This window comes from Tetrao urogallus, assembly GCF_951394365.1.
Source record: "Tetrao urogallus genome assembly, chromosome: 9".
NCBI lineage: Eukaryota > Metazoa > Chordata > Aves > Galliformes > Phasianidae > Tetrao > Tetrao urogallus.
In genome coordinates, this window is record NC_136822.1 from 23,272,992 (window position 1) to 23,416,809 (window position 143,818).

At 43.1% G+C, this 143,818-nt stretch overlaps 6 protein-coding genes across 6 annotated transcripts; 3 read left to right on the forward strand and 3 right to left on the reverse strand.

Annotated features, from left to right (window-relative positions):
• Window positions 1-19,410: 19,410 nt before the first annotated feature.
• TM4SF1 (transmembrane 4 L six family member 1) lies at window positions 19,411-27,959 on the forward strand (the record flags this gene model as incomplete). The annotated part of the gene is made up of 5 exons (XM_079539657.1): window positions 19,411-19,587; window positions 21,276-21,365; window positions 21,455-21,603; window positions 22,701-22,881; window positions 27,825-27,959. The coding sequence occupies 5 exons, from the start codon at window positions 19,411-19,413 to the stop codon at window positions 27,957-27,959; spliced, it is 732 nt and encodes a 243-aa protein (XP_079395783.1).
• Window positions 27,960-28,243: 284 nt separating this feature from the next.
• TM4SF18 (transmembrane 4 L six family member 18) lies at window positions 28,244-33,439 on the forward strand (the record flags this gene model as incomplete). The annotated part of the gene is made up of 5 exons (XM_079539658.1): window positions 28,244-28,420; window positions 30,303-30,392; window positions 31,011-31,153; window positions 32,561-32,741; window positions 33,371-33,439. The coding sequence occupies 5 exons, from the start codon at window positions 28,244-28,246 to the stop codon at window positions 33,437-33,439; spliced, it is 660 nt and encodes a 219-aa protein (XP_079395784.1).
• Window positions 33,440-37,352: 3,913 nt separating this feature from the next.
• CP (ceruloplasmin) lies at window positions 37,353-53,210 on the forward strand (the record flags this gene model as incomplete). The annotated part of the gene is made up of 18 exons (XM_079540018.1): window positions 37,353-37,507; window positions 38,611-38,855; window positions 40,240-40,452; window positions 40,923-41,096; window positions 41,730-41,984; window positions 43,032-43,197; window positions 43,476-43,615; window positions 44,187-44,327; window positions 44,455-44,666; window positions 45,208-45,358; window positions 46,235-46,447; window positions 47,221-47,428; window positions 48,932-49,071; window positions 49,451-49,579; window positions 51,295-51,401; window positions 51,677-51,893; window positions 52,523-52,662; window positions 52,863-53,210. The coding sequence occupies 18 exons, from the start codon at window positions 37,353-37,355 to the stop codon at window positions 53,208-53,210; spliced, it is 3,354 nt and encodes a 1,117-aa protein (XP_079396144.1).
• Window positions 53,211-55,942: 2,732 nt separating this feature from the next.
• Window positions 55,943-74,041, reverse strand: HPS3 (HPS3 biogenesis of lysosomal organelles complex 2 subunit 1; the record flags this gene model as incomplete). Its single annotated transcript, XM_079539659.1, has 17 exons — window positions 55,943-56,070; window positions 57,229-57,319; window positions 57,875-58,081; window positions 58,432-58,539; window positions 59,403-59,591; window positions 60,530-60,715; window positions 62,394-62,624; window positions 63,329-63,506; window positions 63,829-64,010; window positions 64,201-64,309; window positions 65,635-65,789; window positions 67,465-67,546; window positions 67,766-67,955; window positions 69,358-69,443; window positions 71,426-71,612; window positions 72,936-73,430; window positions 73,819-74,041. The coding sequence occupies 17 exons, from the start codon at window positions 74,039-74,041 to the stop codon at window positions 55,943-55,945; spliced, it is 3,027 nt and encodes a 1,008-aa protein (XP_079395785.1).
• Window positions 74,042-76,481: 2,440 nt separating this feature from the next.
• On the reverse strand, window positions 76,482-80,130 carry LOC306949757 (tubulin alpha-3 chain; the record flags this gene model as incomplete). The annotated part of the gene is made up of 4 exons (XM_079539767.1): window positions 79,908-80,130; window positions 79,249-79,397; window positions 77,677-78,357; window positions 76,482-76,778 (listed from the first exon to the last, which is right to left on the reverse strand). The coding sequence occupies exons 1-4, from the start codon at window positions 80,026-80,028 to the stop codon at window positions 76,482-76,484; spliced, it is 1,248 nt and encodes a 415-aa protein (XP_079395893.1). The 5' UTR covers window positions 80,029-80,130.
• Window positions 80,131-88,849: 8,719 nt separating this feature from the next.
• Window positions 88,850-102,079, reverse strand: GYG1 (glycogenin 1; the record flags this gene model as incomplete). The annotated part of the gene is made up of 8 exons (XM_079539660.1): window positions 88,850-89,023; window positions 89,244-89,294; window positions 89,909-90,128; window positions 93,647-93,773; window positions 97,749-97,911; window positions 98,271-98,445; window positions 100,025-100,160; window positions 102,064-102,079. The coding sequence occupies 8 exons, from the start codon at window positions 102,077-102,079 to the stop codon at window positions 88,850-88,852; spliced, it is 1,062 nt and encodes a 353-aa protein (XP_079395786.1).
• Between the last annotated feature and the right edge of the window lie 41,739 nt (window positions 102,080-143,818).

Here is a 143,818-nt window from a genome sequence, read left to right on the forward strand (position 1 = left end):
CATTAGTTAACCATCCTTGTCTCCATACATAGGCTGACCAGCTGAGATACCATCAGTACTATTCTTGCAAGAAGTTCCTTTTTTGTTGTTATTGCCATGAATTTTCTTACTCATCTTTGTAATTACATTTTATTTTGATCAGATAGGTGGATACCATCTAGTAAGTGTTTTTGATTTATCTATTTTTTAACTGTAGATAAGGTGTCGTGATCAGTTCTTCTTGCGTCAATGACCCATGATAATGAGATCTTGCTCTTGTGATTTGTGTAGCTGCTTTCTTATCTTAAATATAGTTCAGCTACCTAAGCTTCTGTTAGAAATTCTAGTCCTGCTTGCAGTTAAAGCAGGCAGGATTTTGCTATGTATTTACAGGTACTATTACATTTATGCTATGCATAACTGAAAAAAGGCCTGTTTGAGCCTCTGCTGCCGCATATGAATTTGTATTTTTGTCTGTTTCTATATATGTGTAAACCTGTGTGATTTAGAATCATAGAATCCTTAGAGGTCCTTCAGGACCTCTGAAGGCTATCTAGTCCAACTAGTCTGCAGTGCATAGGGACACCACAGCTAGATCAGGTTGCCCAGAGCCTGATCCAGCCTTGCCTTGAAAGTCTCCAGGGATGGGGCATCAAGCATGTCACTGGGCAACGTTCCTGTGCCTCACCACTCTCAGTGTAAAAAAGTTTTTCCTTATATCCAACCTAAATCTACGCTCTTTAACTTGAAACCATTTCCCCTTGTTCTGTCACCACAGACCCTGCTAAAGAGTCTGTCCCCCTTCTTTTCTGTCGCTCCCTTTTAGATACAGGTTGCTATCAAGTCACCTTGGAGCCTTCTCTTCTCCAGGCTGCACAGCCCCAGCACTCAGCCTGTAGTTGTAGGAAGGTGTTCCATCCCTCGGTTGGTTCGTTTTTGTGACACTTCTCTGGACACACTCCACTCCTCTGAAGGCCATCTCTGGACACACTCCAACAGGTCTGTGTCTCTCCTATACTGAGGACTTCACATCTGGGTGTAGGAGTCCAGGTGAGTGACTCACTATGTGTGTCATCAATATGGGGACACAATAATTGCAAGCAGGAGATATACTGGAGGAATGCCTTGCATAAAATCCACCCAAAGAGTCATTTGGCACAAACAACACAGTGTTCTGTTTCCTTTTCTAATGTGCCATTCCACTGAGGACTGGAGAGACACTGGTTGACTGTGGACCAAGTAAATCCCTTTTCTTTGGAGAGAGAGCAATGAAAAATGAGTTGAGAGATGTCTCCTTTTGTATAGCTCCAAACTTCATTGCCACGAGTGATCATATCAGTAGTTTCCTTTGGAGAACACAGGAGGCCTTCCAGCTCTGAAGGAAAGAGTCGAGGTAGACATACAGAAGAAACTGACCCCATTCCTTTTCACTGGTGATTCAAACCAGTCAGCTCTTCTCTACACAGGAGCAGGGCATACTGGGGCTGTGTGGGCACAAAGTAAAAGCTGTTGTTACACCACTGTCCACAACTTCAACACAGAATAAATTAATTTGGTTTTCTTTTCATTGACTTCTTTTGGTTCTGGTGGCTTAGCTGTGTGGCGAGCCATGTGAAAGTAGACAAGAGGAAACTGGGTACCAGAGGCTTCTCTTTCACAGCGTTTTCCTATCCCAGCCCCAGCTACTTCCACCCTTGCTCTCAGGATAGATAACATACAGTTTCCCTCATATCTTGTTTGACCTTTGTTTTCTTCCTGGTGTTTCTGTTCAGATAAGAGCTTGTGACAGATGTAGCTTGGCACAGGTGGTATTTTAAGTCGCACACTGATACCACTGTGAATACAGAACGGCAAAATATGCTAATGAGGAATAAGAGAAGTGGGCTGGAAGGCATATTAGAACCAAATAACCCTGGATTCATGTCCCATATGGTTTTGAATTTATTCAAATTTAAGAATTGCCATGGATCATAGCTCTCAATTTATAAGTATCCTTCAAGGTGATTCTGTACAGCTTTTGACTGCCAATAAAAAGGTTAATATATAACACATTCATTTTAGTACATTTGCTGTGAGACTGAGCTGTTTAATGCTTTATGCTTATTGTACTCATAACTACAACCATGCTTCCAGCTGGCTAGTCCCTCTCCTGTGCTAGTTTCACTGAGGATGTGTTTGTTAAGAGATCGTAGTCCATATTTACACTTCATTTCCTCTTCGTTTAACTTCCTTTTATTTGATTCTGTTCAAAAGGGAGATTTTCATGGCTGAAGATAATTTTCTTCTACAATAAGCTCCTTTGATAGCTAGAGTCAAGAAATGCTAAAAGAAACATCAATTTGGGATGTCTTGAACTCACAATTCGGAGATTTTTTTTTTTGTTTTTCAGAAGAAGTGAAATGTTTAATTTTTAGTTGCATGTTAAAGATGTAGTTACATATCCTCCATGTGTGTCAGTTCCCACTGAGTTCTGTGGGAAGCTTTATTGGAGAAGAAAGGCAGAATTGAGCTGTCTTACTGAAATCTTTCTTCATGCAACTAAGTGCATGCTTTTGCCCACCACTTCTCAAATTGCTGGTGGCTTGACCTTGTAGTGCCTGTGTCAGCATCTGGCTCCACAGAGCCCTGGAGTGCTCATCCTTATGGACAGCATGCAGCTTGTTTCCAGAGAGGTTGTGGAGTCTCCTTGTGTGGAGATATTCAAGACCCATCTGGACGCCAACCTGTGTGACCTGTTGTAGGGAGCTGCTGTAGTGGGGTGTTAGGTTTGATGGTCTCTTGAGGTCCCTTCCAACCCCTACAATTCTGTGATTCTGTGATTCTATGAAGAGCAGAATTGGAACACATTCTCTGTTTCACAAGTTTGTGTCCTGTTATATCCTATACATTAAGGTTTCCTTTATTGCTGAGATTATACATGGACCATTTCATTGAATCAATACAGTCATAGAAAACATTCAATACAAGCATTTCTGAAACAACTTCACAATCTAGATTTCAGAACTGAAAATGGATTCTAAATTTATATTCTGAATTAGATTTTATTTGTATACAAGATAAATCTGTATTGCTTTTTCAGGATCAAGTTATACCCAGTATTATAGATAGACCATCACTTGTACACTCAAACTGAGCACAAATTGTGAAATCCTTGTAATCATTCTTATTTTGAATTCTATCATGAAACATAAAGAAGAAAAAAAGCAAGGTTCTGTGCTGGTGAATTTCTTGCTGAAGCAAGGCATATACAAGAAGTGAAGAGCAGACAAATTTTTTCTGTTGCGTAATAGGAATGATAGAGATTGCGTTTAATGAGAGGAGAAATGTTTTTACTGTAAATAGATTAATTAGTGGAGATTTTGCAGCAGCCTCCATTAAATTGGTTTTATAACCATGGCAACTCTTTCTGCTTCCTGGGTAACTTCATTTCAACAAATGTAAGTCTGAAGTGAGTGGGGGTTAGCCCTTTCTGCGGAGTAATAAGTAGGCAACTACAATAAATTTCCCTATCGTGAGCAGATAAATATAGGCACTTAACTTCATTGTGTAGGGAATATAATGTTACAGGTTGCTGAGAACCAAATATCATCCAAAATAAGTAGGTAATTAACAGTGAGAGCCTGTTGGTTGTGCCAGTTTGTTCATACTGAAACCTCATACGGGATCTCAGCTGTAGAAAACATGATGCGTTGCTTTTTTGTTTTCTTTATTATAAATGCTGTGTTTATAAGTTTATCTAAAGCCAGGTAACAGCTAATCTGTTCTTCAAATAATCTCTTGCTCCTGTTTCTACTTCAAATTTGAAGTCAGCTTCAAATTATCCGAATGTACAGAAAGAAACTATTTGTATCAGGTATATTGTATGTGGGCTGAGGTTGTTTGTTTGGTTTTTATGTTTTTGTTTTTTTTTTAATTGATTGCTTTTTTCTGAAGGCATGGAAGTGATCCAGTTCAAATTCAGATGACTGAATTGTTCCAAAGAACTGGAAATGTGGTAAGCTTAGGTTTGGATACAAAAACATTGTGTTTCAAACAGTAAAATAAAATCTGGATTTTTTTTTTTTAACATACGCCTTTCCTCTCAAAATGATAATGTATCAGGTGTTACAATATTTTACAGCTTTAGACTTGAGTTGACTCACTTGTGTTAATATTTAATGGTATGGTGCCAGGCTGTACTCTGTTACTTTCAGAATACTGCCACGTTGTTTTGAGAGATGATGCATCTCCTGCCTTAATACCAGTTATCTGGAGTAGATTGTGTTGTGTGTGGCCCTTAAAGGTGTGGTGCTTCTGCTGCATTCAACTTTGCATTAAAGCTGTGGTGGATCCTATCAACGAGAACATAAAGAGCCCAGTTCTGGTCTTTGCAGTATTGATTAGGAAATAAGTTAGAAATAATGTAGATTAGAAAAAAAAATCAGAAATAATTCTGGTTTATTACCTCTTATCTCATTGCTAAAAATATCCTGACCCTTTTGAAGCTGGCCGAGGGAACTGTAGCAGTCCTTGTCCTTGATATCTGGATGTAGAGGGACCTGGATTCTGTACAAAGTAAGGGAGGTCAGCGCACTGTGTTTGAGGAAGAGGCGTGGATGAGAAAAATACTTTGGAAGGCACCTTCACACTGCAGAAACAGGGATTTGAAAAAAAACACCGAAGCAATTTATGTATTCCCCATGAAGAGAAGGACAATTGCTTGCCTTCTTCAGCTGTGCCTGGGCACCAGCCTCCTTGCAATGACTGTGAGCGCAGTTTGGCAGCTAGTCTGTATCTGCCTCGACTTCCAATGCCATCAAAAGGAGGAGGCATGGCACCGGCTTGTTGGCAGAAATGCTATTTCATTCTATGCAGTGGATCAAGGAACTGTTGTTTGTTTACTGTTTTTTAATCTACATGAGCACTAGGTTAGTTTTCATTCAGCTTGGTTCTCTGATCCGGTCCAAGCGAGGCAACAAGAATGGAAGGTCCAGAATGAAGGAAGAAGCAGGATTATTTGGACTCAAGTAGAGAACAGGACTGAACCTCCAGCAACATTTTGCACTTTGATCAATTAAGTCAGCTGTTAAATCACACCTTGAGACTGTGAAGCTAGCTATTGTAGAATGGGGCCTCTCCATGCTGTAATGTTGGTTACTAATCAGTAGTACTGAATGGTTATAGTTGTAGTAGTATATGGTTATATATATGGTGGTGTTCATTCATACAGGTTTTTCTGATCATATTCACTTAGTCTCTGTGAGTTTAAAATGAAACCAGACAATGTTGGATGCAGTTTGTTCTGCACAAATCTGAATTTGGTCTAATTAACAAGATGCATGATCAGGAGGGTATTGTTGATTTTGGTTCTTTGGAAAGAAGTTCCTCTAAAGCCAAGAATTAAATAGACTGATTTGGGTCAGTAGGGTCCTTAAAGATTATAATCTAGTTCCAACCCCCCTGAGATGGGTAGGACACCTCCCAGTACATCAGGGTGCTCAAAGCTCCATCCAGGCTGGCATTGAGCATTGAGAACCAACTGGATGTGGATGTACTGTTGACTTGTGCAATGTTACAGAATATAGCAATATGCTGAGGTGCTTCCAGCTCTTGCTTATAAGAGGAATGCCTGGGTATGTTCAGGTGCAAATTGTTCTCACTTTTTCTAGAAGGTGGGAATAAAATCCAGCGTGTTTACTGATGGTGGAATTATGTAAATTGTGATGTTCTTGAGACACTTTTTCTATTTCTCTAGTGTTCTGGATGTCCTTGAATCACAAAGCAAGTATGACTAGATAATCCTTTTCCTCTTTGTTCTTGCCAAAGGAACAGTAGTAAGTGTGCAGCATAGTGGCTTGTTGCCCAGGAAATGTGTCTTCCCGAAATGCTGTCAGGTGGTCACTGCCCTGGGCAGGTACAGCCTCAAGTCATGCCTACGTGGGTAGAACCTTAGCTTGGGTTCCATGGTCAAATTTGTTGAAGGTTGAAGTATGCGCCAACACTGGGATCAGAAAAATTTGAGTGAGATATGGCTTAGCAGCAGGATACTACTTTAGAAACTGACAAGAACTTTACTGAAGCAGGGTGTCTTGCATTGGTTTGCCTAATGTAGAGGAGGTATCTTTCTGTTCTGCGGTATCTCTGCTTCTGGTTTCCCTATCGGACCATGAGCAGTCTGAGGTGATTTTGGAACACAGGAAGGATTTATATACATGGTACAAAGGATTTCTTTAGGTAATTTGAAGTTTTATGTGTGTGAATTAGTTATTTCATTGCTGCCTTTTTGTTAACTTGTTGGTAGCTCATCATTGCATCATTTAGAGCAGCTGAGAATAACAGCTTTCAAATTTAATATAGGTGCTTAATTTTATATCCACTGTGGGGGTCAAATTAAAATGCTTTTTAAATTGTTAATATATTTCAAAGCCTGAGTTAACCAAGTAGCTTTGTTGAGGCAATGTACGTTCTTTCAGATTGTCACCAGTATGTGTCATAACAGCACGTCACGTTGGGTTTCTTTCTGTGAGCAGGGGATTCGGCTCCTCTGACTCATCCCTGGCTGACCTTGTGCTTCTGTTGCTGTTACACCCATGACTTTTGAATGAAAGTATTTTGTATTCTGAGAGCATAATTAGAGTAATTAAACGACCTCACCTGTTACATGAACTCTCATCATAATGCAATGAGCTCTTAGAACACAGCTTCATTTTTGTGTCTTGGTGTTTTCATCTACTTAGAAGTTTCTTTTAATTTGAGCGTAGAGCTTGTTCTATGACAATCGCATTGAAATGTGTTATGATGTTCTGTGTATGAATGTGCATACATTCTCCATTTCTCCAGAACTCAAGCAGGAGTGATTTTTTTGAGATCAGGTGCATGGCTGTTTTATCTTGTGCTCACAGCCACACAGCTGGCCACAGGTAGAACTGGGTGCTTCTGGACACAGTAGATCTGCACTTTGACTTTGTTAAAATTCGGATGTTTTTTATCCATGCGCTTTTCTTATTTTTTGCTTGTCTTTAGTCACTAATTTGATTTAGTATTTTAAGAAATTATTCCACTTCATAGAAAACCATTTGTGAAAGCATCACAAACTGCTGTAAACATTAAATCTCCCATCTTTTCTGTGATATAGGCTGCATTCCTTTAAGTGGAATTTAAGGGCAATATTGTCAAACTCGAATTCCTAGAATTAATCACCTGTAATTTCTGTTTAGTCAGCAGAGTAAGTGACCTAAATTTCAAGGTGCTGAATATTCCAACTCTATTTGAAATCTTCGGGGTTTGGCTAAGTGAATTGCAACCAACTTTCAGAGTGAGTTGCAGTTGGAGCATTTGCACAGCCTGTCCAGAGAGATTGTGGTCTCATCTTTGGAGATACTCAGAAGCCATCTGGACATGGCCTTCGGCTCCCTACTCGAGCAGAAGTTGGACCAGATGGCCTTCAGATGTCCCTTTCAAGGGGCCACAGCCACATCACTAATGCTGTCAAGCCAAGAGGTTCTTGTGCTTGTTCAGCCGTGTTTTACTGACAGCAATCACTTGGAATTCACTGGGTTTTGGTTTGTAGATTTGAATGCTGAATAGTCTGCTTCCAGTCACACACCACAGTTTGGTGTTATCTGTTACTATATGGAAACAGATGTTTTCAGAGCTGTTACTAGTCTATAAAAGTAAAAAGTATGGAAAATTCGAGACAGACTTTCTTTTAGTGATCTCTATTTTTCTTGAGTGTCCCAGTAGTTACCCCAACAACATTCCTCTGTCTTATATGCAGCAATTTTTAGAACACAGTATAATTAAAAACAAAACAAACAAACAAACAAAAAAAAAACACCAAAACACAGTAGTTTGTTTAGTTCTGCATAGTGTTCTATGCATAGTGTTCTGCATAGTGTTCTGCTTTGTATCTAGTGATACAAAGGGTTTGCTCCTAAATTATTTTTGAGCTAAAGTGTTTCAACCTAAAAGACATGGATAAGATCATGTGTATAGGTATTTCTTGTAAGAATTATGCATTGGGAAAGGAAGTTTAATTTCTTGCTAGCTAGATGTTCAAGCCTTGTCTGGTTATACTTTCTGATATTATTTGGACTTTCTAGACCTAATGGAGTTCTGTTTTATACCCAATATAATGGTAGTTGGTTGCAAAATGTATGGGGAGAAGAGAGAAGAGTTGTGTTCTTACCATGGTGGAAGTATTTCAGCAGGTAGGTCAGCACACTCTGCATGCCCCCATATTTGACATGATGCATTATAGTTTCATAATGCTTCTCCCTGCCAAGAGCAAGCATTCCTTCTAACCCAAGGCTTGCTGGAAAAAGTTTTTAGTCATCTAGTAGCACACCCACTGCCTATTGAGAAATGTTTTCAGAAGGGAGCAGTGTCTGCAGCATGGCTCACGGAGGCTGTTTTGAAATACTTGCCTGAGTATACACCCATGCCTGTAAACCTTACTTGAGGAAACTTTTTAATGACATCAGTGGGATCATCCAGCACAAAGGAGCATAGGACAGACTCTTAAGACTAATCAACTACCTGTCAGACTAGTAAATTTCCTATTTTCAAAGCGGAAAATCTATGTTCTGAGTAATACTGAAACCAAAACATACAGATATGTAGCAGCTTTGGAAGCAGACATTAAACTTTACAAGATATTTGTAGGTTTAGCAAAGTCATCTCAGTGTTAGGCGGGTGTTTCCTTTCATGCTCAGCAGGCGCGCGTGTCTGGCATCTGAAGTGCTATCTATATTTGCTCAAGTGCTCTGCTAAGCCAGGTGAGGAATACTGGAAGAGCTGTGGATCTGTCTTTATGCAACTCGTGACCAGACCTGCAAGGGGGCCTCTGAACTAATGTGATTTCCCAGTGGGTTTTGCAACACTTGTGCTGTGGAAACTGTGGCTGCACTGTGCTGGGATGGTGGAATTCTTTTCTTTAGTATGTTGTAGCGAGCCAGTGTTCAGAGGCTGGTTTTCAACATGAAGCAAATGTTGCTACTTTTGGAGTGCAGCTATAGAATTTGAGGTGTCCTGGCCTTCCTCAGCCTGAAGACGTTTTAAACCACGCCTTTCTTTCTCCTTACCAAGTTCATCAGTAGATAGCGAACTAATGGTCTTGCACGTAGCCTCAAGGACCAAAGGGCTGAAGGCACCATAGACTGCAGAGGAGGAGCAGGAAGGTATATCCTGTTGTTCAGGACTCTGCTAACAGTTGTCCAGGAAAGCAAAAATTTGGGTGCATACATATTTGCATACAGAGCAGAGCAGAAAGAGGATCACCATCCAAGAGCTGGTGAACACTGCAGTAAAGCCCTCCAGAAGTGGTCAATGTGGTTCTTCTTCTCTACTACTCAGCTTCCAAAACAATTATTTACATCTGATGTTTCTGTTTCATTAACGTGTTTGAAGGGCAGAAATGAGATCTTCCAGGCCAATGGGGTTTATAGTCTGGACAAACTCAGCACAACTCATGCTTAGCAAGACCTCTTAGTTAAAAGTCGTCTTAATTTTTTGTGCAAAGCCAGGTTTACTGAAAGAAAATGAAGAAAGTCCTACAAGCACAGTGATGACTCATGCTCACTGAGGAATTCCCATGCGATTAAGTACCACCCTGTGTTAGTCTGCTTCTATGTACTCTAGATAGATGTGTTTACTTTAACTTATTGGCAGGGTTGTGCTTGAACTTAACCAAATATTAGTTACAAAGTTGAAATGCCCTGTTGATAAAGGTGTTACGTGGCTATAATAGGACTTTGGATCCATCCAATACTTTATCTTTCATATGATAACATCTGTTATTTCAAAGTACCCATCTGAAACTAGTTGCGTCATGTTTGTTTCAGATTATGCTTTGCAACTCTGGAGTTACTGTCTTTAAGTTTTCCCCAGTTTTGTGCTACTTTAAGGAATCTAGGCTAATTCAGCCCTTTGCTTTAATTAAAGCAAATACGGGTTAGGATGGTGTTCTTGTCACTTGCCTGCATTAGGATTAGGATGCTATTCATGTTATTTGCTTGTATGAGTATCTCCTCTGGTTCCAGTAGGAATGTTCACAAGTAAGGGTGAGTCATGTCATGTAGGTGTGCAATGGTTTATTTTTAACTGACACGGAATTTTGGTATTTGCTAATCTTCATATTTTCTGTTTTTTACAGCAGTAACAAATCTAGTTCTGAGAATCTCTTACCTTTGGAAGTGACACAGTCTTCTTCACTGTGTTGGATCATCAAGGTGTTGCCTGCTCTTTCATCAGTAACTGCTATATGGGCTTTGGCACAGAAGTGGTTTCAGATAGATGTGGATTCACTCTAAAAGTTAGAAAACATTCCCAGTATAACAAGTGTGAAGTCTATTAGGGAAGATGATCAGAGAATCCGAACTGTTGCATCAGGATAGGACAGTACATTTTCAGATACTTTAACTGCAGGCTTCCTGTTCTTGTGAAGTTGTTTGACTGAGCGATTTTGGTTTTGTTTCACACAAAGCTTGCTTTAGGCAGCATCAGAACAAGGGTGGAGTTCAGCCTCTTCTGCCAATGTTCTCACTCTGTGTATCAGACAGGAGGTTCTGGGGTGAGCGCTGGCTGATGGCGTGTGTTGGCTGAGTCCAGTAAGAAGGGAGGCTGCACCCCTTTGCCAGCCTCAGGAGGTCTGCCTGGAGTCCATGCAGAACCCAGCAAATGCAGTGGTGGTGAAGCCTGCGCTTAAGGCACTGCGGCCAAAGCTGAGCCTTTTTCCTTGAAGGCGAGTAAGGGTAGAAATGCTTTCCCTAGCTTTCAAGATCCTTAAAAATTATTTCTTTAGTCATCCAAAGCTATAATGCCATGAAAACTGTAGAACCTGTACCATTTACCCTTAGAGCTCTTGTGTGTAACCAGTAGTGATTACTTTTCTTTTTTGCTCTTCTTGAACATAATTTACAACATTAAGGAAGTCCTTCACAAGGTGTGTTTGGAAATTCTAGATCTTAATCTTATTTTGAGGGAGAAAAATTGAAGTATCTTATGGTTCTTAGTTTACTGTTTTATAACCTTTGCATCAGTTAAGCGCTCGTATGGCAAGAGGATTTTCCACTCGTTTTTGAGAGTGGATATTCTGTGGCTATGTATATATATTTCCCTTCCTTTTCTTTCCTTGTTTGCCACCATTCTACGCAGTTGGAGGGGTTGCTTGAAAACGTTAAATATAGCAAGTTATATGGTTCTCTTATCATTAAATGTAATTAAACATATAATTTTTTTTAAATCTGAAATGCAGCAGAAATTGCATCCAACCACCAAAGATCAGCAGTGGTATGTAGGTTTGGTACAGACAATGAGCTCTCAAACCTGAGGGGGAAAAATTATTGAAATTCTTAGACAGGCAACATTAATTCAGAATCTTGAACTATCAAAACTAAGTAATGATAAACTTTAATAGTATTTTATTGTGTGTGATGCTGTGCATTATACTATTTAGGCATTTTTGTTTGCATCTGTGAAGGACTAATAAGAAGCATTGATGGCATCGGTGTAATTTGAAACTCTGCTCATAGAGTTAAATAGTACTGATTTTTTTTCAGAATTAGAATACAAACAAAAAACATACATGAAATCACATTCACCAATCAATAACTCAGTTGGTAATATAGCTGATGTTATTTTGTAAGAGAGAGCATATAGGAAAACAATCCAGAAAGATGTTCTATGTAGTGGCAGGTTATTTCATTACAGCATCATGTTGACTGTAACATTTATGTTCTGTATCTTTGAGAAGGAACGGAGTGTCAGCTTTTAACTCCCTGTGAAAAATTTATCTTGTGACTTAGGTGGTGGGACCAGAGGTGTTACACATCTGAAAGCTGTGATTTATGATATGATGAAGAAAATGGGTGCAGCTTAAATTTCATTTAGCAGCTTGCTGTTTCTATGGAAGTGTTTATGGTGACAGTCTATGGCATGTAAAAAAGATAGGCTTAGGTATCCATTTAGGAAGGCTAAACATTACAACTGCAAAGAAGTCCTCTGTGCTTATTGGAATGCTGGGATGTGGTTTTGTAGAAAGTAGAAAATTCTAAAACTACCACGAGTGTGACTTTATTTTCCAGGATTGTTTTGTCCTTCAGAGGAACGAGTGTCCACAGTTAGTCATTGGTCTTTCTTTTAACCATCTGTATCTGCCTGTGTATGTGTGGAGCTTTGCATCCATCCAATGAATGTTTCACAGGCTGCCCTCTGTTCTGTGTGTGACACCACATACCATCTCAGGTGTTACAACCACCAACCAGCTGATTGGATCTGTCCTGGTGGCTGTCATACACAATTACTGTAGGTTACTTGTTCTTTCAGCTGCACAGATGGTATCTAATGATTTCATCACTTTGGTTATGTATTATACTTACATTTTTTCAGTGTTAAGTTCTTCCTATCTAGTAGCTACCAAAAATGCCTTTCACCAGGGAAACATCCACACTACTAACCTTCCTTCCCTAGCGACTGCTATAGATAGTGAGGGACTTCTTTGCTTCTTTAGAGCAATGGGAGGTCTTGGGCAGCTCCAAGGACATGTTCAGGTAAGATTTGCTTTTTGGTAATCTACTGATGGATGATTAGACTGTGTCACCTCTGGAGAGTTATATTCTCTGAGCAGCCAGTTTAAACCTGCAGTCACACTGAGCCCTACTGTCTCAATCATTGTGTGTTATCACTTACCCAATTGACCTGTATTTGCTGGTATATTTGCGTATTTTCTGGAGTTAAAAATCCAACTGTCCTAATTGGCAAATAATAATAGAAGCCTGAGGGCTGGATGCTACCTTGAGACCCTGATTCCCTGTCCCTGCCTTGGGCAACTACCAAATAGAGACAGTGACCTGGGTCTGCAAAGCCTGCTGTCATCTTGTGACCATGACTAAGCACTGTGCATGAATCAAAGCTCTGTGCCCATCGGTACCTGCTGAAGAGAGGACCGGCGGTGATGGAGAGCCCACAGTTTCTGGTGCAGCACTGCCAGCGCAGCCACTGGGGGGATCAGATACCTGGCCCTCAACGTGTCCCTCCTCTCCACAGTGACAAAGGCCACCCAGCAGGACCTAGGGGGCATGAGACCCCTACCCGTCCCCATCCTGAATTGTTGAGTGATGGAGAAAGGGGCGCCCTGGGTGCACAGAGGATCCGTCTGGCTTTGGCGCTGGATATCCCCTCCAAGTGCCATCCTGGCTATGCAAGATTGCTCCCCATGCACAAAGCAGGCACACAGACCCCTTAAACACCCCCTTCCCCCCCCCCCCCCACTATGGCAGCACCCATCCCGTAGTCTGGGGGTCCCCACAATGGTCTCATCCCATCAGGACCCATCCCACAGCCTGGGGGTCCCACATGGATGGAATCCCCCAGGCTGCAGCACTGCAGGGGAGTTTAGTTTAATATGCCTATTGATAATCCTTGGTAATAGAAGATGAGAGGTTACAAAACTGATATGGTGAAGAGTTGGATTAAGCTTATGCTGCTTTTTGCACATCTACTTTATTCACTGCAGTAATCCTGTTCCTGTTTCCTTTCCTTTGCAATGTCTGGGGGGCTGCAGGAAACTCTTTTTCTTCTGCAGCTCCTGTTGTGTCAGACATGAGCACGTCTTTCCTGTGGGCTCTAATGATGTGTTTCATCAGAGCATCATGAGTCAAGAATGATAATATAGGACACAAGCAAAGTTCTGCTTCTTTAGCTTCTGTTTCCAGCTGCCCTTGACTTTGCTAACGTCCAGATTTCTTCATTGAATTTCCATGAGGAAAAATAACCAGACTTCTAAAGATGAACTTAAATGATTTCCGCAAAGACAGCTTAAAAGTGAATTGAAAGTCTTCCTATAAAGTATCAGAAAATGTTTCATGAATTTTGTTGCATTATATCTATATATTCTATATCTATCTACATATATCTATATAGTATATCTATGTATATCTATATATATCTATATATATATTGTTGCATTACATATTCTCACTGTAGATCTTCGCTTATTCTTTTTGAAGGTGCTGCTAAATATGGAATTAGTGATGGATTCTCAACAGGCCTTAGTCACAGCCTGGCTTTTCTTGAACTCATCAAAGAAACGTGTTCTTAGTTTTATGTTTTACAAGTAGGTGGCTAGGCCAGGAGTTTCCCATCTCACACAAGTACAGTAGCAGACGTGACTGTGATCTCTATGTAAGCAGCATTTCTCAGTGTACATGTGGACAGCAGGAATCCAGGGGTGCAGTGCTGTAGCACTTCCAGACTGGGAGGTGGCATGAAATCTCATTCCATCACAATAATCTTCTTACAGTCATTGACCATTAATCAGATTCTGAATCAGTCAGAAACCCGCGTACAAATTCTGCATGTGAAGAACTGTGTGCTGATGTTGTGATTGCAGTGGTTCCAAAAACACATTCTAATTTTCTTCAGCTTGTTGTACCCCTGAATAGCTCTCAGTTAGAACAATAGTAAGTCTTATGAGTTCACTTCAGGTCGAATGTAATTGGTTAAAATCTTGGGAGTTAATGGAATTAATGAAGAGTCTTTATGAATATCTCTTATTGGATGTCTGTTTTATGTGCATTGCTACACTTGGGGAATGGAGGCGGAGGATAAAAAATTGTCCCATTTCAAGCTTGAAAATAATCTGTTCCTCATGCTGTGTTGCACAGAGGTATATATTAGTAATCTAAACCCAGTTTTCTGATTTGTACAGCTGTTGCATACATGTAGAATAGAACAGTATGCTAGTAGTACAGTGGTGGCAATTCTTCTTGCTCACAATATTGTCACAATTTTAAGGATAGAATAGGAATATACACAGTAAGCCTGTGTAAATGCTATAGTCCAAGGGAAGCAAACTTCTATGAGGCATTTTGCTTAGCCAGGGTTTCACTCTCAAGCTGTGACAAGAAATAGTAATAGAACTTGCTTGTTTACTGTTCTACTTTTATCATAATAACATTGTTGTGATGGGTAATGAATGCAGGCTATTTGTATGCCAAAAAAAAACCCCAGTTTTTTGAAGTGGTTTATTTGGTTGTGGAGTGAGGTTACAGTAGCATTGGTTTGGGTTAATTGTAGTTGTCCTTAAATAAGGATTATGGGCTCTTCTTCAGACACAAAAGCTTTCACAGACTTATTTAGTGGTAGTTGCACCACGATTTTAAGGTTTCAGTTTTCTGAGCTGGTTGATTAACCATCAAAACCTTTTTTGTTGCATCACTGCTGACTGCATCTTAGATCAGCGTTAGTACTAATAAATCTTGTCCATATATTTCAGTGTGGTAGTTCTGTGTGTTGCTGCAATAAATTGTGAGTGCTTTCTTCAAGTTTTCATCCTTAGTTCAGAGCAGCTTTCAGTCTCAATTAATGGCAGAGATAGCAAGAATATGCATGTGTTAAAGCTATATAAGCTGTAGAGCTATATGAGGATTCCTTTTATGTTCAGTGACCTCTTTGAGGATAGCCGGTGGTCTGCTTCTCCTCAGAAATAGTTCATTAGTTCATCCAAGTAGTTGTCATGTAGCTGATAAAGATAATATGGATATTTTCTCCTGGGTGCGACCAGGAGACTACAGGCAGCAAAGACTGTTTCTGAGCAGAGATTATTTCTAAACAGAGGCAGTTTCCTCCTGTGGCTGTCTAGGTGGAGTTTGCTGATTGACTGACATGTACCTCTGAGGTGGCATGCCTGAGGGCAATTACAGCTATAGCACAGTGGTTTTAGTGGATGATGGCTGGAAAACATGAGCCAAGCATCATTTGGACATTAGGAAATATATGGTAGCATGGATGGGTGTTTCTCCGTTTGATTAAAGGGAAGCTGTGAGTGTTTTTAAGTCACTGGGAGCATTGTCAGAACAGGTGGCAAAGAAGTTTCCTAAGCTTAGCTTAGTTACTGTATGACTGCATACTCATCATATGTTCCCAGTAGTCTGAACTGGTCTTTGCCACTGTGAGCAGTAACCTGCAAAGCAATAGGAGAGGAACAAATGAAAATGAAAGGAAATGCAAACATGAATCTGCATTGGCACAAGTGCATTGCATTGTGGAGTCTTTCCAAATGCTTATATGCAGCCCATGCTGCTGTTTCCCAAGCTGTGTCTTATCTACTATTGTCACACAGTTGCTAGCCTCAGCCTTCATAAATAGTTGCTGTGCTGCCTGATGAAGGGTGGGACCAGAATTTGTGCAAGAAAAGTTGTTATGAGAAGCTTTCTGATAAAACTTGAGGAATAGTGTCCAAATGTAAGGATTTTTTATTTGCTTCAAGGCTTTTTGTTTTATTCTTCAAATTGTTTTCAAGTTAATTGCAAGTCATTTGTCATGGGTCTTTTTCAGTTGTGTCTCTTGATCACTGTTGTGTCTTTTAGTAAATCCAGCCTAGGAGTGACTGTAAGGAGGTGTAGGGCAGTAACGCTGGCCATTTGGAGCAAAGAAGTGACTGCTGAGAAGAAGCAAACCATGTTTTTCAGTATAAACTCACAACTGTTTTCCATTCTGTCTGGGATCTTTAATTTAAACCAGGAGATTGTTTGTATTTGCTCAAAACACACTGATGCCAGAAACAATTACTACAAATGTCTTAACTGTTTTCTGGGTGTAAGAAACAAGAACCTCTTTTGAAATGGTGGTGATAAAATATTTAATTAATTAAAATAAAAAAAAAAAGAGCAACATGTTCAAGAAGGACTAACAGAATTAATGCTAGATAAGTGGGCCATAAAAGTCTCCTTTCTGTGGAGGGAATCACAGCCAGACTGTGTCTTAGCTGCATGCCAGAGAGCTAAGGAAAAAAGTTCTCATGGCATCCTCACTGCTTAAGTGAGTTACGGCAGGCAGGGGCAGCAAGTTCAGATATGAAGGCACACCCTTTGATTTGCTTTCTAGTAGGGAATCTGGCTTAGGACAGGGATGTGAGATGTGATTGCAGTTGAATACAATTTGGGGAGGGGGGCTGTTTGTTTGTTTGTTTTCTTTCTCAGCAAGTATTTGTGTAGTGACTTTGAGTGTCCTTGATAGACTTTTCCTCTTTGCACGAGGTAGACTTAGGATTTGATAGTATACAGAATAAAAGAATGTTTCTATGTTCCACATCCATTAACAAAATTAACATAAGGAATGCTTGCTGTCCTTCTGATCAAATACTTGATTTTTCCCTCAAAGACAGAGTGCTTTTGATGTGACCAGCCCTTAAGTGGCTGGAGAGCATAGTATTTAAATACTTGAGCTCTTCATTTCATTTGGGTTTTTCAGACCAGAGTATTTAGTTTTACTTTCTTTGCGTGGAAAAAAAAAAAAAAAATCAATTAAAAAAATCTATTTTAAATATAGGAAGTTCTTGATTATGTCAAATTTTATGTCAAACCAAGGGTGATGGCTGGGGGAAGCTGTGTGGGGTTTTTTTGAGGGGTGTGTGTTGTTTTTAGCATAACACAATGAAGGGAGTTTTTGGCAGAGGAGTCACCTTCTGCAGAGGAAGCATGCAGGATGATGTTTGTGCTCGTTTTAGTCATCAAAGGTGAAGTGCACAATAATGGTAAGCCTGTGTTTCTACAATCGGAGGATATTTCTCATACTGAAGGAAGTCTCCAAGGTCAACAGCTACAATACCCGGAGTGGTTACATCACTACATCTGTGTAAGACTGCTCTCTTTTTTAACCATTGCTTTTTCTTCCTTTCTCTCTCTTTAAGCTTCAGTGTTGATCACAAAAGTTGCCAGAACACTGTGGATTTAAGTTGGACTTCTGTTTACAGTGATGAGTATTCTCCCCCTCGGTTAGCTGAAAGTCTCGCTACAGTCTCCTAATAACTAATTTCAACAAATCCAACGTTCTTAAACTCAGTTTGTCTAGCGGCCTTTTTTTGTGATGGGAATTGTATTGTATTACGATGATACCGTTGGCAAGATCTCCTGAAACTTGTCTTATCCTGTGCATTTCTTAGTTACTATGGAATCACAGATCCATAACATAATTTGGGTTGGAAGGGACCTCAGAGTCCGTCCAGTTCCAACCCCTGCTGTGGGCAGGGGCACCTCCCATAGACAAGGTGCCCAAACCCATCCAGCCTGGCCCTGACTGCCCCCAGGGATAGGGCACCTACAGCTGCCCTGGGCAGCAGTGCCAGGCCTTCGCTGCCCTCTGAGTGAAGAATTTCCTTCTTATATCTGATGTAACTCTGCTTGGTCTCGGTTTAAAGCCATTACACCACGTCATGTCTCTCCGTGTGCATGGAAAAAGTCTCTTCATCTTTTTCATAAGCCCTGTTTAGGTATTGGAAGGCCACGATCATTTTTCCCCGTAGCCTTCTCCAGCAACCCCGGCTGTCAGCCTGTCCCTGCAGCAGAGGCACTCAGCCTCTGGGCATCCCTGCGGGCTCCTGTGTCCCCACTCCTACAGGCCTGTGTTCCTGTGCTGGGGCCCAGAGCTGAATGTAGCTCTGTGAGGGATCAACATTTTGTTGGTTGTGTTTGTTTTTTTCATTCACCAATGCTCCCAACATCTGCAACATCTTCGAGAGGAAAAAGAGAACAGGATAGATTTTAGTTTTTCCAGGTCGCTTTGTTTGTCCATTTACTAAGCAAGTTAATATTACCAGTACATCTACAAGAATTTGGAAACCCATGATCAAATACATTTCTCTTTTTTCTGGGGAGTGTTGGTTTTGTTGTTGTTGTTGTTGTTGTTGTTGTTGTTCCTGGACTTGAATTTTCATTGCAAGAAGGTTATTCTATGATCTGTTTAGAAAGCAGTATTTTTCACCAGTGTTTGTTGATGGTAGCTTTAATTAATGGTTGCTAATCTACAATGGCAAGAACAAGTGCATTTCTTAAAAGCCCAACTGCCCATTTCTTTTTTTTTTCCCCAATATCCTGATGATGTTTGCTCTTGTTCCATTAACCAGGTAGCAAAACAGAAGGCACCCCTGCATACTTCTCTTTGCTGTAGTCTTTATTCTGTTTATACCCAAATCTCTGATTTAGCATTGTTGAAGTCAGCCTTGTCTTTCCCTAGCTTCAGCTTGTTCTGAATCAGTCTATAAACCTAAGTATTAAAGCTGCTTCAAAGAAAGGAAACAACCTTTTTCTTTCAGTTCTTAAAAGAACTTCTGTTGTTGTTTGAGGCCACTGTTCATGTCTAATTATGTTCACTGGTGATCATGTCATGCATCATGTATTAAAGAGAAGTTACCTAGCATTCAGTATTTCCTTGATTGCATTTGGTTTGTCAACAATTATTTCATTTAAAGTGGGTGATGACATTCTGCTGTCCTTGTTCCCTGACTTGACAATGAGGGAATGATAGTCATTAAGACATTTTATACGTCATCCAGGTAGCTAGGTAACCCTGAGTATTTAAAGAGGTGAGAATAAAGGCTGATCTTCTTTTAGGTGTGGATAAATATGAGATAGGTTGGATTGAACTAGTGAAAGAAGTATTTGAGAAGCTGTGGACATGTGTTTTGGAAAGTGTGCCAGGTGTATTGGTTGTAAGTTGTTCATCCTTGCCCTGCTCAGCATTGCTGCCAACATTTTACTTTATTTTCCCAATGGAGAAACAAGATTTGCTTCTGAGCATCATCTCAGCAAATATGTAGAGTGCCTTCATGGCATTCTAGGTGGAGGCCTTTTGGTAAGTAACAAGCTAGTGCATTCTTGCAAGTTTATTTTGAAGCTACTTGCTGTTACTGTTTCTTTACCATTGCATTAATTTATTTGTTGAATGTCTTGTCAGTGGGAATCTCTGGAGTTGTATTTAAAAAAAATCAGCTACATTGCACCATAGTATTATTAGTTACTATTAATTGTCGTATCTGTAAATCTCTATCTCTTTTGAGCTGAGAATTAGGATATAGGTCGTAGACCGCAAATGCAGTACTAGAACCAGACCTTTCAGAGGGATGTTTTTATTTAAAGGTTAAATCTTACATTTTTATTCTATTAGTCAGCTATTCTCCTTTTTAATGTCCGTAGATAACTAGTATTTAATTACATTTCTTAAATGTATGACATCTAATATGTGGTAAGACAACAGTTGTTCTTCTGTTTTACTTCTCTATTCAGAGAAATCAAATAGCAGTTAGCAGAGCTTTACATTAGAGTAATAGCCAAGGATGAAGAACTAAGTGAGTTCACTGTAAGAGCCTGTTTAATCTTAAGCAATTGTTTTCTGCCTTTTCAATTTTGCAGAATGGAATTTAGCATGTTTAAGTTCTCTAAATCTAGGCTTCCTTCTTCATTCACTTTTAGCAGTCCTCTTAGTCTCAAGGCATTGGCAATTCACAGGTTGAAAACCACTGCATGATAAGACTGTCTTGTGAGAAGTGCTTGCAAGCTGTGTTACAGCCCTATCAGTAGCCAGACTGAGATTTAAAAAGGCTGATTTTCCACGCAGACTAATCCCAGTGAAATTGATGGAGCTACTTCTCAAACACGCTCTTGCCCAACCTCTTCTGCACCTGAAGCAGTGGGGCTTAGAAAAAGGTTTTAGTAAAGGCTGTGACTAATATGCGACTCTGCTCTGTCTTGTTAAGTAAATCTGTGGTGTTTGCTCACAGTGCTTTTTCTGTATGGTTTTCTGAGGTATTTCTGGATATGATGCCTTTGTGTAAGTGTAAAGTATTATTAAATCCTATTATTGATGGTGGGGAGTATACTTTGTTTAATCAGCTCTGTGTTTGTTTCTCCTTCTTGATTTTATGCCAGAATTTCTGGATGGTGTCTGCTTTGTTGCTTTGCTCTTCTGTCTCTGACAATTTTGTGAATGTGAAATCCTAGAGAAAGGTAGATGTCTGTAGTGAGATGTCTTGCTTAGGATATTTGTCACACAGACAATAGTAACACTTCAGTGAGTAGACTCTGGAAACTTCGCTGGTGGTTGAAACGTATTTCAGAGACTTATCATTAGTTTTCTTTTGGCAGAAAGTAAATGAAGGGTTTTTATTTTTTTCTCTTTTCTTAAAAGCTTTTTGTTTGCTGTATACAGCCTTTAGGGAGAACTGCAACATTTTAAAGTTGAAGCGTCTCAAGCTACATTAATTCCACAACGTGATCTTGATCAACTGGCTCTTTGTGCACTTACGTGCTATTTGTGCACAAAATACAAGTAGAACTATACCTATCCTGTTGTTGGTATTACTGAGATGAGTAGTGAGACTCCTACTGTGTTAAATAAATGTAAAACTGGATAACCTATACAGGCACCCCAACACTGCCAACAAGCAATGCAAGTGAATGCAGTGTAAGTACTGTGTTTCGTCTATCTTGTCTATGTAGCAAAACAGAACAGAGAGCAGTGTGCTTTGTTTGCCCCATACCCAGGTGCTCATTCCAGCTGCAGTATTCATTGGACTTCACAATGATGACTGCTGTGGGTGCTTTGGCCATAAGAACTGTGGGAAAAGCTGTGCGGTAAGCGAGCCTTCACACTGTAGCCCCAGACAGCCCTCAGGACACTGAGAAGACTGTGCTCAACTCTCATGTCTGTGTTTGCCCTGCAGATGCTGTCCTCAGTTCTGGCAGCCTGTGTTGGGATCCTTGGCTCTGGGTACTGTATAATCATTTCAGCACTGGGTTTGTCTCAGGGACCATATTGTTTTACTCGTGTAGAAAGAAACTGGATCTATCCTTTCACTGAATCCTCTGGAGGGTAAGTTGTCTGTTTGTCCATGCATTACATCTTTCTCCATGCACGTACGGTGTTTGTTCTTTTCCTGGACCTTGCAGCAATATTCAGTAACAACATACCAACATCCATCCATAAGCTTTTGCTCCTTATTCGCTAGCTAAACAGATGGGATCAGAATTGCTCACACTGCTGGAGTTTAAAACACAATAAATTTAAATCCCTCAGTTTTACATGTCTGAATATGCTGATTAGTTGTGACATTAAGTATCTGAAGGATGTGCAAAATGGTGCTCTTAATACAAGCTGATAAAGGATACTTGGAAGTAATTGAATGATGCTGTTAATAAAATACGGTCTTGTATAGGTCTCTTTCTCTTAATATATGCAGGCAAATATATCTGTGTACTACATACAGTTCATGTGAGCATAAGATGTACTCTTTTAGGACTTTGAGGGAACCTTGAGCCACATCAGGATTCTTTGCAGCAGAGATTTGGAATTGTACATTTTAGTAGCATCCCTTATGAGAAGAGGCATTCCTTCTTCCCCACCTCTCTCAACTTATGGATGAATATAGAAGAGCTGAATTAATTCCTTGCTCATGGCTCATCAGTGCTTGTGTTCTACAAAATGGAAGAGAAGGAGCTGCTGGAATCTTTTCCAATTCTCCTCTGAATTTATTCTATGTGTGACTAGTGCAGATTAGGCATGTGAAGGCCCAGAGGCAACAGCACAAAAAATGAAGTGACCCACTGGCTTCAAATTAGTAACTGCTGCCTTTAAACACCCTATCCTGGAAAATTCTGTTTGTTTCAAAAAGTTGTTGTGCTCTTTCAACTGTCTTGACATTGTATCTTATTTTGATCAATAATAGAAGATTTTGCCTTTCTAAATCAGGTGTTTTAATGGAAATTAAGACTTAGCCAAAATGTGTGATTCATAGTTCAACGTGTACTCAAACAGAGCAGGATTTGCATGGAATGAGCCCTTACATTTTGTATTCCCGCTTAGAGTGATTATCCTTAATGCAATTGCATACCAGATGAAGTTTATTTCTATTGTATTGTCAGCATCCTAATCTGACACAATTTTACTATACTTTCATTTGACGCATACAGGTACTTGTTGGATTATGATGAGTGGGCTAAATGTCAAGAACCTCAAAACATCGTGCAGTGGAATGTCACTCTCTTTTCCATTCTCTTGGTCTTGGGAGGAATAGAGTTCATCCTGTGCTCCATACAGGTAGTCAATGGTATTCTTGGAGGAGTGTGTAGACTGTGCTGCGGCAGTGATGAGGTAAGCCATTTTTTCAGCTAGTAGAGAGTTAAAGAGTATTGTTACTGATAGCACTGCAGGGGCTTAGCAGCTGTTTTTCTGGCATTCTTAAGCAGCAATGAGTGTACAATTTGAATTTTTTAATGTGACCCTGTTGTGTTCAGCATTTTCATGTAGTATTTGACTACATACATTTAGCTATTTGCTCAGCTGTCTGCAGTGAAGTTAGTCTTCATGTGAACTGAAAGGGCCGCGTGTACGCTGTGGTATATATGGTCATCAGCACTGTGTAGGTGATACAACAAAAATAAGTATCTGAGACTGGCAAGGATCTTTGTTGTAGCCTAAGCCATTATTGCAGTGTGGCAGAGTTTTGTGGCAGGCTGTTTCCTCTAGCTGTATTACTTTAGCCTCATAGTTTGCTCACAATAGCAGATAGACTACTGAGAATATGTGTGTCATTTGTAATAAAAACTGCAGCAAAAACCTTGCTTAGTAGATGTGGTGTAAGAGAAGGAATTAAACTGCACATACATAGTAAAGCTGACAGACAAATCTGAAGGACTTCTTGAAGGTTTGCTTTTGTATATTTTTGTTTTTTATGAGTGAGGAAGGGGAAAGTCCTCTAGTTTCTTTAGCATCTTGTTAGACACTTTGAGACTTCTGTTAAAATCAGTCTGTAGTGGAAATGCTGGGTCACAGCTTGAAGCAGTGATGGAGCACCTGGTGAGAAGGCAGGGCCAGCCCAGAGGATCTCAGGTGCATGCAATGTACTGAGTGACTGGAAGGGCTGGAGCCAGGATCCATCCCTTCCCAGACTTCATTTAGGGTTGGCAGTGGAGCTGAGGGTATCTCTTGCTGGAGATGCCTGTATCCCTGAGGCCTTCTGAGGGTAAGCAATTTTTTTTCATTTGTTTCTGTGCCCACAGCTGCTGCATTTGGGCTCTTCCTCAGTTACTGCAGCATAGGACTTTGCTGCTCCATTGTTGTTGCTGTGCTTTCCACCACGTTGTAGCATTGCAGCCTCATAGATGTAGTGTTGGAATTGCCTTATAGTATGAAAGTGATACGATTTATAACGTGTGCATGTTATGGCCCAGAGCATTTCGCATTTTGATTTGATGTGCTTGAATGCTGTGGCGCTTTGAAAGCATTACTGTCTTCTGCTTTCTATCTTCTGTGCTGTTACTGGGATTTACAATGCTGTGCTATGGCTCTCTAGATCTGCTTGGGTTAATTGTAGCTTTTACAGTTAGATACAATATTAGTGTTCTTCCTCTTAATGCGTGTTTGTTTCTTTTTGTTTCCCTCACAGACACTTTCTTGCTAGAAAACAAGAAAACGGGTTGAAGTTGGTGTATATGCGTGGTGCGTTGAGTATCCTGTGTTGTTGTTTTTTGGTTTCTTACATGTTGTATGTATACTGAAGTGCACACTTTGTTATCAAAGTATATGGCGACCACCAATTTAACTGACTTAGGGCTCTGTTTTTGAATTCATATCCATGTTTTCCATTTTCCACTGACCTGCCTGCATCTGAAGATAAAATGAGCTGCCTTGGTTCATTTCATAGACAATTGGGATCAATAAAGTTTTGGTTTTTTTTTTTTTCTTTTTTTGTACTCACACGACAGCTCTGTGCTTCAGGCTGCTTTCCCAGTAAAGTTGCATTTTTCATTCTGATGTTGAAACGAACGTGAACTGTAGTCTGCTCTGGAAATAAATTAATTCTCTCTGGAGCAACAAATAAAGCAACAGTAAAATATGGATGACCAAGAGCAACAATGAACTTCTGCTTTTAAAGAACTGGAAAAGTATTAGGATATTAAAGTGTGGATTTCTCTAAGCTGCTCCTATTTCAAGTACGGGTTTGTATTAAAATTACCCAGCAACTGTCAGTGTTTCCGCCTGTGCTGAAGCTGTTTTCTTGATCCTAGAGAAAGAGATAATGGTGGCATAGAACATAAATATGAAACTGAGGAGGAACTTCTTTACTTCAGGGGTGACAGAGTACTGGAACAGGTTGTCTGAAGAAGTGGTGGAGTCGTCTCCTCTGGAGATGTTCAGAACTCCCCTGAGAGCTTTCCTGTGAAACCTACTGTAGGGAGCCTGCTTTGAAAGGGGGGTTAGTCTGAATAAGCTGTAGAAGTCCTTGCCAACCCTGTGATTCTTTGAAGTTACAACTTCCTTTTTCTACTCAGCAGATACTGTCAGAGTAAGAGATGCTTCAGTCTTCAAACTCCTTTACTCACAAGGACTGCTTACTTCCTGACTACCTAGTCTTGTAACAAAAAAACCAAGGGTCTGGGTTCTTGTTTCCAGCCTGCCCCCAGGCAGGGCAATATAGTTCAAATTCAGATCAGCAGCACTAGATTAATCTGAAATATTACACTTCACCAACAAGGAACCTGGACCCTGTATCCAAAGACCCTGTGCAAGAGTCTGAAGTTTACCTTATAGCATATTGCAGCAAATGTTTTACCCCATAGTAAAGTAAACCTGAATGATATGCTGCTAATAGCATTACTGAGAAGGTCAGTATGCTGCTGGGAGTGGCATTTTATAAGAAAGAACAAAACATGACGTTGGTTTAAAAGAAAATGAGAGTGACTACTATTACTTCTCCACTTTTGGAATCTAGCAGATAATGTCTTATTTGAAAATGGACAAGTTAATTTATGTTTGTGGGGAAAAAGAATTTCCCACAGGTGTCAGTGCATAGTTAGTCCTACTTTTAACTAGGAGAGTGGTCTTTAAAAGTAGCCGGAAACAAGGTTTTTCCTCACTCTCTCCTCCTGTCCAAGTCTGTCACCTACAGATGTGTTTCTGTTAAAGGAAGTTAACTGAAAATGGGAAATTGCACACACAGGTCTATGGCAGCAAAAAGACATCAAAAAAACAACCCCTCAATAGGAGGAATGCTGAGTTTCTAAACACAAACAGGTAGTTCTTGCAATACCACTCATTCATACGCAAAGTATGCAGAATTAGGTGAAGGCACGCTTTAGTATAGATTCTGCATGCTGTATTTATCCTTGTCTTGCTCTGCTGTGGCAAAGAAGATGTGCATGTATGTGCACTCAGTTCCTTGTTGCTGTGCAGTGTGATGTCTTTGTATATGAAAAAACACTTTGAAAGAGGATTTGCAAGGTTAAATTTGGTATGAAATCAAGGATAGGAGGAAGAGGACAAAATATGATGAAATATGGTATAATTCCCAGAAAGTTTAAAGATTTTACCTGTACACTTGCATAGTTATTACTTGTCTTTCAGATACACATAACTAACTAGGGAACTGAAACTAGGTTAGGCACGCCAATGAACAGAACGATTAGGGGAGAGTTTAGAACTAAAACTGTGTAGCACCACTAATGTCACCACTCGGTTTTTATGTTGCTGTTGTTAAAATAAGCTGCTTAAATTCCTTCAGTGCCTAATGGCTGACTTTGGGGAGTTTTATTATTTACATTGTAGAAAAGCAGTTGTTTTGGGTTGGATTCATCTGGGTTAACGGAGATGAATCATCCAAAGTCAACAAAGGGTTTTCAGTAATGAGCTCTGCATGGACTCATGGACGTTGGCAAGCAACAGGAATCCAGCTTTTGCAGCACTTAAGATATTTGAGAAACTAATTGCCAGGCTTGCTTAATACTTGGTGTAAAATGGTGGTGTCCTGTTCTGGCAGTACGTGTGGCAGCAAAACACTCTTTGATGTGACATTTGCGGAGCTCAGTTTAAATATGAAGTAAGTCATGTGGTGTGTTGGCACACTAGAATGGATGCTATTTCAGGTGTCATTTTCTTAGTGAGTTTCTTCTAAACAGAGCAGATTATTATGGGAAGTTGCCCACTCAGTAGTAATTCAGGCCTTTGCTTTTAGGAAGAAAAAAAAAAAAAAAAAAAGAAAACATTTTGACTTACTAAATGAATTATGAGTCTAGTAATAAAAATCAATCCTGGTTTCTGATGTGCCTGCTTTTAATTCAGCTGTTTTCCATTACCGGAAGGAACGGTACTGATACCACATCTGTGAGTGTGCTGGAGAAGGTTTGTCATTGGTTCCAGTTGGGGGGGGGGGGAGGCTTGAAAACGTGCCCCTGGTGATCAGGGAATAAAGAGGAAATATGGGAAGAACTTCAGTGTAACATCTGCAGGCTTTAAAGTGAATCTCTTGGGAGAAAAAAAGTGAAAAAGGGAGAGTCACAGCAGAAAATGGATGGGAAATGGTGCAGTTGCGTGAGTGCCACCATGCCCATTTCCTTGGGAAATATATAAAAAATGACATCATTGATTCTAAAAGATCCCCCCCCTTATTTTTTTCTGTAATGTTGAACTTCCTATTAAGTAAACCTTAAGCTTGATCTTTAATTACTTTTCTGATAACTTACTAGGGCAAGAGAAGAAGATATGTGTTGTGGTTTGACATTCAAACAGCTCTGGCTCTGCTGTACTGGAATGGATGCTTAGTTGCATGGGGCTGTCAGAACAATGACAAATAAAAATGAGGAAAGTGCCTGGCTCCTGCTTCCCACAGTGCAGAGCCACAAATGCATTTCAGAAAGCAGCCAGACCTCTTGTCGTGTACTTAGGTCAGATCTGTAGCCATACATGCTCAAATGTAAGTTCAGAATAAAACTTTGCACAATAGCAGGATTTATCTCATCAAACAGTTCATCATTCTGCTGAAAATAATAAAGAAATGTGATTATATCTGCCTGGCAGTTTCTAGCTGGTGTTGCTTGGACTTCTGTGTGCCCTGTGTTGTGCTCAAGACTCAGGTTAGTGTTTCTGAAGGGATACCTCATGTCAGCAGCCAGTGCTGGGCTCCATGTGAGCTCTCGTGTGCAGTCAAGTGTTGAAGGGACCTCTGTTTCCTTTAGATTTGTGTTGCTACAATTTTCTAATAGTAATAGCTTAGGCCAATATCTGTGTGAACTTTGAGGCAATGTGGACTTTCTGTGCAGATGCTTGACATCTGTCAAACAGCCCATGTAAGGTCAAATTATCGCTACAGTAATGATGAACCATTTGCCTCATGCCGCAGAACAGCTGCACAGGAATCCATTTCAACAAGAGGAGTGTTTCTAAGCGGTCACTAGGAAGTGAGATTTTTTTATGTTCCTTCCTGAGTCTAACTCGTAGACGTATTTAATTAGGGAGATCGTTAAGGAGGACCTTTGAAAAGGGAAACTGCTACTTAAAGACATGTTTGGAAAGGACAGGTAGTTTAGGCAGCAGAATTTGTCTGTTCTTCTACCTACAATTAAGCAGCGGAGTCATATGAAGTGACTGAATGAAACAGGAGGTCAGAATACTTTTTGTATTTTAAACCTTGTAATCTTTTGTTAGCTTAGAAGAGCAAAACTTCTAGTATTCTTGAGAGATGGCTTTAGAAACATGTGGAAGCTGTTTGAGCTGTCTGCTGGTCCCTCTTGCACTTTGGAGCATTGTTGTTAATGTCCTTTTATACTTCCCTAATGGGAATGCTTCATATGTTGCTAGTTACCAGCATCCCAACTATGTGTGGTATTTTGAAGGCATCTGTTTCTCAGGTGTGATGGTAAGTGCTGATTTTATGGATCTTTAATTATTTGCAGTAGAATTGCATGTCATATTCAGTTACTGTGCAGTGAGATAATCACACTTCCAAAGGAAGTATGGATTTCTTTCTTGCAACAGTACGGGAAGAACTTGATCAAGCTGAAGAAATTGTGAATATATTGAATGACATGCTGTGTATGCTGCTTTATTTCATACGTGTGATTTTGCAAGGCAAATTTATTTTTCCCGTTGGCTTTTTGTTTATGCTTAACTTGGACTCGTGTTACTGAGTCATGCGCTATTTTGATTTGTTCTTTTATGGATGTAGAATTAAAGCTCTTTAGCAAGGCAGAGCAAAAATCTGTAAAAGCCTGTCATAACTGTCTGTAGGTTTTTAAGCTCTGTATACAGAGAAGTGGTTCAGAGTGTCACTGTTATTAGGCTAAATATAGAGAATTGTCTCACTGTGACTGGTGTAGGTGTATTTTTCCCATTACGTTTGTAATATGCTCATCTGCAGTAATAATGTGGTGTTGGCTACTGCTCATGCTGTTCACCAGGCTCGTAAAGATCTGTAGCCTCAGGAAAAGAAAGCAGTAAAGAAATAAGAGTGTGAACAAAAATCAGTGTTAGAAAAGGGCAAATGTGCAATGATTTATGTGTTTTTATGATGTTGCTGAACTGGGAGAGATACAAAAACTTTATTTTTGTAATTGAATATTCTTCCTAAAACAGAAGAAATCCCAACTTTCTGAGCACAGGGAGAAGGGTATCACACAAAGAATTTTAATGGAGAAACATAGTTGGAAAATTTACCAGAAAAAAGTTAACTGCAAACTACCTTCATACTTTGAAACATTTTTAGCCTGCGGATCTTTAACAATTTATTACTTGCATGTATATTTTCCTGTTGCAAACAGGGCAGTATGTTAAAGCAGTTTGCTTGGAGGGGTGTCCAGTACACCTGGAATCAACTGCCCCAGGTGTGGAAATGTAGTTCTGCCATTTGGCATGGGCTGATTCAGGCTGCATTGGAGCAGGGAGAAGCTCTTGAGCACCTGCAATGCATTAATTTAAATGTATTGGAAGAGAAATCATTTCACACGGGTCTCTGAGCAACATCAAGCTTTTGAACAAATAACACAGGAGATAATGATGTAGCCTTAGGGCTAGTCTGGACAGGACAAGATGTAAAAAAAAAAATAAGTATGTTCTACACTGCAGCAGGGGAGAGTGGTCCCACTCAGAGCCTCTGACAGAAAGCCCCAGGGGAGACTCGAGGTCACTCGGAAGGGTTTTGGAGTTGAGGATACAGAGGATCCAAGGCTCACTGAAAGAGAGATATTGGTAGCATATGAAGGGGTTCCAGCTGCTTCAGAAGTGATTGGTACTGAAACCCATCTCCTAGCTGTGAGAGAACAGTGCTAGACTTCAGCCAGCATGTTCTGCTAGAGCTCATCCCAGCAGTAAAAGTGCAAATGTCAGCAAAGCTTCAGGTGGCTCATCTTATGTATTTCCAAACAATGATTTACCTAAAGTGCTGCTATGACTGATAACCATTGTATTTTGGAATTAGCTCTAAGCTCTTTTTTTCTTGCAGTTTTTTACTAACAGCCCTTTCAAGTGACAAATCCAGGGCCTTCTTTGTTTTTCCAAACCATTTCAGAAACACTGCTTGTTTTTCCTTATTCAAAGGAATGCCTTTCTGAGTGGCAGCTTGTGATTCGGGAGCCCAAATCTTATTTATTAAACTTCTAGTAAAAGGTTTAAATAATCCAGTAAGCAAATGGAAGTTCACCATACTACTGACTTCTGTTTTTTTTTTTTTTTTTAAGCATGTGTTGGTAAGGAAGAGAATTTGTCTCACTACAGCTGCAGTCACTCACTGTGTTCCCTTACAGATTCTTCTGTTGGCAATAATTCTCATAGCACTGGAGTGTAATGCATTCTATCGGTGCTGCCGAAGTGAGAGCTGTAACAAAACCTACAGAGTGAGTCTATCTTTTATTTTTGCTTGTCTCTGGCATTTGTTCTACATGGCTTCCTCCTCCTGTGTCTCTAGTACATCCTTCTCCTCTCCTCTGGTTGTGCTGCTTTTCACAGAGAAGGATTCTGAGTCAGGTTGAGAGGTCGCAGAAAGGGCAGCTCTTTCCTGTTGATGCATATTCAGGATGGAAAAAAATCTTTGTAGAGTGAAACAAGATAAAATAAGAAGGCTGGAGTGTTCTAACAGAGTTGTCCATCTAAATAGTTTCATCTCCTTGTGTTTTTTTTGTTGTTTTTTTTCCCAGTACCGACTCAATAAGCACTATCTGGAATGCAAACATATTAAATATGCGCTTATATTCCTCTTGCATTCTGGGATACAGTTTTGTAGGAATGTGAGTTTAAAAAACATCAGTACTTAATTGATATTATGGAACTGCCTTACACAGACAGAGTAAAGATAGAGTTTATGCTTACTGATTATTGCCTAGTATTTTTCTCTCAGTAGTGAAGACTGGGACAACCACATGTGAAATTCAACCCCAACGAAGTAGATTGGCAAGGACAGTGAATACACATGATGCAGAGACTGCTCTCATACAGGAATATTTTTCTCTCTTCAGAGTTTTATTTCAATTGTGCTAGCCATGCTTGGAGTTGCTTTCTCTGGATACAGTTGCATCATTTTTACCTTGGGATTGATCCAAGGCCCTTTCTGCAATTCATCCAGTGGATGGGATTACATCTTCAAAGATACTGTTGGAGGGTAAGAAACATCAGTTTTAACTAGTTTATTCTACTAATTTTCTAAGGGCTTTACAAAAGATGGCACAGTCTCTCGAGCACAAAACCTATACTGTAAGACATTTTTAAGTTGTTCAGTGAGCAACAGCATCTTCAAAGAAAGCTATTTGCCTCCTAATGATAAATTCTAAAGGTAAGAATCTTTGTACTGATCAGACCTGGAGGTCTGTAGAGACAAGCAGACTTTATCTGGTGATGATCACAACTTTGTGCAGCAAAGAATAAAAGATTAGATGCGCTGTAGACGTATACTTCCATAATATTCTCTCAAATTCCTGAAGTTCTTCATTCAAAGATTATGAATGTCATTTTAATATTTAATAACTCTTTCCCTTTAACACCTAAACTCAATGAAGTCTGCAGTTTGATCATTGGAAGGTTATGCATACTGCTGCAACATCTCATAAAATACTTGAGCAAAGTGCTGTTGGTGTTTTGGACTACGGTAGCTTGAAACATTTCATAAGATCAATAATGTGGGGATGCTTCCACAAGATTTTACATTATCCCTTTAAAAAAATCAAAGTTTTACAAGACTTGGATTTTTCACAGCGTATGATACCAGGCTCTTCCACTTGCATGTGAATGTGCTGAGGATTAAATTTGTCAGTGAATCATAGGCACATCTCTTCAGCATAAACAGGAGTAGTTCCTATAAAATAGATATTGCCATCTCTGATTGAAATCAGCTCTCTTTTAACATCCTGAAATGCATCCTGCAGTCTCTGTTATGTATTGCCAGCCTTACCATCCCATTTGAAAATACATGTGCATAAAATGGAAGCTTGATTTTAACTTAAAGGGCCAGGTGCTGAGCAATGTCCTCAAAATGATGGATGTTTAGAAAATAACCAACAAAGCTTCTTGCAATGAACCGCCAGGCCATAGCATGTCTCAGTTAAAAGGGCACATAACATTCCTCAAGTGTGCAGAATGTGGCTCTGGAAGTTGCATATGGTGACACACCTCAGCTCTGCCACACAGGCTGCATCCACTGGTCAAAATTTTTGGATGTTCCTACTCTTTGTCATCTAGACATAATCAAAAGCTGAAATTAAATCAGGGAAGGAAGTCCCTTCTTTAGACTTGGCTTCTTCCTCTGGGGGGAGGGGGGGAAAGCAACATCTCTCTTAACATTTGGGTGTCTTACTGGGAAGTTAATGAAGCAGTTGAGGAACCCAAGTCTTTATTCAGCTGAGTTTGGCAAACTTATCTGGGACTTACTCTACTGTAATGAAAGACCAGCCCTAAACTTCAAGCATATAAGGCATAGTATGGGTTTTCTATATAGTAAAGGTAAAATAATGTGTATTTAAATTTGATTGGAAAAGTCAATTTAATTTGTCTCACATTGCTTTTTCTCTGATAGATACCTCACAGATTACTCTGCTTGGTCTCAATGTGCTGAACCTGCTAATGCTGTGGAATGGACCATCATTTTACTCTCCATTCTGATGACTCTTAGTGGACTGCAGTTGATCATCTGTTTTCTTAAAGTGGCTGCTGAGCTGAAACGTACACTGTGTGGGACCTATTCTGTTTTTACTCAGGTAACAAAGGACCTGAGGTCATTTCTTCAGAATCTTGAAGGTCAGTTTAGCTTCAGCAGTTTCTCCCAGTAGATGACTTTCCCTCTTGGTTTATGCATTCTCTTTGCTACTGCATATTTATTAGCAGAAGATATGTGCTGATAGTAAATCTGCTGCATCCTAGCCATCTGCCATTCAAGGATGGCTGACTGCTCACTCTTGCCTTTAGTGCTATGATTAATGAAAAAACAAGGATTTTACTCCCGTGTCAGCAAAAGCTCCTGTGCAATCTTCTCCTATCATTCATTTGTATGCATGAAGAGTTTAGGTTAGGAGATGAATGTTTAAGTCAAACAAGATATATGTTAGCTTGAGCTGAAAGAGAAAGAAAGTAACCGACAGGCCTTACACTTCCTTCCTTTTCGTTTGCAGGCTGGGATTCTCTGAAAACAACAAAACGCTGAACCACTGTTTTCCTAAAGAAAACACTGTTTTCCTACCTGTCTAATTGTCTCTGGCAGTGACTTTTTTTAACCCTCCAGCTTGGGTCTGAACCCTCAGGGAGGTCTGAATACTGCGGAACTCCTTTTGTAGTAAAACCATCTTTTTGGAATAAACTGCTGTATTTATAGTACCCTCTTTTTGTTTAGAAAATGAGAGTATTTGTTCTGAAAGGGCCCGATTCAAACCCTAGCATGTCAAGAGAAATTCTCCCTTGAGAATTAATGTGCTGGACAAAGCCATGGTTTCTACATGACTGAATTTCAGTTACAGACAGACCACGATAGTCATGAGAGGCAGAAGCTCATGCTGCATTTTTTGTCCTAGAAGCTTATTAACTGTACAAAGCAATTTATGAAAAAAAGTCTAGCAAGTCTTACCAAGGTAAGGCATCTAGGCCTGACTGAAGATGAGAAATGCATCTTCAAAGTTAGCTATACTAGTTAGTGTGCTTTAATAGGTGCCTTGGGATTCTTTTTTACTCAAGAGGCAGGCGCCTTTTTTTCTTTTTTTTTTTTTTTTTTCTTTTAATCGAGTATTATGAGAATTTAGGAAATATATGAGGAAACCCTGTGAATATCAAGTGCTAGCTTGTTAATACTTGTAAGCATCCTGACTTTGCTGCAGGAGAAGGCTGACATTCTTGCCGATATCTTGCCAATAACATTCAGAATTTCAGTAATTTAATTCTGTTTCAAGACAATTCTGAGATTTTTGTATTGATATTCCTCTGGCAGATATTTTGAAAAGCTGGTTTCTTTCTTCAGGAATTAAGTAATGTATATTAAATTTTAATTTAGTTTATATGAAGTTGAAAGAAGTAATAAAAAGTTACTGATGTTTATGAATGGGTCTGCTCTTTTGGATGACAACTCAAGATGGCGTGGATGTTCAGAGACATGCTAAAAAGGCATGATGACAAAATGGGGATTCTGGAACAGCACACTTGTTTTTTTCCCTAGGTATAAATATGTCATATCACATAACTACTTAAACGATGATCTCACATTCCTACGGGCTTATGAATATTGTTTGAGGAGAGGTGGCAAAAAAACCCACAAGTTTTAACAACCAGCTATTGCTCCTTCTCACTGTGCTGGAAAATCTTGTTGACTTTGTGCCTATAAACAATGGAGTTACTCAGGTTTTGTTTCTTTTAATGAAAACTAGTATGTGTGGAGCATACATTTAGAGTAGAAAGCCCCTAAAATTGCAAAATAGGTGAAGGGCTCTAATTCATCCAGGAAATCAAACAGCGTTCTACTTAGATTCCAGCTCAGTCATGGGGAAAATACAAGCTTATCTTCAGACATACAGTGTCTACTGAGGTAGATTTTTTAAATGCCAGATAAGAGCAATGTAATAGCTGGAAGTTGCTGTTGAAAACACTTAACCCTTTTTTTTGTTGTATCTATCCTCTCCACTTTCCAGTAACATCTGTCGCTTACAATCAGGTATCTTGAGATATGTGACACAAAGGTTTCAAAGTGGTGTTGTGTAGTTCTTGTTGAGTGCATCGATTCTGCAACCCTCTTTATCCATAATCCAGATACTGGCATTTTCATTGCCCTGGTCAAAACTAGACTGCGACTTGACTTCTAAACTTTTAAATAGGCAGTTTATTCATTTGAAATTCATGGTGCGAGTACTATAAGCTAGAAGTGGGTTTTTGACACAGATTTTCTAAAGGTAAGGCAGAGTTAAATTTGATCTAATCACTCAAAGACTCCATTCCATCCTAAATACACAGTCTCTCATAAACAGTGCCCAGAAGCAAAACAAACCCAAAACAACAGCACAGCAAGGTGATTTCTGTAAGGAATATTAACTGACTTGAAATCCGTATGTACCCAATGGTGATGTCTGGGACGTGACTGGCCCTCCAGCTGCAGAATACAGGCTTCGTCCCAGCCATAGAAGGAAAATGTGACCTGTGGAGTCTGGATAAAGCTCACACCATGCTGGCAGACAAGAAGCCCTTTTTTGAAAGTCTCCTGAACCTGGAATGCGTGCACTGTCTGCTCAGATTTGCACATTAAATACCCCATGGTACTTCTGGAAGAAAGCTGCAGATTGGAGTTCATAGCTGTCTGTTAGTGAGGAGTTGATACTGAAACCTGGAGGTAAGATTGTCAGCAGTTCTTTGCAGTTCTCAAATCAAGGCAGAGTAAATGAGGAGCATAAAAGCCCTAAGACAAAGAAAGGCTCATATCTTTACCCTTAAATAAATAACAGGGTCTCTGATACACTGGTTGTGTGCATTTTCTTCTCAGTGACCTTTGAACACATTTAAACCAAATAGCTCACATATATGTGCACATATACTAGCTGTGCATTGAGGAATGTCTTTGAATTCCAGTAGCATAAGAGGAGTTAACTTTTTTTTTTTTTACCTCAGTTAGTTACAAAGAGGAACATGCAGCCTCAACAAACTGACCTTTCCACTAATAACTGACTTTCATCTGCGTAAAAGAAAAATAAAAAATCTGTGTGGAAGTTGTTCTGAACACATGATGCCGACTTGGGAAACTCCAGAATTTCATGATGGATCTAGTCAAATTTCAAAACTTGGCTTTGGTTACAGTCTTTTAGACAGAAGCAGGACTTTTCCATTTAATTCAGCCATTCAGAAGGTTCCAGAACATGATACTGTGGTGGTGATTGATGTTTTCTGCATGGACTGTGGTTACTATTGGTAATTTGTCTATATAGCTTAGTCCAGGTACACGAAGTTTAGATTTCTTTGCTGTTAAAGGAAACCTATTGCACTTTACTTATAGTCTGAACTTGTCTTTCATCCAAAATAATCATAATTATGAAAATAGCTTCAAAGATGCTGTCATATAGGGAGAAGTGTCATTTTTAATGCGTGATCAGAGTGCAAAAGAGATTAAGAGAGCCCAAGTGACTATGAATAGTTTTTTTTAAAAGAAGCGTTTACAGTTTGCAAGTTTTCAGTTGGCCCGAGATGTTTACAGCTTCAGATGAACCATGACAGCATGGATATAAGCTTGAAAAAATTTCCAAGTCTGATTAGGTGCTTTTTGAAAGTCCTGGGTTTAAGGTTAATTCTGTTGTTGTTTTTCAACGAAACTAGTCAATAGAGAATATTTGCCAAATTTGAATAAAACAAAAGTGTAACTTTAAAGAATGAATAGTAAATTTAGATAACAGTAGCTGTTACAATGATCTTGAGCTTCATACATCTATTATGCTTTTAATCATTGAGGAATGTGGCTTATCCTGTCCAGTAGCAGGCCTGAAGGAGGATAACGTAAGGAGTTAATTCTGTGGAATTTCTGAGCCTATTTTCCATTTGAGCAGTACTGAAATTGCTTGGAAATGGAATGCAACCATTCCCCTGCCTTGGCCTCAATCCTTGAATACGTATCCATTTCTTCTTTAGCTATATTTTCCATACTTCGTTCTAAAATTATATTTATGTGGGAACTGTGGTAGGTTAGCAGAGCTTATCCAAGTATGCATCAGTGTCCAAATGCTGCTCTGACAACAGTAACCTCAGTCCTCCTTCATCCATCTCTCTCTCACCAGTTCAGTAATTGCTGTACAAAGGGAAAGCAAAAGAGAGCTGTAGATTCAGAAAGCACAAGGTAAATATGCAGCAGAAGTTTGCACGTGCAGGATCTGCCTTGCTTTCAGTTATGTCCACACAGAACAGACGCAGCGAGAGAAACTGATGTCATTTATTGCTTTTCAAAGCGCACCTAAAACATTGTGTTCTTCAGCCAGTCTTCACAGAAATGATTTTCTCAACAGCATACAGGCTACAGAGATAGGGATAAAGACAATGAAGAAGGTAGCTAAACTTATTTACCTTCAATTAAACTACAAAATTTACAATCTGATAACAGTCTAGTACTAGTAGTACTGATAACAGTTCTAGTAGCTGGCAGAAATGGAAAAAATTCATTTGAAGATCACGAGAACTAACAAGGTTACCAGAATCTCTTGTTTACACTTCACGCACAGAGACATTGTGCAATGTTTTATTATATTCGCCAAAGCAAATCAGGAGGGTAAGGGTGGGGGTGGGAAAGAAAGGCCATATAAAGGGAAATTGCATGTACCCGTTCTCTGTTTCACACTTTCCACGAGGTTCGTGAATGCAGAATGAAGCTGTACTTGCTAAACGTTGTGCTGTTTTTTTGCTGTTGCCGAAGTGGGGCAGTGACCAGGGAGTACTACATCGGGATTATAGAGACAGCATGGGACTATGCTCCTGGTAGTACTGATATCATATCTGGACAACGTTTTGCAGAAGAAGAGTAAGTAATGTAGTTCGTAGTTCATAGTTCGTACTGATGGAGTTTTATTTAATAGCAATTTAATAGCAATTAATTGCCTGCTTTAGATGCTAGGACCAGGACCTGGTGAAGTCAGTGAAATGAGTTGTGCTAGTGTCAGTGAACCTGGTGGCTGACATATAAGGGAGTATTTACTTTTTCCTGACTTGCTTAAGAACTAAGTTGCTACTCTCTGCTGATGAAAAATGTTGTACAATGTAATGTTCTTTTTGTGACTTTATCGTAATGAAACATTTATTAACTAGAGGTAGGGAAATGATCATGTGAATGCCTACTGTTATTTTGAATTAGCCAAGTGGCAGTGATGAAGGGAAGGCTTCTACTTTTACATTTTTAAACTCAGAAGTTTAACATGTTTTTTCTGTTCTGATTTTTCTGTTGGGCACAATTTTCCTTTTTAAATGTTTGTTGTTGGCAGTGGTCTCTTTCTTGTGGAGATGCAGCAGCTGGAGTGTTTCATGCAAGAAAGGCTCTGTGCAGTATGAGAAATAGAGGATAAGTGTGGTGAGGAGAAAGGTGATACCCTGAAGACATAAATAATGAATAAAGAAAACTCAGATATCAGAGGCACCAAAGAAAGTATTGGACAGGAAAAAAAAAAAGTCATCCTTTCTACTTTTTTCAGTGCTTTTAAAATGAAGTAGAACTATACTAAATGAAGAGTGAAGAAGTATATCACTAGTAAGAAGAGTCTTCTCCTTGCTGACTGTGAAGTCAACATAACATGATACTTGTTGGTTTTAACTGGCTTTGGAAGATTATGCAGAACTTGAAGCACGTACAAAAATGTTGAGCAGGAAGACCTGTTGTTTGACTTATAAGCAGCAGAAAATTGTGTCAAGTATCCTTATCTTCAGTCTACAAAATAGGTAGAAAAAATTCATAGTTGGTGTGTAGCATTTAGTCTCTATCTGAGTGCCTGTACTCTTCAGAAATGTGAATGCATTTGCTTCTAAAGGCAGATTGTGCACAGTGCTACAGAGGCTTGGCTTTTGTTTGAGATCTGCTAATTAGCACTGTTCAAGTATAAAGTGAATTTCTGATATTGTGTATTTTCTTTACAGGCAAGCTGAAGTCTTCCTTAAAAGAGGACGGCAAAGGATAGGAAGCATTTATAAGAAGGCTGTCTACACTCAGTACACTGATATTTTATATGATGTGATAGTGGAGAAACCTTCCTGGCTGGGTTTTTTAGGCCCTATCATTAAAGGAGAAGTTGGTGATTCCATTGTTGTTCACTTGAAAAACTTTGCTTCCAGAAACTACACACTGCATCCACATGGTGTAAAATATACAAAGGAAAACGAAGGTAAGCTTGAGTCCATTCTGTGTCAGAATTTAACAAAAGTTTTGTCATCAAAGATACAACTGCCTAAGCGAATTATCTTCTGAAACAAGACACACTCAGTTTAGAATAGGAGCTGATTAAGAACTTCTGGTATTTGTTCAAGAGTGAAATACTGAGCCAAAAGTAGGGTTCGTGTAGAAGGCGATTTTAGATCAACGTTCCATCTGAAATAAGGGTAATGTAGGGATGTCTGAAGGAAAAAAAAATGATGCTGTTGTAAAGAAAATACTGTTTGTGTAAGTTATAACTCTTAACGGTATTAAGATACACAAGTTCCTTAAAACAGGCAAATGCCTTCAGCTTAGATAAATTCGTGAAATAGCCATCACGCTTTCAGATGTACTGTAGCAATGCTAGTGGTATTAGTGAAGACAATAGTTGTTGGCAATAGGGGAGACTTTCAAGCTGTGAAACACTGCTGCAGTTTCACTGAAATTAGTGGAGTCCTTGCATATTGACAGGCAGAAGAGTCGCCCTCTCTTCTGGACAATCTATGGAGTGTTTTTGTAGCATCTTTTATGCATACAGCTACCCATGAATGTGCCATCTGTCAGAAAGAGCAGTGTGTCCCTCCTGAGGAAATACTGTGATTCCAGTTTCCTCCTTGAAAACTACTGAATGTAGTATGATGACATCTAAACCTGAGGCTGTAGCCTGACAATTCACTCTGCCAGATGCACCTCACTGGGTAGTTTTCCATACTATTATCTGCAAGAAAGACTGCACTGGAATATAGCCACTGGAAGTTTTATTAAGATGCCTTAAAAACTGTGTGAATTATTGAGTAGATACTGTCAAAAGTAGTCTTTGAAAATTTTTCAGTGGGGAAAAAAATTGTGAAATATTAGTTTAACATCTAATATTTTTAAAGGCTTTTCATTACATCAAATATGTGACTTGGTATTGATGCACTGTGGGAGCAGAACAGCATGTTGTATGGTAATATATAGAACAATGTTTGCAATTTTACCACTGTTGCTCTTATTTGAGGCACACCTGTGTTCCTTGGAGAGGAACGCAATGTTTTAGAATAGATTCCAAGATCAATATTTAACAAATGTTTTACAAATATTTTAGCTGTTGTCTCTTTAGCAGAAGTACACTGTGCCCTCTTAATAAAGAACTCAATTTAAAGTTATTTGTCAAAGCGCACCTGCAGAACTCAAAGTCGAGTAAAGGAATTCTAGCAGAAGGGAAAGCTCTATCCATCTGAATTAAAATTTGTTTTACCTCTATTCGAGTATTCAATCCCTGTTATTGCAGCATGTAGTCAACTTGAAAGCACTGTTCTGACACCATATTGTGAAATGCGTTATGTTAATGTTGGCCGTGTGCCATTCCTCAGGTGCTTTTTATCCAGACAATACCAAAGGTTTTGAAAAAAGAGATGATGCTGTGAAGCCTGGAGGCCAGTACACTTATACGTGGGATGTGACAGAAGATCAAGGTCCTGCTGAAGGAGATGCAGACTGCATTACCAGGGTTTACCACTCTCACATAGATGCTCCAAGAGATGTTGCCTCAGGGCTTGTTGGGCCTTTAATAATTTGCAGGAAAGGTAAAACGTGGATTAACTACTACATATGGAAGTTGATTGATAATGGCACTTGATAAATATAAATGAACTAATTTTCTGGAAGAGGAAATTAAGAGTTCATTTTGAAATAGTGGATTTTGTCTTGTCAGTTATCTGCCATGTAATAATAGGATGGGATTTAATTTGATTTTTGTGTGCAAGGCAAATGAGTGAAATGTGTTCATGCTAGTAATGCAAAAGTGTGACATTGATATGTAGAACAAATGTTTTACATTATCATCACATACAATATTTATTCTTAGCAAAGTTATTTTACAGCGTCTGTTAAAACCAACCTTTGTTTTCCCAATATGGCTGTAAGTTTATACATACAGTCACACTCAAGATAAACAACAAAATGTCAAGTAAACAGCCATCATCCTTACCGATACTGTGCTTAAAACTGAACAGATATTGCCAGTTGCTGGAGAATATGCTACTTTCTTTTTCAGGTGCAATGAATAAGGACAACAATCAATATGTCGATGCTGAGTTTATCCTTATGTTCTCTGTGATGGATGAAAATCTCAGTTGGTATCTAGAGGACAATATCAGGACGTACTGTTCTGAGCCTTCCAAAGTTGACAAAGATGATGAGGACTTTCAGGAAAGCAATAAAATGCACTGTGAGAGAACTTACTATTAATGTTACTTGCCATTGATGTAAAGAGGTATTGGTTGTTTTATGGGTTGTCTCTTTTAAGGATTTTTTTAAAAAAACAGAACTTTTTCTTGGAGAATTAAACTCCTTTTAAAATTAAAAAAAGGAAAAAAAAAAAAAGAAAAAAAGGAAAAAAAAAAAAAAGTTATGACCAGTATTGTATAATCAACCCTTTGGAATTGAGAAAGAAGATTCCTAGGGACCAAAACTTTTTTTTTGGCAATAAAATTTCCTCAACACCGTAGACAGTTTTGTAATTTAGTTTTGCTTTTAAGTCATAAACTATACTATATAATATTGCAGTTCAGAAAAAGTGACTTTACTGTTAGTGTCAACAAAAAGTACTTTTGGCTCATTCTTGGTTTCCAGAATCACAGCAGGAGCTGCAGGTAGATGTGAAGATAAAGTTTGTGTCTGATGTTGGTTAATGTTCAAAGGTCCAGTGTTTTGTTCTGAGACTCTCTTTATTCTGGAAAATAGAGTAATGGTTGTACGTCACTCACCTTTGAAGTGAAGATCCTGAGCTCTGTGAATGTAGCAGTAATAATGGGGTTGGTTTGTTTGGTGTTTTTTTTGTTGTTTTTTTTTTTTTTTTTAGCAATCAATGGGTACATGTATGGATACCTCCCAAATCTCACAATGTGTGTGGAAGATAAGGTAAAATGGCATCTTTTTGGTATGGGTAATGAAGCTGACATCCATTCAGCCTACTTTCATGGTCAGACCTTGATAGAAAGACACCATCGAGTTGACACCATTAACCTCTTCCCAGCCACGTTTATTGATGCTCTCATGATACCAAGGAATCCCGGGGAATGGCTGCTGAGCTGCCAAGTGAATGACCATATAGAAGGTATGGAAAAAATCACAGACATCAGGATTTTTTTTTCAGCTTGAGCTACCAATTCAATGAGTCTTTTTCACGCTGCTCCTGATGTGGTTATTTCCCAGACAGTGTTATCCTCAAGGTTAAAAACAAAACAAAACAAAAACAACAACAACAACAAAAACCCAAACCAACCAAAAAAACAACCCAACCAAACAATATAGCAAATGAAGTGCCTACAGGTGTATTAGGTAGGCTTAGGAACGTACCCACAGAATCAAAAATTTTGTTATTGCTAATGGAAATTGTTATCAATTGACAGCAATTGGTATCACTGCATTTTTGTATACTTGGACTTCAGATAAACAGTATCTTGATGTTTACCTCTTACTGACGGTAACTGATCACAACATTGTTTGCCAACAAAAAAAGTTAGTGCTGGTTTGGGCAAGGACACAGGACAGACAGGTTAACTTGCCTTACAGTGACACGTTCTGGAAAGAACATTGGCTAATAACCAGAGATGATCTGCATTTGTCTTCCTTGTATCTTAGTGTATTTCCCATGCTGAAATATGTGAAACCATGTGAAATATGTAGAAGCTAACGCACACTTTCATTTAGAGGGATACGGATAATGTAAGTTACAGAAGTCATCTGTCAGAAAGAACACAGAACTCAAAATCAGGCTCTAGGATCTGAAAATTCTGACATGGGGAGGAACATGTTTGTCCTACAAATTCAGCTGCACAGAAGTTTTTAGATAACTAGAGCATCCTGCAGTATCTTGATGTGGATGAATCTTCATGGGCAACGTGAAAATCCTACGAACTGACCCAATTTAGCTGTAAAAGGGCACTTCAGCAAGGAGATTCACTATTGGATCGGTCTCCTAGGGTACGAAGACCTAAGAGTTTCACAAGTGAGCCACTGATTAGATTTAGAGGAAAACCTGGTCTGTCTTTTAGTACCTGGTTTAGCAGGAATTCTCCAGATAAGACAAAGAGCTATTAGAATCGTAGGGGGAAAAAAATAAATTGCAGTTTCTTCAATTTTCTTACATCATTTTTTCCAGGTGGTATGCAGGCCCTTTTTAAAGTAGAAAGTTGCAGAAAATCCACAATAAATCACAATGAGACTACAAAGATAAGACAATACTTCATTGCTGCTGAAGAGATTATCTGGAATTATGGCCCATCTGCCTTTAATCATTTTACAGGACAAGAATTAATTGCTGACAGGTAAATGCCTTCAAGTTGTTTCACTTTCAAGGAGATTTGACATGAGCATGCTGAATAGGGGGTAAGCCTTATGGTAGAATTTGCTTTTAAGTAGAATTTCATTGTCCCCAGCTCTGCTTAAATATTAATGCTAAGATAAATATCAAAACACATCAGTTCATTCTCCTGTGATCTTAAGATAAATTTTGCTGAAGTGTTAGCAGTGTCACTGGGCTGAAGAGGAATTGCAGTGTTGTGACTTGAATTTTTTTGCATCTATTTCAATGTCCTGCACACAGTGAATCTTCTGTATTTTTTGAACGAAGTGAGACAAGGATTGGTGGCTCTTACAAAAAAGCCATTTACAGGGAATACACAGATGGTACTTTCACGGCACATAAAAAAAGGCTCCTGGAGGAAGAACATCTTGGTCTCTTAGGTAAGATATTTAGAAAGATTTTATAATAAAGATTTATCAGAGGAAAGCATGACTTCTACTGCCTGGCCAATAGTGCCCTTTCACCTCCTCCCTCCTTGGTGCTCCCTTCCTCCTTCAGACCCCGATGCCTGCAGCTTGCTCCAAAAGCCACCTCGGGATGTATGCAAAGTTCTTAAAGGGAATGCTGTGATCATCCCCAACTTGCCCGAGGGAGTATGCCACAGTCTTCAAAGGGCAAGCTGAATTACAAAGCCAGACTAGGCAATTCTATGCCTGTTTATAAGCTGGCTGCTTCTGACAGGGTTTGGGAGTAAGTTTGAGATTGGTACTGATGTCTGCAGGTCCCTTTCCAAAGGGAGGAACTGTCCTGTTTACACAGGGCCTTCGTGGGAGGTGAACAGTCCAGTCACAGCCGGGATGCCATGGACTTGGGCCATGCAGCAGGGACCTTATCTGCGGCCAGACAAGCTCAGGGGCAGCTAACCTACAACAGGAAAAGCAGGCAGCGTTACGAGCTCGTGGTGATTGCTGCATCATTTGACACAAAATCAAATTTTGTGACCTTTTCTAGGACCTGTTATCAAGGCGGAAGTGGGCGAGAGCATCAGGGTGACTTTCCGAAATAATGCCAGCCGCCCATTCAGCATCCAGCCCCATGGTGTGAGTTACCACAAGAGCAAGGAGGGAGCGCTGTACGGAACTGCCTCCAGAGGTGCGCCTGTGAGAGAGGCCTTGCAAGCAGCAGAGAACAAGCTGTTGCATACAGTAATGCGATAAAGGTAAAAAAAAAACAAACAGGTTTCATTAGGCTTAATTCCTAATTTTGTTTTCTGTAACAGATGCTGAATCTCCAGCCTCCCATGTCAGTCCTGGTGCTACGTTTACATATGAGTGGAATGTGCCAGAAGATGTGGGCCCCACAGACCAAGATCCAGACTGCTTAACTTGGTTTTATTACTCAGCTGTGGATTCAGTTAGAGACACCAGTTCGGGCCTTGTGGGTCCTCTTGTGGTGTGCAGGAAAGGAGCTCTACTCCCTTCTGCAAAACAGGTCAGTCAAAGAGGAAAAACATGGAAGCATTTGCCTCACTGTAACTGAATCTGCTTTCTTTTCCTGAACTGGGCTCTGCACATCACCATCCAGCCCATGCACTGAGAGGAGTATAAAAAATAGGGAAAAAAAGTTGTTTTGTTTTGTTTTTTTTTTTTTAAAAAAAAGCAAAATCAGCCTGGTTCCACATAGGCAGACACTGCGTTATGAAATCAATGTCACAATCATTAGCCTTCAAGTTTTACGTAGGATGAGAACAACTAGAAAATTGTGGAAACTTTAAAGATCAATATGTGGATCTGTTTCTGGAGGTGGCTCCTGCTAGTGGAAGGGCCATCGGCAGCAGATATCTGTGCACCTCAGACAGCAGATAGACAGCTCTAGGATCATCTGAATGAAGTTTCAATGCGTGCATCTACACTAGTTTGAGAATTATACTCAAATTAATATACACATTCTATGATTTTTACTGTGGATTTTTTTCCTGGCATGATCTCTTCACCAAATTTTATTTTTCTCTGTGCTATTTTTTTCTCAACAGAGAAGTGTGACAAGGGAGTTTTTCCTACTTGCCACAGTATTTGATGAGAATCTGAGCTGGTACTTGGATGACAATATTTTGATGTTTACATTAAATCCTAATGAAATTGACAAAGATAACGAGGACTTCCAAGAATCTAACAAAATGCACTGTAAGAAAATTGGTTTTTATATTTTGCTAGTCAAATGCTTGCTTTCTGCTGTAAGTTTTTTTTAGTTTTCTGAGCTCACAGTGGAGACTGGGAAACTGTATGATAACAGAGATGCTAATTTCCTTTCAATTGGAACAGACCGTATTTGAAAGCAATTCAATTTCAAGTCAGTGTGGTTGTCAGTTCAAATGTACGGACGGCAGTGCAGTGTCAGCAGTGGACTATTTGGCACTGTTACATACCTCTTTCAAAAGACACGAAGGAACAGGGTCTGCAGCCCACGTGTGACCATTATGAATGCAGCCAGGTAACGAGAGGAACTAACCTCTACCCTACAGAAGATGTTGCTGAAAAGAGTACTTTTTTGTCCATAGCTGGATTTCTTTACCAGCACTGTGGACGCCATACAGTGAAAGTGGCATTTCTCCTATTTACAGAGCTTACAGATAGTAAGCATTCCAGTGGCATCTGGCAAAGGCTCAGCCTTTGGAAGGTCTACATAGGAGTAAGAATTATTAACTTGAACTAGCAACGTTTGGGATCATCTCTGCTGTGTGAATATAGAGCCATTGCCGTATAAGGCAAACCAGAGATTGTAGGTGGTCAGGTCCCTGTGCTTTAGACACCAAAAGTGAGAACAGTTTGAAATTGTTTTGAAGTACCAGGTTTAAAAAGTTGTTTTTGCTTGAACTGATCCTCTAGTTTTGCTGCTGTGATAAAGTATTTTAGTATCAATATCTTTGTCACTGTAAGACACCACATTAGATTTAAAGTGATACTTATTTTTAAATATTATATTTAAATGTAATTTAATTTGTATTGCAGAATTAAGTTGTGTTAATCAACATTGGGTTTACTTCTTCAAATCTTCTACAGCCATTAATGGTTACATGTATGGAAACCAACCTGGTCTCGAGATGTGTAAAGGTGATGTGATTTCCTGGCATTTGATGGGCTTGGGGTCAGAAGTCGATGTTCATGGGATATACTTTTCACAAAACACATTCATAACAAAAGGAACAAGAAAGGATACAACAAATCTATTTCCACACACATTTGTTACGGCCATTATGAAGCCTGATTCTGAAGGTAAGTGTCCCGTTTGGTGGTGGTGGTTTGGTTACTTTTTTGTTTGTTTTCAGCCTGTATCCCAGACAGAGCGGTATTACACAGCTATAGAAATTCACTGTAGCGCTTCCTCTGACTGGCATAAAAACTGCTATTGGCCTTTGCCTGGCAAAGGCTCTCTTGCCACAGCTGAAGCCCTTTGATGTTCTTGTATAGCTCTGCCACTAAACAGGCAGGATCCTGCTTTCCTTCTGAACCTCACCAGATTTTGGGAGTAGTCACTCTACTAGTTCCAGTGTGCCATGTTGTCTTCATGTGCCCTTAAAACAATTAAGAGCAGACTTTTATTTCATCTTTTTTTGTGTGACAGTGGCTAAAAACCACAGGTTTGACCATGAGTACATTGAAGTAATTTCTGAAAGAAATGGTGTGGAGATATTTTTAATTTTGAAGAAAATAACTGAAAGGAGTAAAAAATGTAGTCTTTTCTTTCTTCCTTTCTGGTTCAGGACTGATATACGAGATATCTGAAGGCTTGAAATATACTGTTTCTTGTTTAGAAACTGCTTACCTGTGTGCATGTTATGCTTAGGTAGCAACTGTACATAGCAGATATTTTGATCCGTGGGGATGCTAAAACTGTGTACAGCTTGTGTGTGAAGAGTAGCAAACAGCATGCAAGCTCTTCATGCTAAAGCTTTGATTTTCTTAGCTTCTACATCTGTGAGAATACAGTTTTAAGAGCAACAAAAAGATTTTTGTCGTGAAGTGTTAACTTCCAGTACAACCTCTAGGAATTTTTGAAGTATCCTGCCTGACAACGGATCACTACAGAGGGGGCATGAAGCAGAAATACAAAGTGAAACCATGTCATTGGTGGAATGTGGATCCATCCCTATATGTGCACGAGAAGACACATTATGTTGCTGCCGTGGAAGTTGAATGGGACTATTCCCCTAACAGGACATGGGAATTTGAGCGGCATCAATATCACAAGGAAAGGTTTGTTAAAACTCTGTACAAGGGAGGGAAAGAATGCGCAGAATGCAAAGGAACAAGTTCTCCTCTATACCATTTCCTCTTTGCAATCCTGGCATTTTCTTTTCAAGTGAGCCGTAAGCATACAAATGCACTTATGGTCCTTCTCCAATTATGTCGCCATGTGTCCTACTTTTAGTTGCAATAGAGTGAATTTTCTTCATGGTGTCTGATATGATGTGTTTCGGATTTATAACAAAAATCACTGATATTTTAGTTGTTGCTGAGCAATGCTGTTTGCACACAAGGATAGCTCAGGTTTTCAGCCTCTCATGTCCTGCCAGAGACATGAGGAACTGGGAGGGGACACGTCAAATTTGATCAGAGAAATCCCATACCGAATGGCATTGTGTGAAAAAAATGTAAAACTGAGGGGAGCTGGGCAGGGGGGGGCAGTCGCTGCTGAAGAACTGCCTGGGCATTGCTGATGGAATGGTCCAGCTGCAGATTCGATTGGATCCTGGGTACTGCACGTGCATTTATTATTTGCTGCTTTTGGTATTGTCCTTGATGTGGAATGCATAAGGTATCCAACAAGTTGTAGATAGGACTATTTTGTCCTGATATTTGATTACTTACAAAATTTAACATTTGTGTGTGAGTAAGGTTCCTTTTTACTCCTCTCATGTATTTAGTTTACACAAGACATTAAGTTGGTGATTGAATCCATTCATTGTGAAGCTCATCACCTTGTTTTGTTCCCAGTATTTGAATCTCACTGAGTGAACTGATGGTATCAAATAATTCAAGCCAGTTATCAGAAGAGAATAAATAATGAACTGATGAATTTCTGTGTGCCTCTTCAGCCTATAAGTTTAATTTGAGAAGTAGATAGTAACTGCCTGCAGTTACTGCTATTGTTTTATTTTAATGCTTTATATACTTTCTTTTCAGCCTGATAGCACATACCCTTGCCCTGTATGCCATGGCAAATTCCCTCAAAGCTCTAAGCACAAGTAGTATGGACTGTGCTGTTAAGAAGCTTGTTTTGGAGTTAGGTTTGTCTTTTTTTTTTTTTTACCCGTCTCCAGCCCCAATGGTATCAGCAGGGAAGCAGTGCCTCATTTTTCAACTCAGCGAGTCATGTAAACTTTATGAGATTTAAGCTACATTCCAAAACTGTAGAAGTTACTAAGGGCTTTTATTTTTTGGTATGCAAATTGTTAGATGACTTCTTGCCATTTGAATTCTCTCTCAGCTAAACCACTCAGCATTCTCTTAAACTCTATAGTCTGTCTGTTCATAGTGCTTTGGTTTTTTTTTTTCCTCTTATGCCTTATGGGACTTGCCAGCTTAACAAGAATGTTTTCATGAAGATACACATGAGGTTACCATTACACTGAGTTAGAATTTTCTCTGATGGCTAGTTTAATACCTGCAAAAGGTGGCATAAAATATATGAAGAAATGTCAGCTATATTCTCATATTCTATTTACTTCTATTAACTGGGGTTTGTTTGTTTTTCAGCCCTGGCAATCCATTTTTAAATAAAGACGACGCATTCATTGGCTCGAAATACAAAAAGGTAGTATATCGTGAGTACACAGATCAGACATTCAGTACTCCAAAAAGCAGAGCAGAGGAAGAGCAGCACCTTCAAATTCAAGGTAATTCAATTTGAACAATACTGAGTATAGTTCTAGCCACACAGAGCACCCAAACCTACGGGGAATTGCATCTTACAGTGCTTTCTTTACCAGATTTCATTGCTTGCTTCACGGGGGGGGGAGGAGGAATCAATGAGCAGCCTATGGGTTCGCTGCCTGATTACAGTATTTGCAAAGGTGCTGAAATTTACATCCTTGTTTAGTTGCTTAACTTGAACTGCTCAAGTTGGCTTATCATTGTGAATGCATGTTATCCATGTCTAGTTTTTTGCTGAAATATGATTTATATCCTAATGTTGTGTGTTTCAGCCCAGTAAGCTCTGTCTCTCTGCTCTGATTATTTACAAAATCACCTTAATCTATCTTTTCAATTGAACAGGGCCACTGATTATGTCAAGTGTTGGAGATAAAATTAACATAGTTTTTAAGAACCTGGCATCAAGACCTTATTCTATACATGCCCATGGAGTGAAAACAGACAGTTCTGTTGTTGCTATAACCAACCCAGGTATCAAAGCATCCTTATGTTATTTCTACATCAAGCCTTCTAGTAAGGTTTAGCAAAGCTTTACTTTTAGGGCAGCAGAAAAGACTTGACATTTGTTAGTTTGTTGTTTTTAACCTCAGGTTCTTACAATTTTGATGCTGATTATGGCTGAGTTATTTGTACAATTAAAATGCCCCTCATAGCTACTGCTATATGTCGAGTCCTTGACATATCAGTAATTTCTTTGACACAACTTGGCCATGTCTTTTGTGAAAGAAAGTAGATTTAGTGACAGAAGGAAAGCATAGCTTATACTAGCTATTATTTTAAAACTTATTCTGTGTATTTCTATTAAATATCACAGAATCACAGAATTGTAGGGGTTGGAAGAGACCTCCAGAGATCATTGAGTCCAACCCCCCTGCCAAAGCAGGTTCCCTACACCAGGTAGCACAGGTCGGCATCCAGGCAGGTCTTGAACATCTCCAGAGAAGGAGACTCCACCACCTCCCTGGGCAGCCTGTTCCAGTGCTCCGTCACCCTCACTGTAAAGAAGTTCTTGCGCATGTTTGTGCGGAACTTCCTATGCTGCAGTTTCCAGCCGTTTCCCCTTGTCCTGTCTCCACTCACCACTGAAAACAGTCTGGCCTCGCCATTCTGCCCCCTACACCTTAGGTATTTATAGACCTGGATCAGGTCCCCTCTCAGTCTTCTCTTCTCAAGGCTGAACAGACCCAGTTCACTCAGCCTTTCCTCATAGGAGAGATGCTCCAGGCCCTTCACCATCTTCGTGGCCCTCCGCTGGACTCTTTCCAAGAGATCCTTGTCTTTTTTGTACTGGGGAGCCCAGAACTGGAGGCAGTACTCCAGATGAGGCCTCACCAGGGCAGAGTAGAGTAGTGGTAAAACCTGTCATTGCTAATGGTATCCTAGCCTCCATCAGATGAGCTGGGGGGCAGTAGAGGAGCTCCATCAGTAGGCCAGCAGGGTCAGGGAGATGATTGTCCCTCTTTACCCTCGTGAGACCCCATCTGGCCTACTGTGTTCAGGTCTGGGGCCCCCAACACAGGAAAGATGTGGAGTTGCTGGAGAGGATCCAGAGAAGAGCCACAGAAATGCTCAGAGAGCTGGAGCAATTCCTCTGTGAAGACTGACTGAGGCAGCTAGGCTTATTCAGCCAGGAGAAGAGGAGGCTGCAGGGTGACCTCACTGCAGTCTTCCAGTACTTAAAAGAGGATTATAAAAAGCAGGGGAATCAACTTATTACTTGGGTAGAGAGTGACAGGACAAGGGTAAATGGTTTTAAGCTCAAGGAGGGAAGTTTTAGATTGGATGTCAGAGGGCAGTTCTTCACAAAGTGGTGAGGTGCTGGAACAGCTGCCCAGAGAGGCTGTGGATGCCCCATCCCTGGAGGTTTTGAAGACTAGGTTGGAGAGAGCCCTGGGCAACCTGGGTTAGTACCAGATCTGGAGGTTGGTGGCCATGCCTGTAGCACAGGGGTGGAACATGATCCTTGGGGCTCCTTCCAACCCAAGCCATTCTGTGATTCTAAATAGGGCAGCCACATAGAACATTGGCAAGAAGTATTGGGATTATGCAGAAGGGAAATAACAACTTGGGAAGAGGAAGATCAAGACCAATATAAGCTGTAAATGGAGATAACACTTTGTTTCAGGACTTCTTTCTCTGTGCTCACCTGCAAGCTTCTAACTTTCATCAATGTTTGTTTAATTTAGGTGAAACTAAAATGTACACCTGGAAAATATCAGCAAGATCTAGTTCTGAGAGAGGTGATCCACACTGTACTGCATGGGCATACCATTCAACAGTGGACATCATTAAGGTATACTGCTAGCATCAGTCTGAAGAGTTTTGTTCATGACTTCAGAACAGATAAGCTTACAGCAAAAATGAAAGAGGTTTGAAACTCCTGCTTTATCAGTCAGGTCATTCCCCCACTACCTTTGAATTTAAAGATCTCTTAAATAATGCAGTGAAGTCAGAGCAGAATTTGAAAGTCACACACTCTGGTGTTCTTGTTCCCTGGTTCTCCTGCCATTTATATACACTTCTAGCATTAGTCACCACTAATAATTATTTTTTTATTTGTAATTTCAGGACACTTACAGTGGATTAATAGGCACACTTGTTGTGTGTCCTAAACATTATTTACCATCGTCTCATTCTAGAAAGAAAGTTCATTTTGCTCTTCTGTTTATGATTTTTGATGAAAATGAGTCATGGTATTTGGATGAAAACATTGCAACCTATTCTGCCAACCCACACCTTGTTAACAAAGAAAATGAGGAATTCCTTGAAAGTAACAAAATGCATGGTATGTTTCCTAACTTAGTTGGTGTAACGTTAGAGACATTATAAAATCATGTATCTGAAATTACTATATATAAATTGGACTCTTTCCTCCTCCCTGATTTTCCAGTTATAGGGTAGAAAGCCAGAAAAATTTCACTCGCTGCTTTACACTGTTTTACTGCTCCTGCCACTGAATTACATATTTTAACATATGAAAATCAATAGTTCCATGTTGACATTTTTGAGGATGAAAAGATTAAAATGTAAATTGGAAATGTTGACGTTAGCAGGTAACTAATCTGAATAGGTTGGTAATGTAATGTGTATCCTGAAAGCATGTCCTCATAAAGCTTATCCTTTACAATGCACCACAGGAAATGCAGACTTTTAGAAACTTCAGTAGTGGTGCACGGTAGCACGCTTCCATTTTAACTGCTTCTTGCTTTCCAGTTAACTCTGGAAGACATAATCAGACTCTTTTCATAATATGCTGTCCTTTCTTTTTGATAACGATGCATTAATATCTTTTAAAATTATTTTTATATACCACTCAAAGCGGTTCCTTTTTGCCTAACTGTAGCTTTTAATTCTCTTTTAAAGCCTTGAGAGCAACAAGAAACAAAATCTTGTTTTCTCTTTCCCTCCTTTTAGCCATTAATGGAAAAGTGTTTGGAAATTTACATGGTCTGACTATGCATGTTGGAGATGAAGTAAGCTGGTATTTGATGGCAATGGGCAACGAAATAGATATTCACACAGCACACTTCCATGGCCACAGCTTTGACTATAAGGTAACAGTTCCTTTCCGTTCACTTTTGCTAAAAATGTGAGGTAAAGCAAGTAAAGAAAAAAGAAAGAAAAAAATGGCATACAGTCATTTCAGACAGGGTATGATTAAAAGACTTGGTGTGAGCATGACTGAAAAACAGTTCATGGGACTGCTGTCTGGTTCTGCCACGCTGTTCAATGATGGTTTCTTCTCATCCTGAAGCAAACAGGAGTTTACCGGGCAGATGTCTTCGATTTGTTCCCAGGAACATTTCAAACAGTGGAAATGACCCCACAGAACCCTGGAACGTGGTTACTGCACTGTCACGTTACTGACCACATCCATGCAGGCATGGAAGCAACTTATACAGTGCTCCCAAAGGAAGGTAAGAGCTTACCTACCCCAGTAATGTTCATTATTCTTAAAGATGCAGTACAGAGCTCAAGGACATGTTCTGATCTGATCACGCTCACTGAAGTGCTACTGCTCAGAATAAAGAAAGAATCTGAAGGAGTGGATGTTAACTATTTCTTCAGCTCCCCACCAATGAAATGGCAGCTTTTTATTTAAGAAAGAACGCATCAGGAGACACAGTGCTTCTGTGCCCCAGAAGTGCTAATGAAATCAGCCTCCCTCTCACATTTCATTTAAAACAAAAAGAACCAATTGGTGAAAAAAGCTGAAGTCGCCATTCTAAGTACTGAAAATTAAAGTAATAGTTTCTTTTTAAAAGGCATGTTTTAGCCTTACAAACACTACTTAACTATTACTATTACTTTAGCAATCTTGCCTGTGAAAAGAACCTGAATCCTGAAGAATTTTGAAATTTCTTTCTTCTACAAAGCTAATACAACTTTAAAAGCAACTTTCATGTACTAAAAATAATAGGTATGTATTATCTTAATTGACAGAGTAGTATTCCAGAATGTATGTCCATGTCTGTATATACACACAGCTGTATGATGTACATAAGTACACTAACAAATGCAGATTAGATTGTTAAACACTATCTTGTTATAGAGCTGATTTACATGATACACCGTGACAAATTTCTGCATATAATAAACCAACGGAGTATGTGTAGAAAAAAAAGACTTGTACCTGAAAATGCAGAAAATAGCATTTTTCATAATCAGCTCTTATAATTCATGTATTTTATACCCTTCAGTGTATTTTAATTGTTTTTAAATCAAATTCATAATGTGTAAAAGGTACTGAGGTCATTGCCCTCATCTTAGACTATGCTGCCTATAGGCCTATATTCTTCTTTTGACAGGATTGGAAAAAACAAATGTTTTTCCCTTCACAGACAAATGGTCTTTGTTCCCAAGATTATTTAATCGATCCAAGTGCAAAGGCACACCAGCTGTGTGAGAGTGAAGAAAACCATTTACTACAGCGATTCTCCAAGATCTACTTTCAGCGAAGAATTGCTTGAGAAATACTCCTTTCCATGTGTTTAAGAAGGTTGCAGGTGATGGGCTACAGCTACAGAGACCACAGACTGAGGCAACTGGATGAGTATAATAGCTTGTATTTTCCTTAAATAAAAATCACAACTTGCAAGGTAGCCATGTGTTAGGCGATGCCTAATGCATGTTATTTAACTGCTGGGAAAGCCAAATGAAATGTACTTTGTGAGGACTTTTGTTCTCAGTTTGTAACTAATTCAGTGTTTGAAAAAATAAATAAGTTGTTTTAGACTAACATCTTAGTAACCACAACCACTGCATGGACAATTGGAATTTGGTTATCATGTTAACTATCGGTTATTGAATTATAGTTTTATCCAGTGATGTCGTTCAAGAAAGTGAGCTTAAAAGATGTAATGGGTAACTCATTAAATAATTATTTTCACAACAGAAAAACACGTCTTGAGACAAAAGTTAGGTGAACACAAGCCTGACCCTGTGAAGGTAAGATACAGTGAATGTACCTAAGAGCTCTGCCCCTGTGTATTCTAAATACCACTGCAGGGGTCTCATTTTGCTGCAGTAGCAGCCAGCTCTTGCTTTAGCCTTATTTCATCCCTCACCTCAGACAACTGCAGTAATGGATCAGACAGTCAGGTAAAGCAAAACAGTCAGGCTTTACTGCTACCGAATAAACAAAGTTTGTTCTAAAGCATCTACCACAACCAGAGGGCTTCCTACTAGTAAATTAAGTAAATACTTTTGGCTGTAGCAAACATACTACAAGGAAATTAAACTACTTTTTTGTTTCATCAATGATTTATTTCAGATGTAGGGGATCTCTTCTACCTGACCTTTACTTTAACCCTTGGTATTACTGCTTCAGTGAAATCTGGTTTCACAGAGTCGATGTCCTCTACTAAGGCCTTCAGCTGTTTATGGGATTATAAAGTCCCAAAGAACACTATACCTAAGAAGGTCAAAGTTTATTATGACTAAATTCCAGCTGGAACAACGCAGGATGTATTCTGTCCAAAAGAAAGACAAGTATCAGTACATACACACATAGACACAAGGGACTCACCAGCAGACCTGGAAGAAAGAGTTTTCATCCAGATTTGTGACCTAGTGATACTTGAAGTATCTACTTGAAGATACTTCAAGTGATACTTGAAATACATGTCAGTACCAGCTGAGCACAGCAGAAAAAAAAAAACATGAAGGAAGAAGTAGTCTGTATCATCCACCCTACTTAGGAACATTTCCATCTCTTTAATGTATGGCCTTTTCCCACTAACTGCTAAATGAAAGTGTTTTACAATAGATCACTTACTCAAACAAGTGTCAGAGGGTAGAACTGTTAACCAGTTTTTCCAGCTGGAATTCAAACTTAAGTAGTCCAGTTCTACTTTGAAGTGTTAGGCACTTACTTATACAATTAAAGATGCAGCTAAGCTCCAGTTCCTCCCTAGGCCAGTGACCTAACTAGTTAGCACGCAATTAAGACCCAGTTGACTTTCAGCAAACAGAGTTTGTCAGGTTGCATTGTACAGTTCCTTTTGTGTTTATTTTTTTTTTTTAAAGATGTTTTGGCCTTTAAGAGTCACCTCTGAATAGCTTATTTTTAAATTGGCCAACATTTACTCCGTTCAGGAACTTTTCTAGTTTGCCAATCTTTATCAAAGTATAATACTATTAGCTTCAAAAGCAATGCTCTCCCACAAATAACAGCCGTCATTCAATTATTGCCATAAGGTTTTAACTCAAAAAGAAGGTGATTTATGTGTAGGCGGATGCACAGAGCTGTTTCTTACATACTACTCCTTCACGTTCTTTTTTTATTCCAGCACATTCCTGGTATGTGAACGCATAGGCTTACTTTCATTGTGTCTACATCAGTTGTTTCCTTTGGCTACAGTGAAGAAGATGTGGCAGGAAAAATGCTGCAGTTCCATCTTCTGGTAGAAGACTAAGGAAATCCCATAGTTCCAGTTCCATTGCAACTACTGATAGGATTTCTGCCAAAAGCAGAGGAGAAAATCTTATTTGGTGTACTGTGGTTAGTTCCAGGAACAAAAAGAACATGAACAATGTCACTATTAACTCATCATCAAGTGATCTAAATATTTTAACTGAAATAAAATCTGAGACAAGTCTATTTGGGAACTTACACTGTTATGGGAAATCTCAGCCGTAAACTGAAATTACATCCTAGGTTAAAACCACACCAACTCATCACACTTACATATGACACTAATGCTTACAGAATAGTAATCTAGTACTTCACATGCTTCATTGCCAGGGCTCTTCTCCATTTGCTATCTTCTCAATTAGTATCCTAATTCCAAATTATTTGTGAAATCAGATGTTTTTCAAGCAGCTTCTGAGATGAAGCTGTTAAATAAGATCTTAAATGCTTGTAGCACAGTTGTCACATGAAAACAAAATAATCTGCACAGTCCAGCCAGGGAATCTGTTCTCCTCTCACAAAGCACACACTTCTGTTTTATTTAACACACATATTTTTCTTAATCTACCTTCTTATTCTGCCAAAATTCAATGCACTTGCCCCTCAATGGTGCAGTGTTATTGACTTCTTACAAATATGCAACTGGACTCCATCAGTCACTATAGTTAGTTTCACCACTTCTTTATTTCTGCTAACCAAAAAGCAGTAATCCTACCACCACCCTGCCAAATGAACTCAGATGTTTCATTCTGCTTAATATGACCAACCGTCAGTAACACAGTATCTTTTAGAGTCTGTAACCTAACCATGAATACACACTTAACTGCCCACTGGGTTATCAACAGTAGCCTGTTAGCTGTCATTGCTTAGAACCATAAAGTCACTTATCCTAGAAAGAAAGTACAACAATCCGTATCACTTACTTTAATGATCAGCTTCCTTAAATTGCATCTATTCTCAATCAGTATAGAAGTAATGATTCCCAAAATGAATTGTTTTCAGTATAAACTGAATGACATCATTTTCTTGAGGATGTTGCAGAATACTATTCTGATTATGAGACAGCCTGCTGAGCTCTATAAGCTTTAACAATGGAAAACTAGCTCCCTTTTTTCCAAACATCACATCAGTATTCCTTAGAACAATACTTAGAATGTTGGATGCTATACAAAGGCTTCTGGAGTTGAGCTCTGATCAATTGATTTACCTTTTAGTGATGAAATAAGAACAGGACAGTCACTTCTGCTAAGTCTGGTTCTCTCACAAAGTTCTGGGAGCAGCTTGTTCCACAATACAGCCTAGTTCATAAAAACCCATAGCAAAACCATAAATTAACAACGACTGCAGTTAAGAGTGCGAAAGAAAGTGCTAAAAATACACCAAGAATCAGGTGAGTGCAGATACAGGTAGGCTGACTTATACGATGCTTTGAAACGCAGTAGTTTTGCACACATACATCCAGTTTTCAATATTGTCTTCTCATATTCAACAAATATCTCAACAGTGCCCCCCAGAGGTGCCTCTACAGAGAAAAGGATTTGCAAGGGGTATTTTTTTGTTCTTGTTCCAACCAGCTCCATGCAAAGCAACGAGTGATATTACGAGTGATAGATATCTTCTATAAACACAATAACTTTTTTATTCCACTATATTCTGATTTAGTTGTGCCTCCAACTCTGTTTTCATACTTGTTACAACCACAGAAACCATCTTCAGATTTAAAAATAAAGCACAAATTTGGTCTTGAGAACAGTAATGGTAGGGCTGGGCTATCTGATCCATCTGCAATAAACATTTTAACTAGGGAAAATAAACAAGCCAAAATCCAGAAAACTTTAACCCAAATAGCTCACCCGACTGTCATCTTTCAGCTCATGCTGAGCGTATAACACAGCAGCAGCAGGACACTGTCTGAGGAGCTGGTCAATGGACTCCTCGTGCTTGCCCAGACGGGTACTGCAGAGAACACGAACGGTGAGGCCAACGTTGCCAGCCTCTGCCAGAGGCTCCAGGATAGGCAGAGCTGCAGTTATATCTATTGACTGACCACATAAAATGGACTAAACAACAACAACAACAAAAAAGATTGTTTGGATTTAACACGAGTTTTGCAAAACACTGCTAACCATAAACTTAGAGCAACCTTACTTACAATACTTATAAAGTAATATTTATTCTAATAGACATTATTAAGAACTGAGAAAGCTGAGTACACAGTTAATAGCAAAGGTAAGTATCACTGTTGTTGATGTGTCACGTCAATGTTTTTTTCTTTCATGATTTAAGGGGTCTTTTAGTTCAACTTGGACAAATTGAGGGGGGCAGGCTGCTAGAAAAAGTTGTTAACACATGCATGAACATCTGCAGAACAGGTTTGAGCTGTGAATAGCAAGGTTTAGGGATTTGATACCTGTAGCTTTGAAATATCTTCAGGACAATCTTTATCAAGTGGAGATTCCATTGACATTATGAAAGTAACCCATGGGAAAATGGATCCAAAATGATCACAGGAGTTTATCTACAAAAGCAATATAGAAGTTGTAATAAAAAGAAGTATTTTTATTAGTGACAGTTCCACATCAAACGTCCCACTCCCCACAAGCACAGAAAATTTTGTTCTCAAATAGCACCTATTATTTCCTCTAATTCATAGAATTAAAAAATAAATCAGCTTGAAACTTCTATTTATTTCTGTATTTCAGATTTTTCATTCAAAGTATCTTACAATTCATCACCCTGGTATTTCCTCATTTTATCGGTTTTGCAAAATTTTTGTTACAGAAAAACAAAAACAAAAAAACAAAAAAACACCTGGAAAATTCTGTTTCATTCTAGCCTTGATCTGAAATATCCAGAACCGTGACACTCCTGTTGAGTGTATTTTAAAATATCCTTAAAGAACAAGACTCTCCAAAACCAGCAAAACCTGTCTGGTAAGCAGACACTACATTATTTACTCTCAGGCATGTTTCTTTTAAGAGGCTGCAACGCTATAATGTGATGGAAAGCACAGTCATATCAGCAGGATGGCAAAGCCTTTGGCAGCAGCAAATGAAGACAAGCCCAAATACAGCAGCTGTGGGCACAGAAACAGAGCAAAAAGCTTCTTACCTTTTGGAAGACCTCTGAAAGATTCCCTCACCTCCACTACCAACCCTTAAATAAGGTCTGGAAAGGGATGGATCCTGGCTCCACCCCTTCCATCAACCAGGTACACTGCATTCACCTGAGCTCCCCTGGGCTGGCCCTGCCTCCCACCAGGTGCTTCATCACTGGTTCAGGCCATGACTCAGCATTTCTACTCCAAATTGTCCACCATCCAAATACTAAGTAATTGGACAGCTTTAGATGGACAGTACAGTCATAAAACTTCTGAGTTACCAGATCCTCTGTTGTTTTCAGTGGTTTAGTCTCAGGGAGTTGCTTCTTAGATATCCTCCAAACATACTGATAAGTAACCCTCAATAAGAGCTCCTGAAGTACTTCTTCCTGAGAGCATGCTACAAGAAGAGCTTCCCAGAAATCTACCAAAAGTTGAGGAACCATGTCTTCACCATTATTACATAACATCTAGGAACAAAAACATTAGAAAATGACAAGTTAGTGCAGAACGTAGCAACTGTCAGTAGCAGAAATCAGAAGAAACAAAAGGAACAGATTTTCACTTAATAGAGGCAGGATTTTAGCACCTTTTTGACGCGGTATTTCTCAAGGGCGCAATGCTACATAATACAATGCTAGAAAAAGATAGAAGTTCATGGAATTATTTTAACATAGATTTGATTTCTTCCATTGTCAGAACGGTCAGCAGACAGTCAGCAAATATTTATTGACTGCTAATTTGGAGGCTTTTATATATGTCAGTAGCCTAGCCTAGTCTTCTGAAGAGGAATCTTAATGCAAGCAAAGGCCGTGATAAGGAAATGCTGTGCATCTCAGCTGAGTGCAACAGTAGGACCACAAGGGAGATGCTCCTGGGCTTAAGGCCTGGTTGCTTGGTGAAAAGGACCTTTACTTGGTTTACAGCTGGCTTTGAAAAAGAGTATTTGTTCTAATGTGAGCTTTACGACTTAGTCTTTTTGTCATGTCTTTCACAGTAACAGACATTAGTCCACAGCATACTTATATTTAAGCGTACATGGTTTTAATCCAAACAACATTACACTGTAGAATAAAGGAAAAAATATTTTGTCTACTCACAAACACAGCGAACTTCAGTGACCAGAAAAGGTCAGAAAAGCTCTGAGATTAAATTATGCATTCAAGTGACAGGATCAAAACAAAGAACTTAACAACTAATTGAATTTTTTTTTTTTTCTCCATTCTTCTTTCCAAAAAGACTGACTTCTGATATCATAGCCATCTCTCTGCAATGCAATGTAGCAATCCTCATCTGCCTCTTTCAAAAGAAGTGCTAAAATATGAGTGAAGGAGCAACCAAGCCCATTTTGCTCACCCATAAAATCAGTTATGTGAAGAAAAGAAGGAAAAAATTATCATATGCCAACCTTGAAAAACATATCTGCTTCTTCCAGTTCGATTTTACTGTTCTCATGTAAAGCCACAGTGGCAGCCACCAGTAACCCAGGTTGCATCACCTTCAGGTGAACAGCAAATTCAGTTGGAATAACAATTCCTTTGTTACACTCTCTCAGGAGTTTTGGTTGCCCAATGAAGCCACAGGCCAGCATTGTCTATAAACAATCAGATATAACTTAGACAAATAACTCAATCCATGCACAGTTCAACTCAGTGAAGTCAGTATTTCTCAGCCAGTCAAGCTTATACAGGCAAATGAAATGAAGTTAAGAGAAATAAGTATTTCCTACAATTTAAAAAATAGTTCTCCAAAGATCCAGGTCCAAACTGCGTGTTGGGTCAGTGACTTCAGAACACCATGCCATTTATCTGAACAGTGAAAGAAACATTCTGATGAAACCTGCAGTTACTGTACACGTGACATAGATTTTACTACGTGTTTACTAGCCAGTAAACAAATAAGGTGTTGTGAAAATTCACTGACTAGAATGTCAGTGAAATACCTTTCTAAACACCTTTGAAACAATGATCAAAACAAGCTGCACAATATCCAACTCAAAGTGCTTTTGAAGGTAACGTGACAACATACTATTTCCACTTTAACAACAGTGGAGAAATCATGTCTGTACAAACTAAACAATTTACATAAGAAATATAAAGAAGACCTATGAAGAAAATTCAGACTTCTAGACCTCTACTTGTAGAAATTATCTTTCCTTCATCTTTCTGGAAGCACTGTTTTTAATACTGAACAATGAAATGATTTTTAAAGTTGAGTTGTTTTTGTAGTAGGTCAAATTAAAACCAAAACTCCACAACTAGAACACCAAACACTTGATTCTCATTTAAATAGCATCCATGCAATGGAAGAGAGGGTGAGCTGGACCGTTTGAGCCAGATGATATCCAGAGGTATTTTCCAAACTCAACCATTCTGTGAATGTGTATTTTTTCAGCTTCTCTGTAACATGGCAATTTCACCTCACCTTGCTGCAAATGGTTGGAAAGCAGGTGAGAGATCCTACACAACGCTGTTGAAACAGCATTCCACAGTTCTCACCTGGTATTTCAAAAGCTGCTAACTCAAAGCTACCCAAAGCTTTTGCTTCTGAAGCTTGACACCTAATTCTGGGATATCAGCTCTTTCTCAGAAAAAGCCCACGCCACAAGCTCTGTAACCTTTCACTATTCAACACTCCTGATCAGCCTTAAGAAGCAGCAATTTACCAACTGGTCTCAGTCTAAATCCACATATGAACATCTATGACTGATTTACTAACATTTTTTCCCCCGTTAACATGGAATTCTTACTTTGATAGCACTGAAGTAGGTTCTGATCTAGACTTAGTAATAATTGAGCACTTTAAGAGAAGATGAGAAATTGTATAGGGAGACTGTATACAGAAACTTTGGCTTGTATGCACTGTGTAAGGCAATTTTATAAGGGTTGTTTGCATACAGAAGGTAAGTTTTCGTGGGCACACTGCATGTATTGATTACAGATGGAGAGGTGGAAAAATGCTACCATACAACCCTGCCATAATGGTGAAGAGCATTGACTCTGCTAAGCTCCAGTATACTGCATTTCATTTATAAGAATTAATATCTTCAAATCCTTTGTTTATTGATAAGGCTTTGCAAAGACAGCACCATCCCACTGTATATCAGCCCTGGATCCTACTGTTAATGCAGATGTTCAAGTGGAACCTACACAGAAAATGAGGAGAAAGAGAAGCAACTGAAAGGTTATTTTACTGTAAAATACAACCACAAGACAACCCATCGACCTGGGATTTACAAAAAGTGGATAACTCATGCTCTTGGTATACCTTACCTCCGTGTGGGAGTTCATCTCACGTTCGTACATTGTAAGGTCTCCCATTTTGAGAGCCATGAAAGCCTTAGTAAGCGTAAGGACCACTGATGGCATAATGTCTTCTACTTTACAAAGATACTTCACAGCTGTCAGAGGACATACATTCTTCATGCAGGGACTGCAGATGACATGAGGCAGCTGCATAGGGTCAGCAAGATAGAATATTCGGAGAACTTTATCTGCCAATTCCTATTAAAAAAAAAAAAAAAAAAAGCCATTTTATAGTTTCAATATTTCACAGAATCACACAATCACAAAATGATTGGATTGGAACAGGATTGGAAGGGACCTCAAGGATCATGAATCTCCAACCTCCCTGCCACATGCAGGGCTACCAACCTCCCCATTTTATACCATACCAGGCTGCCCAAAGCCCCATCCAATCTGGCCATTTCCAAATACACAGACTCTTATGGCCTAAGCTAGAAGCAAATACAGCTTAGCTATGAAATCACAGTGCTTTTCCTGCCTTTCCTCCCTGTCAGTGAAATTAAATGAGCCAAGAGTGAAACTCTGAAGAGCTAGAACCATCCACCACACTGAGTCAGTTTTACCAGCCAGTACAATCTGTCCATGATCAAAAAACATTTGCAGTGTTGCAGAAAAGAGGAACGAAAGAAATCTGAGACAGAACTTTCCTAGCATGGAAGTATCTGTGTACATTAGTAACATGCATCATGACAGCCAGATCCTTATGTTTCATGATAGCATTGCAGCTGTTGCTTGCTATTTTGTTAAAATGAGAAAATAAAAACCATGTGAAAAAGAATAATTGTAAAACTTAGAAAGCAGTGCAGTATATCAATAGAAATTGTAATTAAAATTTCATATATCGTTCTTAAAATCAGAACTAGATCAATAGATTAAAAAAAAACAAAAACACTTGTTTTTACCTTGCTTAATTCTTCATTTAACTCTTCATTAAGAGAGTGAGTTAAATAAAATATTAATCCTCTTTCATAGGTCTGTATTTCATCACTTTCTGAAGCTAGCCGCTCCAAAACTTCAGCCACAGACAAACCTGACATTCGGTAGTATGGCAAAGCCAGGTGGTAATCCTTTGTGTCAAACCTGAAAGCAACAGACGGGAAGTAAAAAAGAGTAAGTAAAGGGACACTTCTGATGCTGTTGGTAAGAACTGAAGTAACACATAACAGTTGTAGACACACCAGTATCTGCAAGCACATGCTATTACTCAAGGTGACATTGTATTCTGTGCCAGACTGACAATAAAAACAGTAGATACGGCACAGAGGACCAGATTAAACTGCAGAGAAGCATGAAATATACACACAATACCAATGTACAGTAGCAAAGAACGATGGACTTTTATGTTTAGGCTAGATTACTGGAAACAAGAGCTCATCTATATCATCTGACATCTAAAACATACCTGCTGTAGCAGTCTCCTAAGAAGGCACAGCTTTCTCTGAATGCTCTCAGAAGTTCTTCTTTGTCATCTGATTTAAAGAAACTAGGGTCCATTATTGCTGCTCTGACTAGTAAGTGAGCCTCGCTTAAGAGATGGATGCAACTCTCAGTTCTTACATTTTCATAAGTTCTACTATAATCTACCTAGAACAGACACAGGATATACTTAGGGTGCTGGTAAAAATAATGCACAGGAAGAATTCTTGAGAGGGCAGCAGCCATTTGAAATAGGATTACGGGCTATTCACAAGAAATACATTACTGTATATTCAGCACAGAGATTAATAGTACTTATTTTCAGTCAATCAAAACCAAAAGCAGGAGGTAGCAATACCATTTCTCTGTAAAGTTGGATGGTTGAAACAGTGTTTATAATATACAAATTCCAGCCAGGCTCCAACTCAGAAATGGTTCTGGATCTGTTGTTATCAGCCTTTCTGGAACTAGAGAAAAGGAAAAGATTTGAGTTGTCAGTGTTTAAATAAACACTATGCAGCCAAAAGAAAATAAATCAATCATATGACAAATCCATAAACAGATATGTTTGCAGGCTAGTAAACACTTGGCAGTTAAATTATAAATTCAAATCACAATTAATGGCTAAGGATAAATAGGCACTTTCATACAGAATGGTTAGAAACCAATACATACAATGGTTAGAAACCAATACATAAGAAGCTTACAAGCTGAATAACTGAAAGTAATTAAGATGCTCACTCTTTTTGTAAAGATTTACCACACTTCTGCCCCTGCATCTAAATACAAGTGTCTGCTAAGATACGATGTAAGAAAGTACCTGAACACTTTTACTCTAGCACATTGGCTGGGTCTTCAACTGCCTGACATTAAAGGACCACGGAGAAACAGTGAAGAAACAGAACAGTAAGCAGTTGATCTAGGATCTCTCTCTCCTTTTTGGTGGTGAAGTACCCTAGGTACTACAAGCAGCACTTGTCCAACAAATACTCTTTGCAGAAGGCAAATGTGTTTCCTTTGTTTCCTTCTCAAATGTCAACTACAAACTTTTAGAAATTGTTTCAGAGAGAGAAACTACAGCATTTTGAATTACTAGTTCTCTTTTACCAGCTTAACATTGTCTTCTCTTTAATAAGGTTTGTTCTATGCTTTAAGAAAGACTAGTTCTAATAATTACAACCAACTACAGCTGTTCAACTGTTAATGGGCTTTAGCAAATGTGATTTCTCAACTGAACTCCTCTAAACAATGAACAACCCTCAAAGAATGGGAAAGGTAGATCTCACAGAAACAGTCATAAATGTACCTGGCTACATCCATACAACAAGAGTATATCTGACTGAAGTCTGGTCCTTCTTTTGTCATTACTATGATGATGTTCACAACTTTCTAAGATCCTTTAGCCAAACGTAAGTTATTCTCATTTTATGCTACACCATAGTTTGTTAGACCATAGGTTCACTATGCCTATATATTTTTGTTTCTCAATATAAGTATTTATTTCTTCTGAGTAGCAGATATTCTTCATAATGTTATTTCAACATTACTTATGAAAGTTGTTTCTGACAATCTTGATTTCAACCATTTGTGATACCATCTTCTTTTCTTCTATGTTATTTAATACTGCAGAAGTCAAAAATTGGTGCTTGATTTATGCTTTTGTTTACTACCTTGGGAATTATGCTCAAAAAGTCCTTCTGCAGAGGACTCTCTCTTCAATTCCAACACCTGAAAATTCAGCATTGTACATAAAGTTACAAATCCCAGCTCCCCAGAAGATACAAATTCTTACAGCATCCTTCTTGAAGGCTTTCGTCTTTCAGTAATATCTTCAGTATCAGCCTTAGTCAGAAGAATTATATGGTTTTTGTAATGACAGATAGCTCTTGGCCCTATAAAAAGCTGCATTCGTAACGTGCAGACATCCAATGTGACTGGTGGACAAGCCTACAAAAGAAAGTGAGCACTTTGTAATTTTGGTTAGCATGTACTTCGAGTCTTTAACTGAACAAAAAAAAAAGTGAAAAGATATAATCTTTGTCTAATAATACAACACTAAAAACATTTACTGGCTTTCCTAGCTTTGAGTGCTTCATTGAAGCAAGAATAAAAGTATTCAAACATCAGCTCCTCGTAACAATGGGTACAAGAAATCGCTTCACTCTTTGAAGCAGTTGCACATTTTTAACTGTGTCTCAAAATACCTGAACCTTGGCTGGGTCACCTAACATGGAAAAGTTAATACCAAGTAGTTCGATTTTGGCCAAGATGTAAGACTGTCTGATAGAGTTATAAAAGTCCTGATTGTAGTTGCTTACGTTATAAAAATGTATTACACATAGAAATACTATATTTGCTTACCTACTGTTACATTTCATGCCCATTTTATTACATCCTGATTCATTCAGTGTGCACCTTTCAGCCAAAAATTACCACATCCTCTACACTGGACTAAAAACTGAAAAAAAAGCAACCTCATTTGCCCAGAAATATTTTGAATTTATAGCATTAAGATAAATATTTACAAATTAACATGCACAGTGCAGCAAGGAGAGACAGCATCATGTTTTACACGTACCCTGCTTTTTGAAGAAATTCACACCAGGACAGGGATGCCCCTAAGGGTCTGCAGCCCCTGGAAGACCCTTTGCCAGGGTGGGTCTGTGACCCATGGAAGGCAAGCTGTGGTGTGGACAACCACAAGGGCTGCAGGCTTCCATTACGTGCACATTTTCTCAGCCTCCTGAGGCCGCCTGTTGCCAGGCTGAAGGAATTGTGAGGGACTGAACATAAGCTCTGGAAATACATGCAGACCTGAATCTGAGAAAGGGACAGGTTCTTTCATGTGTTTGAAAATGGAGGTCAGAGAATGTTTGGCTCTTGAAATTTTTGTAATACAACTGCTCTGTGGTTTCTTTATGTCTGCTGTCTACATGCTCAAATAAAATCCATAAAGGTCAGCTTAAAATACTCTTCATTCTCAACTGCTCTGGTATTTTTATTAACATTTGTTCCAATTTTTGTAATCGAGCAGATTTTTACAGCAAAGCAAACTGAGGAAGGGGCAAAATCTAGAACTTCGATGATTAAAAGCCCTCCTCTTCAAAAAAAAAAAAAAAAAGAAAGAAAGAAAAAAGAACCAACACAAAAACCAACACATGATCAGGTAGGCAGACATGTTCAAATGTTTGCACTCCTCTTAAGAAAGCTGCCAGTTCAAAGACACCCGAGAAAGGGAACAAAAATAAAAAAGAAGAAAGAGAGAAAAGACCAAAGTTTAAGTTTCAAGACAGGCAGGTTCTGCAAACATTGTCAGCCGCAATATGGGAAATCTCTGCTCCCTCCATTCAGATTTATACAGGAGAGTATGACTTTTGTTCTAAGTGTACATGATTTTACAGGTTTTTAAAATATTCTATTAATCCTCTAGAATCTTAAACAGCAATAATAGATTGCAGCGATTCACCTGCAGACCATTAAATTAGAATATGCCACAGGCTGATGTAAAATATTAATTTTGGATGTTATTTGTCATAGCGAATAGAAACAAATGGGATTTCAGTATGAAACACAACTGCCATATTGCTGCCCCATTCTTTTAGAAAAAATATGAGATATGCACCTTCACAGTTGTATCAATGTATGGATCTTCATCGCGAGCTGCTGCTGCGCTGCACCGCACTGTGTAACACTGCAGGCTCTCACTAGAAGGAAAGAAGAAACACTGATGAAGAAAAAAAAATGAAAACTTGAATTAATCCAGGACGAAAACTAGACAGAATCAGCTCTGTGATGCAGACAGAAGGGCATTCTGCACTAAAACGTGAATCCACCCAGAATGACCGAAGAGGCTGCGAAGGACTCATAAATGAGCCAAAGAGGAAAATATATTAAAAAAAAAAAAAAAAAAAAAAGTAAGTTACCTTGTAATGACATGCAGGAACTGTGGAGTAAGAACTGCCTGCTCTGACCTCTCCGAGTACTGGTAAGTAGAAATCAGTTCTACTAACTTCCCAACAGAGTAGAGATATCCAACATGAGGCAAAGAAAAAAAGCAGAAGAGACTCAGTAGTTCTCTCTTCTCAGTTTCCTCATTTGCTGTCATAGAACTCCCTAGACATAACAATAAAAAAGGCATCTCATATACTTCATAAATCAAAACCATTCTGTTTCTTTGTGACCTGATGCCTAAACTACACTCTCAGACGTGCCCAAGTTCCAGACCAGTTTTATTAGTAGCTATTGAAAAGAATATGAACAACAGCATATCAGCAGGTAACAATCAATTTGTTATCTCATCGGAAGTAATTTACAACAGAAGCATGGATGTACTCACAAGTGAAGAATTTCCATAGATCGAACAGCACATGGAAACTGGGAAAAAAGAAACTGGGAAAAAGAGGGGAGATCTAGATGAGATATAAAGAAGTTTTTACAGTAAGGTTGGTGAGGTACTGACACAGGCTGGCCAGAGAGGTGCCCTGTCCCTGCAGACATGCAAGTAAGGCTGGATGGGGCTGTAAGCACCTGATCGACCTGTGGGCATCTCCATTCACTGCAGGGGAGTTGGACCAAATGACTTTTAAGTGTCCCTTCCAACTCAAGCAATTCTATGATTCTACAATTCCAGGCAGAGTCATTAGAACTAAATGTCCATGAATGGAATAAGCAGCCTGATCATTCTTAGGTAGGCAAAGCCTGTGTTCAGATTCTACAGACTTTCTTGTTGAAGTCTATAAATCACAAGGGAAAAGTTAGCTGGAGTTGAATAACAAGTATCAACTCTTGGAAAGGGTAGATAACTGCAGGACAAGGGGAAATGGTTTGAAGTCGAGGGAGGAAAAATATAGGGTTGGATGGCAGGGGGAAATTCTTTACTGTGAGAGTGGTGAGGTGCTGGAGAAGCTGCACAGACAGACTGCGAATGCCCCATCCATCCCTGGAGGTGCTCAAGGCCAGGTTGGATGGGGCCCTGGGCAGCCTGGTCTGGTATGAAATGGGGAGGTTGGTGGCCCTGCACGTGGCAGGGGGGTTGGAGATTCGTGATCCTTGAGATCCCTTCTGACCCTGACCATTCTGTGAAGTAGCTTCTTCATTTCAGTCACCTGCAGCTTAAATATGGCTTTGCTACCAGAAAACTAGAAACTGGGTGAGCAGGAAAGACGATCTGATATAAAGCATTTTTCCATGGTTATGCTGAGGCTTGAGTGAGTGCATCTTAGTGAACCCCTAAAATTAGTTTTCACTCCCTCCTATTTTAAAGCTTGAAATAAAGATAACCTGTACCTTAATATTAAGATTTACTTCTCTGATGTCTGCTATTAACTCTGAGAGGCATCCTAATATCATACAATAACACTGAGGATAACTTTATTTATGCGACATAAAAAGTGTCTCTTTCGTGATACAAAATTAGTCACTGAGAACCACTGAGAGTAGTCTTTGAATAGACTTCCTCCTTCAGTGTTGCTAACTGGTATTTTAACTCATACTGCACCCCCACATGTGCGCTTACCTGTCTGGTAAACAGGGAGGAACTGAACAGAGTGCAGCTTCGTCTCTTCACAAAAGCCAAAAGGGGACTGGTCTGGTGTAAAATGCCTGGAGGGAAAAAACACAACATGGGAAGTTAGTAAGAAGCTATCATCTACTCCAAGCAAGTAAACAGCAACAGCTGTAATACCCAGAGTTGATGTTTTGATACTCAACTATCCTTCATATTGCTAATACAGTTATCTTAGCAAGGCCAAGAAACACGTAGCACAGCTAGAGGCAACTACCTCAAGTTTTTGCAACCAAAAATTCTTTCTTTGCTCCTCCACAAGTCATGCATTCAATGCTGGGATCTGATGAATGTCACGGAGTTATCTCTAGATCTGTGTCCATGACAGGAGGAGACAGGCCCACAGGCCCAGAAAAGAGGAGGGGAGTGTCAATGGTTTCGGGCCGTTTCAGCCCGATTCTGTGACTAATGGGGCAGGGGACCCAGAGACCCACACCTTAAGAAAGGGAAAAGCAGGAAGGGTAGGGAGATGGGCCTACAAATGAACAGTGGCAACGATCTGAGGAGGAAAGTTAATTTACTACATTTGATATTGGAACGCAAGATAACACAATATAATACAATGTATAATTAGAACCGAGGCTAATAAATCAAATAAAATGAGACAGAGAGAGTGTCCAAAACCAAAGGCCTTATTCTGAATTGAAAGCGAAATGGCTGGGGAGCAAGCCACACACGCTGCCAGGCAGCAAAAAAAAAGAGACCAGTCCCGTGACCTGCAAGGAGTTTTATCTCCCCCTCTGAATGCAAAGTCCTCTGGGGTATGCAGTTCTTCTCTTCTGAGAATCAGGTACCTGGAAAATTGGCAGTCCACAGAAATGGGGCATTAACTCCTTAACTCCCAGTGCTTTTCATGATGTTATGATGTGGAGTACCGATAACAAAAATTGTAAAGCCATGACAGTGCTGAACACACACTAAAATGGATCTGAACCATTATTCAACTTTTTTTTTTTCCCCATCCCTTCTTCAACTGAACACAATGTAACATGGCGCAGCCCTCAGTCCTACTTTTCTTTCCTATTGCATCTCATCCTTTTCCTTGCTTTGCTTTGGAATTCGCAGCTGGACTGCAATACCAATGCTTCAACAGTTTTAGATAAAAGTTTAAAGGATTTGATTACTAACAAAACCAAAGGTGTTGTTTTTTAGTGCTGAAGATACTTAGTAAACTCCCCGTTCCCAGCTGCACAAAGGGAGAATTTTTTTTTGGTAAAAAGTACTTAAGTAACCATCACTTCAGCTGGAGTTGAACCCCACACAACAAACAAGCAGAAGGCAGTGCCTTGATCGCTGTCAGGACTGGTGATTATTTCTGACTGTTATATTTTGTAGTAGGCTTGTTGTAAATATTAAGAAAATTGCACACAAGTTAATCCAGAATAAGGTGTGTAAAACTGCTCTGCTAGTTTGGCATGAAAGTATAAGAACTGTGGGTGGCCAAATGCTGGAAAAGGCTGCCCAGTAAGGAGCTACTCGAACTCAGCTAGATTGAGTCCTGGAAAGCCTAGTCCAGATGATCCTGCCCAAGCGAGGAGATGTTAAGGAGAGGGACTCAGCAAGTCCCTTCCAATCTAAATGATTTTGTCATCCAGTATGCTGAGAAAATACCATCCCTCCTGATACATCACAAGTGAAGCTGTCATGTGTGCCCTTCATGGAATACAAGGATGTACAATGAAAACTGGTATTAAACATCACCAATACTGCAAAATCACCAGTTAAATTGCATTTAACTGTACTAACTAGCCACTTTCACAAAATCAAATAAAGCTTAGGATTTGCAAGGCCAAGTAAGGATCTTCATTTGCATCACTTTTATCTTCTCAGCAGACAAAAAAAAAAAAAAAAAAAAAAAAAAAAAAAAAAGCAGCAACAACATAAAAAATACACAGCACACAAACATCCCAGAAGCCAAAATACCAGGATTTTTCTTTCAGCAAGATGTGAGCTCATTTTGGTTACATGGAATTATTAACATAGCAGTTAACCCTTGCAGGGGAAAATGCATTTGTAATACCTGAAAAGGAGATACTGCACTTGAAAGTGCTTTTTGTCTTCTGTAGACAACTCTGTGGACTCAAGTGTGATGGGTATCTTACAAAGCTTACTTTCTTCCCCAAGCAGTTCCACTGGCTTCTGACATATGACAAACTCATCTAATTCAAGCTGCAAACTATGAGCTGCAAGGTCTTCATCTTTTATACCTAAACAATGGAAATGTATCAAAGTGTTCAAACAATTCCATTTAGCAATAAGAAAACACTGACACTGATACAATATCGACTAAAAACTCCAACTACAGGAAACTAATTAGCTTTGGCTTCCACAAACTATGACATTTTGAGACGAGCTACACTAGAAAACAAGAACAATCGACTTTTCACATAAACCATATCCTGGGCTGCCTCAGAAATGAAGCCAGCAGGGCAAAGGAGGTGGTTCTCACCCTCTGCTCCCCCAGTCCTTCACAGAGCTACATTCAGCTCTGGGCCCCAGCACAGGAACACAGGCCTGTAGGAGTGGGGACACAGGAGCCCGCAGGGATGCCCAGAGGCTGAGTGCCTCTGCTGCAGGGACAGGCTGACAGCCGGGGTTGCTGGAGAAGGCTACGGGGAAAAATGATCGTGGCCTTCCAATACCTAAACAGGGCTTATGAAAAAGATGAAGAGACTTTTTCCATGCACACGGAGAGACATGACGTGGTGTAATGGCTTTAAACTGAGACCGAGCAGAGTTACATCAGATATAAGAAGGAAATTCTTCACTCAGAGGGCAGCGAAGGCCTGGCACTGCTGCCCAGGGCAGCTGTAGGTGCCCTATCCCTGGGGGCAGTCAGGGCCAGGCTGGATGGGTTTGGGCACCTTGTCTATGGGAGGTGCCCCTGCCCACAGCAGGGGTTGGAACTGGACGGACTCTGAGGTCCCTACCAACCCACCCATTTTGTGATTCTATTAAGAAGCAAGCTGCTCAGTATAAGGCAAATCCAAAGCAACCTGTGCTGTAAACAGCCAAATAACAAATAAAAAAAATGTTGTCATTTGGTTGAAAAGGTTTTCAGAAAGAAAAAGGTAGCTATGATACAATGTTGTGTGATCTTCAACACACCTAAGTTCCAGAAAACAAATCCTAATTGCACCCAAAAATGTTTTGAACTTTTCTATTTGGCTTTAAGTACTGAAAACAACCCAGTATGAGTTGTCTGCGCTAAAATCCATTGTCCACCAATGAAGAAAACTCCATTTGATATCTTTCCCATCTGAAATTTTATTGACTTTTTTTTTTTTTTTTTTTTTTAAGGTGTAGTTTCCATTTCAAGAAGCACAAACCTTTTAAAATTTCTTAAATTATAAATGAAAGATTTTCTAAGAGCTTTCTGCTGTTGATCTGATTTTTAGGTGGGAGCTAATCAGGTTAATTCCCACACATTGCAAGCAGGCAGTATGTAATGACATCACGTTTGAGCCTTCTTTATGAATGACAGTAATCAGCAGATTCTCAGTCTGAAAAAGTTCAATATCTGTACTTACCTCCATCCACCAGCTTTTCTGTTGTACTAACTTGATATGCGCATTGCTCTCCCCTGTCTGCACTATGCTGGATCAGGTCCAGTTTCAGGATTAGAACATCCAACTCTGTTGTTATCGCTATGTGCCTAGCGCAAAATGCAACTTCGGCAGGAATGAAGTTATCAATGTGTAAAATTAAGGAGCGTTCAAAGTCTAATACTGTCAAATTCTGGTTTATGACCAGGTATTTCAAACAGAACATGACTAGCTTATTCTTGCAGCCCACAAGAAGATCTCCATTTACAGGACAACATGAAATACACAGCGGAGGATCTGAAAGTGCCATTTCCACTATCGACATCTGCTCTTTTAAGGTTTCGGTGTACGACTCCTCCATCTTGTGACCCACCATCCGGACACAAACACGAGAACTGCCTGCAGACATGCATCGCCAGTTCACATAAGCTCTTAGGAAAGTTGCTTTGCTTTTCTCTTCAATCGTCACCAAATAGTCTCCTTAAGGTAAAGCAGAAGGACTGTTAAGTCGTTAAAGAACACATGACAGCGTTTGAGCTGCTTACCTGTGAACCCAATAAAATACATTACAAAAAGTATCTTAAATTCTCAGCTCTCACATAGCGTTCCAGAGTACAGCCTTTACCGGGTTTTCTTTAATGAGAGATCTCGAGCGCAAATTAATTAGCTAGGTAAACGCACTTCACGTACTGTTAAAGGAAAACACACGGCTCCAGAGCTCCGACGCTACTTCGACGTGGGCCCACTGTAAGAGCAGCGCTCTTCTCAGAGGAGACGCCCCGGCCGGGCAGCAGCTCCGGGCTCCGCGCTCGCAGAGGCCACCCGCCCCCGCCCTGAGGAACTTCGGCCCCGCGCGCCCGGCACTGACCTGCACGGCTGTGCGCCATGCGCAGCACGGGGCCCAGGGTGGCGAAGGAGCCCAAGGGCTCGCAGCGGCCCTCGCGGCGTACGGCGAACACCTCCACCCCGCAGCTGGCCGCCGCGCTGGCCACGAACAGCACGTCGCGGCCGCAGCAGAACTGCGCCGGCTCCTGCTTGCAGGGCACTACTCTTTGCGACCCGAACGGGTGCAAGTTGTAAAGCCGCACCATGGCCGCCGAACACCGGCACCGCTCGGAGGTTTCCTGCGGCGGCTCTCCGGCTCGCCACCTTCCGCCTCCGCGCGCCCTTCCGCAGCGCGCGGCGCTCCTCGGGGGCGGGGCGCAGGACGCCGAGCGCAGCTCCGTGCCCCGGGAGGCCCCACCCGCCCCCTGGACACGCCTCCGCGCCGTCACGCGCCGCTTTGTACGGGTTGCGTTATCGGGTTGCAGCGTCGGTGCTTTCAGGCGTGCTCTTGCATCGCAGCGTGTTGTGCCGTAAGCGGCACCAGCTCCTTGCGCTGCGGATTTCACGAGCGGGAGGCAAACCCGGAACGGAACGCTGAAGGGAGGCAGGCGGCGCGAGGAGCGGCGCCGTGGGAGCGGGAAGTGCCGCTGTGCCGTGAGGACGGCGAGTTCTGTTTCTGAGCGGCTCTCCAGCTGCCTATCTGCCAAGCTGGCCCGCGTCGCTCCGACCCAGATATAGAAGCCGGCGTTTACCTTTGTTGAACTGCATGCCGTTGATGATTGTCCAATGCTCCCATAGATCCAGGACCCCCACCCCAGTGTTAACAGCACCTTCCTCCTGTCAATCAGCACGCTTCTAAGGATGGATTCAATTAATACAAAGATGAAGTAATGCTGTCAGTGATGCTGATTCTTCATCCATCCTGAGGCTTGAGCAATGTAACTAAGGAGCCTGTTCGAGGTAGAATTCGGTGTGTGATTTTCAAAAGCCACGATAGTGCTCAAATGGCAGGCTACTCACGAGCGAGCCCTTCCAGGCTTATTAGGTGCATGTAAGTGCTCAACTGTTAAACTTAAGATGGACCTAGACGGCACTGGTTACTGGTTTATCACTAGAATCCTCAACTCCTCCTGTACCTGTACGAGAGACGACAGCAGCAGAAGACTCAGTTTGTAGTTAATAACAGGACCAGTGTTTGGGCTGGCACTATCTGAATTCAAGGAATGAGTAGCTCTGTACTTTGTAATACTGTGGTTTCCTGCTCTGAAGATTGTTTTGAAGCTGCTTCTGATGTTGTGATGATGTGCATCCCTTTCAACAGCAAGTATAATTTAGAATTCAATTGCAGGCTTTCAGTAATACTTTCTCAAGTATTCAAAGTCATCAATCTCTTTTTTTCCTACTAGCGTACAAAGAAATTCCATGTTAAGAAAGTAAAATGTAAAAGCTTAGAAATTGTTACAGGCATCTGACAGAAGTTCATCCTTTGGTAAAGTAAAAATAGCACGTACATCACTATATACTTTTTTGGTATTTTTTAAATTACAAAAGCAGAATACTCAGCAAATAAATCAGATCTGGTGCATTAGCTTTAATTTAGATTTTAAAATGTCTGCTGCAGAATACTATTCTAGTTAATAAAGAGTTAACTGTTACATTAAAAGCACGTATATATTCTCCTCTTTATCCAGAGATATCCCTATTAACTTTAACCAGAAACAGTAACTGAAACAGTGTAGCTAGATTGGACTAAAACTGAAGGCTTTTTGGATGTGTACTGTTATTATCAGATAGTGTAAAATTACAGCATTACAAAGCAGGTTTTGCAGAGGTTGCCTCAAATGACATTCCACCTAGAAAAAAAAAAAAAAAGAACACACAATCTGTGAAGAGAAGCATCTGCTAATTAACTCCAGTCAGTTGCATCCAGTCCTTTTCACTGAAAACCATATGGCTTTTCTGAAAAACAAAACCAAACCCACCCAACCAGCCAGAAAAAAAAAGCCACACCACAAAATAACTGCCCGCAAATAGAAGTTGTATCTTCTGCTAACAGTAAGAACAGGTAAAAAAAAAAAGACAAATTTTTATTAATTATATCAAATATAAATCATATATCAAATATAAATATATATCAAATATTTTTATTAATTATATCAAAGCTTACAGTGTCCACAGAGTTGTGCATTAAAGGACACATAAGTATTTCATAGGTCAGTGTAGGAATTCAAAACATGACTATTTTAAAGCAGGTAATCTGACATTTTATTTTCTTTCTATCTAAGGTGGAACTGAGTGTAAGGGGGCACGCTGGTTGGAAAATTTTACCTTTTGTCTGCTGAGTCTCCCCTTTTTTTTTTTTTTTTTTTTTTTAAGTAGCAAGTTTGGTGCTTTTAGCAAATATTCTAGTTCAGATCAAAAGTGTAATGGCACTTACCCTTACTACAGTTAGATAAATTGAGTACAGTGTTACTGACACGTACACAATTTTGTAATTTAATCTTTAAGTTGTGCAAGTCTAGATGCTACCAAAAACTGTAATTTCAAACGGTTCTTACGCAGCAACTGTGTGTGTAAACAGTAACAAAGAAAAAAATGAACAGTACAACATTTAAAACTGCATCTGAAAACAAGCAAGCAAGCGAACAGGATTCTGCAATTCATTTGTTGCTGTTACAGAACACACTTTTTATTACTTCAGCATTTTCAGTATTCATCCTCTTCTTCAGCCTCTGCTTCTACAGAGTCTATCCCAACTTCTTCATAATCTTTTTCAAGGGCAGCCAGATCTTCTCGGGCTTCGGAAAATTCTCCTTCCTCCATTCCTTCCCCAACATACCAATGTACAAAGGCACGTTTGGCATACATCAAATCGAATTTATGGTCGAGGCGAGCCCATGCTTCAGCAATGGCAGTGGTATTACTCAGCATACATACAGCTCTCTGCACCTTTGCAAGGTCACCACCTGGCACCACAGTTGGAGGCTGGTAGTTAATGCCCACCTTCAAGAAAACAAGTGAGAACGTCTTTAATTATTGGGAAGCACTGAAGACTTATTTCTGTTAACAACAATAGTAGCCACAACTGTGAACAATTAAATAAAATTATTTTGCGTTTCATCAAAATATTTAACTAAATCCTAAATTCAGGATCTGGTCAAACTGGCCCAGCGTTAGCTACATTGGCCTAGAGATTATTTTTCCAACAGATCATAAGAGCTTACTGGACTCTACAAAGAACATAAGAATCTAGGTCTTTCCAAGTCCTGAATGCATGGACAGTAGCTGGAAGGATGGACCTCTTGTCCGGAAGGTGACACTGCCAGTCAACTGAGAACAAACAGAAGTAGCTGAACAACCTGATATTGATCTAGTAAAAAGTCTACTTACAGGAGCCTATGTTTAAATGAATCACAACAAAAAAAATAGGTTTGCTCTAGTGATAGCAGTCAGGCTCCACATGTCCAGAAACTGATAGCGTCTACCACTTCAAGGTATCTCAAAAACATTGTTGGGAAATTACTGCACTGAATTCAGTAACTTAATGTAGTGTTTCTACATTTGCTTGGGGCTTGCCTATATTCCTTCTGTACAAAGCTCCCTAGATTTTTGAAGACTTGCAGTAAAACCTGGCATTGCTTTTCAGTACTACCTGCTTGTAAATTATTTTCAGACACTCAGTATTGCCTGTTCCTACAAAAACCGTGACTGCTATTCTGTAACTTGTTTTATAATTTTCATCTGAGTTAAAATATCATGGAATTATATTTAAGAATATACTCTGAAACGTAAGCAGTTCAGTAACAGGAACGTTACAGTACAGTACAATGACCGCTACCTCCAAATATCATGTAATTCCTACTATTTCCAAAATCAAGCACTTCAGAAGTTATCAAAGTACCTTGAATCCAGTTGGGCACCAATCCACAAACTGAATGGTACGTTTAGTCTTGATAGTAGCAATAGCTGCGTTAACATCTTTAGGGACAACATCACCTCTGTATAACATACAGCAGGCCATGTATTTACCATGACGTGGGTCACATTTTACCATCTGGTTGGCTGGTTCAAAGCAAGCATTGGTAATTTCAGCCACGGATAACTGCTCATGGTAGGCTTTTTCAGCAGAGATGACAGGGGCATATGTTACCAAGGGGAAATGGATTCGTGGGTACGGAACAAGGTTAGTCTGAAATTCTGTCAGATCTACATTAAGGGCTCCATCAAAACGTAGTGAAGCTGTGATGGATGAAACAATTTGCCCAATTAGTCGATTTAAATTGGTATAAGTGGGACGTTCTATGTCCAGGTTGCGACGACATATATCATAAGTGGCTTCATTATCTACCATGAATGCGCAGTCTGAATGCTCCAGTGTTGTATGTGTAGTTAAAATTGAATTGTAAGGTTCCACTACAGCAGTAGAAACCTGTGGTGCTGGATAAATTGCAAATTCTAGTTTAGATTTTTTGCCATAGTCAACAGAGAGCCTTTCCATGAGCAGAGATGCAAACCCTGAACCAGTGCCTCCTCCAAAACTGTGAAAGATAAGGAAACCTTGCAGCCCAGTGCACAGATCAGCCTATAATAGGGTGGAAAAAAGCAAGAGAGAAAAAACATATATTTTTTATTACCTTTTCCAAAATCATCAATATTAAAATAAACAGTCAAAAGTAATTATTTCCTAATCATTTGTTTTAAAAGGTAACTTTTTTCTTGTATATCTTTTACTTAAAACCACCACAGCACACCTTGTTCTGAATATGAGTATTTTCTCATTTGAATGTAGCATTTTCCTTTATGCATTTTTTATCCTACTAAAAGCAAGAGCAGTTGTGCACCACTGTGAAAGGTTATTAGAAATTACAGCAGGCTTGCAGCTTTTAAACTACTATTGTACTCTATATGGCAGCAAGTATCAATTTGGTTTGGGAAAAAAAGTATTTTTACAACTTCAGATAGGCAATCACTACTTCACTTTGATTCACATCATGCTATGTGAGTTTCTTACATTACACCAGGTTATGAAAAGCTAGAAAGACATGTGAAATTACTGAACTTCCAACCAAAATCTGAGTTTCAGGGTACTGGAAATATTTTGAATGACACATAATGGTGCGATTCAGGTTAAAAATAACAAACAAGTGCTTACAGTCTAAAGATTTTATAATGCACTTCTGAGGTATCCTTAAAATATCTTCAAATAATGATGTTCCACATCACAAGAACTTTCAAGTTTTACTGACTGAATTTCTATTTAACTCAAGAGGGGGGAGGCATGGGACCAAGTTCTTGGTTTTTTGTTTTTAATAATCTATGCATAAAATTCTTAAAAACAAACAACTCCCTCCCCCCCCCCCCCAAAAAAAAAACAACACAAGTGTCATAACAAATTCTAACTATAGGTAGCTCTAGAGCTGTATTTTAAATAAAATTTGTATTTTAAATATTGATCTGCAGCATGAATTCTTACCAGTTTGCGCAGGCGGTCTAACACTAGATCAACAATCTCTTTTCCAATGGTGTAATGGCCTCTGGCATAATTATTAGCTGCATCTTCTTTCCCAGTAATGAGCTGCTCAGGGTGGAACAACTGCCTATATGTGCCTGTACGTACTTCATCTACAAATGAAAAAATACATATTCCAACATAAAATTTATCTGCTGAGTTCTGCATGTGGTGCCTAGTGATGACATACTAAGTAAAAGGAAATGTCAAAAACCTACAGACAGCTTCCATGAACAAACGCAGCAAGAAGTTGGTACAACTTCAGTGTCTTTCTTTAGGGGAAAACATCGGATGCTCACAAAGCAGTATTTGCATCCTGGAACATGGAGGCAACTCAAGAGAACTACACTGCAGGCACAGGCATTCTGGATAGCAATTAAATGAAGCTGTGGATGTAGTGCAGTGGCTTGGAAAGATATCCAAAATCTGCAAAGAAGTTTAATGTTTTCCAAACATTACCAAACATAGACCATCATTTCATCTCTTTCAAATAACACTAACCAAAAATGTCAAAACATCATCCAGCTATACACCTTTTAGAATCCCTAGTGTTTTGAAAATGCAAAAAAGTCTGAAAGGAAAGGAGTAGTTTTACATTGAAGATATGCATCTTGCGTACGTACCGACTACCGTTGGCTCCAGGTCCACAAACACTGCTCTGGGAACATGTTTACCAGCTCCCGTCTCACTGAAGAAAGTGTTAAATGAATCATCTCCACCTCCAATAGTTTTATCACTGGGCATGTGACCATCAGGCTGGATCCCATGTTCAAGACAATACAATTCCCAGCATGCATTGCCAATCTGAACACCAGCCTGACCAACATGGATAGATATGCATTCACGCTGCAAATAAAAAAAAGGACAATGATAACGTGAGATCTGGGGCTATCCATCACTTAGATTTCACTCTCAAAATAACTTTCTATCTGTGGGTTATACTGTAGTGATCTTTCCCTGCTGCATTATTACCTCGGCTGCTTGAGTGACAATTAAAATGATCCAACAGTCTGCTGCTAGCATGAATCTACTCACTGCTGCTGATCTACGCTGTCAGGAAAGGAAGGCAAGAGACAGGCATGGCTGAACCAGGACCTGCTGGTCAAATGGAAGAACAAGAAGAAAATGTACAGGCAGTGCAAACAGGTACCATGGGAAGACTATAAAGAAGCTGCAAGTCTGTGCAGGGAGGGGGTCAGGAAAGCCAAGGCCCAGCTTGGCCTAACTTTGGCAAGGGATACCAAGAAGAACAAGAAAGGCTTCTACAGGTACCTCGACCAGAAAAGGAAAGTCCAGGAATGCATACCATGCCTAGTAAGTGACACAGGCGATCTGGTAACAACAGACAAGGAGAAGGCTGAGGTACTTAACAACTTCTTTGCTTCAATCTTCTCTGATAACTGCTGCCACACAGCCCTCAAATGTTTGGTTTAGCAGCAGGGAACTGGGGAAGCAACGTCCCTCCCACTGTAAGCAAAGATCACGTTTTTGACCACCTGAGGAACCTGAACATCTGCCAGTTTATGAGTCCCGATGAAATGCATCCCAGAGTCCTTAGGGAATTAGCTGATGTAGTCACCAAGCCACTCTCCATGACATCTGCAAAGTCCTGGCAATCAGTCTCTGGTGACTGGAAAAAGTCAACAGCACACCCACTTCTAAGAAGGATAATATGATGACCCTCAAAACTACCAACCCATCAGTCTCACCTCTGTGAGCTAAGGCACATGGAAGGCAGGGAGAACCAGCATGGCTTCACCAAGGCCAAATCCTGCTTGACCAACCTAGCAGCCTTTTATGGCAGTGTCACTGCATCAATGGACAACAGAAGAGCCACACGTATTTCCAATTTGGAGAGAAGGATGTTGTGGGGTATTGTGTCAGAGTCCTTCAATCACAGTCCTGAAATATATGGAAATATATGAAAATATATATGAAATATATGGATTTGATGAGTGGACTGTTCAATGGATGAAGAACTGGCTGCAGAATCGAGTCGAGAGAGCAGTGGCCAATGGCTCAGTGTCCGGATGAAGATCGGTGACAAGCAGCGTCCCCCAGGGATCAGTGCTGGGACTGGTACTCTTTGATACCTTCATCAGCAACATCAAAAGTGGGGTCAAGTGCACCCTCAGCAAGTTTGCTAATGACACCAAGCTGTGGGCTGCAGTTGACACACCAGAGGAACAGGATGCCATCCAGAGGGACCTAAGCAGGCTTGAGCAGCGGGTACAGGCGAACTTCACAAAGTAAAACAAATTTAGGTTGGATAGAAGGAAACAGTTTTTTACAGCAAGGGTGGCAAAGCACTGGAACAGGCTGCCTAGAGTTGTGGTTGATGCCTCATTCCTGGAGACTTACAAGGCAATGTGGGATCAAGCCCTGGGCAATCTAATCTAGCTGTGCTTTTCCCTAATCATTGCAGGGGAGTTTGACCAGCTGACCAACTGTAAAGATTCTAGGATTTAATGTTGAGAATGTTGGAGGATCTTAGATACCACGTGGTCACACAGGATGAATGCAGTATCATCATTCCTTACCACAGAGCACATATATCCTATGTATAATATTCCATTTAGTCTCTTTTTCACCTTTCTTTGGTTTTAGAAGCCTTCTTTATATAATAACCCCCTATTTCCTTGATCTGTTGACAATAATGTACTGAGTAATGTTGCAAGAATCTTTTCTGCACAAGACCTCTAAGTATGTTTTCCTTTACAATAAGCACATAACTAGTGCCAGGCAATCCATTCATATTTGGGTTCCTCTACTAAATCATCTGGGTGAGGAAGCATGGCACTTATGTTTAATCACTCAAAACCCCAATTTTGTTTTACATCTGAGACTCAAACTCTTATTCTAGCTTATTATTATATACTATACATATATTATATACTATTACTGTGTATTTAGCTGATCTAGGAAAACACAGAGGTAGAGAGCGTCTTTAAAGCTTCATCAAAATTCTCATCTTCAACTACATGTTTGAATTCTCACCCTCGTGGTTCTGTCACTAGCCTTTTGCCAGTGAGGCTCACTCTGCATTTATCTGCACTTCTATTGGGTTGGCAATGAGCTTCCAACGCTTTCACACCACCCCAGGCTCTCATTCCCCAGCGCGCAGCCCCGACCAGTCTGGAGCGGGAGCAGAGACGCAGACACCGCCGCACAGCCGCGCCCCTTCACGGCACGGTGGCACGCCATTGGCCGCCGGACACAGGCCTCTCCTCTGATTGGCTGCGTGCAGCCCCCAATCGTTTTAGGCAACACAAGAAATGCCGCCGCCGATGCGGTAGGCGTTCTTGTCCCTCAACCGTCGTCCTTCGCACTGCAAAGCCGCTTTCGCTGCTTTTCCACCTGTTTTGTCTCATTTACCACCAGAGAACTTCTACACATCACCTCCCTCGAACTCTCAGTTCTCATGTTAATTTCTCCACTCCCACACACGGCCTTACGCCACCGCAGGGCCGCAAGCGGCAGCGCTCCGCCGCAGCACAGGTAACTCTCGACTCCCCAAACCCGCCGCGGCAAAAGCCATCCCAGGTTCCCTTCCTCTCCCCAACCCGAGTTCCCACTCCCACCATGGCGCCTCGTTAGGCTCAGGAGCTTCGACCGCACGGCACTGCACCGGAATACGTCCGCAGCCGAAGAGACGCAACTGCCGTCAGGTAACGGTCCGGAGAGCCCTTGCGCGCTGCTTTCCCATTGGCTGTCACCCGGGCCAGAGGCGAACGGCGGCCACCGATTCGCCAGTGCGCTCTTCTCCTCACGTGGGGTGGTAACTGCCGCATGCTCGGTTGGTGGCGTGACTGAAGCGTTGGGGAGTTCCCGCGCAATTTGGGTCTGTGGAGAAAGGGTGTGGCGGGGCCGTGCGCTGCGCGGGTGCTGATCACAGAATCACAGAATCACCCGGGTTGGAAGGGACCTCAAGGATCATGTAGTTCCAACCCCCCTGCCTAGCAGGGCCACCAAACATACACATTTAGATCAGGTTGCCCAGGACCCCATCCAACCTGGCCTTGAACACGTCCAAGGACGGGGCATCCACAACCTCCCCGGGCAGCCCATTCCAGGGCCTAACCACTCTCCTTGTAAAGAACTTCCCCCTAACGTCCAACCTAAATCTTCCCTCCTTCAACTTGGATCCATTTCCCCTAGTCCTGTTATTGTCAGCCCTTTTGAAGAGTTTACTCCCCTCCCGGGTGTAGGTTCCCTTCAGGTATTGATAGGCTGCAATGAGGTCGCCCCACAGCCTTCTCTTCTCCAGGCTGAACAAGCCCAACTCCCTCAGCCTGTCCTCATAGGGGAGGTGCTCCAGCCCCCTGATCATCTTAGTCGCCCTCCTCTGGACCCTTTCCAAAATCTCCATGTCTTTCTTGTACTGAGGGCTCCACACCTGGACACAGGACTCCAGATGGGGCCTCACAAGAGCCGAGTAGAGAGGGACAATCACCTCCCTGTCCCTGCTGACCACCCCTCTCCTGATGGAGCCCAAGATCCCATTTGCCATTCGAGCTGCCAGAGCGCACTGCTGGCTCATGTTAAGTCTCTCATCCATCAGGACCCCCAGGTCCTTCTCTGCCGAGCTGCTCTCAAGGACCACTCCTCCCAGCCTGTACAGGTGCCTGGGGTTCTTCCGGTCCAAATGCAAAACCTTGCACTTTGCCGTGTTGAACCTCATTAGGTTCACCCGAGCCCAGCTTTCCAGCCTGTTGAGGTCCCTCTGATGTCCTGTTTCCGCGTAGAACACGAGCGGTGGTTCTAGTCCAAAGTAACTTTTCTAAAGGGGTTACAGAACTCAATATTTCGTTTCCTTTTTTTAATTCTCTATGAGATTTCAGTTGTTCCAATGCAACTTCTGTGTAGTTTTTTTTTCCACGAGACTTTTCATAATTTGCAATCAATTGCATTTAAAGCTACATCTGCAGCAGTAGACTGAGGCTAATGCCTGGCTCCTGCCATTGTTTCCGGAAGGAAAAGCAGTTTGTACCTGCATATGGAAGCTGTTATTTTCTGTCCGGATGGTCTTTTCTGAGCTGTACTCAAGAGCCCAGCAGTAGGGTCTTTACAGTTTTAAATTTCTGTTGTTCTTTTACAAGGCAATCTGTAGTGTTATGGAAGATTTAGCTAAGGGAGATCTTGGCAATATTTGCCTCGTTTGCACGTGATTTAAATTTAAATGCATGCAATTACATGCAATTACTGCACGGGCTGTGAGTTTGGCTGGATTACTGACAGCTCTTTAGAACCAAACAGTTCAGCTTGAAGGGAACCACAATGACCACAGAGCTCTGCTGCCCAAAACCCACCCAAACAAATGAACAAAAATACACACAAAAAAACCCACCCACAAACAGAATTGTATTGTCTGCTAACAACAAGAACTGGTAAAAAGTAAGACATAGAAATTTCTGTTATTTCATTGAAGCTAGTGGAGTGATGTTAATTAATGTTAAGTGTTGGCCTACCCCAATCTGATGCATTTCTAATTGCCACCATTATAATCTCATTAAAAGCAATTAGCTTGTTAAGCTGTTCACTTTTAAATTTCTCTTGAGGTGTTGCTTTCTTTTTCTTTAGGTGGGGATGAATGACTATTTTAGAGGCGAATTATTGAAGACTTTCGCTATCTTGTCTTTACGTTCCTGCCTAACATTACTACAAAAATTATATGGCTGACTTTATAATATAAATTATAATATAACTGATAGATTTGAATGTGTTCAGCTCTTCCTGTTACTCTCTTTATGCATGTCAAACTCTTTTACATAATTTTAGTTACAGAATTTGTGGTGCTTCTTAACCTTTCCAGCCTGATTAGGTCATGTGAGCTCTGGATGCTTTTCCACCTTTACCTTCTTCATGGACATAAATCTTTATTAATTATCATAGACATATGACAATGACTGAGGTTGAAAAAAACAAACAAAAAAGCCTCTGAGGTAGGACCATCATTTGGTAATGATGGAAGAACGTTAAGCACCAACAAATGGAGAAATGAGAGCAAACATCATTGTCTACTACTTTCATTTTAGGAAACGACTTTAAGGGAAAGGAAGTTCTGAAAGTACTGGCTGTAGTATAGAGCCTCTAAGAGCTCTATGGTCTATACCTGGTCTCTGACCAGGTATTCAGCCTCTTGTGTGTGTTCATCAAGAGAAAATTACAATAAAATTCCCATGAAAAATTAGAAAAATAAGGGCTGACTCATTGCTTGCCTCAGATGATTAATCAGTGGTTCAGGCCATGATTCAGCAGTCCCTGTACAGTAGCTCTGGATACTCTCATAAAACAGTCACTGAAAGGGTAAGTGCAAAGATTATGCTTTTTGTTCCATGAATAGAAAGTAATGGATATATATTTTTTTTTGTACACGAGCATATTCTGAAAACATCCAGCTCCTCATGAAAACAAACACTTTTGCTAGACATAAAGCTTATTATATTAAAAAAAAAAACAAAAACTTAATGAGGACCCTGCTGCTGTGGTGGTTTTTTTTTGTTGTTCTCCTCCCCCCGCCCCCCCTCCACTGGTTGTAGTTGTTAAGAGCTTGATTCTTGATATGGTCTTGGCCTTCATAAAATGATTTTTTTTTTTTTTAATTTAGTTAGGGAATAATGTGGAACCTACAACTATTAATTTTAAACTTCTCAGGAGCTATACTTCATGTGTGTGTATATATATATATATGTACCTTATGTCAGCAAACAGGGGCATTTTGGCAACTAGAGAAATATACACTAAATTCCATTACCTCCTTAGAAATCCATAATGATTCCTTGCATTTCTTCTTATATTTTAAGAAATAGTGAGTTAACTGAAGGAATCCAAAATATGTGGCTTAACAAGCTGATGCACTTTTATGGAGCTAGTTTCTTAGCCTCGAGGAAAACGTGCTGTGATGCTTTGAGTTTGGTAGACAAAGAATTAACAAGACATGGGCAGTGGAATAATGTGCCCTGGTAGCTGGTTACAGTCCTGGAAGTCTGACAAAAAAGCAGGAAAGCAGAGGTACAACCAAATGAATTGTCAGGTTTTTGCATAGTTTATGTAAAATAAACTTTCAGGTTTAGATGTAAGCTGGAGAAACAATTCCTGACTATGAATGAGAGATTTAACTTTGTTTCCTTTTTCAAGCTAAAATTCCATTGGCAAGGGACCCATTTCAACAGCTAGCCAAGCTACATCACTGCTTGTTTTAAAAAATAATGTATATTTTGCAGAGTGGCTGAGTTAAAAAATGATTATGAAACTAACCACCAGTATTGTTTTCTCTTAACTAGATGATGGTTCCGTGTTCCAAAGCCAAATAAAAAACTTAACTGAGTTAGTGGCAAGTTGTACAGTGACTTGAGTTTCTGAGTTTCTTGGTGGTGCTTTTTTTTAATTATTATTTTTTTGCTTTTCACAAGGTATAAGCAGGCTGTGGCTATTGTTCTTTCTTGGAGTGTAGCATGGTCTGCAAGTGAGGTTTTGCAATCATGAACTTTAGCATCTTTAATTCCAAAGACAAAGCTATTAGCCATCTTTGTCCCCTGCATTAAAAGCTTCTGAATTATCGTTTTGAGTATAGCAGTGATTCAGTTATTACACTGACTACAAACTTCACAAAAAAGTCTTTGTATCAAATTATACTGATGGGGTGATTTAAAGAGGCCTGTACAGTTCTGCTAATGCTGCCTGTTAATTATGGAGAAAATAATGGCAGAAAATGACATTGTTAATTTATTGAACATTATAATGTGAGTCAAGGGTTAGTGTAAATTTTTTTTTCCCCAGTTTTAATTATTTACTAACTATACTTGTTAATCTGAAACACATAGGTTTTATCTTATTCAGTATCTTATCTTCTTGAATGTAATAAAGCTTACATGCTAAACCAAATTTTCAGGTTGGTGTAGTCTCATGCTTTTTACACTTACAGTTGTCTGCAACTGAAAGTCAAAGAACCTGCTGATTCTCTAGTAAGTGTACAGAGCAAAACTAAGACTGTTCAGCTGACCTCAAGAGTACTTTTAAGTTATCCAGAGAATATTTGTGAGCATGCCAAACTTCAGTATTTGTACTTGCTGGGTAAAGTATATTTTGTAACTGTAGATTGTAATTACTAACTCTTCCTGCTTCCAAACAACTTCAAATTAAAAAAAAAAAAATAAAAGGGTTAGTTGTAACATTATGACTGAGAGTTCAAATGCTATTAACTTTTAAATAGCTGTAAGTTACTTTGACCTGGACCTCCTTTTTACCATTTTTTGCTGAACAATGACCAGGACCTCAATTAACTCTCACATGCAGATCATATCTTCTCCTTACCAGCAAACAGTAGCAGGTTGTTAATTGTTTATCTCCAGGATTAAAGCTAAACAACCCTTACTAGCTTCCTGCCAAAATCCTCCTTTATAAAGATATAAGAAAATACATGTCTCTGGACTAATACAGATTATAGGTACCAAACTGAATGCTAAGTAATTCGGTTCTGTTTACACTTCTAGCTAAAGGATGGATCTGAACTAATGGCAAACAGCAGCCACCCTCTCTTCAGAAGGCTGTTACTGTGAGTTTTGTCTTGTACTTTTACTACTTTTCTCTGTCTCAAAATACAACACGTGGCATGATGGTGGCAATGCACACAAGGAAGAGAGAGTTTTCCTAACCCATGTAGGTACAGCTACTTCATCTTTACTTGCCAAGATAGTATCACTACTGTTTGTTTTAAAAACAGTATCACATTACAGATTGTTCTTCAGTAACCAGAATACAGATTCTCTTAGCTCCATTCTGCAGGTACTTCTTCCAGCAGCAACCTGGCACTTGATTACATACTCTGTTCAAAATTACAGAACTAGAAGCTGTACATTTGTTAATGATAGCTAGAATGGAATGAACAAAGTTTGGTTATTTTAGATTGCTCCAAAGATCTCTTTTTTATTTTCTCAAGAGTTTACAAAAAAACCAGAAAAGCATGACAAGTTTTTATTTTTGCATGAAGATTTCAAGTAACAGAAAAACTCAGTTTACTAAGCCTGAAGAATACAGAACTGAACAAATGCATTCTGCCATGCTGTAGGCACTATGTGTAAAAACCTGGTCAAAACATCAGTGCAATTGTGACTAGAAGATCAAAGCAGTGCTATTACTGTTATCTCTCACTAATGGTAAAGCAGAATGGCAATCATTTTGTGTATGAGCAATCTCACAAATCACATTTTAGACCTAAAATAGCAAGCAAAGGAGTCATTGCTAATCACCTTAATGAGCTAAGGTGCAAACCCAGTTTCAATTAATACATTGAGCCAGCTGATCACAACATAAGGAAAATGTAGTTGAAACCCCCTTTTTTTTTTTAGTTACTAGGCAGTTACAATTGGCCCAAGGAATTCTGCTTCCTAGCTCTTGCTTAATCTGTACTAAAGCACTGTCTTTATCTGTAGCACTGCAGAGGCCTTCAGCCAAGAATTTTTTCCATCAAGCTACTCGCAAGCATAATTGTCCATCATCTACAACCTTTCCTAGCTGTTAGTTCTGGAACAAGTCCTTGTAGTGCCAGTGTTTGAAAATGGCACTTCTACTGAAGGTAGGAGTCCAGTTTCTTCTTGATGTTATCAAAAGAATCCACTCCCATGTAGTCAGCTTGGCCTTGTTCCCACCGAGCCTTGCGTTCTTCTGAAGATATGGTTGGTAATACTGGTGGTGGTGGTGCCGATACCGACATATGGGACACTGCCTCTGTAACCTCTGCCTAAAATAAAAGGCAGAGTAAAAAATACAGACAGATTTTGCATACTTTAAGCAAGCAACAGGCCACATAAGAGGGCAACCAAGTAGATGTTCTCATGCATAGCACCAAGCATCACCAACAAGCAGGGACTGTGCAGCTTTCCTAGCAAAATAAAGCAGAGTAACAAATCATTCAAGGAAAGAGGTGGGGGAGGGAGGGTCAGGGGTTTAGTTCTTCATACCTCTCTACAAAAGCCACAAGAGAAAGCCAGAGTATAGATCAAGCCTGATAGCTGCAAACAGTTCATTAGAAAAAGTTTAAGAAATAGAGCACATCTCCAAAGTTCTGTAACTTCAGGCTGAGAAGGATTAAAAACTTGAATCAGTCACTGTACTAATCTGACACTAAAGTTTGCAGACATACTACTGAATTCTGTTTAAGAACTAGAATAAGCAGCATTATTTTGGTTTTGCAAGTATCAAGACTTATTACTGCAAATCTATTTAAGTAACCTATTCTCTAATTATTGCAGGCCTACCTAGGTAGGCTGTACCATGCAAGACTGCAAGTGTATACTGCATGCTCAACTGGGGGTTCTCATGTTTGAATAGCTGCAGCACATTAAGGATGGGTTTACTGAAGTTACTACACTGTCATTTCTGGTGCATCATTCTGCACTTAATTTTAAGCATAGCAATCAACTATGCTCAAGACCACTTAATATTCTTCTAATCTGTATTATTCTTTATTCCAGAAATGAAAGAAGAAAAAAAAACAAGAATCTCTGTATCTCACTAACTAATCCACACCCATGCTTTCAGTTGCACAGGAGGGGAAACAAGTGAGATCACACAAAGTCTATTCTGTTTGCATAGGTAGTTTCCACAAGAATATTAAGATACATACCATGTTTGCACTTGTGGTATTTTCTTCATCAACTTCTTTCTGTTCTAGTAAGGGTAAAATATTAACTGTATAGGTATCCCACCACATGTTGAGGAATTCTGGGTGAACAATTTTAGGGTCATTGATATTGCCTTCTACACTTTTTGTTCTGGAGTCATACGTATAGTTCCATGGCTTTGTGCTTCCCAGAAAATGCACCACTTTAGTACTTGAACCAAATCTGTTGGAAAGAGAAAGTCAGAACCCATAATTTGGAAGTATCTAGAAAACAAGTGCTTTGACTATCAGACAAGAAAAATTAACCTGTGTTTTTGTAAGTATCCAGAAAATAGAAACAGGAATATATTTAGGAGACTAAACACTAAAGGTAGGATTGTCAATGCCTACTGGGGCTGAAAGCATCACTACTTAAAATGCAAACAATTCTACATTACACAGGTCAGAATACAGCTTAAACCTAATGAACTATTGAAGTACTTACAGCCAACTCTTTAGGTAGTGATGATCACAGCTCAGGAGACAGCAGTCTCAAGCAGCCACTGCAATCAGAACTAGTTTTAAAAGTGAAAGAAAGTCTACTGCAAAGTCAGTGATCCAGCTAGCTAAGCATTACAAGCATTATATAGTCAGTGTATTAGAGAAACCCTAAATCTTTCCATAGAAGGGAACACCAGAAGGGCCTTCTACAAGAAGGCTGCCTCTGCAAAATAAAGCCTTTTATAATCAAGGCATTTCAGAACTTCTGATCTCACTGCAAAGTCTTGCTAGAAAGCCAACCATTACTTATTTTAATAACAAAAAATAGGATTTAGTAAGTTTCTTGAGCTATCTTAACTCCCATTTCAATATAGGCATCAAGCTTTGTTCCAACTGTTACCACTATGTTCTTTTTGCATTATGAATATTAATATTAATGAGAATATTAATATTAATTAATAATAATATTAATGAGATCCATCTCCTGCAGTAAAGAACTTAAAAGATACAGCATTTATTCCATTATTCTACAAAGTTTGCTCTGAAAGTAATGCCTCCTATTTATTTCCATGGAAACTACATCAGCTATGAAGAACACAATAACAGTATTGCACAGAATTATCAGCTACAAAACACTTTTTCAACACTGTCACCACCACTCACTATGCATTTTTGCCAGCAATAAGAGCCTGCATGCCACGCTTGCAAAAATCTGCATGGCTGTCCAGAACTCAGCTAGTCTTTCACAAATCTGTTGCCACTGCTGAAATGCACCACCCACTGCCTCAATGTGCTGATATCCACTGTTTGGTTTCCATAAATATTCAGTGAGCATAATGGATGTCAATGGGTACCATTATTTCCCCATATGGAGCAATTCAATTCCATACCTTTGCTTCATCCGCACTTCCATATCAGACACCATTCTGTCAGACTGCCCCTCTGCTACCATATGTCACATGGCAACAAAAATCTAATGGAACACTGGTTCAGCCACTACTGCCGTACCACCAACATCTACCTCTGGTGTCATGGGCCAAAATAAAATTGCAGGCATTACTTTCAGGGGAGCCCTCATATAATTCCAGAAATAGAGTTTACCTTGAGTCAGTTTTGGGAATTCTCTAGTAACAGCAACTGTTTGTGTCAAGTTAGGATTTCCTTTAAGAAGGATAATACCAAACAGCTTTGTCTAATAACTTTTTAATTAAGCATATTCTGGTCATCTTGACTAGGATTTGGATATTTGAGTTCTTCTACATAGAGGCTGCACAGGTACATTTCAAATACTTGAAAATATACAAAACAAAGCAATATGCATTGCTACTGTGAAATACTTGACTATTCCCAATGTTTCAAACACAGCTGATTCTGAATGAAAACCCATGCACGTGTGAAACTGTCTAGAATTGCAATAATTGCAAGCAAACAACCTGCCTGGAGGAGGTCATTTCCCAAGCTCTAACCTTAAAACTCACATGTCAAGATTCAGCTTAGCAGGGCTACCTCAGTTATTAGTTGTGACACCACTATCTAGTTTTCTTCATCTTAGGCTACTGTCACTCTGAAGAAACTTGTCATTGTTTAAAATCAAGGCTACTTGAAGTTTTGTGTTACACTGTTTCTGCAAATGAAGTGTATTCTTAGTATTCCTTCCACTGAAGACATGTACAAGAAATGACAGATGCCAGACTTCCAGGATATCTTCAGTATCTGCTTTCTAGATCCGGTACTTTCTTTGATATTTAAGCTGAACTGTTAGAAAGCTTTGCGTCTACACTTGTCAGAGCAACTAATCTTTCTTTCCTCATCTCTCATAAAAGACAATGTTTTGAAGTTAGACACCATTTGTCCTAAGTTGGCAATTTCCACTGGTGAAGGGATTACCGATACCTGCTGTGAAATTTAGTCTTGCTGTACAATGCTACAAATGCTACTCTGCTATTGATATCAGTACATTAAAATTTCAGTCTATGTCAACTGATGATTACTGAGTAACTGCTGATCTAACCAAGAGAAGTTGTTCCACGTGCTAAAAAGAATGTTCTACTTAAAAGGGCTGTCCTTCCAGCGTAATAGTTTCTGAAGGTCTCCTGAGTTCAGCTAGGCAACTGATTGAATCAGTTATACAGAATCTTTGTCAGGAGCACCCAGTTCAATAAGTCCATTCTGGTGACAAGATCATTTGTAAATTTAAGGTTATGTGACTACGAAGCAAGCAGCCATGAAAAGAACACATTTTTACAATAGATGTTAGCTTATCAAATGTTACTGAACTACTTAGTCATTCTCAGGCTTGCATGTATTTCTTTAAATAAGTACTCCACTTTTAGCATGACAGTATTTCAGATGCTGTTCTGATCACAAGACATAGTTTGATCTTGAGCCAGCACAGTCCTGCTTATGCTAGCTGCTGCTTTAGACACTAATAGCTTCATGCCATTCAAAGATCAGATTGTTTTCACGCAATTGGTACTTCCCCCCTCCCCCAGCATTCACAGCTCTTAATGAATATGGGTTTGGGTGTAACATTACAGCTTGCTTTTCCTGCTGTCCCCTTTCCTTCTGTCTGTTTTAGCAGAGTGACCTTGCCACCACCGGAGTATTTACTCGCAAGCCTAATTTACTACTGTTAAGGAAGAGTCAGCTTCTTCCTTATGCTGGAAGTATACAATAATATATTGTCTTTGTTCCCTTTTACTATTGGGGAACTCAGATCTAGAAAGAATCTTGGGTGAGAATTCTAGCTCTATGCAAGTCTTTTTTCACTACGTTTAAGTGAACGTTTGATAAGAGTATTTAACAACTGGTAGTTAATCTAAGTAATTTGAGTGATTAAGGCAAATTATCTAGACAGGAACAATATCAACAATTACATGTTGATGTTCAGCTTAAGATGACTCAAGAGCTATTGTCTTTGGCTAGAGCTCCAACAAGCAGTATCCAGTATTGGAGCTCTGATTCTCCCTTCTGCAGGTGAGCTGTTAAACGTGCTTACTCTGAATCCATGTTAACATTACACTGGGAGTCAGTGATTTAAGTTACCAGTACAGTTTACAATGCTCATCTTTCATCAAATGATGATTCATTTAATTACTAGAAATTCAGCTTATTTTTTTTAAAGGGTAGAACCATACACAGTATATTAAATCACAACAGTGGACTCCATTTAGAAAAACCTTTCAAGTTCACATCGTTCATTACGTTACAAGACATTAGTTTATATATGCTCTAAAAATCTTCTTAGAATTTTGAACTTACGCTTTAAATGCTGGAAGGTAAGAGTATACAGAAGTGCTGCTCAAATTATAAATAAATGGTAGATGTTTGTTCATATCTGTTGTTGCCCAGCTGCTGAAGAAGGTGTTTAATAACCCCTGGTCTGCACCTGAAAGAGAATGCATTAGTAGGCGACAAGCATTATTCAAATGTTTTAGAATCTTCTCAATCTACTCCACCAATCCTTCCTAATTAAGGAGCTGATAATGTAGTTTGTCAGGTACAGTAGGCATTTGGCAGCGAGCACTACAGTTTGTTTGTAAACAATCCTGTAAGCCTTGCAGTCTTTGAAAATTTGAAAAAAATGCAAACAATGAAAAAGGTAGTGCGTGAGGTTACTTTTCTTACCTAAAAGACCATGAGTTGCTCACAAACCCTGCCATTCAGTCTTTTGCAGTGCAGCTTCAAGCAATGTAAGGCAGCAGAAAAAAGGATTTGACAACTGGGTCCTGTAGATCTTCAGGAAAGCTGTAGTTCAGATGTTCAAGTGACCACCATTAGTTTTATTACTTATGCTTACAGATACATGACCAAGGCCTTGGGGCTGGACTCAAGGTATCAGTGGTCTTTTAGACCTGCAACCTCAGGCGTACCTAGCTACATTGTAATCTGGCAAGGAAAGCACATTCTGTCTCAGTGACAGCACTAATAAAACTTAAATCCATGCAATAGAAGTTCCTAGCTCTGCCATATAAAGCCACCAATTAACCCTTACGTGAGGACAGCCGTGTACATCATGACCAAAGGTACAGTGTTGGAATGGCTCACCTATCAGTTTGCAAGCAGAAGTTGTAATGAAGTCAGTGAGTTTGAAGTTGTTTGGTATGCCAGTAGTAGGGTAGTTAAAAATATAGCTCCTGCCCCAAAGTAGGTCATTTGACAAGGAGCTACTGAGAAGTAAAAACTACATATTTATTGCAGGGAATATACTTAGATTAAGTATATTCAACAATTTCAGCTATACTTTCTCTCACAAATCAAACTTGTGAGGGATTTTTCAATCTCATTTGCTGTTTTCACCTATAACTGCATTCACAAGTAGCACTGCTAAACAGCAGAAACATAGCAAAACACATAAATAAAACATATAAAACATATACCATCCCTTAATCTTTTATTTTCTGAAGCACTCAGTTTCTGCTGACTCAGGAAAAGATGATTTTGTTTTGGGTTTTTTTTTTTTTTTTAATTGCCTACAATTAAGTACAGGGTAGTACTAAAGTTTACATCCTCAGTGTAGTTTGAGAAAAATCTGCTTTTTGTGATTAAAATATCTATATTGATCATGCACTTAGACTTACAGGAGATACAGTGACAAACAAGTTCTAAGTGTCCTGTTACAGCAGTCAATATATGTGAAGATTGGAGAGCAAGACACTGCCTACAGACTCAGATCAGTAATTTCAAACCTTTGACTTTCCTCTCAACCCCTAAAGATGCAAAGCACTTTTGAACAAGTTCCCTATTGCAAGAGAGCAAAGTCAAAGGAACTGGACAAGTTCCCTGGTCTTTACTCAGTTATATAACATTTAAACTTCTGATTTAGCATATGTATTCATAACACTAGGTTCTAAACCAAACTAAGCCTTGGTGGCCCTCTCAGAAGAGGTAGCTTGTGACTAAAGGGTAGCAACAGTGTATTTAACTTACTCTACCTGACTTTATCACTCAGACTTGCTCCACACACTCAGCTTTTTTTTTCAGTTTGCATGCATTTGTGCCAAAGCAGCCACTGAAATCAAAGTTTAGCTGTCCTAGTTCAGACTTCAGCGGTAGTCTTCTACAAATCGGCCCTTAAACATAAGGTAAGAGAGTCAGGCAGTATTTATACTCTCCACATATCTACAGGTAGTTCTGCTGCATGTCTTTTTATGAAAAAACAACTGTTTCAGATCCCAGAGTAAAAAGTCAGACTATTCTGCAGTAATATCAGTTGTTAAGGTATCAATACTATCAGAACTCTTTTAAAACCAGACTTTTTCCTCCACTAGTTCCTTATTCTCTGTTTGAGTTTCACTTTTCTAGATAAAGCAGTTGTTCTCTGTAAGTAGCTGTCATTCTACTATTCTTAGACTAAAGTATTATACATAAGAGCCATCTGTCTACTGTGGTTTATAACCACAAAATACATTAGAAGGTATTATATTTCCAGTTCATACTCCTGCAGATAGGGTGTATAAAGCTTGATTTCAATAACTTGTAGATTATGAAATTTGCATTCCTGTGCCCTGTTAAGGGCAGTGACTTCTCAGATTTTCACTTATAAGAAGTTTCCTATAAACTTTTACTAATGTCTAAGTCAATTGAAATTTAAATACTCTTTCTCCCCAAGTTCACAAGCTCAACACATCTTACACAAGTAGTAATAGTCTCCACCGTCTCATTACTCAGGTAAAACCTGAATAAGTTCAACAGCCAAATAATAAATTACAATTCTAAGAGATGGCAAATGATTAACCCACCATTTTTCCACTAAGAGCTATAACAACTGCTGCACGTAGACAACATCAAGGATGTTACATCATTACGTGGCTCTAGCTCTGAAGTCAAAAAGAACATTGTAGAAGCAGCTGTACTCTCTTAAATGATAAGGGCCTTACACCTAGAAGATGGCAATTACTAGGAGTCGAGCACAAGGCTCAGAGAAGACAAATCTCAGATGTACCTGGAACTCTTCAGTCATCTTCCTCTTTTTTAAATGCAACAATTCAGTACCATCTTACAGCTCTTGGCACACAGAACCATAGAATGGCTTGGATTGGAAGGGACCCCAAGGATCATCAAATTCCAACCCCCCTGCCACAAAAAGAAGGGCCACCAACCTCCAGATCTAGTGCTAGACCACGCTGCCCAGGGCCCCATCCAGCCTGGTCTTGAACACCTCCAGGGACAAGACCTGGAGCACCCACAGCCTCTCTGGACAGCCTGATCCAGCACCTTATCACTCTCTGAAGAACTTCCCCTTGACATCCAATCTAAAACTTCCCTCATTGAGCTTAAAACCATTCCCCCTTGTCCTACCACTATCTACTCAAGTAAAAGGTTGATTCCCCACATCCAGAAGACCAATTTACCTCCAGTGTGTGAAAGCACTCCTAGAGCTATCAACTACTGCCTTGTTAGTCATGAGGTACAGACAGATCCCTTTGTTACAGAACTAATTTTCACTAGGTTATTCACACTAAGCATCCAGCTGAGACCTATGCTCTCTAGGAGGCTGCACATAGGAACCCATGAATTAACAGAGATAATTCTGTGAAGTAGGAGTGACATCTAGAATTTTTATCCCTTACAAGTACAATTTAATGGTCTTATTACACAGTTTTCTGCAGCACTTTTTGTAAAACTTTATTTCACGCCATAGTAGCTAGATAATCAAATTTAGCAACTGAGACAAGTCTGGTTTTTTAGAAGCCTTTAACTACAACAGACTTCAAGGAATATGTGCATTTACTGCAATGGTTATAGATTGCCAAGACTAACAGGACATCAGAAGTTGGATTTTCAAGCTTAAATTTGGTACAGTGACTAATCGTTAATGACCTACATAATGGACAGCAGCTGATGCTACGCACACCATACTGGGGAAAAATCTGGTCACCATCCTATAAAGATAAGAAGCTATCACATGCATATCAAGAGACTCTCACACCTTCAAGTATGTTAAGATTCTCTGAAGCTATACTCAGGTTGTTCAGTACTACATTTTTTCATCAATTTCAGTTCACACAGCCTTGAGCACCAGAGACCTCAGAAGGGCTGAATTTAAAGTATAGTACTGCTGTTCAATTTGTTCATGCATTTACAGTACTGTTACATGTCAAAACTTAGTGTTCTGTGATTCTGCATTGCTAATGCTTATAGAAGCTACTCTCATTTGTCATTCCAGGAAATCTGAAGAAAGTAGTTCTATTATATACTGGAATATTCATCCTTCACTATGATAATGCGATTTTGTGCAATTACATTGGAGTTCAGAATTCCATCATACACAACCCCTATGAAACATATCTAGTTCCTGTGCCATCCCAACCACCATTACTATTTTGGTCTAACTTATATTGGAATACAAATTAATACATACCATCAAAGCTGCCTTTCTCTGTGGCAAACTGTAACAGCTGATTGTATGTTTCAATGGAAGGTCGGTAAACAAAAACTCCAGAATTAAAACAATCAGGCCAGCCTGGATCTGGTGCTGCAGACAACTCTTCTCTCTCAAAAAGCTCATCGATATTTGACAAAACCTAGTTGCAGGGGGGGCAAAAAATTGCTTTCTGGTTTCTAGGGTAGGAACTGGGGGTATCTTTTTTAATGGATTTTTGACATCCATCTTAAGACATGAAAGAAAATTCTCATATTGATGCTTGTCTTATGGAAGATGATACTTTATGGAGATAGTGCCCACAGACTACATGTTAAAGGGAGTTATTTAGGAATAAGTGTATGTACATTTTTAGATAGTTAGTCTAAACAGCAAAAATAGCTCCATTATCCCTCCTTCCCCTCAAAAGGAATAAAACATCACCAAAAAAAGTAATAATCCAACCAACCAACAACCCTCGTATCATGTCTCCTGGTATCTCTTTGTGACACGACCACTTACCATTGTGTCTGCATCCATGAAAACACATTTTGAAAACTGTGTCAGTTCCCAGCAGTGAAGCTTAGTTAATGTGATACCCAGCTCAGGTCTTCTCAGTAATGCTAAATGTGCTGAGTCCCCGCTATCCAGGATGTCTACCAAAATGACTTCATCAAATACTTTCTGTAGTATGTTCCTGTGGAGAGATAAGTTGTCAAGATTTATGTGGTTCCAGTATTAGACTACTTAACAGATTCCATGAACAGAAGTAAAGCAACAGGGAACCTGTCAGTATTTCTTAAGCCATCAGAAAATTGACTACACATGTGGGAATCCATAACCTTGCATGTCAGTCTCAAGGTTTCTATTTGTAACAAAGAACTAGCTGAACTCTAATCAGTTGAAAAGGAAGTTATGCAATAACACCATTCTGAATGTGACCACTAGAGCCATGTGATTAGACCCACTTGGAAAAATGTCTTTATCCAAAAAGCTTTAAGAGCTCACTTAATTGTGGCTCTATGTACAGTAGCATTTTTGCCTAGTATCATGTTTGCCTTGAGATTGATTAAGTTTTCAGGAAGCATATATTTCTTTCCCCAGGACAGATATCCAAGCTTTGCTTTGCCATCACTGCTTAATTCAATAGAAGTTTACACAGCTTAAAAATTTGAAGCATCTGTAAAGCAATTACCTATTCTATATAGCATCTGGAACACTACACAATTATCAGTACAATCTGAGACACAGAGCTTGTAAATGAGTTTTAGAACTCTGCTTTGCAAGATGTCTTTACATTGACAGTTCAGTATAGACAGCTACATCTGAATTTAAGGTGCAAGTTGTAGATAGAGAGTATGAAACTCAACCTCCACTTACATAACCAGAAAGACAGGTATTGGTTGCTAAAGGTGTTATAAGGTCACAGTACTGTGTTGCACTAATACAGTATGCACACCTGTGCAATTCATTGTGAAGCCTTGAAATCATTTAAGTTAGAACAGATATACCCCTGTTTTTATAATGACAAGGCTATTCAGCTGTCACAGAACTCTCCAGAGATTCACTCCATTTATTACTGAGCTATTATTCTCTTTATCAGTGGTCCTTTCAGAAGTTCCTCGTGTAGGAAATACTGATCGTACAGCAAGTTACTGCTCATGCAACCTGCCATCCCAACCCTTACACATGGAAAAAGTATTATATCAGTTCCATGCTGAGACTAGTTTCTAGTGAGCTTGTAAAAAGTAGCTGTCTTAATTTATCTTACCATGGTTAGACTCAAATGCCTCTTGTTTTGCTGATTTATCACACTTGATGCTACTCTTGTTCTACTCATTCTCTCATGATAGAACTTCATCTGAAGCATCTGCTAGATTTCAAGAACATTGCAATGGCACAATCTAGAATGCTTCTGTGAGATAAGTAGATACTAATTCCCCACTACCACACACATGTGTATACTGCTACTGAAGGCCTGGGCAACGCTGTGTTGTCAGACAATCCTAAGGACTACAAAAGAGCAAAGATCCAGTTAGAATATTAAGTCAAATTATAGTGCTCTAACTATTGAGTATTTTTTAACCTATCATACAAGAAAAGACACAAAACTTTCAAGTCTGAATCCCTCACAGAATTCCAGATAGTTTAGACTAATTCTCCTAAGCTTAGTTAAATTTTCAGAGTTTTGGAAAGTTACTATCAAGAAATCTAACTTTCTTCAACCTTCACATCAGCAGAAGCTGTGGCAGTTTGACATATTTAAGCAACCTTACCTCATTGGATCAGAAACCTGAGGAGTTATGAGTGCAGTCAGCTTCCTCGTTGTTCCAGACTGTTGCAAGGATGAACCAAGTACAAGTGCTCCTTTCACATAGGAATCATTTGTGGCTAGAGTCACAAAAGACTGGTCTAGAAGAAATTAACTCGGTCAAAGTTGCACAATCCACTACTTTATTCTGAGTTAAATACACTAGAAATCTAGTATTGTTAGATAGCCATGTTGAAAGATCTTTAAGACACCCCCTTTAAATCTACCCATAAGGTAAAATGAAGAACGTTACTATTGCATAGCTATACTTGCTATTAGTAACTTGACACTTGCAAAAATAGAGTAAAAAAATTAAAGACTACTGCAAGGTAAAGCCAGTTCTACTTTTCCTACAGGTTAAGTATGACATCCCAACATTAGAGAGGATCTAAAAGGTCTGGAGAGATTTATTTAGCTAATTACATGCTGTTTTTAAGCTAAACAGTATTGGAGTCAGTACGCTTGCATTTTTTTCTAAAGTTACTAACAGTACAGCTTCATAAAGCTACACTGGGTTCAGCTCTGAACCTGAAGGTAATTAGATTTTTTTTTTCATTTTCAAATGAAAGTAAACTTTGATTTAGATCATGGACAGTTTTATTGAAGATGAGTTGTTCAGCAAGAAATGGTTGCAGCTGTTTAACAAGAAAGCAAGATTTAAATGGGAAGCATCTAGTAATATGCTTAGCAATCATTTTTGCTCACAAGAGAAGTAGAGCTAGATTGTTACTATCAAGTATATAATCTATTACTTCAACAGTATTTTAAAAATATGCATCACCTTGTTGTATGTTCACTGAGGCCATATAATGCAAATTTTTGCCAAGATAGGACTGACACAGTCCAACGCGACTTCTAAACCCATTCAGTTCACCACCAGCTGTTATTACATAGTAGCCCTTTACAAGCTACAACTCTTTATGAAGAAGCATACTTTTCTCCCAAAAAATCATTTCTGACATTACAAGCAAAATATTTTCTTGCAAAGAATTTCAAAAACTGGTTTTGACATTAAAAGTTAATTTGGAAAATAACTCTTCTTTACAAAGGTTGATTAGATGAAGATGGAGAGCGAAGGCTCTGGGCACTCTGTAGCCTAAAATCAAGCATAGTACTAAGACTAAAACACTGACTGCTCTGTTTTCAGAAAGATTGCTTTTAGGGACAAGTGCTCACATCATGAGATAAGTCACGTTTTCACTAGTATCTTTTTAAATTACTGCCATCTGAATTGCTGGCAACAAACTCACATGATAATTGCCTATAAGCACAGCAAACTTGGTTTACAAACTCTAGAGGGTTTTGTTGCTGGCATGTACTTCTCTTAGCAGCACAACCAACCAGTCCCAAGAAACAGATTATGGCAGTCAATTACAAAATTTGAGAAAGCTTCTATAAATACCGGAAATCAATACTCTTTTTTCCATTTCACTTAATCTGTAGTAGTTCATATAATTCAGCAAATCCAAAGAACAATCTGCAGCCTCTTGAGAGCTTTGAAGCTTTACAAACAGCAAGTGTGTAAAATCTTAACTGGTATAAACACTCTTCTAGCAGGCATCCATGTTTATTACTGAATTTGCACACTGCTTCTCAGCTACTCAATAAATATCCATTTGCCACTATATACTGATAGAGAACTCACTACAAGTCCAGCACAGCCAAAGTATAATTATATGCCAGCAACATTTAGCTGAATTATTTCCCCCTTTCAACAGAGTAAGACATTCTTGCTACTGACAAACTAGACTTTTTGTTTAACTTTTAGCTTTCATAAACCTAAAAAAATATATCTACTGGTTAGGCAGCTTGCATGACACACACAAAGGTTTTAGTGAAAATAAAATCAATTTAACAGAGAAGTAAGAGTTAGAAATTCCCCATTATATCTCAACTGCAGTAGGATGAACTACAACTGCCTGACAGAAGAATATTCACAACTTTTAGAGCACTGAAAATCAGTGAAAATATACTATATTTAAGACTTTGAAAACTATTTCATACCTTCTCTGAAGTACATTGATAGTACAGGTACATTCATGCATTACACACAAAACCACAGCACAATCTAGGCAAGACCAGTTAGTGTTTAAAATGAAAGTTAAATCTGCAAGAGATTAGCCCACTTATCCTAACACAAAAGTTTCTCGTGTGTATAGGTTACGCTCTCACTGGAGTCATCGTTATCCCTAAAATATAGTTAGTTCTTAGCATAGCTGCAACACAACGTGAGTTACATGCATGCCTTCCTAATTATGTAGTTACAACAGCGCCCAGGAACAAGCTTCTACAAAAGAGTCTTGGCACTGCTCCCCTCCCCACGCATGTAAGAGAGCACTCTGGAAGCCCAAGCCACGATCAGCCTTCATGGGACAGCACGCAGCAGCGGACTGCTGTCTACCCCACATGTTCTATACCTGACTTGCGAGCTTTTAACTTGTTTTGGATACGAACTCCAGCACACCCAGCGTTCTCACCGCTGTTTGCCTGTTCTCCCCCTCTCTGTTATAACCTCTCGGTCCTGAGTGCAAGATTCTCAAAGGCAAGAGCATCTGAACGAGATGCGCACGGGGAAGTGAGGAGCAATGCCCTACAGCCTTCCCGATGTGAGAGAGGAATCGGCACTGCTGGCAGTTCCACCAGAAGAGCCAGAGAAATCTGACAGAAAGCAAGGCCGGCACACTCGCAGCGCAGCCGGCACGCTCGGAAGTTACGCACTGCCTGCCGCGTTTCAGGAACGGGGCTGCGCGTTCTCCGCAAGCTGCCGCACTCCGGCCGGGAGCTCCCCACGCCCCCTCGCTTCTCAGACCGCATCCCTCCAGCCGGCAGCGAGGCCTCGGAGCCGAGAGGGCGGCGCGGAGCGGGGCAGCGGCAGAAGCGTCCTCCCGGCCCGCAAGATCCCCGTCCCCACTCCTCGGGCAGCCCCAGACCGCACCGGCTGCGGCATCAGCTCGCGGCGCCTCTGCATCCTAGCGCGGATCAGGCTGAGGTCAGCAGCCCACAGCTGGCAGGGACGGCCGCCTAAAAATAGGAACCGGCGCGGCCCGCCCCAACCCCGCGACGCGGCCGGGACGCGGCTGAGGAGCGCGCCGACCCCACAGCCCCGGCCCGCGCCGCCCCTGGCCTTCACGGGTCGCAGCGCGACTGCCGCGCGCCCGCGGGAGGTGTGGCCGCGCTCACTGACCTGCCATAGTACCGGCTCCACGAAGCAGCTCAAACAAACGCAACAAACCCGCTCCGCGACCTACCCTGCGGCCACCCCTAATATAGGGGCGGGGCCGCGCGCGAGACGTCTGCGGCCGGTGGGCGGAGCCCCAGGCGTCTCCAGTGCTGCAGGGCGGGGTGTCCGCCATGACCGGCTGCGGCGGCGGCACGTCGCTCGTGCTCTGGTTTCGGCACGCACGTGCGGGGTCGGCGGTGACCGCCTTCAGGATGGCGTGCGGAGCGATCCTCGTGCCTTCCCTTGGTGTGCTGTTGGCCGAGCTGTCCTTGAAAGCACTCCGCTGTGCGGACGGAGGTGACACCAAAGGCTTGGGCGGCGCTGCAGGCTGCCTGAACGTTACTGATGCTGTTGACAGCTCTCTCTCCCCCAGGGCAGCGTGTGTCAGCGGGCAGACTGTGTATTTATTTCATACCTGGGGTTCCATCCTTGCAGAAATGTAAGCTGTACCTCTTTGGTAGGTAATGGAGAGTACAGTCTCCTGTATCTGCTAAATTTACATCTTCAGGAAGAAAGGGCTATCTACAATAGTTCTGTGTCTCCTGAGGACATCAGAACTTCGTATCCACGCGCATGGCCTCACCAGTGCCATCGCCTCTTACCAGCTGGCAGCACTTCACCTAATGCAGACCATGATACCCACATCTTTGCACAAGGGCATGGTGCAAACTGTGCATCAACAGAATCCCAAGGTCCTCTCCTGTAATCTGTTGCTCATGGCGGGGATGTGTCTCAGCTCTGTCACTCAATACTTCGAGGGAAACCTGTCAGGAACGGGATTCTTTTCTAACCTGAAGCGGCTGACAGTTTGTCGTGCATGGATTTAAAAACTAAACAAATCCTCAAGTGCAAGCTGATGAAAAGTCCCACCTCTTGCAAATTTCCCAGATTTGGATGATTATGTTTGAGGTGAAACAGTTTTTGTAAACCCTTCCTCAAAAACAAATTGCTTGCTTTAATAAACGCTAAAATCAGGGAAACATTCCTTGACCACTATAGTGGAAATGCTGAGTCATGGCCTGAACCACTGAGCACCTGGTGGAAGGCAGGGCCAACCCAGTGCACCTGAGCGACTGGAAGGGGTACAGCCAGGATCCATCCCCTCCCAGACCTCATTTAATGGCTGGCAGTGGAGGTGAGAATATTTTACTTGAGATCTTTGCTCATTTATTTTAAATGGCAAGAGAATTTGGAGGATAGCTAACATAAAGCAACAGTGATGTTGCTTGGAATTTCATTTCATTCATTCAAACCCTGGTCATTTCTATGTGACAGGACTGTACAAAACGTCAGCAATACAGATCTCTGAACTGCTTTCTCACCTATCTTTCTGACAATTATTTCTTGATCATCTAACAGCAGAATGTGTGCGTTCTTGCATTCTTGATGTAAGTAGACTTGAGGAGTGGAGTTTTATCTTAGGATGCTCAGGGTTGCACAAGAAAAGGGCTATTAGTCAATGCTACAAGAGTTTGATCAGATGTCTATGTTATCAGCTTCATTGCAGTGCAAAGCAGTGGTCTCTAGGTGTTAAATCCCACTTCCTTCTAAAATCAATGTTATGTATGCTTCAGGATGGAGGTTTTGTCACTGTGGAAAAATATATAGGTTGGACACAAAAAAAAGAGAGAGATCTGATGAACAATTAAAAGAGTGATAGAAAGCTGAGTCAGCCTTGCCACACAGACTGATGTTCTATAGTACTGTAGATTCCAATTAAGGAATGGATAATCATGTTTTCTTTTGGAAAACTGCAGAAAACAACTGTTTTCTGTGCAACATTTACAGTGTCTATATGAGATACACTGGGTACATTTGCCATCTCAGATGTATCATTCCGAGTAAATGCCATTGTGTTAAAAGCTTGATCTTTACATTTATTCTTCATTGTAGTTACAGCAGCTGTCAAGTGTAACTGTCTTGCAACATATGCCTTATGAAACAGGTCTCTTAAAACTTTTGGGTTTTTGTTAGGAAGCTGGGCATAATACACATGACAACATCATATTTTGTGAATTGAGCTCCATGTATCAGTCAAGGCTCAGTGTTGATTTTCTAGCTGCGTAGTTTATTCAAACAATAGCATTATTTGTACTGTGCAAACACTGAAACAACATTGCATGCTCTCTGCACTGTATAGCCTGGTTATTTTGTCATTGTCTCTTACCGGCATATTCACCAATGTTTCCCCACAGTTTCTAGAATGTTCACAGTCCTGGTGAAGCAGTTCTGTTCCCCGGGCTGGGTAAAGCAATCATGTTACATAGGCCCGTGTATGGGAACTGTTGATCATGGCCTGAACCTCTCATTGACCACCTGAGGCAAGCACTGAGTCATCCACGGAGCACAGGTGAAGGCAACTCCACCAGAAGTGGTGGAGCCTGGCTGCAACTCTCCTAGATCCCATTTAAGTGCTGACTGCCACTGAGGAAGGACCTGTGTCTGGAGATTGCTCCTTGTGGAGTTTCACTGTGAGCCTATGACAGTAGTGAGCATTTCTATTTATTCTGATTGTTTTTCTACTGTGGTGATCTTACTAAGCCTGACTTCCCTGTACCTATTGGTTGTACAATTGTACACCCATTGATTGTATGGGCACCTCTTTCCTTATATTAGTTGTTTGTAGAAAGGTAGATTTAATTATAGGTAGTAGTAGTTAGGGGGGTAGGATGGTATGGATGCTTGGTTATTTGTTTTAAAAACCACAATTGGTGTGATAAGAAGGCCTGGGCTATACTTGCTAGTGACTTCATGTTTTGATACTGTCTGCTGTTTATGAAGTTCACTTTGTTACAGGAGTTGATGCTAGCGCAACTCTAGGGGCTGGTGCTTGGGGTCTGAAGCTGATGAGTTTCAGTAGGCTTTGAATCTTCAGAGTTTCTCATTATTATCATTGTGGCTGTATTTTTACTCACTATAGATACATAAAATACTTGAAAGCCCTGTAGTGCTTCTAACTTCATAGTATCTTACAGAGTGAACGCCACTGGGTAATTTTAACACTATGTCAATGCCAAATATAGGCTATAGATCCATTCCGTTCTGCGTTCCCAAGTATCTTTTGGAGAAGCCCTGCTTATAGTGACACTTCTCAAGTTTCAGGAAAGATTTAAGGCTTTTTTGTTATTGTTGCTGTTTGAGGTATATTGCATTTCCTCACAGTAATTGTAATTTAAAAGGGATGTTCTGAGTATTTTCAATCAGCAGAGGTCACTGCTCTGATGCTTCTAGGTTTTATTGTTGTGCTCTCTGCTAGAAGAGGCATAAAAAAATCATAGGTAGGAATTCACAGCCATTATTTTTCATCTAACTGTGTATTTGATAGCTTTTACAAAAGGGGTAGTACATTAATGATTTTAACCAAAACAAAAACATACTGTTTGTACGTAAACTGGGTTTTGTTTTATTTATATGTTTAATGGATATAATGGTCCATCAAAGAGATCTCAGGTTTTAGCCTATAGGTTATTATTTGCTTAACTCTGATATGGCTTACATTCAGGAAGGCCATTTGGATGAAGTACAGCGTGACTTACATAAATATTTTGTATTGAGGAAATGTTTCATTCAGGAAGTGGTACAGCAGAGAGTAAACATCTATGTATGGATCAACTACAGTGTGCAAAAAGCATAGTAGAAAATACTTTGTTTCCAGAGTCTCCTTTCTTAAGTACTGTCACATCTAATGTCCATAATTTCACTTAACTTAATGTGCTTTTTCCTTATGGCACTTTAGGTATATTCAGAGCCACTGATAGGCTTCAAATATAATATGGAAATCTTTAATGAGACTCTCTTGGCGTATATTGAGGATGTTGTTTTGTACTGGAGTAATAGAACTGAAGGAGCAAGTTCTGTGTTTCCTAATGACTTCTATTTATATGCTTGTTTTCTGTTCAGTTCTCTATTGCTTCTTACCTGAATTTGAAAACTTAAGATAGATCAAGGCTGTGCATTGTTCCATGTAGGAAGTGAAAGAGTAGCAGTTAGGAGTATCTGTAACAGGATGAAGGACTCATGGATGTTAGCTTAACAGCAGGAGAACTCTTAGGAACTGCAGAGTCACAATGGGGAATATGATTATTAAACTATAAAGTTAACATGGAGGCAGACAGGAGCAGAAGCTATAGACTGTTGCAGGCTTTTTTTTTTTTACTTTTTTTTTTTTTTTTTTCAAAAGCAGTTCACACTAAGCAACTCTGATAGGAAAGCCTGTACAATGCTTGTCTCATAAGTGCTTGTCACAGATTTGAAAGACCCCAGAGTCCAAATAGACAGCAATGGGTATAATTGTGGTTTGTACAAAGAGGGTTAGTACTGTTTGCAGTGTTACAGGGATTGAACAGCAAACTTCCAGGTACTTCAGTATGGCATCTGTGGAAGTGAAACATGACTAAGGGTAATAGGACACACATCTTGGCATCTTTGATTATTTAAATGTGAGTCAGGTGCATGACATCTTCTGCATATGTAGTAAATTATCATTGCCACGATAGTCTTGAGACGTAAGAAAACAGGAATTTGTAGGTAATCTTTTACTGTGTAAGCTTAGAGTAGATGAGCTTTTCCAGGCAAGTCCTGCATTAGTCTGAAATAGGACCACAGACTCAATAGAGCAACCAGTTTTATGGCATATCATAATATTCTTCTCTATTCAACAGTCAATAAAGTGCCTGTTTATCTCTCTCAGCACTGTATCCTCATTCATTGCCTTACCAACTTCTCTTTTATTTTAAAGAAAGTCAGCATCTTGCCTCTCAGAGGTGACCTACCTGATGTGCCCCCAGCTAAACTCTGAGCAATTGAGTTCTGTGTAACTCTGCTAATTTTATTTAGATCTGTTGCTTCTATTCTGGACCTGACAGAGGCCTCTGAGTGATCAAAACCTTGTCTGCTTTTGCCAGTTACATCGTTGACATAATGCAGCATAGTACCTCTGTCTGCACATCTAGTTATTAGTTTTTCAGGGATAACAAAATGAATGAAGATCTTGAGTAGGTACTACACTCTCAGCAATTCCCTCTAAAGGGTAAAAACTTGAGTATATATTTATTAAGTGATTGAAATGTTTGGCATTGTTTTATTTTCAGAATTAGGGAAACTGGGTGCTGTTGGCCAATTATGTAAAATTAATATAAAGACATTCTAAGGGTAAAGTTTTCTGTTTTGAAATTATGTTCTGAAATGCAGTATTTGTTAATATGGTGGTTTTTTTTTTTGGGGGGGGGGGGAGAGGACTGTTGAACTTGACAGTCTTTAAATGGGGGCACAAAGACCAAAGCAGACTGAAAACAGCAGTGCCAGCAGTTCCAGTCATTCAGAAACCATTACATTTTACTCTCATTTCCAAGCCCTGTTGTTGTACCGGCTACTGTATAAAGGAGTGTCCCAGCTTTCTTACTGGATCCAAAAATACTGATCTCCATAATTCCGAATGTGGCTATGTCTTACTTTGTATACTGTGAAAGCAACAGCTTTTCCAAGGCTGTGTAACATTTGTGACAGATCTTGATATAATTTTCTGGTTTTGTCGCATTTCTCTTCTTGTCTCCCTGGGCATATTTATTGTTTGTTAGACCTTTGACTGTACTCTGAACTTTGTGGGACAGAAACCCTTTGTTACTTTCCAGTGTATTCTGAAACATTCTGGGATACAGAAATAATTAGCATAACTTCCATAGCTTTGCTTTCTCTCCTTTGCAGACGCAAGCTTATCTCATGTTTCTGAAGCTAAGCACTGTGTACTCAGTTGCACCATTTATGGGAGTAATCCTCCTGTAAGTAACAAACTGCTAACCTCTCTGACCAGGCATGCTCTCAGGATTTGCATGGATCATCTGGTACCACCTCCTGGCCCCATCAGGTAGACTTACTTCAGCTCTCAAGAAGACTGTGAAGAAACCTGGTCAGGCTCATGTGAGGGTCACCACTGAAGTTACTCCCAGCCCTTTTGTTGCTAGATCTTCAGTATCAGGTTAAACAAGTGAAATGATAACCTTCTTCAACCTTCAAAAGAATCTTTGAAAGGCATGAATGAAGGTAGCTGTGAATACATTTAGTAACAGACACGCATCGCAAGACAGAAGAAATTGGGCATTTTGGGCCTCCTCAGCATCTGTTTTGTTGGTATACTGTGTTATTTGCAAGACGCAGGATGTTAGGTCTTTAGAACAGGAGCATTTTTAGTCTTGGTTACAGTGTTACCCTTGACAGACATAGAACTCCACCTTTTGCCTTCGCAGAGCATCTAAAGCTCAGCAAAGAGGTAACTAGAAGTGCTTGTAAGTAACAGTTTCTGTAGGTTGTGGTAGTTCATTAACTTCTGTGGTGGAATCGAAGCCGGTAGGTAGTCTGGCAAAACAGTGGTGGAGCTCAGCTGGTCTAGATGGGTATGAAACTCACACTAGAAAACCAGAAACAGGTGGATTGTGAGACATAAGAGTGAGAAACAATCCCAGCAATTTCACTGGGATTGGCGTGCAGATAATAATGCTGCAGGATACCATGCATCCCATTTTGGCTCATCAGCACACGGCTGCTCCATCTTTCCTGATCAGAGCTACGGCTGTCCACTTGCCAATGAGGGAATGGAATTAGCTGGAACAGTTCTTGATGGTTATGCATACACATCGTGTGTTTCGTTGTCTTACATTGTACTTGCATTTAGTATCATGATTAAAAAACCCTATCCTTAATTAGGTATTATCTTTCTGTTAATAATGCCTGATAGCAAGAACAATGCCTAATAGCATGAATCTTCTTACCTGGTTTTAAATAAAATTTAAAGCCCCAGAATTTATTCCAGAAATTCAGTTACGTTTTCCTAGGTGTTTGTTCTCCCATCAAAGTCATGGGTCTGAAACTGACATGCAGATACATCGTCACTTCTGAGGTTGCACTTTTACAGGACTGAAATTTTCCTTTGTGTTTTTTGGAGAAGAATCCATCCTGTATCAAAACAAGTGCTACTCTGAGAACTTTGGGAAATAAGCACTTTTAAATCACTCCACATTCACAGGTGCTGAATAAAATGCATCTTTGAGAGAAGGGAATTCCTGTCATTGTGTGCAGGAGGGGAAGATTTAGATCATTTAACTAGTCCAGAGCTCCATCAGTTACTGCTCCTCATAAGAACAGAGATGTTTAGCTTTAGAGATGTAGGATTTGATGCTTTTCTTCCACTCTAATCCATGTGTCTTAGTTTGGGTGTACTGCATTAAGAGATTTCCTCAGCTAGGCTTAGAGAATATTGTCAAAGCTCCATTGAAATTGAAGACCACATATGATTTTGGTGTCGGGTCTTACAACCAGTCTCTCTGCAGAAGTTCTTCTTAGCTTGCCACAGAGGGCAGGTGATACCCAGACACAACAAACTTGCTACATGAGTTGTATGTCTCACAGCACATGCATGGTGTTTGTTTTGTTCTGTTTTTCTTTTTTAACTTGGGGGGCTTTGTTTAGGCTTTTAAGTACCAGCTTACTGTTTAGCTAGTATCCCTGAAAGGAGGGCTAAATATTCTGAGCCAATATGTGATGTCTTTTATACTAAAAGTCAGTATTTAGACTGTATGGATGAAAACCTCCTATTTCTGGTCTCCTGCTAACCACCTCCTCTTAACCTGTTGGCTTCTTGGGCCACTCAGTTGTCTTGAAAAGTCCCCACCAGCTACTGCCTGTGAAGCAGTGATCTAGTTTTGGTGCTGTGATTGGAGGTGAGCTCTTGTTGGGCTATATCCTAAAAGTTCTGATAATCTATTCACCAGAATTCAGATGTTTTGCTTTAACTTGTTTTATTTATTTATTTATTTATTTATTTTTTTTTCTTTTGAATTTCTGTCAATTGTCTGTGGAAGGGGATTTAGACAAAGTACTTCAGGATGCAAAAAATAAACGGTTAATAACAATGGGGTTCCATGGTCAAGGGTGTAGAGTGGCTTGGGGCAAGACGTGGAAGGAGAACTTGATGAGAAACAGCAGCCCTCAAGTCTGGAAATGCTTACTCCTGCCGAGTCCCTGCCCTCCTCTCCCTCCACCCCTAATTGTATTGTTCAGACTTCTCTCTTAGAGCTCTTTGCTGTATTTTATGATGCTGCAAGGCTTTCAAATCTGCATGGCATCTTTTGCATCTCTCCTTTCCTGAAACTCTCATCTTCTGCATTTTCTCTGTGCCCAGTACAAAGCTGCTACTCATTGCCTACCCCTGTCCCCCTAAAGATGGATGGGCAAAAGAGCAGATGCACGCACACCCGAAATGGGGAGCTCTCAGCCCCCCTTTGCTGTAGGGCAGGGACAAGAATCACTTTACTGGAATTTTAATAATAGTTTATTCCAGTTCTTTTTCCATACCATCACCACCACATCGCTGCCCAAGCATCTTCTCTGGAGAGTGAGCGCGGAGCAGCTGTCGGGGCCAAGGGATGGTCGCTCCCTGCGGCGGGGCGCGATGGCTTCCCTGCATTGACGCCGCTGCCTCTCCTGTGCCCTGTTGCTGTTGGCTGTGTGCAAAGTCACTCTGTGTCTGCATGTATGTGCTGGTACTTCCTGATGTGTGCTGCTCCGTGTTACAAGGAAGCATTGAAATACATAGAGTCCATTTCTCTACCTACCTGTAATATTATGTAATGATGTGTATATAATAGACGTGTTGCTCATGTCATTTGTCAATGTCGCTGACATAAATTAGTTACCTTATATTCAATGGTATGTCATACATCATGTGAACTGAAAAAATATTTTCATACTTGTATAAATATTCTTAGAGATTAACACTATTCTATATTTTATTATATTTATATATTTGAAAGCTTTCAGCAAAGAGGGGGAAAAAAGCTGGAAGCCTGTCGGTATCTGTTCTGCTTCCTTCAGTATGCAGCTTTTCATTCTGCTGCTAGAGCACACTTCAGTCTTTGCAATGCGCTGCAGTGCTGGGGCACCGTAGTTCTTTGTGGCACTGGTCTTTATGGATGCATGCATGCAGCAGTTTTTCTTCTTGTTGCAGAGTAGCCCGGTGTAGTTGGACAAGCTGCTTTTTCAGATGCCTGAAAGCAAACGCACAGAGTTCATGGATTCAGTTATCTTCAAGCTGTGTGACTGTGTCCAGTCAAAGAGAAGAATATCTGTTGCATTGGTTTTCCCTAGCAGTGTTGCAGGAGGAGATCAGGTATGTTGTAGCATGAGCTGCAGCCTTTCTGTTGCCTCAGTTTGGGCAGTTTCTAGAATTGAAGCTGTTCATGTGTGATGTCCCATGTTAATTTGCAGATAATGCTAAACTGTCCCTCCTTTCTGCTCCTCTGGTCTAATGTTAATCCTTTCTGTAATCTGGAAAGGAGGAATTAACTTTGTTCTTTAGGAATTAAGCTGTTTGTCTTTAGCCCATATTTCCATGCTCAGGGAGCATTATGGCATTATTTTTGATCTAATGTAATGCCTTCCTAAAATTCAGTCCAATCTGAATTCTCTGCTGTCCAGTGACAAGGACTGCCAACAGTCTGCAAGCTCGGGCTTTACAGGCCAGTGGTGGAGCTAACAGGGAGGCCTTTAGGCTTTCAAAAAGGAATGAGAAGGCTGAGAATCAGGTGCTCTGTTTGATGTTTTCACTGGCTGTCCTACCTAAGGATTCTGTCTGTCTATAGGCATGTTGAACTGATTTGTCTGCAGCTTGGTGCTTACAACTTCAGTTCTTTATGATACCAGAGCTGCAGCACTTGCTGCCCAGACCAAATACATGTATTGTTGGAGGAAATTCTCTATGCATTTTTTTTTATGGTTTTAAAGTGTGAGGGTGGTATATGCTTTCAAACAAGTAATGTCTAGAAGAAATGTACTTTTTTCCTTTTTTTCTTTTTTATTTTTTTTCTTGAGCAGAGGGTTAGAGAAATGTGGATGCTTTCTTCTCTGCTGCTATGTTTCCCACAGCAGTATTGTAGGAATGGCTTTTGTCTTGATTGCTTACTTTATTATTTTAAATACTGAAGGAAATATACCATTCTTTTTCTTCTGCTTATGTAAAACTCCCTTTGTTTCCTTTGTAGATTTGAGTTGTGCTCTGGAACAAAATGTACAGCTGGATCTGGAGCAGTTGCCAAAGAGGAGTCTGCAGGCAGGTGGTGCTGGTGCTTCCCAGATGGAGATCATAAAGTTCCTTGCCTCCTCACAAAGTATTCTCATACTACTCTTATATAGCATTGCATGTTACTGCTGTACTGAGACTTTTATGACAAATCCATTACCTGTTTCCCAAGGGGGATGCTGAGAAACACACCTCGTGATGACGTATACATACCTCATGTTTCAAAGTTCTTCCTTTGTGTCAAATTAGACCAAATTCTCGAGACTGTACCTGGGAACCCCACTGTTATTAAAATGGTTCAGCCTGTGGTCAGAACGCCCTGCGGCAGATCCTGGCACTGGTTGTGAATGAAAGAACTGATGACAAATCGCACCATATCAAGAAAGATCCAGTGGATATTTACAAGCCTTGGGGGACCCGGATGGGTTCTCAGAGGGATGAGGCCAGTACCTGGAAGCTGTTACTGCTACGTTTCTTCTAAGAGTTGCTTGGCTGTGTTGTGTTTCTCTTCTGTGATGTTGATTGTGTTTGTGCATAAGAAGCTTTTAGTATTTTCTGTATATAGTACTGGCCTTTACTGAACTTATAACCCTCTTGTGAAATAGCTGTTTTTCTTCCACTAAGTACACAGTAAAAGGTTAAAGATTTGGGGCATTCTGACTTTGTGGCTTTGTCGAAGTTTTCCTCGTATTCTTCGTCGTCTCCCTTCCCCCCAATTCCTTTTCTGGGTTTTCACGCATTGGAATTTCATGTCGAGGTCAATGCTGCCCTCGTGTGGCCAGTATGCGGAACTGCAACGAAGTGTTTTCCGCTGTCTGTGCTGCCCTCGTGTGGCCGATATGCAAAACCACAACGAGGTTTTTTCCGCTGTCTGTGCTGCCCTCGTGTGGCCAGCATGCGGAACTGCAACGATGTCTTTTTCCGCGGTCTCTGCTGCCCTCGTGTGGCCAATATGCAGAACCGCAACGAGGTTTTTTCCGCGGTCTCTGTGCTGCCCCCGTGTGGCCAGTATGCGGAACTGCAACGAAGTTTTTTCCGCTATCTGTGCTGCCCTCGTGTGGCCAATATGCGGAACTGCAACGAAGGTTTTTCCACGGTCTCTGCTGCCCTTCTGTGGCCGATATGCGGAAGTGCAATGAAGTTTTTTCCGCTCTCTGTTGTGCCCTCGTGTGGCAAGTATGCGGAACTGCAACCAAGTTTTTTCCGCCGTTTCTGTGCTGTCCTCGTGTGGGCGGTATGCTGAATTGCAACGAAGTTTTTTCCGCGGTCTGTGCTACCCTCGTGTGGCCGATATGCGGAACTGCACCGAACTTTTTCCCGCGGTCTCTGTGCTGCCCTCGTGTGGCCGATATGCGGAACTGCAACCAACGTTTTTCCGCGGTCTCTGGTGTCCCCGCGTAATCAATCGGTGCCCAACAACGATCATGCAAAAGCAGATGTGAATTTTGCACGAAAAAGAGTCCTGTGCGCTCTTGCCGCATGTGCGCTGCGGTGAGGAGAATTGCGCATGCGCATTGCGGTGAGGAAACTGACGCATGCGCAGTGCGATGTCCAGGAAGGCGCATGCGTACTGCCTGCATGGAGTCGGCGCATGCGGGCTGCACGCAGTGACCGACGCATGCGCAGTGCTGTGCCAAGAAGCCGCATACGCTGTTCGGTGCTGAAGTGGTGCGTGCATGTTACTACGCCGCGGCTGGCGTATGCGCCTTGCGTGGCAGAAACCGGCGCGTATATATAGCGCGTTACAGAGCCCGGATTTGCTCAAATGTATTGCTTTCCCGAGACGTGCTCGTGTCGGTGCTGCTGCACACCGGTAACGCGATCGAGAATCTCCGAGCCGCTGTGAGCCACTGCGAGTCTCTCCGAGCCCTTCCGAGCAGCTCCGAGCCGCTGCGAGTCGCTCCGAGCCCGTCCAAGCCTCTGCGAGCCCCTCCGAGGAGCTGCAAGCCGCTCCGAGGAGCTCCGAGCCTCTCGGAGAAGCTCCGAGCCGCTTTCGCGCCGCTCCGTGTCCTTCCAAGCAGCTCCGAGCCCCTCCGAGTCGCTCCGAGCCGCTGCGAGTCGTTCCTAGCACCTCCGAGGCGCTCCGAGCCCCTCAGAGAAGCTCCGCGCCGCTTTCGTGCCGCTCCGAGTCCTTCCGAGCAGCTCCGAGCCCCTCCAATTCATTCCGAGCCCCTCCGAGGAGCTCCAAGCCGCTTCGAGGAGCTCCGAGTCCTTCCGAGCAGCTCCGAGCCGCTGCGAGCCGCTGCGAGTCGCTCCGAGCCCTTCCGAGCTGCTCCGAGCCGCTCGCTCCGAGCCGCTCCCGTGCCGCTCCGAGCCGCTCCGAGTTCTTCCGAGTCGTTCCGAGCCCCTCCGAGGAGCTGCAAGCCGCTCCGAGGAGCTCCGAGCCCCTCCGAGCAGCTCCGAGCCCCTCGGAGAAGTTCCGAGCCGCTCCGAGCCACTTTCGTGACGTCCCGAGCCGGTTTCGTGCCGCTCTGAGCTGCTCCGAGTCCTTTCGAGCAGCTCCGAGCCCGTCCGAGTCGCTCCGAGCAGCGTTGCACTGCTGCTGCGGGGGCTTTTAAACGGCTGGAGGACGGTGCAGGGCTAGGGTTGGAAGAGGACGTTTGCTGGTTCACCGGGAGGCGAGCGAGTTGGATGCCACGAGGCGCTGAGGGGCAGCTGTGAGCCGAACCGGTCCGTTTCCGTTCCCGGGTGGGCTCGGGCATCAAACGGCGGAAATAGACGAGGGGCACCCCGGATTAGCAGGGGAGAATATATCGCTGAGCCGGCGGTCCGGAATCGGCTGCTTGCCAGTAGCCGCAGTGGTTTCTCGAAACAGTTGCTGTTTTGAAGGTGACGGGCGTGTATTCGCTGTTAGCCGGAGGACTAATCACCATAGAGAGTGGCGGATGAGCTGCGCAGAGTGGTTAGAACGGCACTTCCGCATTTCTGGACGCATGCGGCAGTTGTGCGGCTGGCGGGACTCGGCGGCAGGCGGCGGCGGCAGTTCCGCGCGTTGGGGGCTGCCCGTGGGGCGCGTGGAGTCCTGGGACGAGTTGATGGCTGTGCGCAGTGGGGTGATGGTGCCTCCGGAGTCCCCAAAATGGGGCTGGTGCCCCGAGCCCGTGGGGAAGTTGTTCGGGGTTGTTCCAGTGCTTTCTGGAGATGATCAGTCTTTTCTCTCCATCTGCAGCGACTTCAGCAATCCCGCGTCGTGCCGCAGCAGAAATGGCGGACTGCAGTACGTCAGCGATCTCTGACTCGAGGAGGGCAGTGGCTGCAGGAAGGACACACGCTGCAGACTCCCTGTTTCTGTGGGGTTCGGGATTCGGTGCCAGAAGCGAATCCTTGGCTTTGCTGCACGCATCTGTCAGATTGACACCGCGTTTTTCATCACCTCTGATGACACTGGCTGAAAAAAAAATAGAATACAAAGCATGACAGCATCAATTTTCTAGTGATTATTTATTATTTATTATTATTTACAGACAGATATTCATAAGCACTGAGCGCAGGTTTGGTGGCTTTGTCGAAGTTTTCCTCGTATTCTTCGTCGTCTCCCTTCCCCACAATTTCTTTTCTGTTTTCACGCATTGGAATGTCATTTCGCGGTCTCTGCTGCCCTCATGTGGCCAGTGTGCGGAACTGCAACGAGGTGTTTTCCGCTCTCTATGCTGCCCTGCCCTCGTGTGGCCGATATGCGGAACTGCAACGAAGTGTTTTCCGCAATCAGTGCTGCCCTCGTGTGGCCGATATGCGAAACCACAACGAGGTTTTTTCCGCTCTCTGTGCTGCCCTCGTGTGGCCGGTATGCGGAACTGCAACGAAGTGTTTTCCGCTCTCTGTGCTGCCCTCGTGTGGCTAGTATGCGGAACTGCAACGAAGTTTTTTTCCACTGTCTCTGCTGCCCTCGTGTGGCCGATATGCGGAACTGCAACGAAGTTTTTTCCGAGGTCTCTGTGCTGCCCTCGTGTGGCCGATATGCGGAACGGCAACGAAGTTTTTTTCCGCGGTCTCTGTGCTGCCCTCGTGTGGACAGTAGGCGGAAGTGCAACGAAGTTTTTTCCGCGGTCTTTCCGTGCTACCCTCTTGTGGACAGTATGCGGAACTGCAACAAAGTGTTTTCTGCTCTCTCCGTGCTGCCCTCGTGTGGCCAATATGCGGAACTGCAACGAAATATTTTTCTGCTCTCTGTGCTGCCCTCCTGTGGCCAATATGCGGAACGGCAACGAAGTCATTCCCCCTCTGTGTGCTGCCCTCGTGTGGCCAATATGCGGAACTGCAACTAAGTTTTTTCCGCCGTCTCTGGGCTGCCCTCGTGTGTACAGTATGCAAAACTGCAACGAAGTTTTTTTCGATCTCCGTGCTGCCCTCGTGTGGCCAATATGCGGAACTGCAACGAAATATTTTTCTGCTCTCTGTGCTGCCCTCCTGTGGCCAATATGCGGAACGGCAACGAAGATATTTCCCCTCTCTGTGCTGCTCTCGTGTGGCCAATATGCGGAACTGCAATGAAGTTTTTTTCTGCTCTCTGTGCTGACCTCGTGTAGCCAGTATGCGGAACTGCAACGAAGTGTTTTCCGCCGTATCTGTGCTGCCCTCGTGTGGCCGATATGCGGAACTGCAACAAAGTGTTTTCTGCTCTCTCTGTGCTGCCCTCGTGTGGTCGATATGCGGAACTGCAACGAAGTTATTTCCGCCGTCTCTGTGCTGCCCTCGTGTGGATGGTATGCAAAACTGCACCGAACTTTTTTCCGCAGTCTCTGTGCCGCCCTCGTGTGGGCAATATGCGGAGCTGCAACGAAGTTTTTTTCCGCAGTCTCTGTGCTGCCGTCGTGTGGTCGATATGCGGAACTGCAAAGAAGTTTTTTCCGCAGTGCACGCGCAGTGCAGTGACCAAGGTGGCACATGCGCAGTGCGGAGAAAGCAGCGCATGCCCGGTGCGAACTGGGCCGAAGACGCATGCGCAGTGCAGTGTCGAAGCTGGCGCGTGTGCACTGCGCTGCGAGACGACTGCGCGTGCGTCTGGGCGAGCGCATGCGCAGTGCCGCTGCGAGAGGCGCGCATGCGCCGTGCCGCAAGAAGTGAGGCGCACGCGCAGTGCAGTGACAAAGGTGGCACATGCGCAGTGCAGTGAAAGCAGCGCATGCGCCGTGCGAACTCGGCAGAAAACGCATGCGCAGTGGAGCGTGGAAGCTGGCGCGTGCGCAGTGCGCTGCGAGACGACTGCGCGTTCGTTTGGACGAGCGCATGCGCAGTGCCGCTGCGAGAGGCGCGCATGCGCCGTACCGCAAGAAGTTAGGCGCACGCGCAGTGCAGTGAAAGCAGCGCATGCGCCGTGCGAACTCGGCCGAAGACGCATGCGCAGTGGAGCGTCGAAGCTGGCGCGTGCGCAGTGCGCTGCGAGAGGACTGCGCGTGCGTCTGGACGAGCGCATGCGCAGTGCCGCTGCGAGAGGGGCGCATGCGCAGGACTGCACGAAGAGAGGCGCACGCGCAGTGCGGTAACCAAGGTGGCACATGCGCAGTGCGGAGAAAGCGGCGCATGCGCCGTGCGAAGTCCGCCGAAGACGCATGCGCAGTGCAGCGAGGAAGCTGGCGCGTGCGCAGTGCGCTGCGAGAGGACTGCGCGTGCGTCTGGACGAGCGCATGCGCAGTGCCGCTGCGAGAGGGGCGCATGCGCAGGACTGCACGAAGAGAGGCGCACGCGCAGTGCGGTGAGCAAGGTGGCACATGCGCAGTGCGGAGAAAGCGGCGCATGCGCCTTGCGAAGTCCACCGAAGACGCAAGCGCAGTGCTGCTGGAAGCTGGCGCGTGCGCAGTGCGCTGCTAGACGACTGCGCGTGCGTCTAGAGGAGCGCATGCGCATTGCCGCCGCGAGAGGCGCGCATGCGCCGTGCTGCACGAAGAGAGGCGCACGCGCAGTGCGGTGACCAAGGTGGCACATGCGCAGTGCGGAGAAAGCGGCGCATGCGCCGTGCGAAGTCCGCCGAAGACGCATGCGCAATGCAGCGTGGACGCTGGCGCGTGCGCAGTGCGCTCCGAGACGACTGCGCGTGCGTCTGGAGGAGCGCATGCGTAATGCCGCCGCGAGAGGAGCGCATGCGCCCTGCTGCACGAAGAGAGGCGCACGCGCAGTGCGGTGACCAAGGTGGCACATGCGCAGTGCGGAGAAAGCGGCGCATGCGCCGTGCGAACTCGGCCGAAGACGCATGCGCAGTGCGGCGGAACTGCCACGAAGTTTTTTTTTGCTCTGTGTTCTGCTCTCTTGTGGATCATACGCTTAACTGCGACAAAGTGTTTTACGCAGTCTCTGTGCTGCCCTGGTGTGGCCGATATTCGGAACTGCAACAAAGTGTTTTCTGCTCTCTCTGTGGTGCCCTCGTGTGGCCGATATGCGGAAATGCAGCGAAGTTTTTCCGCGGACTCTGTGCTGCCCTCGTGTGGCCAATATGCGGATCTGCAGCCATGTTATTTCCGTGGTCTCTGTGCTGCGCTCGTGTGGACAGTAGGCGGAACTGCAACGAAGTTTATTCCGCTCTCTGTGCTGCCCTCGTGTGGCCAATATGCGGAACTACATCCAAGTTATTTCCGCTCTCTGTGCTGCCCTCGCATGGTCGATATGCGGAATTGCAACGAAGTTTTTTATTGCTCCCTGTGCTGCCCTCGTGTGGCCAATATGCGGAACTGCAGCCATGTTATTTCCGCGGTCTGTGCTGCCCTCGTGTGGACAGTAGGCGGAACTGCAACGAAGTTCTTTCCGCAGTCTCTGTGCTGCCCTCGTGTGGTCGATATGCGGAACTTCAACGAAGTTTTTTTTGCTCTCTGTGCTGCCCTCGTGTGGCTGATATGCGGAACTGCCATGAAGTTTTTTCCGCCGTCTCTGTGCTGCCCTCGTGTGGCCAATATGCGGAACTGCAAAGAAGTTTTTTCTGCTCTCTGTGCTGCCCTCGTGTGGCCGATATGCGGAACTGCAATCAAATTTTTTTCCGCAGTCTGTGTGCTGCCCTCGTGTGGCCAATACGCGGAACTGCAACTAAGTTTTTTCCACGGTCTTTCCGTGCTGCCCTCGTGTGGACAGCATGCAAAACTTCAACGAAGTTTTTTTTGCTCTCTGTGCTGCTCTCGTGTGGCCAATATGCGCAACTGCAATCAAGTTTTTTTTCTGCTCTCTGTGCTGCCGTCGTGTGGCCGATATGCGGAACTGCAAGGAAGCTTTTTCCGCAGTGTCTGTGCTGCCCTCGTGTGGCCAATATGCTGTACTGCAACGAAGTTCTTTCCACAGTCTCTGTGCTGCCCTCGTGTGGTCGATATGCGGAACTGCAACAAAGTTTTTTCCGCAATCTCTGTGCTGCCCTCGTGTGCACGAAATGCGGAACTGCAAGAAGTTTTTTCCGCGGTCTTTCCGTGCTGCCCTCGTGTGGCCAATATGCGGAACTGCAACGATCTTTTTTTCTGCTCTCTGTGCTGCCCTCGTGTTGCCACTATGCGGAACTGCAACGAAGTTTTTTCTGCTCTCTGTGCTGCCCCCTTGTGGCCAACATGCGGAACTGCGTCCCACTTTTTTCTGCTGTCTCTGGTGTCCCCACGTAATCAATCGGTGCCCAACAACGAGCATGGAAAAGTAGATGTGAATTTTGCACGAAAGACTGCTTTGTGGACTTGCCTCATGCGAGCTGCGGCGAGGAGAATTGCGCACGCATTCTGCGGTGAGGAAACTGACGCATGTGCAGTGCGATGTCCAGGAAGGCGCATGTGTACTGCCTGCATGAAGTCGGCGCATGCGGGCTGCACGCAGTGACCGACGCATGTGCAGTGCTGTGCCAAGAAGCCGCATACGCTGTTCGGTGCTGAGCTGGTGCATGCGTATTACCGTGCCGCGGCTGGCATATGCGCCTTGCGTGGCAGAAACCGGCACGTATATATAGCACATTACAGAGCCCGGATTTGCTCAGATGTATTGCTTTCCCGAGACATGCTCATGTCGGTGCTGCTGCACACCGGTAACACGATCGAGAATCTCCGAGCCGCTCCAAGCCCCTCCGAGCAACTCCAAGCCGCTCCGAGTCTCTCCGAGCCCTTCCGAACAGCTCCGAGCCCCTCCGAGCCGCTGTGAGTCGCTCTGAGCTCGTCCGAGCCGCTGCGAGCCCGTCCGAGGAGCTCCGAGCCTCTCGGAGAAGCTCCGAGCAGCTTTCGCGCCGCTCCGAGCTGCTCCGAGTCCTTCTGAGTAGCTCCGAGCTGCTGTGAGTCGTTCCAAGCCCCTCCGAGGAGCTCCAAGCCTCACCGAGCAGCTCTGAGCCCCTCGGAGAAGCTCCGAGCTGCTTTCGTGCAGCTTTGAGCCGCTTTCGCGCCGCTCCGAGTCCTTCCGAGCAGCTCCGAGCCCCTCCGAGGAGCTCCGAGCCCCTCCGAGGAGCTCCGAGCCCCTCCGAGGAGCTCCGAGCCCCTCCGAAGAGCTCCGAGCCCCACCGAGCCGCTCCGAACACCTCGGAGAAGCTCCGCCCCACTTTCATGCCGCTCCGAGCCACTCCGAGTCCTTCCAAGCAGCTCCGAGCCCCCCCCCGTCATTCCAAGCCCCTCCGAGGAGCTCCAAGCCGCTCCGAGGAGCTCCGAGCCCCTCCGAGCAGCTCTGAGCCCCTCGGAGAAGCTCCGAGCAGCTTTCGCGCCGCTCCGAGCTGCTCCGAGTCCTTCCGAGTAGCTCCGAGCTGCTGCGAGTCATTCCGAGCCCCTCCGAGGAGCTCCGAGCCGCTTTCGCGCCGCTCTGAGTCCTTTCGAGCAGCTCCGAGCCCCTCCGAGGAGCTCCGAGCACCTCGGAGAAGCTCCGCGCCACTTTCGTGCCGCTCCGAGTCCTTCCAAGCAGCTCCGAGCCCCCCCAAAGTCGTTCCGAGCCCCTCCGAGGAGCTCCAAGTCGCTCCGAGGAGCTCCGAGCCCCTAGGAGAAGTTCCGAGCCGCTGCAAGCCACTCCAAGCCGCTCCGAGCCCTTCTGAGCAGCTCCGAGCTGCTCGCTCCGAGCCGCTTTCGTGCCGCTCCAAGCCGCTCCGAGCCCTTCCGAGCAGCTCCGAGCCTTTCCGAGTCGTTCCGAGCCTTTCCGAGGAGCTGCAAGCCGCTCCGAGCAGCTCCGAGCCCCTCGGAGAAATTCCGAGCCGCTCCGAGCCGCTTTCGTGCCGCTCCGAGTCCTTCCGAGCAGCTCCGAGCCCCTCCGAGTCGCTCCGAGCAGTGTTGCACTGCTGCTGCGGGGGCTTTTAAACGGCTGGGAGACGGTGCAGGGCTAGGGTTGGAAGAGGACGTTTGCTGGTTGACCGGGAGGCAAGCGAGTTGGATGCCACGAGGCGCTGAGGGGCAGCTGTGAGCCGAACCGGTCCGTTTCCGTTCCCGGGTGGGCTCGGGCATCAAACGGCGGAAATAGACGAGGGGCACCCCGGATTAGCGGGGGAGAATATATCGCAGAGCCGGTGGTCCGGAATCAGCTGCTTGCCCGTAGCCGTAGTGGTTTTTCGAAACAGTTGCTGTTTTGAAGGTGACGGGCGTATATTCGCTATTAGCCGGAGGACTAATCGCCATAGAGAGTGGCAGATGAGCTGCGCAGAGCGGTTAGATCGGCACTTCCGCATTTCTGGGCGCATGTGTTTTGCCGCTGGTGGGACTCAGCGGCAGGCAGTGGCAGTTCCGCGCATTGGTCACGCGGTGGCAGCAGAGACCACAGCAAGAACTTTCCTGCCGGATCGATGCCGGGATTCGGCGGTAGGCGGCGGCAGTTCAGCGTACTGGGGGATGCCCGTGGGGCGCGTGGAGTCCTGGGACGAGTTGATGGCCGTGCGCCGTGGGGTGATGGTGCCCTCGGCGCACGGCTGTGACAACAGGGTGGGGGTCGGTGCCCCCAAAATGGAGTGGTGGGCGAGTTGTATGGGGAGTGCATGTGAAGCAGTGCTGGAGCAGCTTGTGAAGGGTGCAGCCCTGTGAGCACAGGTGGAAGCAAGGCAACCGTGGGAGCAGATGTGGGACCTGTGGGTCACTTATGGGTCGCTTGTGGGGCGCTGATGTGTCACTTTTGGGGCCCAGGCTGCTGTCAGTCATTTGTGGGCCCCTGCTGCCCCACTTGTGGGGGCACTTATGGGTCAATTCCTGGTCCCTTTGCCAGTTAACGGTCCCAAGCTGCTGTGGGGTACTTCTGGGGCCGTGTGTCTCACTTGTGGGTCCATGCTGTGCCACTTGTGAGTCACTTGTGGGGCACTGGGGGGCACTTGTTGGTGACAGGACACTCGTGGGGCACTTATGGGACGCTGATGGGTCAATTATGGGGGACTTATGGGGCACTTGTGACTCAGTTGTTTGTCCCTTGCGAGTCACTTGTGAGTCCCTGTGGGTCACTTGTGGGTCACAGGCTGCTGTGGGTCATTTGTGGGTCCCTGCAGTGCCATTTGTGGGGCATTTGTGGGTACCCGTGGTGTCATTTGTGGGTCCCTGCGGTGCCACCTGTGGGGCCCTTGTGGCTCCCAGGTCACTTGAGGGGCTCTCTGGGTCTCTCCCTGTTTCTGTGGGGTTTGGATTGCTGTTGGAGCCAAAAGGCCACACGCTGCCATACAGGCAGGTGCCAGGTTCACCCCCTGAGGACACCAAACCCTCCAATAATGTCACAGCGGCCTTTAATTGCTGTGCGAGGAGATGACATGCGTTTCTCCCTGGGGAGCCGTAAGCTGAGCCCGGCAGCTGGGCAGCCAGCACTCGCTCCATTGACGCCGCTCATCTCAGCCCTTGTGCTGCACGTGCAGCTTCTCAGCACCTCGCTGTATCAGCACTGAAATCTGTGCTCCCCTATTTATTACAAATGTCACCAATTGCCATTGAGGACAGACTGGAAGCAAAGTACGTGGACCTTCCTAGCTCGTGCATGGACCATAAACCATAAACCTCCCCTTGCCACACAGGCAGACCCAATTGACTGCCGGTCATTACTTTTTTTTTTTTTTACTTTATTTTTCCCTTCCTGCTTTTAGGGGAACTTTGAGATCACAGCCTGAAGCAGTGATGGAGCACCTGGTGAGGGGTGCAGCCCTGCCTGCACAGGTGGAAGCAACGCAGCCGTGGGGCAGATAGGGCTGAGCCTGGCTCCAGCCCTCCCTCGCCTCATTGAAGGGCTGGCAGCCCCACAGGCAGGGTTTCTTCCTGGAGATGCCTCCTGTGGATTGCTGGGTGAGCTCTGGTTCGTGGGAAGAGGTCAGCGATTCTTTCTTGATGGCTGTTGGGGTTTTGATCTCTGCCTTTCTGTGGGGATTGTAAGCTGGTTTACAGTAGCTCTGTCAGCTCTGCCTCTGCTTCTGATGCCTTCCACTTGTTCTCTGAGGGCAGTCAAGGGGTTCTCTGCCTTTCTCTGAACTGGTAACAGAGGGACTGATGGACGTTCCTTTCTTTTGCTCTCATCTGTTTCGGGAATGCTTCAGTCAGCCCCAAGGTGACACTGGTTGGGTGACTGAGCGTTGCGACTCCAGAAATGCCTGGAGCTGATGCACTGTTCTGTAAAGGGATTCTGTGTTCTGCAGAGTTCCTCTGCAACTCTTTCTAAGCTCAACACCTTCTTGTGACGTCTCTGTTCCCTCTTTCGTGATTCTCATTGTGGGATCTCCAACCTGGGCCTCCGAACTCACTCCGTCTGCTCCCACGTTGCCGCAGCCCATTTTATGACATGTCCCCTCTGCGTCCCCCTCCACGTTCCCTCTGTGTCCTCGTGTCCCCCTTGTGTCTCTGTGTCCTCCCTGTGTCCTCTGCCTGTGTCCCCTCTGCGTCTCCTGTGCCACGCATTCATTCCACCTGTGCTGAGTGTTGTTTGAGGGCACGCATTTCAATTCCGTTCCGCGTCTCATTGGATCTCCTTCTGTTTTGCGGCTCAATGGGGTTGAAGGGTTTCTGGGGCTCCTCTGGTTAGTGGTTCCAGCGCTGTGCAATCTGTGGGGCGGACGCTGGAGCGGCAGGAACCCCTTGTTCACGCGTTGCTTATATGCGGGTGGGTTTTGGGCCGGCTGTGGGCAGCTCTCTTGGAGATGCAATGGGGGTTGGTCCCCAGGGCTCGCCCTGCTCCCTGCCCTTTGTCCTTGCAGCCCCATGAGCTCCGTGGCTGGCGATAGAGCGAGGTGTGTGGATGCGGCTGGGAGCTGAGCTGCAGGAAACCCCTGGGCCTCAGCGGCTGTTTGCTTCATCCTCACCCAGCGCCGTCCGCTCTGTGCTGCTCGAGAGCACTGAGCACAAGGATTCAGTTCCTGGTTGGCCTGGTTCTCTCCTCGATCTCCCTTAGGAATTGGTTGGCAGCAACAGGTGTCAGGGCACGGCTCTGCAAGCGCCTTGTGGCTGACCCCCCCCCCCCCCCAGGCTCTCAGGGCTCTTTCTGTCGTGCTGGCAGATGTGGCTTTGTATTGATAGGAAACAAAGGGCCGTCCTCTGCTGGAGCACTGTGTCTGGATCACCTCAGATATCTCCATCCCGGCCATCAGGGGATGCTGTCAGTTTCCCAGTCTGGACGCCACCCAACCTCCCCAGCCCTCTTCCTTCCATTCCTGCCCCCCGTTCCATAGCAGCCCTGCAGCCGTGGCACCCAGCAGTGCAATGCAGCAGTACCTCTGGTGCGCTGAATGCTGGGGCTGGCACAGAGAGGCTCTGTGGCCGACGTGGATCTTCCTGGTTGGACTGCTTGTGAGTTTCCTGGCGCTGTTGAGCACGCGGGCTCCCCTGCCTGCCCTGATTGCTCACCAGGCCATCGATGTCCTTTGTGCCGTCGTGCCTCACGGCTTCAGGTATCATGCCATAGACTCCTTAGAGTCGGAAGGGGCCGTTTGTGATGGTCTAGTCCGACTCCCCACAAGGAACAGGGACATGCACAGCTCGATCGGGCTGCCCAGGGCCTGATCCCGCCTCACCTTGGAATGGACGGGGCATCCACCGCCTCTCTGGGCAGCCTGTTCCACTGCCCAGAATCACAGAATGTCCCAGCTTGGAAGGGAACTTGAGGCCCATGAGTCTCCAGCCCCCCGCCAACGCAGGGCCACCAACCTCCCCATTTCACAGCAGCCCAGGCTGCCCAGGGCCCCATCCAACCTGGCCTTGAACATCTCCAGGGATGGACGGGGCATCACAGCCTCTCTGGGCAGCTGTTCCAGCCCCTCACCGCTCTCTCTGTAAAGAACTTCGCCCTGACATCCAACCTAAATCTCCCCTCCCTCAACTTAAAACCATTTCCCTTTGTCCCTTGCTGTAAAAAGACATTTTCCTTACATCTAACCTAAGTTTTCCCTTCTTTCCTTTAACTCCCCTTTACGTACCGAAAGGCTGTTACCGGGTCACCTCGGAGCCTTCACCTCTCCGAGCTGAACAGCCCCAGCTCTCTCAGCCTGTCCTTGGAGGAGAGCTGTTTGATCCCTTGGTTCTTTTTTTTTTTGTGGCCGTCCTCTGATGTGATCCAACAGGTCCATGTCTCTTCTGCACTGAGGACTCTACATCCCGACACAATCTCTAGATGTGGGATTGTGCAGAATATGGACTCAGATAAGGGAAACCTCTTTACTTCACAAGTCCTACAGGAGCTGATGAGAGCTTTAGAAATGAAGTGGGAGCTCCATACTCCGTGGCACCCTCCTTCTTCAGGGAAAGTAGAATGAATCAATCAGGTGCTGAAGAAGCACTTGTCAAAATTGGTTTCAGAGACCAAATTACCATGGACAAAGTGTTTGCCTGTAGCCCTTGTCAGAACACGAACCACTCACAGAAAAGGCTTAGGAGTATCACCATACGAAGTGCTGTTTGAGTTGCTGTACTTGGGAATGGTGAGATGCCCACTCTTGAAACCAAGGGTAAGTTTCTTCAGAACTGCGTACTCGGGTTGTCTGCTGCTCTGTTACCCCTTAAGGAATGTGGACTGTTGGCTCAAACTCCACCTCTGGAATTTCCAGTGCACTCATCCCGTGTTGGAGGCTGGTCCTAATACGCGCCTGGCAGAAATCAAGGCTTCAGCCTGAGTGGGATGGAATGGACTATTTCAGGTGCTGCTGCAGTGGGTGTCGTCTACCTTGACTTCAGCAGTGTTTTGTTACAGTCTCCCGCAACATCCTGGTAATGAAGCTGAGAAAGTGTGGGATAGATGAGTGGATGATGAGGTGGGCTGAGAACTGGTTTACTGGCTGAGCTCGGCAGTGGTGATCGGTGGCGCAGAGTGCGGCTGGAGAGCTGTGAGTGGCGGTGCTCCCGGGGTTTGGTGCTGGGTCTGGTTGTGGAAGGTGGATTGCGTTGTTGCTGTAGAAGCCTGTAGTATTTTCTGTATGTAGTACTGGCCTTTACTGAACTTACAGCTCTCTTGTGAAAGGGCTGTTTGCCTTCCACTAAGAAAGTTGCTGAGCAGAGTAGAAAGTTAAAGATTCGGGGTGTTCTGACTGGGGTGGAATTGAGCCAGGCACAAAACAAGGCAAATATGCAGGGTGGAGAGAGAGAGAGGGAGCTCAGCACAGGACAGAACAGACGTGCTCACTCTTGGAAATACGGCCCTCCTATCTCCATGGAGAAGTACAAAGCATACCAAAAAGAGCAGGTTGGTAATGGACCTTATATGGAACTCCATCATAGCAACAGCATAGGTGAGATTGTGAGCCTAGACGCTCAACCAGTGAGCACCAGGAGAGCATTGCCTGTGTCGGGTTCAGAGTACAGAACAGAATGAATTTCACTGACCGATGTGCAATTTTTCCTTTATTAACAGGGAGCGTGCGCCTGTTACTGCAATAACGAATAAACTTTGCTGCTATCACTAAGATCCTTGCCTAACCTGAAATTTGTGACCTTGAGTATTTCTCTCAAGGTCTTGTTCAATATCTTTGTCAACGACCTTGATGAGGGGATATGTTCACCCTTAGCAAGTGCACTGATGAGACAAAGCTGGGAGAGAAGTGGTTGGCATGCCAAAAGGCTGTGCTGCCATTCAGCAAGATCTGGACAGGATGGAGAGCTGGGCAGAAACAAACCAGATGAGGTGGAACAAAAGCAAGTGTAGAGTCTTGCACCTGGGAAGGAATAACTGCAAATATCAGTAGAGCTTAGGATGTGACCGGCTGGAGAGGAGCTCTGCAGAGAAGGACCTGGGGGTGCTGGTGGACAACAGATTGGCCATGAGCCAGCAGTGTGCCCTGCTGGCCAAGAAGACCAATGGCATCCTGGGGTGCTTTAAAAGGAGCACGGCCAGCAGAGCAAGGGAGGTGATCCCCGCTCTCTGCTCTGCCCTGGTCAGGCCTCACCTGCAGTACTGCATCCAGTTCTGGGCTCCCTTCCTGGTACAGAAATGACAAGGATCTCCTGGAGAGAGTCCAACAGAAGGCCAGGAAGATGATAAAGGGCCTGGAGCATCTCCTCAGTATGGAAAGGCTGGGGGACCTGGGTCTGTTCAGCCCTGAGGAAAGATGACAGAGCAGATCTGATTAATGCTTACGTATTTGTTAAGTGTGGGAGTCCAAAGGACACGGCCAACCTCTTGTCAGTGATCTGTGGGGACAGGAGAAGGGGAAATGGCCACAAACTGGAGCACAGGAAGTTCTGCACCAAAATGCAAAGGATCTTCTTCACGGCGAGGATGACGGAGCGCTGGAACAGGCTGCCCTGGGAGGCTGTGGCTTCTCCTTGTCTGGAGATATTCCAGACCCTCCTGGACACCCACCTGCGCAGCCTGCTGTAGGGAGCCCATTTTGCAGGGACTTTAGACTCAATGATCACTGGGGGTCCCCTGCAACCCCAATTTTGTAGTTCTGTAATTTTAATCTTTGCTTCTTGCAGCGATGCAGTGTTTCAGAAGGGAGAAAAGCAAGGCAGGCGTAAACTGGATTTCTGTGGTTGGTAAAGCTGTGCTGAGAAGTGGGCTGACACTCGGACCTGGAAATGTGTCTGCAGACTTTGTACCCAGAGGAATGACTTTTCCCTGCAGGTTGGGCTTGTCTAAGGTAGGTCATTGTTAGGTGAGCTTCTGCTTTAAAACATCAAGTTGTACAAATAAGGAAACTTCAAAAGCAAGATTGCCAATTCTTTTTTACATAGGTGATTTTTTCACGAGGAAAGATTTGAAATGCTGTTTGCTAATGGAAGATGGAGAGAGGAAAATCAAGTCAAAGGCACACTATGCATAGCCAGCACATAGCATCTGCACCGCTCTCCCCCTGCACAAAGGAGAAGCAGCTCAGCAAGCTTGGCCTGAGCCATGGAAGGCAGCATACAAACATCTGGACCAACCCCAACGGAGCTGCTTCTGCAGGTTGGTTGTCTTCCACTGTGTGTCTGCCATCCTGTTGCTCTCGGGTAGATTTGTTCATGTTCAGCTCATGGAGTTGAGGTCTGAGTTTAAGTCTGTGGGCATCGTCCAGGAATTGGGGTAGAGTACGAGGAAAGGAAAATTGGGGTAAGAGAATGAGGTTTAGGACCAGGAACCTCTTCCGTCACTATTAGCTCTTGCTGTTCTCTTTTTGGCTTAGGAATCCATGTGGGTTTTTTAATGAAGAACAGACTCGTGCAGCTTGTGAGTGAATTCATTCACACCTGTTAATTGGCGTTCTTCTCTACATGGAGCTGCAATTGAAATGGATGCTTGTGGTCTGATGTCCGGCCTCCTCTGATGTGCTCAGATGAGCCAAGTTTGCAAGGCCTGACTCTCGGTTGGTGAGTTGTGCCCAAGTTCAGAGAGTTGACTCTTGTCGGCTTTGACACGCATCTTCCAGTTGCACGCTGTGTTCTTCCTGTTGCGTTGAGCTGTTGAGCTCCAGCCTTAAGTGAGGATGCAAGTGCTACTGCAGAAGGAACGGGTTGAGACTGAAAATGCAGTGCAAAGGGCTGGAGCCAGCAGGAGCTGGGATGTGATCATCCCCCTGTACTCAGCTCTGGTGAGTCCTCACCTTGAGTGCTGTGTTCAGTTCTGGGTCCCTGACTACAAGAAGGACATTGAATCCCCAAGATATTGCCAGAGAAGAGCAGTGAAGCTGTGAGGAGTGTAGAGCACCAGTCTCATGGGGAGCAGCTGGCTGAGAGAACTGGGGTTATTTAGCCTGGAGAAGAGGAGGCTCAGGGCAGACCTCATCCCTCTCTACAATGAGCTGAAGAGAGATGATGTCGAGGTGGGGGTCGTCCTCTTCTCCCGTGTAAGTAGCGATAGGACTGGGGGGAGCGGCCTCAAGTTGCACGGGGGGAGATTGAGGTTGGATGTTAAGAAACCCTTCTCCACAGGAGTGCCCAGGGAGGTGATGGAGTTACTGTCCCTGCAGGTGTTCAAGAAACGTTAGATGTGGCAGTGAGGGATGTGGCTTAGTGGGGAATATTGGTGGTAGGTGGACGGTTGGACTGGATGATCTTGGAGATCTTTTGCAAGCTTGCTAATTCTATGATTCTGTGAAAGGCATCTGCTGGGCGACTGCTTTGGTGGGTGAGCATCAGGCTGCTGGACAGCAGGCAGCTGTTGTCTGTGCAGACAGCCACATCCATGGGGAGTGGAGGCTTTTTCACCTTAACCTTGTCTTTCATGTCTCACGTGCAGTAAGTGCTGTTGTTATAAACAGCATCTTGGGGGCAACCTTGATTTCTGCAGCCCCGAGCTTTGTGGCACAAGAGCTGTCCCCCATGCTTCTCCCTGTGATGTGTGACCGTATGGAAGGCCTCGCAGAAGCCTGGGTAGGTGATGGCAGTCGCTCCTCCTTTCCCCAGCGATGCTGGAAATAGCGTGGAACGGGACGGGGGGACATCCCAGCCATGGGTTCCTCTCAGCAAGGCTGAGCAGCTGTTCTGATCCTCGTATTTTAACTTGAGGGAATCTGATGCTAAGGAAAGAAATGAGGGGCTTGTTAATGAAGAAAAAAAGACTGTGTCGCATCTTGTGGTGCAGGATGTTCTCCGAACTGCTGCTAACAGTGCCCAGGATGCTCCCTTTTTGATGGGGAGAGGTTTAGCAGGGATTTCTTAAATGAAAATAGTTTGTCGTGTAACTTGCTTTTCATTGACCTTTCATGCTAGTTCTTGATAAGTTATCTTTGGATTCTGAATTAATATTTATTATTGAAGAGAACTGAAGAGAATATGTACGCACCTTGCGCCTTCTTCTTCACCGAGAATCTTCTAAACATCTTTGCACTGTTTCTTCTTGGCCCTGAGATGAAGCTGTGTGGAATATAGGCTTGGATGCTTTTTCAGTCAGGTGCAGGACACGTAACGCTCATCTGAGTTGTCATGCTGACAAGAACAGCAGAGTAGTAAATTTTTCAGGGTTGCGTGCTTTACTTTACTTTTTTTTTTTTTTCTTTTTTTTTTTCTCCCCTCCAGTCATAACCATGGAGCCACAGAAGCGTTACCCAGACAGAAGGAGCCTTTGTCACCTGGACTTCCTACAATTGACACAGGCAGTGGAAGTCAGCATCCCAAGCATCCATGAAACCCCTGCACAGGACTGGTGAGAGTTACCTGGCACTGTCCTTTGGCAACCTCAGGTCTCTCTGTAAGCTCCCAAGCTGTGTCGTAACTCCTCCCGTGGTGCTGACTCAGCTCTCCCAGTCTTTTGTGTGGGAGAGCTGGAGTTGAGCTGCTTCCTGCCTCTGTCCTCCCTGCTTTGCCCATGGCCCAGTGAGCCTCCTTCCTTGTTCGGTGTCTTGAATTACTGAGTTGCTTAAGGATTGGGTGGACCAATTAAATTCTTAGCGATGTCTCTAGATCCACGTGTGCACAAAAGCACACTCTGATGCAGTCAGTGTAATGATGAACACACGCCTTGTTTCCTTTAGCCCGTATTTTTAGTTCAGGAGAACAGATTTCTGGAATGATGTTCAGCTTAGCACCAGAATCCCCTTGCCGCCCCCCATTCCAGTCACTCACAAGGGCTTGAGATCCACAGGGAGGAAGTATTGCCGATAATTACAATCCGTGGTTTTGAAACTGATTTAATCTATGGTGTATGATATGAATAGTCGTGGTGAATGACGTGGTAAGGCATCCCAGCAATTTTCAACAGGAATACTTCAAGGCAGCTTTTCAAGGTTTCTTTGAGAACTCTCCAAGTCTCCAGGAATTTTAAGTGCCAAGGTTTCTTAGCCTTCCGAATGGCAGTGTTTCTATCGAAGCTGGCAGCCTTTAAACCCAAACCGAAGCTTGCTCATCTCAGTGGAGGTGCCTTAGCTATATTCTAACGCTGCGTGGAAAATGAGTTTCACGTTCACGAGTCCTTTCTGACTCGCTACGTGTTTGATTGCACAGGAAGAAAAGCTTGATGTCTGTGCCAAGGGAGACGTACACCGCACTTGCGCTGCCTGGACGATTTGGAAACTGGAAATTCTGGGGTGTGCTGAAGCACGCCCTCTCAGGTCAGTCTAAGCGTACATAGAGTAGACCTGTCTAACCAAACAGGTAATAGACAGTTAAACCCATTCTGTTGGGAAATACTCTCTCCTTCTAAGTACCTTTAGAACGTGAGTTTCTTCAATTAATTACTCAACTCATTTGCTTTTCCTGAATGATCCTACGTTCTTTTCTCAGGCTACATCTGTACTCTGCTCAGTCCAAGGAGAAATCCCTGCCCGCAGATGCAATGACACAGCATGGCTCACAACCTCATTTTTCATTGCTTACTCTTATGGTAGCTGCCATCCATGTCCACCCTGCGTATTCTTAGAGCTCTTCTGGAGTCCGTGGGGCAGACTTATGGTTGAACTAAAGGGAATTTTTTCATATTGCTCTAGCTCCAGATGATTATCCCTAGTATCATTATATTTAAAAAAAAAAAAAAAAAAAAAAAAAGGTGTTTTGAAGTAGTGTGATATATATTCTGTGCCTCAGAGTGTGGCACGTGTGGCATGAGAGAGTTTTGAGGCCACGAGGACTGCCCAGACAGCATCGGAACTGTAAGAGCAGAGAGCTATAGGTGATGCAGCGCTATTCGTGCCACCCGCAGGAAGCGGGAGCTGGAACAAAATATGGCCAGAAGAGTGATCAGATTGCGTTTGGTAAGGAACTATTTCATTAGTTCTAGAACTTTGACAAAATGTATATTCAGGATGATGATCAGCATGCCAGGTGCTGGGACCATGCCGAAAGAGAAATGGTCTGAAAACGTCGGTGCAATTTGAAATATATCCCCTTCCACAAAGCCCTCAGATCCATGCTGCAACTGCATCCAAAGCAAGCCAGAGCCCTGTGCTTGTTGTAGCCGGAGCTATCGGTGCCAGGAGTTGCTGCTGTGTTTGCAAGGACGTTGTGTCAGCAGTGTGACGTCAGTGGGGTTGTTTGATGGCAATGAAACAGCTGAATGGTGTACCTCAGGACTAAGAAAAAAGATGGTAGTGGTGACTGTGTGTCTAGGTATAGATAGCTTGATAGAGATATGTAGGACTTCAGTGTGGATTGTACATAGGCCCTGCGCTGCAAGGTACGCTGTTGGGAAGCAGTGTCCATCTGCCCGAGGGCAGGAAGGCCCTGCAGAGGGACGGCCTGAGGCCAGTCGTCCGAGGCTGCACAGGAGCAAGCGCTGGGTCCTGCGCTGTGGTCATGGCAACCGCATGGCAGCTTCTGCAGGATTGGGCTGAGGTAGAATTCCAACTGCCCGCTGATTCTAGAATGTTGGGGTGTGTGATGGTGGAATCTTCTGGTCCTGTGACATGGTCTTGCCTCCCCACCCTGTCGTCATGGCGGAGCAGCCTGGTGGCCCTTAGTGATGTCACAAGCGGCTGGAATGAGGGGAGGAGCAGTGCGTGCTGCGTCCCTTCATTGGAGCGCTTGAGCTCTGCGTGAGTAGCTCACTTGTTGCCCTTGTGCAGCGACTGAGTGCCTTCGTTTTCACCCCGTCTTGTGCAGCATCTTGTAGGTAAGCTGAGACAGGGCATGGGATGGACGGGTGGGCAGTGAGGTGTTGAGAACTGCTGGCTGGTGGAGCTCCTAGCAGCTCATACTGCTTACTCTTGTCCATCAGACGTAACTTTCACCCAGTACTTGCATTCCCAAGCGATCCACAAAGATGGCATTTGTCCCATGGCTTTTCCCTTGTCATCTTTGCTACATTGTGCAAGCTCACAGACCTGTTCCTTCTCTCTCCTCTACCCGCTCCCTTGGTGCAGCTTTCGCTCGTGGAAGAACAGAGCAAAGTGACAAGAAACAGCTGCGAGTTCAAGGAATTGTCTACCTTGTTCTGATCTCCTGCCAGGTACGTGCCACGCTTTGTCCCCCTACGTGGTTGACCAGCACTGTGTCGCACCATGTTTGATAACACAGCCTCACCCAGCTTTGATGGGACACTGGTCCCGTGTGGGTTTTTTCCCTTCCCCTCCAGCTCCGTCCTCAGAAGGATGCTGTGTGTGGTGCTGTGACCAGCTGGTCTGAAGGAAACCAAACCCTTAGGCAAAGAGTCCTAGGCCCAGTTTGTGCCGAGCTGCACAGCGTGACCCAAGGTCACAAGCCTGCACGCTTGGGCTGTGTGAGTGTGCCCGGCAGCTGTAGGGAGCACAGCAGAGATGCAAGCAGAGGAAATCCTTGATGTGCGGGGCTGCAGCAGGTGCCGGTGGTGAGGCTGCTGGGAGCCGTGGCCGGGGAGCAGATGCACCTGCAGCAATGATTCCTCTCACTGCCCTGCTGCTGCGCTGTCAGAGCGCCCTGGGCGAATGCATCTGCTGCTTTGTGCCAGTCCCCATCTGCTAGCAGAGGGACAGCCGCTTGGTCAATTGCTGCCTAATGGGCTGTCCCATTTGAACGGAGTGAACAGAGTGGTTGCTTCTAGAGCACCTGCCTGTGCCAGAGGATAGCCAAGGGTAGTTCTCCAGTAGTCTCTCGATACTGTGGTGTGTGAAGAGAGAAAATATGAGCGTGTTTCTCTTCAGTTCCAGCTTGTCGTGCCTGCTGTGATGGGCGTTGCGTGCAGCGAGATCAGCTGTGGCCCTGACATGACACGGATGGAGGTAGAGTATGGAGCTCTGATTGGTCTTTGTTCCCTGACTTGAGCCAGCAGAGTGAGCTGCAGATGTGCTCTCCTGCTTTTCAAGAGAGAGCGAATCCTTGCGGCTCTATCAGTGTCACTGAAAAGCTGCCTTAAAGGCTTTCTTTCTTTGCTGCAGGGATGTTCTTAGCCTTGCCGTTCCTTCTTGTGTGCCCATGATAAGGACCGAGTGCATTTCCTGCAGCTTTCTCTGCTGACATGCTCCTCAGCCTGAAATCCTCCTTGCAGCCCTCAGCTCCTCACCGTGGCCTGTGCTCTCTGTTTCAGGCTGAGAACAACGGGAAGCCCCTGCTGGTCCGTGAGGAGTCATCTCTTAATATCCCAGCTATTGCTGCTGCCCACGTTATTAAGAGATACGTTGCCCAGGCACCGGGTGAACTCTCCTTGGAGGTAAGCAGTTAAGGGCGTTCCTTGTTGTCATGTACAGAAGAGTGTAACATGTGAAGCTATCAGGAATATTCTCTGAGACCTTCAGAGTGTTTGGTGAGGTGAAGCCCGGAAGATTCAGTTCCAGATTAGACTTGCAGTGGGTTGGATGCAGGGAGGAGTTCAGCCATCTCCAAACTATGGCTCTATTTGGCATTGGAATCTTCTGATCAAAGAGCTACTGCCCAGTGTTGTAGCCTGGTCTCTGAGCGATGGCAGACCAGTGTATGGAGTGTGCAGATCTGTTCAGGATCTGTTCCGCTGACTTATGCCTGCGGTTTAATTGGAGCTCTCCCTTTGGCCAAGAGCCTGCTGCTTTTGAGAACCATTTCATACCGAACAGCTGAATTCTGTATGTTGTCTATTGTAGTGACTCTTCTACCTCCACGTTCAGTTGTACAACCGCAAATGCCTGAAGAGCTGCACTGGTGCAATGGCTCTCAAGCTTGACGATATTGGGCAGTGCAGAAGAATGCAGTCATTTGAGCTGCGCTTTCCTCCCAGCCGTGCTGAAGCTGGGATTGACGTTGCAATCTCTTGCAGGTGGGAGACCTCGTGTGCGTCATCGATATGCCGCCTCAGGAGCTGAGCCCCCGCTGGAGAGGCAAGCACGGCTTTCAGGTAGGCACAAGCTTCAGACGTGAGAGCGCAACTTTGGTCGAGGCAGGAATCTCAGCTTAGAGCTGCCCTGCCTGCACAGCATGGCTCCACATGGAAAATGGTTTCCCTGTGTTGGTGTCAGGGGACTTTGCCTTTTGCTGTGGGCTTAGGCCAGAGCTGAAAGTTGGTCTTTGTAGCAAACTGTCTCCTCAATTAACTTAGAAAGAAGAGCCCTCACAACATGCATCAGGTCACGGCCACTGAACCGCACCTTTGGAAATGCAGCAGCTAGGACACGTGTTTCAGTGTCTCTGAGCACTTGTGCTTGCACCCATGCAGAAGGTGAAGTCAGTGTCTTTCAGGAAGTCGCTGCCTGTCAGCTGAGATGAGGCAGGGTAACAGAGCCTCTGCGTGCTTGCTGCTGCTGCTGGCTGCCGAACGCTGGGTAGCTCAGAGCTGGGGATGGCAGCTGCATCTCAGTCAGCAAGCAGAAAGTTCATAGGCTGTGCTAACTCAGATCTAGCTGCATCAATCTATCATAATCTATAGCTTCTGTATGAAGTCTTTCCCTTCGGGCACGCTTGAGATTTAGGGGCGCATAGCATACTTGTCCTTTCCCTGCTCCATATGCAGTTACATGGATAATTGCATGCCAGTTTTGAATAATTATTAATTTTAAGCAGGCCATTTTTTGTTGGATTGTCTTACGGAGCACCCGGCAGGCACGTTATGAGGAAAATGTGATGTTTGAACAGTTCAGGCCTGAGAAACGCTGCCTTCAGTATCGCACCTCTCTTCTTCTTCTTGTTACAGGTTGGATTTTTCCCCAGTGAGTGTGTGGAGCTCATTAACGGAAAAGTCCCGGAGAGTCTCATCAATTCAGTGCCAAAGCCAGGTACGATGATACATTTGATGGTGCAGGGAAGCAAAATGGAGTCTTTTTTGGGTGTGTTCCGTGGTTAATACCTCCCTTATCCTTCCCACCTTATCCTCTGTGCTGATGATCCTTCATGCATAGCACGGGGCGTATGGCTGGTGTTTTGTAGGCAGCTAGAATGAGGGAAGGCAAAGGCAGTTCTCCTGCAAGTCAGTACGAGGCTGAGAACAGCCAGCGTCCCTGGTTCCCTGGGGAAATCCTAAAATCCTTGTAGAATAGCTTGGGAATGGAAGGGAGCTCAAGGATCATCAAGCTCCAAGCCCCCTGCCTCAAGCTGGGCTGCCAACCAAGCTCCACATTTAATGTGGGACTGGACCAGGCTGCCCAGGGCCCCATCCAGTCTGGCCTTGGACTCCTCCAGGGTTGGGGAAAATCCATTTTTGTACGCACTTGCTCATCATGTTCTTCCCGTTTTGAGGTGCTCTGTAGAATGTGTTGTGCTCGGCCTCGTCCAACGGAGCCAAGCCTAAAATGAACTGGTTTCTTCCTTTTGTTGTGCAGTGCCAAAGAAGCGCGGCAAGCTCCTCACCTTCCTTCGTTCCGTGGTGAAGGCCCGCCCAAAGCAACGGAAAGAGCGGGAGGTGGAGAAGGAAAGGGTGTTTGGCCGTGACCTGGGAGAGCATCTTCTCCACTCTGGTCGTGATGGTAAGGGACAGCCCATTCCTGAGAGCTTCCCTGTTTGGGAACCTAAAGATGAAAGGGAGATGGTATCTAGCAAGGGGCAGGTTGATACCAGTGGAGAAACGGGGAATGGGAGTTGACAACTGAAAGATCAACTGAGTAGGTGATGGCTGCGAGGTAAATGCTCCCAAGGGACAAGCACATTTGTATTTGCTTAAAGCAAAGCCTGTAAGCCAATCCCATGGTAGCCTGAAAAGAAAGGAAGCCTTTTGGCCAAAGAGAGTGTCCTGCATCAGTTTCCCGCTCCTTCCGGGCGTGAGATTTTCCACCTCCATTCCCATGGGAGCTGTGATGGGACTTGCAATGTCTGCGGCTTCCCCGGAATTACTTTCTCCAGGCTGATTCCTAGGTCCTGGCATTTCTGGAATGCAAAGAACGCATCTCTGTCCAGTTTCCTCACCAGCTCCTGCAGAGGTGTCTCTGACAGCTGTCCCCTTCAAGGAAGAGCTAAGCAGTAGCCTGGCTGGGCTTAGTGGATGGGATGTGACGGGAGCGCAGCCTGAGCCAGGACTTGAAGAAGGAGCTCCAGTAACCGCCAGCACGTGTTCTTTAGTCCCCCAGGTCCTCCAGAGCTGCGCCGAGTTCATCGAGCAGCACGGCGTGGTGCAGGGGATATACCGCCTGTCCGGCGTCGCGTCCAGAGTCCAGCGACTGCGGTAAGAGTGCTGCGACTGACAGACACAGCTGCCAGCAGGGGCACGTGCCCTGTTGCGGGCGTTCAGAGGCCTGCGGGCAATGCCTTAGCACAAAGAAAAGGTCTCCTTTGGGAACATCCCATCCAGCACGGCTGACGTGGTGCTGCTGGCCGAGTGTTTGTGTTCTGCTGTACATCAGGAAGCCCTTCCAACTCTTGATTGCATTGGGTGTGGCTTTTGACTTGCTTTCCTCTTTCTCAACCATTTTCGTGTCCTTCTCTGCAGCCAGGAATTTGAGTCTGAGCAGGTTCCTGAGCTGACCGTCCGCGACGTTCACAGCGCGAGCTCCCTCTGCAAAATGTACTTCAGGGAGCTCCCGAACCCCCTGCTGACCGACCAGCTGTACGACAAGTTCTCGGTAAGCACAAGGCAACGCCGTTCCTTTACCTCTTCCCTGGGCCTCTTGGGAGATGGCTGCAGCAGTGCCCCAGCTCCGAGGCCCTTCTTCTGTTATCCCCATGGGGTTTACTCGCATGTCTTTGCCACATCCTGCATGGTGCTGATGCCACTTCTGGTGGCCCCAGGAGGTGGTTATTTCCATATTCACAATGCTTGCGAGAATTCCTGTGTTGTTTGTTTGTTTGTTTGTTTGTTGCTATTCCCCAACTATTTCTGGAACGGGAAGGGGATTAATAGCCAAGTGTACTTGGAGATGAATGCCCCCTGCGAGGAGCTGAGCTGCCCAACCAGGCTGTAAACCAGCCCGGTGCTTGGACTCCTTGGCCGTGGTGGCACCAGCTGCGTGCCGCTATGTTCCCCAGATGCCTGTGGGGAGGCCTAAAGTCTTTCTCAGTGCTGACCAGCAGCGTGCTGTCCCCTTGGTTCCCGACCCTGCGGCAGGTATCTCGCCTGATTTGTGTCTCAATCCCTTTCTGCCCTTTTCCAGGATGCTGTTGGTGCCACTACGGAGGAGGAGCGGCTGGTCAGAATGCGGGACGCCATCCAGCAGCTGCCCGCTCCTCACTACAGGTCAGTGCTGCCCTCAGCCCGCTGAGCTCAGCCCTGCTGCACTTCAGAGGGCAAAGTGCAATTCCAGGTTTTGTCTCACGCGAGCAACGGGATGCCTGGGTGTGCTGAAACACTGCATGGGGTTAATTGATGGGGTCAGTTCCTGGGTACGGGGGCACACTTGGTGCAGCTGATGGCTGTGGCTGTGCTGTGCTGGTGCTGGGTGCTGCAGCGTGGCACTTGGTCAAGTTGGATCTACTTCATCTTCAGTGACAGTAGCAGTAATAACAACTAGTGTGAATTGAGGTTTGCTTTGTGAGTCGCAGCACGGGATGCTGGCTGGTGCTGAACATTTGCCGCTCTTGTTTCCCAGGACCCTGGCGTATCTGATGAGACACTTGGCCTGTTTGTCTGCGAACAGCTCTGTCACCAACATGCACGCTAAGAACTTAGCCATTGTGTGGGCTCCAAACCTCCTAAGGTAAACTTCTTTTTCCGTTTCAACAGAACGCTTACATCTGTTCTCCAGTAAGATAAAGCAGTCCTCCCTTCTTCTGCACCACATGTGCTCTTCTCCTGTAAAATGTGCAGTGAGTGGCTGACAGCAGAGCAGGAGCCTGGACTGTTCTCCAACCCCACGTGGGCACAATTGCTAGATGAGCATTGCTGCTCTCTTGTTTAGATGGGGCTGGTGTGTCCTTGATCAGCCAGGAGAACTTCTTCAGTGGCATCACTGACTGCCCACTGCGGAAGTCTCCGGAGCTCAGTTTGACAGCTTTGGGCTGCAACAGTTCAGACCCGGGGAAGCGATGTTGGCTGAATGACTTCTAAAACCTGCCTTTTCTACAGATCACAGCAGAGCGAGTCTGCCTGTGCCAGCGGGAGAGCTGCCTGCACGGAACTGCAGACGCAGTCAGCCGTGGTGGAATTCATCATCGACCACACAGAGGTCCTCTTCTGCTCCACATCTGGACCTGACATCTCAGATGGAGCAGGTGAGTGTCTTCCTCCATTAGCTTTATCTTGATCAGACACCTGGATCAAATGCAGGCCTTCTCCAAGTCCTTTGAAATACACTTTTCCTGTCGAGGGGACAGCAGACTTCTGGGCTTAGGTTAGAATCTGGCACCCTGTTGCTGGATGCTGAGAATGTGCAAGCCCAAACGTGACAAGAAGAAAACCGTCACTGTCATTATGATGTTTTGCAAGCAGGTGAAGCTTGATTAACGTGTGGCAGCGAAGCTTTCTGAGTTCACCGTACCTGCTTTCTAGGGTTTTTGTTTGCCTGTTTCGATACAGGGAGCTGCTCTTAATTATGACTGCGTCCTTTGCCATAGACACACCTCTGAGCACATGGTTGTTTTGAGCTGCTCTTCTTGCAGCGGCTCGGAGAAGCAAATCTGAGAGAAACACAGCAGCTCCCCCGGACCTGTGATGGCCGTAGTGCTGCCGCTTTCTGATCCTGGCTCTCACCTGTGGTTTTCCCTTACAGGGCACAGTTCTCTCTCAGGGCCCCAGTCTGTGCAGGCGTCTTCTCCTGCCACAGAGCTGCTCAGCCTGGAGGAGGCGCAGGCACGGAGGCGGAGGCGAGGCCACAGCAGCTCTCCTGTGGTTGTGACAGAGAGCAGGGGCATAGAGGTGGAAGAAGGCCCCACAGCTGTACGGGGGAAATTCCACACAGTCATCGACTTTCCACCTGAAAGGTAAAAAGGACTTCCTTTTCCAGTACCTTATCATCATTGTTTGGGTGGGTTTTTGTGGTTTCTTTTTGTCTTGTTTTTTTGGTTTGGTTTTTTTTTTTTTTTTTTTTTTTTCCCCCATTATTTCTGGTGCCAAAGCTTGCTGAAAGTCAGTTAAACTGATGGTGCCTGAAGTGTTGCAGTGAATCTCCACTCCCTTTGCACTGTGAGACTGAACTCACATTCAGTTGCCCGCCAGGCTGAGTTTAGCCACACAAGGCTGGCATTCCCTCCTTGCTGGGCAGGCAGTCACGAGCTGCATAAAGCCATGCTGACGTCTATCCCGGCCTGTGCTGGCTGTACCTGGAAACATTGGGGTTTTCCGGACTTGAGGGCCACGTGCCTGAATCCAATTCCAGTTGTCCTCGAAGCAGAGCTGTTGGTCAGACCTGCTGGCACGAGAAACTAGACATGGCAGTGAGATGGGGCCGATGAGCTGTCAGTGTCAGAGTGAGAGATGCTTCTGAAGTTCCACGCACGACTCACACCATTCCCTGTTTTCTCTCTCCAGACCAAGTCCACCCAGCAGGATGAAGGAATCACCAGCTGGCTGTTGGTGTTCCTGCTTCAGCCTGGGAAAACCATCCTCTGTGGCCAAACGCCAACCGCAGCGCCGTCCCAGGGAGCCCTCAGAGACAGACGTTGTAGTGCTGGCAGGTAAGGGTGCAAATCCAGCTTTCAACACCCTGCTTCTCAGCAACGTAGAATTCTTGCTGTCAGTGGGCTTGTATCTCCTTCTAGCGTTCCAGCCCATACCTGACACCTTCAGTTCTCCCCTGATCAAGAACCACTTTTGTACTTCAGCTTGGGAGAGTTTGACACCAAGCCCTGTTCATTCTTTTATAGGTGATTCGAGCTCTTGTCAACCGAGCAGAGCTGGAGCAAGTAGCGATGCTGGGCTGCGTGCTTCCATGAATGGAGAGCTCGCAGGAAGCACAAATGGCTGCGGTTCAGCTGACAGCGTGCCGCATAACAACAGTGGCGCACACAAGGAGCTCATCCAAGTTGAAGCCCTCATTTCTCCCGGCTCTGCTGAAGATGCTGACCTGAGCCTGCCAGACACCACAGGCACCAGCCTGGACTGTGACCCGGTGCCTGTGCAGTGCAGCCCAGCCCAAGCAGAGCCTGAGTGCCCCGACAGCAGCACCTCCATACAGGAGCAGGTCAGCACCAGCGAGGAGAAGCAGAGCCTCTTGGAGGGGGGCTTAGAATCGGGCCTCCAGTCCCAGGCACCGGGCAGCAGCACTGAGAGCTCTGAGCCACTCTCTCCGTGAGCTTTCCACCCAAGAGAGGACGATTGCCATCTTTACCTGGACCTCTCACGCCCTCCTGTCTTTTCCTTTAATAATAAAAGCACACTTGTGCTCACTCAACGCCTTGACTGCCTGAGGAGTTTTCATTCCCGGGGACTGGGATGAATGCAACACACAGCAAAGCACCTCAGCTTGCAACGCTGAGGCTGTGGGGTGCATGAAGCAGAGCTCCAGGTTTGTTCCCATTGTGTCTAGCTTCGGGATGTCTGCAGCTCCCATTTGGTACAGTAGCAAACCATCTCTAGCATCCTGGATGCTGCTCGTGATAACCCCAAGCTTCCTGGCGGTGGCTTTGTGATGCCTTTCAGGGCTTTTGGATGCGCTGTGATGCCTTGGCTGCTCCCTATCACCTCTCTCCTCCGGCCGCGTCCATTCCTGGCTCCCAACCTCCGAGCTGCCTGCGCAGATCACCTGCAGCCGTGTCCTCATCACGCTGCAGAAGGACGAGCTCATCCTGGCCCGGCCTCTCATTGGTCAGGGGCAGCGCTGTCCCGCCCCTGCCTGCCTCTCATTGGTCAGGGGCAGTGCTGTCCCGCCCCTGCCTGCCTCTCATTGGTCAGGGGCAGTGCTGTCCCGCCCCTGCCTGCCTCTCATTGGTCAGGGGCAGCGCTGTCCCGCCCCTGCCTGCCTCTCATTGGTCAGCGGCAGCGCTGCTCCCTCCCCCGGTGTCTCCTTGATCTGCTGTAGCTCCGCCGGCTGCGATTGGCTGAGCTGCTGCGCGCGGGAGCGGTTATTGGGAGCCGGCTGTTGGAGGCGCGGCAGACCTCGGTGGCAGCTGTTGCTGTCCTGGCAGTAGCTTGGCGGAAGCCGCAGAGTGACGGAAGCGAGTGCTGAGGGCAGCTCCGCTGGAGGTGTGCGGGAGAGCGGTCCCGGGACAGGGAGAGGAGCCCTGCGCGGCCCCAAGCAAGGGGAGATGGCCGAAAAGTGGAGCACGGGAAGTTCCGCCCGTGGATGAGAAGGGAGTTCTTCACGGTGAGGATGGCGCAGCTCTGGAACAGGCTGCCCAGGGAGGCTCTGGCTTCTCCTTGTCTGTAGGTATTTCAGACCTGCCTGGACACCCACCTGCGCAGCCTGCTGTAGGAGCCCGTTTTGCAGGGGGTTGGACTCAGTGATCCCTGGAGGTCCTTCCAGGCCCAGTTCTGTGATTCTGAGATTTTAATTCCTGCTTCTTGCAGCAGTACAGCATTTCAGA